The following is a 111,193-nucleotide window of genomic DNA, read 5'->3' on the forward strand; positions in this document are numbered from 1 at the left end:
TTGCCTTCAGAGAAGCCCACTAATGTACAATTTACGGACACTTATATGTTCTCATAAATTAAACAGCAGAACAAATTGGAAAGATGTCAGGGAAAATAGACAGAGTGACAGAACTTTAATATGTTACAACTTAGAGAGACCCTAGAATATCAAGAGATGAGTTCATCATCATCTTTATGGAGAAACTTGAGCCCAGGGAAGTAAGGAGTCTAGTCCAAGGTCTCCTTATGACCTAATCTGTGCTTTTGATTTATATTCCTGATGGTTTTGTACCGAAAAGACTGAGATTTCAACCTTACTACTTACTGGCTATGAATGTACCTAACCTCTTTGAAGCTCAGTTTTGTTTTGTTTTTTAATTCAGAAAACAACGCTTTGCAGGATGCTTGTGAGTGTGGCAGTGGAGTCATGCATGCGGTGCACCTGACCTGGCCATGTTTGGTACACACCCTTTCATGCTGCCCCCAAGCTGCATTCTCCTTTGGAGAGCCACAGGCACTAGTGTAAGTGATATACTTTCCATAAGCCAGCATACGCCCTCCCTCCTGTGAATCCAGATGGATCGAGATACACTTTGGAGATGTTGTCTGGGTATTTGTCTCAAATGCTAATGATAGCTCCCTTTGGCAGAAAAACAAACCCAGGCCAGTGGGGTTCTTAGAATATTAGTCCTATTAGCCAAAGACTCGATCCATCAACAGGACCTGCTGAACAGACACTGCATACACAGAGCAGCTCAGGCACCGATGTGACAAGCACTGCCCTCTCACAGGGAGCCCTGGAACCATAACTTCTGTAACCTCTTTCTCCATGCCCCAGAGCTTTCCGATACTCACCTCCTCCCCATTTCTACTTCCTACCTGGTATCAATTTTAAAATCCTAGAGCTCAGAAAGAAAAAAGCAATTGCCAAATATTACACAAAACTGTGGAAGAAATCTAGTTTTCTAGAACACTGGAAAAATGCTTTATTTTTCAGTTAGAAGAACTTTCTGTGAAAAGAGCTAGCACCCTGCCTCTTCAATAAGGCCAAACACCTGCTTGTTAAATTTTCTAAGGACAATGAGATAAACATGTGGTGAGTCTCTCTGTGGGGGAAAAAAAAAAAAGAAAAGCGAAACCATTCCACCGATGAGTGGGTGAGTGTGTGCAACAGAGGCTGAGTCAGTGACACAGATCAAGATGCAGGAACCAGGAATTTGGAGAGATGGACTGAGATACAGATGAAGGCAGGGAGAAAAAGTCAAAAACTGAAATTGAAAGAGGAAAGAGACGATGAGAAAGATGTTGAGACAAGGATGTGGGGGGAAAAGATACAAATGGCACAGAAAGATGGTGAGAAAAATGAGCCAGAGACGTAGATCATGTAAGAGAGAAACATAACGAGAGACAGAAGAACCAGCACCACCAACAAAGAGCCTGCAACCAGGGAAAGCTGTGTTTCTTGCAAGTTAGCAGCCAGCAGCCAGCAGCAGGGGGCATCAGAACTCCACGGATAGTAAAAGATGCCAGGGAGCCAGCACAAGGAGAAAGGAAGTGAGAGAGAAAGAGAGAAAAGGAATGAGAAACCCTCCTCTTAACTTTGAGATTAGAGGGAAGAGAGAGCCGCTCTTCTTCCGGTCCTGCATTTAGTGGTAAACCAGTTCCCCCAGGCATTTTTCTGCTTCCTGCTACAATGAAGGTGTGTAAGTGGTTGTTTAAAATAACACTGAAGGCTTTTTCAAAGAGAAAAAGCCCAAGGGAGATGGCCTGGGCTTAAACCAGCTGACTAATACTTAGGCATTCTGTTAGGTAGAACTCAGGTGCAAATAGCATACCTCCCTGGATGTAATTTATCCAAACATTTTTCTCTACTTCGCCACCTCCCAAAAAAATAATTATCAGGAGCATACTATGATATTGCATAGATAAGGAAGTGATGCAAAGTGAGCTTTGGGGAAAAAAAACCAAAGAATTTATGTTAAGACCCTGTTTTTTTTTTTTCCTTCATGCTGTGCCAGTCTTCTTATTCTAGCCTTCTCTATCCAGCAATCATTTCATCTAGTGTCACTTTCTCTGTCATTTACTAGAGATCAAGAACACACTTCCAATTTCAGTTTAAAAACAAAATCCAGACGAGGTTTCTGATTGGCTCAGCTTGGACGATATACTCACACCTTGGGTCAATCAAAATCACCAGGAGGGTGACATTCTGATTGGCCAAATACTCTGAAGCCACACCCACACTTGTGCATGCCTGGAGATGGGGAGCAGACATGAGGGTATAAGGATCTGTTGTTGATCGACGGAGACATCAGAATCATGATTCCTGAAGCCACACCAATTTAAGGCTACTAAGTACATCTTGAATAAGTGAGTAGCTTGGGTTGCTCTGAGCTCCTTTTACTCTTCTATCAAAAGGAATTACAGTAGTTACACCTGCCTTGCCCACCTCCAGGCGTTGTTATGGGGGCCTGATTCGAATATAAAGCAAATCAGAGAGCCTCCAACAGGTGTGCAGACAAGCACTAAGATGAAATGGACCAAATAGGAGAGTCAGGAAACTTAGGTGCTGGTTTTAACTGTGACATAAATCAGCAGTATATATTTGGGTAAGTTCCTTATCTCTCTGGATTTATGTATCTTCAACTTAAAATTGGGGGATTTGATTGGGTCTGTTAGTTAATGTCTTTTTAGTCGTTAGACCCCTTTGAGAGATCGAGGAAAGTTAGGTACCTTTTCTGCCCTCTTCAGTGTCTGGAAGTTCCTAATTCCCCTTCAAGTATACCTCCGGATATCAGGATAAAAACTCCTGGATTTCAATGTGATATCTGACTCCTCAACTGATTGAAAAGAGGGGCTGCATTCTCAGTTGGAAAAGACGATTCTGTGTATCAAGCAGATGTACATCTTTCTTTGGTTTAAATCCCTTTCCCAGAAATATCATGCATGTTTCTCATTACCTTCTTCCTCTAGACTGCTTCTCTTTTCTTCTTCTTCTTTTTTTTTTTCCCTCTACCACCTCATCTTTCCTTCGCTACAGGTAGTCAAGGGTGGATGTGATTGAAGTTGCGTTTCCATCTGTGTTAGCGGCAGGAAGTGTTACTATCATAGAAATAGATGGGACATATATCATCTCTTATCTGCACCTCCAAGAACGTAAATGATTTCTTTCCCCCAACCAAAATAAATCAAAGGAGAGGAATTTTAATTATAGTCACCAGGTGGTGAATTTAATACATCCACATGAGTCTCTGTGCTGGCAGTGTTGTCAGATGAGCTTGTCTCTCCGGGCAGGAGGATAATGGGATTGCGAGAGTCTGGAGAGGGAGAACTCTGGGGATTATAACAGCAGCTCCCTGGTGGCAAGGAAACAGCCAGGCAAGTTCTGTTAAATATAAAGGCCAGGGAAACATTGCCTCGTGTCAGGGTATCAGGATTGTCTTCACTCATGCTCTATCATGAGTGCTTTCAGCCCCCTCATAGGGGCTGCTCACATAGGCATTGCCCACCCAAGTCTGAGATGGAGACTACGCATCGATAATTTTCCCCCATCTATCAATTTGGAGCAGTGAACAAAGCTCTAACTTGGGTTGCAGAGTGATCTCTTCTTACATCTACTCTTATGGTTAATTGCTAAGGTTATTCAATTGATGAATAATTATTGAATGCCTAGAACATGCTAGGCACTGTTCTAAATAGTAGGGATATATCAGCAAAATAATAGAGATTTAGAAATAAGTTAAACATACACTTAACCTATTACCTAGTAACATTTCTCCTAGGTATTTATCTAATAAAAATGAAAATATATATTCACAAAAAGACTTGTACACAATATTCATAGCAGCTTTATTTATAGTAGCCCCAACCTAGAAACAACCTAAATGTTCATCAACAGATTAATAAATTAATTGTGGCATATTCATCACAATTGAATATTATTTACTAATAAAAAGAAACAAACAGCTGTTCACCAGAAGGATGTGAATAGATCTTGAAAATATATTGAATGAAAGGAGCCAGAGACAAAAAATACTTTTTGTGTAATTTTTATGAATTTGAGAAGAGGAAAACGAATTTATAGTTATAGAAAGCAGATCAATGTATTGTGTAGGATGAGGAGTGGGCCACAGGGAACTCTTGGGGGATGACCAAAAATATTCTGTATCTGATTCACAGTATATTTATTTTTCAAAACCTCGTGAAACTATGCATTAAAATGAGCAAATGCGTTATAATTTTATGTAAAGGGTAATTTGATAGAACTGGAAAAAAGGGAGAAATTTATTCCCAGTCCACATAAAGCTTATGTTGTAGGGTTGCCAAAAAGTGAAACAAATATAAAACATAATAGTATAGCAGCTTGCAATAGGTGGTATGGTGAAAAACGTTGTTTGAGGGCTTAGTGAATTGCAGGAGAGGCAGAGTTGCTTTTTATATTAGAGAAGACCTCTCTGATCAGCTGACATATGAGAAGACCTAAATGCATATCAGACCAAGGTCCTGGGGCAGTGGTGTCTTTGTCCCTATCAAGGAAAGATAAGTAGGCTGGTATGGCCAAGGAGAGTGGACAGAGTTAAAGTCGGTGGGCATAACTGTTTTTTGAATGAGAATGAAACTTTGAAAATCTAAATAGCATATAAGGTCAAACATCTAGGTATAAGAGTCCTTAAATCTATCTGACCAGAAAACTATTACCCATCACACAATATTGTCTCTATCCACCTCTGATCTCTGCTCATGGTCCAGACACAAAAGTGAAACACCAAGCAGCCCATGATAACTAGGTGCATTGCCAGCTCATGAATATTGGAGAACATGACATGTTGGAGAACCCAGTGGGTCTTGAAGATCTGAGTCCCAGCAGATTCTCATGTCTGCATCGACTGCAGCAAGGTCAAAAGTGGGAAAGCAGGGATATTTGGTGAGTCCTGAGCCTCCAACACAGAGGCCAGGCGAATTCTTGCAGCTGGCCAAAAGTGAGGAGTTGCTCAGCTCAGATTTGGAGCTTTCTGCTGTTTTTGTGGAGATGCCATTAGGCAAATGAGCCGGTCTGAGAGAGGCCGATAAGGCGCAGGGAGAGAATGTGCTGGTCTTTCCAGAGAAGGTCATTTGAAGCAGCCACAGAACAATAAAGCTGCCGGCCTGAGATAGGAAAGGCCTTGAAAAATAACCAAATGAGGGCATCTTCCTTAATTCCTTGGAGCTGAATTTTATCAGGAAGGCCACTTGTGCTTACAGAAAGCTGTAATCGCTCACGGTGGGACACAAATTCCCAGTGAGACTGCAGTTGCAGATCAGGTCTAAATGTTCAGGATCCTTTCTAAAGACATGTTTCTCACTGGGAGGCCTGCCTGTTCCATCCTCCTCACAGCTTCTTTAGAGTTTCCTAAGCATCTGAACCATCTGAAAATCATGCTTGCCAAAGACTATTCCTATCTCCCAGAAGGATTAAGCTTTGGATAATCTCTTGGGAGGCCACACCAGCTACCCCTTCCTCCATCCCTCCAGCTTCAATAAGCATGCATCGGGGGCCCATGGTCACCTGCCCACCCTGGCTCTCAGGATTAACAGTTGGAAACCTTGGAGCTAGGATTACTGACTCCTCCAATTTTTTGCCTATTTTTGAGCTCTGTTTTTCTCTTGGGCAGTGAAAAAAACCCTGGCTTTGGAAGTGGAAGAATTTAATTCTAATTCTGGCTCTTTCTTATATTTCTTTATTTCTTTTGCTTTACTTAAGGAATGACTTTTAACTGGCATTCAGTTTTTCTCATTCTTTTTTTAATTATTATTTTTATTTTTTTTATTTTGGAGATGGAGCCTCACTCTGTCGTCCAGGCTGGAGTGCAATTTCAGCTCACTACAACCTCTGCTTGAAATGGGTTCACGCAATTCTCAAGCTATTTTGACCTTGTTATCCACACACCTCAGCCTCCCAAAGTGCTGCCAAGTAGCTGTGATTTCAGGTACTTGACACTTCACCCAGCTAATTTTCGTAGTTTTAGTAGAGATGGGATTTCATCATGTTGGCCAGGCTGGTCTTGAACTTTTGGCCTCGTGATCCACCCACCTTGGCTTCCCAAAGTGCCGGGGTTACAGGCATGAGCCACTGTGCCTGGCTTAGTTTTCACATTCTTGAAGGGGAGATTATAACTTTAATTCATAGGGCTATAGAGAGATCAATTTTGATAATAATTTTAAGGGACTTTACCTGGTGTCTGATATATACTTGTAGCCCTAGACATATTGGACTGCTTTTACTTCTCAAACTTGCTAGGCTTTCTCTGGTTCCAAACCTTCTTTCACCCTGTGCTATTACTTTCTGTTCTTCATGCCCCACCACTTCCCTTCAACTGGTTTTCATTGACACATTTTTTCATATAAATTTAGGCATCAATTCCCCTGGGAAATCTTGCTTGATCATTTCCCTCTCTAGGTTCCCAAACACTCCATTCTTCCCCAGTATAGCTCTTATAAAAATGATAATTTACTTGTCTGAGACACAATCCTTGAGAACGAGGGCTCTATCGGTCATTGACTGGTGTCAAAGTTACTTATTTTCCTAGTTTATGTAACTTTTCTATGCTTTGTCTGCTTTGTCAACCTTTGAATCCCTTATTTAAATTGTCCACATTCCTATGATGTAAGTTGTATTAATTTGATTACACAAATAAAGAATTGACATTCAAAGAGGTTAAGTAACTTATAGGAATTATAGGAGCTATTTGATAATGCTTACAATTTATTTCCAATTCTAATTCCTAATAATAAAAATAAGCATTCTTTAAAAAATTGTTAAGTGCCACACAATGTACTAAGCCTACAACCATGCATGATGAATATTATCAAAATCTGCATTTTATAGATATGTCTGTAAAATGAACAGACACATCTCTCAGTGAAATTGAAGAACCCACACAAGAACAAATGGAGAGTAGGACATGGATTAAATTCAGTTCTATTAGACTGTGAAGCCAATGTCCCTTACTACAGAATCGTGTTGTATTACACAGTCTTTCAAAGTCTCAGTAAGTTTCATTGCACCAAAAAATTATTTCCGTGCCCCAGATACAGTTTTGCTGCTTTAATTACTAAATAAACTCATTTTCTTTTATGCCATTCTCTGTAGCTACAAATTTTCTTCTTAGTATTCCCATAAACACAATCAATGACACTGGAACATCCTTGCCAAGGCAATGGAAGCTTTTGCTAAAAATTCCATGAAATGGGAAATTTCTGGTTAATGAATGAATGGCAGAGAAGGGATCCACAATCTCTATCCAAAGGTTGACTCTCAAGTCTTATTACATTCTTATTTTCAGAGAAGAGGATGGCAAAAATAACTAAGGGGGGTTTAACTCTTACATGGGGAGAAATTTTACAGGATTTAGGATTGTTAACTAAGAAGAAAACTGGCTTTGCATGTATTTGTGTATTCTTGTGTGAGACTGTGAGTTTAGTGATGTCAGAGAAGTTAGTTAGTTGCCTTCAAGTATCAGAAACCGATAAGTGGGAGAAATGAGGATTCTGGTCTTTTCTTAATAAAAGGAAATACTTAAAATCAATTGGAGCACCTACTCCACAGTGGAATGGCTTCTGAAGCCACGATCAACTTGAGGCTGGAAATATTCAAGCAGAGTTTACCTGAGATATTGTAGATGAATTTCTCCATAGTTAGGATTCTCCCAAAATGAAATTTATTTAAGATGAGAGAAATAGAGAAGATACGTAACTTTGTGAGGATAGAAGACATACCAAGAGATTTAGTCACCCTATACACAAAATTTTTTTTTGGGTTACTTCAAATTCTAAGATTTTATTATTGTCTGAATCTAATTCAACAACTTTTAATGATATTGTTTATGATAAATTTTGATAAATTGGCTAGAAGGAAACAGTGAGAGATGACCTATTTTAAAAAGCAACATGGACCCTTAAATACATATTTTCTTGACTAGTCTATTGACACGTTGTCTGGGAGGTGTCTAATGACCTCACTTACATGCCTAACAGTTCTTTGGGGCTATTGGCTTAGATGCCTTGTGTTTTGGGCTATTCTTCTATTGCTAAAATGAAATAACTGAGAGTGGATAATTTGTAAAGAAAAAATGTTTAATTGGCTCATGGTTTTGCAGGGCATGTAGAAAACATGGCACTGGCGTCTGCCTCTGGTGAGGCCTCAGATAGCTTACAATCCATGGCACAAGGTGAAGGGGGAACATTCACATCACAGGGTAGAAGAGGGAGAAAAGATAGTGGGAGGGGGCAGGTGGGAGGTGCTATAGGCTTAAACAACCAGATCTGGCAAGAACTCACTCAGTGTCCCAAGGACAGTACCAGTATATGAGGGATCCTCCCCAATGACCCAAACACCTCCCCCATGTTCCATTTGGGCAAGGACAGATGTCCAAACTGTATCACTTTGATTCTGCATGCTAGTCCACATGGCTAGCTCAGGCTTTCATACATGACAGTTGGGTTTTAAGAGATTGTGAATGAAAGCTGCAAGCTTTCTCAAGGGCATCTTTAGAAATTGCAAATCATCTAGACCACTGGTCCAAGCATGTCACAGGGCCAGATCATATTTAACAGGGTTCAACATTTCAAAGGGTACAGAAATAGCCTCCAACTAGGAAAATAGTCAGTGTTACATTACATAAAAGGATAAAAGAAATTTGTGGCCACATTTTGAAATCAGCCACACTTGAGAAGGGATATTTCTTTAGCATCTTACTTAAATTCTTGTGGACTTTGTACCAATAAAAATAGTGATCATTTATGCTATACTAAAGCATGCTTTAAAAAACAAAACCTCCCAATTTTCCCCTCCCTTTTTGCCCAGGAAACTTCCATTCTGCTCTCTGCTTTCATGAGTTTGACTATTTTAGACTTCTCATGTAAGTGATATCTTACAGTATTTATCTTTCCTTATCTGGCTTATTTCACTTGGCATATTGTCCTCCAGTTGAATCCATGTTGCTGCAAATTGCAGGATTTTCTCTTTTAAGGCTGAACAATGTTTCATTGTATGGATATGCCATATTTTCATTAGCTGTTCATCTGTCAATGGACATTTAATCTCCAATGTCTTGGTTATTATGAGTAATGGTATAATGAACAAAGGAATGCAGGTATCTTTTGGAGATTCTTATTTCAATTCCATATGTATATACTCAGAAGTGAGATTGCTGGGTCATGTAATAATTTTATTATTTTTTTTATTTTTTGGGGGGAACTTCTATACCATTTCCATAGTGACCACACCAATTTCTATTTCCACCAACAATGTACAAGGGTTCTGATTTTTTGACATTCTTGGCAACACAAGCTATGGTATCTTTGTCCTTTTCATAATAACTCTTGTAACAGGGATTCAGTAATATCTCATTGTGTTTTTGATTTGCATTTCTCTGATGACTAGCGATGTTGAGCAACTTTTCATATACCTGATGCTGTTGGCCATTTGTATGTCTTCTTTGGAGAAATCAAGTCATTTGTTTCAACCATTTAAAAAATCAGGTTATTTGTTTTTTCGCTATGGAGTGTATTACCTTGTTGTAGACTTTTGGGTATTAACTCTTTATCAGATATATGATTTGCATTAGTTTCTCCCATTCTGTAGGTTGCTTCCTTTGCTGTGCAGAGGCTTTCTGATCTGACATAATCATACTTGTTTATTTTTGCTTTTTTTTTTTACCTTTGTTTTTGGTGTCATATGCAAGAAATCATTGCCAAAGTCAACATCAAGAAGCATTTTTTCTACATTATCTTCCAGGAGTTTTATAATGTCAGGTCTTAGATGTATGCTTTAAGTCCACTTTATGTTTTTGGTGACTTTTGTGCATGGCATAAGGATTCAATTTCATTTGTTCTTTGGCATATGCATGTCCAGCTTTCCCAGTGCCATTTATTAAAGAGACTGTCCTTTTCCCATTGTATGTTATTGGCACCTTCCTCAAAGATAAATTAACTGTATATACATGGGTCTATTTCTGGGCTCTTTATTTTGCTGAATTGGTATAGCATGCTGTTTCAATTATTGTAGCTTTGTAATATATTTTGAAGTCAGAAAATATTATGCCTCCAGCTTTATTCTTCTTGCTCAAAATTTATTTGGTCATTTCTTTCTTGGTTCCAGGTGTATTTTAGGATTCTTTCTAATATTTCTGTAAAAAATATCTTTGGGATATTGATGGGAATTTCTTTGAATCTGTAGATTGCTTTAATAATATGGACATTTATTTTTAACAATATTAATTAATGTATTTTTCTAGCTTTCAGAGTTATTTAATATTCAATTGCTTTCCCTTTGATTCTCATGGCACCATCTCATATAAGTGACTTAGGGAAAGTTGTTTTATACCTTTGAGCTACAAATTCCTCATTCATAAAATGGAGGACATTCTTGCCCTATCTATATCTTTGGGCTGTTGAAAATCTAATGGGATAATAAAGGAATGATTAGCAGTGCCTGATATAATGATATTTCAGTCACTTCTTTACATCAAGCATCAAGAAAGGGAGTTCTATGTGATCATATTTCCTGAACACTAAAATGTTACAAAAGATTTATGAGCTCAAGCCTGTAATCCCAGCACTTTGGGAGGCCAAGGCGGGTGGATCACGAGGTCAAGAGATCGAGACCATCCTGGTCAACATGGTGAAACCCCGTCTCTACTAAAACTACAAAAAATTAGCTGGGCATGGTGGCGCGTGCCTGTAATCCCAGCTACTCAGGAGGCTGCGGCAGGAGAATTACCTGAACCCAGGAGGCAGAGGTTGCGGTGAGCCGAGGTCGCGCCATTGCACTCCAGCCTGGGTAACAAGCGTGAAACTCCCCGTCTAAAAAAAAAAAAAAAAAAGATTTATGAACTACTTCTGTATATGAATCTTAGATATAGTTTAGATTTTGAAATGCTTGATTTTCTGGAATATTGCATTGGTTTATTAGATAAAAGAATTGATATCTGAAGCTAATATTGTTGCAGAAAGTCTAATTGGTTTGATTACAATGCAGTGGCAGAAGGGCTCCACTCCATTCCATGTCAACTGAAATCAAACAGTATGAAACACATGGTATTTAAACTTCAGTGCCCTGGGGGATTGGGAGGGGAGAAAACCTTTATAACATTCCTCTACAGTTTGTATATCCACCCATTTACTATTCTTCATTGTAACATACTTTAAAGAATCTTTAAGTTCTTTAGGGAAAGAGTTTCAGAAACAGGAAGGAATGATGGGGGAGAATTATCATTTATTCTGTACCTCTTCTGTCCCCAACATTGTTTGTAGGATGGCTTACTAAACCTCAGTGAAGGTGTTATGAAGGAGCATACATAAGGTCACTGACACTTGCTGCAAGGCTCAGTTGGTGTCAGATTACAGATTCAAATTTAGGTCTTCTAAAACCAAAGCCCTATATACAATGCTGCATTGCCAAAAAAGAAGGGTCTCCGAGACATAACCCTCTTATAGAAAACATATACCATTTGTTACCCTCTTGTAGAAAAAAAATCCCAAGAGACTGAGTATGAAATTATTAGTTACTGAGGAGAAGGAATCATGCTGAATCCTTTGGGATCTGTGTGAAGAACAAAAGAGGTGCTTAGTGACCCAGCCTGAGCTATAGACGCTGACTTAGGAGCAGAGAAAATAATCAAAGGCCCCTTCCATTCCTTAGAACGGCTTCTCATCAATAATCCAGTGGCTACACAGTATCTGAAACTTTCTCATTTTTCTTTCTGCATTGTAGAGAAGCAAAAGAGAAAAACATTTTGAACAGAGAGCATCCCTACTTCTATGGGCGACATACATATTTCACTTTTTAAAAGCTGCCGACAAATAGCAAGATTCATTTTAGCACTGGCATACCATAAATGTATTTGCTTGTGAAGGTAGCTTCCTCAGTTCAAGTTTTTGCTAACTAGAAATATCAAAATGTCAATCTGTCCTCAGGGGTGTATCAACCTCATGATCCAAACTTGGTAACAAGGTGAGAATATGGCCTACTCAAGAGCATGTGCTGTCTCAAGAATGGAGACATATTGGAATAGTAATATTAGAGATTTCTACAGCAAAATATTAGAGTTCCAGAATATAAGAGTGGTAGAATCATAGACTAATAGACAATTAGTGGAAGATAAAACTTTAGGGTTTATCTTCTTAGGTTTTGCCTTTATTTTGGTTAAGCCTCCTTTTATACCCTACTGATATTGAGGACAGATGGATTTGAAGTCCACTATTATGTTAACATAATGAGCATTCCTGGCCCACTGGAAGGCAGAAAGAGGAGAATCTGGTAGAGTGGCGTAATTCAATTTGGCATTGAGAGGTTCTAGATACAAACAAAGTTGTAGATATTGACATGATCTCACTATTATACTGTAGCAGGGGTTTTTGTTTGTTTAAGTATGTGTTTTTCTATCTCTTTCTTATTTTGGCCGAATGCCATTGCTTTTCCTTTGGAGAATGATCCCTCTCCAAGTCCCTGACAATGTTTTCTAGTGGAGCCTATCCAATCCCCAGTTGCCAGCCAGACAATTGGCTTATTCCATCTTTCTAGTACCAATTCATGAATAAGCTTATCACACCAGTGAAGTAAAAGTGAACAATGGACTTTGCTAAAACATATAGGAAAAAAGGTGTTTTCTTTTCCTTGCAGTTGCTGATCTAGTAAGATGGGTAACCTGTTATGTTAGTAACCTGTCCAACTTGTAATAAGAGCCTTGCTGAGAACGAAGCTGTCAAAAAGAGAAACAGAACCAAGATGCTGAGAGACAAAGGCATGATGAGGTGAAAATAGGTGTATTCCTCCTTCCTCAGACCCTGTAGTGAGGCAAGGCAGTGTGGTAGTAAGTTCAGGCTAATCCTTTGTAAGTGGTAACCCCCAAATGAGTTGATGAGATACACATCTTAAAAAGGAGGTGGCTAAAAGTTAAATAAGCAACTACCATGTAATCCAGTCATTAGAATTTTAGATATTACTCAATAGGAATGAAAGCATATGTCCAAAGGCTTCTCTGCAAGTATTTATAACTCCTTTATTCATAAAAACCAAAAGCTAGAAATCAATGTTTATCAGGAGATAAATGGATTAAAATGTTTTTTAAAATAAAATAAAATACTACTCAGCAATTTAGAGGAATAAATCATTGATACACACAACATGAGTGAAACTTAAAATAACTATGCTGAGTAAAACAGACAAAAAAGAGCAGTTATGATTCCATTTATAAAAATTTCTGGAAAATGCAAACTAAGCAATAGAACAGCTCACTGCTTGCCTGAGGACAGAGGTAAGGGAAATGTTTGAGTTAGGGAGAAATTACAAAGAGATATTAAATTTTTGCAGGTGATAGATATGTTTTTTTAAATTATTATTATTTGAGACACAGTCTCGCTCTGTCGCCATGTGCCAGGCTGGAGTGCAATGACACAATCTTAGCTCGCTGCAACCTCCGCCTCCCGGGTTCAAGCAATTCTCCTGCCTCAGCCTCCAGAGTAGCTGGGACTACAGCCGTGCGACACCACACCCAGCTAATTTTTGTATTTTAGTAGAGAGGGGATTTCACCATGTTGGCCAGGCTGGCCTTGATCTCTTAACCTCATGATCCACCCACCTCAGCCTTTCAAAGTGCTGGGATTATAGGTGTGAGCCACTGCACCCAGCTGATACGTTTATTTTCTTGATTGTAGTGATTGTGATTGTGATGATACATGTGACAGAAATTGCATGCATATCAAATTGTATAATTTAAATATGTTTAGTTTGTTATATGTCAATTAGGCTGCAATAAAACTGTTAAATATAGGGAAGGTACAGCCTGTGTTGGCCTGAGTACCCTAGTAGAGCAAAGAACCTGTTCCGCCAAGAGCTTACCCTTATCCATATGAGTCTTGCCACAATACTGTCACATAGCAAATCATTTCAAAATTCAGTCATTTAAACATTAACCATTTATTATCAAATGTATTGGTCTGTGGACTGAATGCATCTCGGCTGGGTTAGGCTGGACTCCAGGACCCAAGCTGCAGGTTAGGTTCAGATCTGTTCCAGGCATCTCTTATGCTTAGAGCAGCAGCCTCAAAGGAAATGAGTTCTGCCTTACGTTTGCCAATCTGGGGCCAGGGAGATAGGCAATAGCTATCTAGACCTTTTTGTTTTCATGGTGTGTCACAAAAGTGCCAAACTGAATCACCATGTGTTTGGCCTCTACTCATATGATGCCTGCCAATGTTTGATTGACCAAAGCTAGTCATAATGAAACCCAAATTTAATGGGGTAAAGAATAGACTCAATCATAGTGGGAGGGAAAGGGAAGTGAAATATTTGTTGAACAATAATTTAAACTATCACCAATGTGTACCATAAACCAAAAAGCAAATCTTTGAATGTTAGATATTTGTTGGTTCTTTATTACAACTGAGATATGCGAGGCATGGAAATGCCAAATATTTGGAATATTTGGGGACTCTTTATTACAACACATGAGTTATTTCCTATCCTAAAGATAATATCAGATGTACATGAGAATCTAGTGGTCTCAGAAAGTTTGTCAGGTGAAAAAAAATTATTTACTTAACCCCATTTGTGTTAAGTTTCTGTTACTTGAACTAAAGTTGTCCTTATTAACATAATTGTGGGAAGCTGTAATAATCAAAGAGCAGAGTCTAGCAAAACAAACGATTTCTATCGTTAGTTGAGCAACTACTATTTATCAGTCATTTCACGTTAGTTATTTCAGTTAAGCCTCATCACCAAGATGCTAGGTTGGTGTTGTACACTATTCTCTTAGTGAGGGAACTGAAATGCTGTGTCTCAAGAAAAAGACAGAGTTGAGAAGCAAAGCCAAATCTGTTGAAACCAAGATCTATTCCCTTTCCAGGTTACCATGTTTTTGCTCAGGAGACAATCAACAGAACATGGCACCAGAGGCATTTATGATCTTTCTCTGGGTCCAGACAAAGCTGGAGCTAATTTCTTTCTGAGAGATCACCATCTATTTGGTGTTTTCACAAGTGCTCTCCTCCCATCTTCCTAGATTGATATTACCAGTGATTAACTTCACTTAGACCTGAAAATCATTTTTTAGCCTAAACAATATAGTGCATGTAGGAAAAGCCCCGGATGTGCTGTCCAGAAGTGTGGCTTGGAATCGCTGATCTTCCATTTAGTGCTTTGAGACCACTGAAACTGCACATAAACATTTAATGCCTCAGTTTCTTCCTTTACAAAATGGAGGAAAAAAGGAGTATCTCCCGTTAACCTGATTTGACAGTTAAATATGACAAACTGAAAAGAAGTTTATAAAGTGCTTTAGAATGTTATGTAGAATTAATGTAACCATCATAATTAAAGTTATTAATAATGACTGAGAGGGGCTCATCTCCATCAGTAGAATTGTAGTTATTGTAACAGGTACTCACAGGGAAATTTATGGCTAGAGAAAGGTTTTCTTGCCAAATAGCTCTTAATCTAGACCACACAGACAGAAATTGTCTACTTTAAATAAACAGTAACAACTGCTACATCAAGAAGACCCTATCTATCTCTACGGTCTCTAATTACTCAGGGCTTTCTCCAGCCATCAGCAGCCCACTTGGTGACCATCAAAAGATCTTCCAATACTGACGGTAAGGTTTCGTTCTTCCCTCTAAGAAGTCTTTATTAACTCCTCTGCCTCTGCTGGGTCCTGGAAGCCAGGTAGGTGATAATGGCCTCTGAATTATGATCCAACCGGAAAGAAAGGCTGTTGGTGGAAATTTATACTCAGTGTGGTAAGCTAGAATACTTTCAAGCCAGGTACTCGACATCCATTGCACAATTTAATTGTAAAGAGTAGTAGTTAATGAGAGCACAGGGGAAGAAGGTAAAATAGGAGCAGAGAATCTGGGCTGAAGGCCAGTGCTCTCAGCAGTGAAGTTACATCTGGGATGGATGAATCATGGAGTAGACAAATTGTAGAATTGGAACAGGGTTTTCATCACCATTATATTTTATCAGGAAGGAAACTAAGGCACATAGAGAATAATGAGGAAGCATGGTCTTGATGGTAACTATGGTGATAAAAACAAATCCCTTTAGTTTTTAGTACCTTCTGTAAATCAAGCTCTAGGTGGGAAACTTGACAAGCACCAAAGCTAATCTCAAAAGCAATATTGTGAAGTTAGACATTATTGTCAATATTTCACAGATTAGAAAAATTGACGTTTAGCAAGATCAAATGACTTGTCCAAAATCATGAAGCATCTTGATTCTGGGTATAAACAGGGTCTGTCTGAACTTCAAAATTTTGCTCCTTTCGGTATGCCACTTACATTGCTTCTACCACTGCTCTTTACTGCTACCAGCAATGTGAAGTTAACTGTATGCCAGGCACTCACTGTGTATACATCTTCTCAGTGTTATCTGCATTTACCAATGAGGAAGCTGAGATTTGGTTTGGACAATGTGCCCAAAGCTCTGTGGCAAGCAAGGGCCATAATTGGAATTTAAAATCAGGCCCTTCTGACTCCAGGGATAATTATCTTAGCCACTACCATACCTGGCTACAGCTCATACTAATAACCAACACTGTCACCATAATACCCAATGCTGTGATTCAAACTCCATTTTTCATGATAAACTTCCTGTTTTGGTGAGAAAAGCTAGTCATTTTGAAGGTAAGATGAGATGAGATGAGATGGGGAGCAGAACAAAAAGCGTGTGCATTTTTCTGTTACCACTGCACCAATATACTCAATCCAGTGGTATAAAGGAGACCCTATTTTAATAATTTAGTATGACATTTATCAACCTATAGAATCAGCAGTGATCAAAGTTAAGGAGTCAGCCACTTCCTACACTAGAAGAATCTTGGTGCTTAATGAAACTACATTGTCCTCTCAGCTGATTGGAAAATTGGATGAGCCAGGCTGCCAAGATGCCTGCAAACCTCTGAGCCCTGCTAAATGTCCCTAAGTAAATAAATTACAAAAATAAAGTATCTTTTTTACTTGCATATAAAAACAGGCAAATGAAAGCCTTTTGCATAATTGCTGTAAAGGGCCCCCACCAGCCATTTCCATTTGCAATTTCATATTTCAATAAAGTTTTATTTATTTTCATTTCCAAATGAATTTGCTGCCTGTGAAAAGAAGTCTTGTCACTCTGACTGGCTGACTGGTGCCAGGTGGTTGAGAGGAGCCTCCACTCCCAACACTGGCCTTTTGGCTGAGCAGATGACCTCTGAGCTTGTCTGCTTGTCCTCCTTTTCCCAGCTGCCTCTGCCTGGCTTTAATGTATCTGTGCTTTTTAAAATTCTGTGCAATTGCCAAATTGTCTATTTCCTAAATAGAAAATAAAAATGTGCTGGCATTCATCCATTTAATACAGATGTGTTAAATGCCTACTATGTGCCAGAAACTGTTCTAAACACCAGACATACAGCACTAACAAATGTATTAGATCCTTTTTGCATACCTAAGGCTAGATAGTTTATCAAGAAAAGAAGCTTAATTGGCTTACGGTTTTGTAGCCTGTACAGGCAGCATGGCATTGGCCTCCGCTTCTGGCAAGGTCTTAGGAAGCTTCCTATCATGGTGGAAGGTGAAGGGGGAGTAGGTACATCACATGGTGAGAGCAGGAGCAAGAGAAAAGAGCAGGGAGGTGCCGCACATTTAAAAGCAGCTAAATCTCACATGAACTAACAGAGCAGGAACTCACTTATCACAAGGGGTGAGAGTCTTGGTGCTAAAGCATTCATGAAGGATTCACCCCCACGATCCAATCACCTTTCACCAGGCCCCACCTCCAAAATTGGGAATCACATTTCAGCATGAGATTTAGAAGGGACAAACATGGAAACAATATCAACAAAACAGAAAAAAAAATCTTAGTTTTCATGGAGCAAAGGATCAGACAAAAAATTTGTGTTTGGAGTTGATGTTTGAGTGGGGGAGGGAAAGTAGCATTAAAATATTCCACCATAGTGGGTAAAGCATGCCTCGAGGGCCTCGTTATAGGAAAGTCTTGGAGTGCCTGTGGACTAGGGAGGATCTGTGGCTGGGGTGGTCTGGGCAAGGGGAGTATATTGGGAGATGAGTCTAGACAAGGAAGCAGGAGACAGAGATTGGGAGAGAGGGTAGGCAAACCTTAGCAAGTGTAAGAGAGAGCAGATTGCAATGAGAAAAGAAAACCAAAAGTGTATAGAGTATTTCTTTGGTAGGGTAGAATAAATTCCTTTGGAAAGATATTTGGTTACCAACTGGATTTCTAAATCCTTGTCATTTGTGCATACGTATACTTTCTAGTCTTCAGTATCTTCTTCTAGTATCTGTAAATTATAGTGGGAATGGTGGCAATTGATGCAACCCTGGATTCTTGAATGTTGAAATTCTCTCTTGACCCAGCCAATGCCCATGAGAGCACTAAGAAAAGCATAATTTCCTAGGGTACAGACAGAAGAAACAGAGTACTTACATGATATTCTTTATTCAAAACTCCAGAATGATTACATAGTGAGCTAAACTGGGCCATGCGGTTGACTACTTTTGCCCTTACCAATGCATCGCCACTGTGCTGAGAAAAACCATGTCCAAAGAGAAACTCAAAGAAAGATACATCAGAGGTAAAGGACTTTCTCCATAAGTTTAGCTGATCAAATTTGTCCACATATGGTATTTCGTTGGCTCTGCCTAGCTTCAAGTTTGGTGAAGGTTGGCAGATTTTAATATAGCATTTTTAAGAAAAGATTTTAAAAAGGGGAAAAAATGTAGGGTAGATTAGGAAGAGAGAGAGAGAGAGGGAGAGAGAGAGCTAGAGAGAGAGAGAGATATTGCTTCTAGTATTTAAAAGAAAAATGATAACAGCTCTGAAAGAAAGAAGTTAGTAACAACCCCTTTGGAAGGGTTTCAGATCTATATTACACTTTGGAGTAACTTTTCTTTTTGGGAAACTTGAGCCTTGTAGGTTCTGGTCAAATCAGAAGAGGGGAGAAGTCTCAAAAGTTAGAATTCATGTTATTAAGGCAAGTGGGAACTAGCACAAATTATTAGAACTATTACAAAGTTCTTATTTTCACTTCAGATTTGTAGTTCAACCCATTGCAAAAAAATAATTTGTCTTAGCATCACCATAGATGAGATCAAGTAAAATAACCTTAGAAGTACTCTCATTGGTCGAATGTATTAACTGCGTAAATGAGATAAACTACACTTTCAGTGAGCCCCAGAGCCCCAGATCTATGAAATTCTGGAAGGCACATTGAGTGACAATCTCACTGAGTCCCTGCCTCCATTATACAGGTGAATACATTTGTGACCACATAAAAGGTAAACTAGAACCCAGGTGCTTTACATTCCCTGGTCAGCATTGTTTTCTCAACCCTTGTTCTAAGAAAGCCTAGGACAGAAGGTATGTGGCATCATGTCTGGAGTTCTTCCAAATGATTAGGAGCTTGCGCCAAGCAACCCCTATATGGAATTTCTTACCTAGTGATAAATAGTGTCACTAGAGTTTATGGCACTTACTGTCTGGTGCTTATGAAGAAGGACAGTGATTTATGGCTATGCTACAAGTCTGGATTGGGCAGAGGAAAAAGACTGCCTAATGCAAGGCTTAAAGACTGGGCTTTGTTTTGGCTGTGGTCAATAACAGTTATTTCATTATTCTATAACCATCATCAGATTTTCCTCTGACTCATTTCTATCTTTGCCCACTGCCCTCCTCTGCCTGCCTGTCTGTCTGCCTGTCTCTCTCTCTCTCTCTCTCCAGTTTTCTCTGACCATCTCTCAAAGGTTCAACATAATCAGCCTAGCTAGACTTGTGTCAAAGGGAAGATAAAGAAAAAAGAAGGGAAGAGACATTATCTAAGTATCTTTAATGTATGAGGTACTGGGATAAATACTTTCATGCTGGTTTTTCCATTTAAGATGCACAATCATGCTGAGAGGGGTAATTTACCCCCATTTACAAATGAGGAAACTTGCTTAGAGTTCACAGAGTTGGTAGGTAATAAAGTTGGAATTCAAAATCAGATCCATCTGACTCCAAAGTGTCCTCTTTCCATGCATCCTCATTTACATCACTCTTCTCCATCTGTCCAATAGATCTTCCTGCTTCTTGTCCTGGGTAAACACAATAGCACATTCATTTGATAAACATTGAGCTTCTAATAAATGTTAGAATTGAAGAAGCAAAAATAAGTAATACAGTTTGTTCACCCTCAAGTAGCTCCCAGCCAGTATATGCATGTGTACTTGGGGCTTAGGGCTGATAAAGAATGCATATTAGTAAGTACATTTTAACACAGGGTGTTTATGTATTTCTTCTTTAAGCACATGTTTATTAAATACCCATTCTGTTGCCAGGCATTATTTTGTTCCAGGGTTTATCAATCCTGGCTGCATATTAAAATAAGCTAGTGTACTTTTTAAGAAATACTGATCTTTGGCCCATCTAAGTATTTCTATTTAATTGGCATGGCGTGGGCTCTGGCATCAGTATGTTTTAAAAGGCTCCTAGGCAATGGTAATATGCAGCCCAAGTTGAAAAATACTCTTCTCGGTTCTAGAAATGAAACAGCGAGCAAACAGGAGAAAAAGTCCTCTAGATATTCATAAGATATGTGTCCCCTTATTCAGATAGAGGATGTGATAGATAAAGGAAGAGAGAGGAAGATGAAGCTGGAAGGCTGGCTTGCACATAAATCTTCTTAAGCCTTAAGTTCAAGGCAATTTGGATGATTTAAAGCATGGGAATTACGGAAAGACTGAGATAGCTTCACAGTCTACTTTTCTGTGATCTGGACTAAGTGGAAGAATCTCTCCTCCTAAGAATTTTTAGTTTTTAACAAATTGACTGATGTAGGGTGTTACTCAGTGCTGCACTAGAAGTTGTGAGTATAGAAATGTGTAAGAAAAGTTCCTGCCTTCAAGGATCTTCCAGTCTAGTGTGTCTGTTAAAAGTAGGGAAAGTAGCGGAAGAGCGCTAGTGTAGCAAGAAGTACTGAGTTGCAGGGGCATGGAGTGCTTTCAGAACATTTTCCCTCCCTGATGAGGAGTACATCATGGACACTTCTAGGCACCACCTTTGTAGAGTCTCTGTAGGTGACGAGTGATTGAACAGGAAGAGAAGTGAGGGGAGAACCATATAGCAGAGGGAACAGGATTTGCAAAATGCAAAGAGAGAAGAAACTTGGGTTAATCAGATTCTTCAAACAGTTCTATCTGGCTTAAGCACAAAAGTGAGAAAGGAAATGGAGAGGGTCATAGTTAGAGAAGGGAGCAGGAAATAAGCACTGTAGGTCATATCACAGAGTATCTGTTTTTTTGTTTGTTTGTTTGTTTTGTTTTGTTTTAAAGCAATATTTTGAAGGAATAGAGAAGAAAGTAACATGTCAGATTTGCATGACAAAGTTTCCTCTGGTTGCTTTGTGGATATGGATAGTCAAGGCTGGAAGCCAGGAGGCTAAATGGCAGTAGTGACAGAGGTGATGGGAAAATGAAAATCCTCATCAAAGGGAGCATGAGAGTGGAGGGGTTGACAGAGGGGTCAGTGCTGTCTAGAGTCTGGTCTCTCAGGTTTATGGCTCCAGAAACTGCACCAAAGGGTAATGGGGTTCTGGAGAAAAAAACATGGCATAGGGAATGTGTACACCATGTGAAGGACAAGGAAGTAAAAGGATATGGGCTTTCCCCCTGCCTTCACCATTTTCTAATCCTGCCCTTGAGAGCATGTCACACGGCTGGGCAAATGCCTGTAATCCCAGCACTTTGGGAGGTTGAGGTGGACAGATCATGAGGTCAGGAGTTTGAGACCACCCTGGCCAATATGGTGAAACCCTGTCTCTACTAAAAATACAAAATTAGCAGGGTGTGGTGGCACATGCCTGTAATCCCAACTACGCAGGAGGCTGAGGCAGGAGGATCTCTTGAACCCAGGAGGCAGAGGTTGTGGTGAGCCGAGATCGTGCTATTGCAATCTAGCCTGGGCAACAAGAGCAAAACTCTGTCTCAAAACAACAACAACAAACAACAACAACAATAAACAGGAGTTCTAGAACATGTCACATTAATCGCTAACCTTTTGTGTCCTCATCTGTAAACTAGAACCATGATAGCTACGTTCATCTCCTTAGAGCTCTAGGAAGGATTAAATGAGTTGCACTGCATGGAAGCAATTCTTAAACTCAAAAGAATTTTGCAATTGGACATCATTTTCTAAATCCCCCGAACTAGTATCAGACTGTAAGGGGTAACTATGTGGGCCACATAGAGGGTCAGGGCTCTGTCAGACTCCACTTCCAAGAGAGAGTTAAATATTCCTTGTGTGGACTTTTATTGTACAATCAAATCCAATCTCAGAATACCTTCATAGGCGACATGTTTGTCTGTCCCCAGTTTTGTAGCCACATCAGTTTCTGATTAGTCTTACAATTTAAGTGGGGAAGTGACTTTGGAAGAGACATGTGTGTGCTGTCAGCAGATCGGGGAGGGGATCGAGAGAGATGGAGGGAGGCTGCTGTAACACCTTTTCTGGTTGGGATTCTGAATGAATATGAAAGGTAAGCAGAAACCCAATTAGTAACCCCTGAACTCATTCCATGTTATCTCTGCAAACACACACTCTCTTCCATCCTGTGCTTCCAAAGGATAGCAGGCTTCCTGACAAGCTATTGCAAAGAAGGATGCAAACCCAGAGGAAGAGAGAATGAAGCAACTCTCAGTTTTGTCTGCCTCCTCCAGCACCTCTAACTTAGAATTTTTTTCTTTTTTTTTTGTATTAGGCATTTTCTACTTCTGCAAGCATTAAAAAAAGATAATTATTTCTGTCCATAATCTCTTTTCGCTAAGTACCTACTACGTGCCACACAGGCATGACTTTTAAAGATTTATTATGTGCTGCAATTTATTATTCTCATTTTGTGGGTAAGAAAACTGAAGCTCTGAAAGGGGAAATGGCTACCCAGCTATGGAATAAAGGATCAAGGACTTTTTCTGTCTTAAGGCATTCAGTTCTCAAGCTAATATGAGAGGTAGGTAGTGTTGTTATTCTTTCCATTGCTGATTACTATTTTGCCTAGCACCCCCATTTGCCTCTCTGCGATGCCTCTCCCTGTGAGAGGAGTATGCTTCTTGATCACTGAAGGCTGACTTGGCGATGCAGAAGGTGAGTAGCAGTGACAGATGTCACTGTTGAGTAGAAGCTTCATGATTTTTGAGTGGGCTTTGTCATAACTCATTTTTCTTTGCTATTAGACTAGCAAGGTCTGAGATTGAGTCTGCCCAGTCAGCCTACTTTTCAAAGCAAAGAAAACACAGCGGAGAGTCATAGCCATACATAGACGTATAGATTGAATTCTGAAATTTGAGATCCATATGTTACACAGTGTGGCCAAACCTGAACTGACTAATGTGCCCATTTGAGAAGACTGAAGTTAAGGAAAGGTCAATAGGTGCCCAACTATATAGTGGTGAAACTAAGACTTGAAGTCAACGCTGTCCTACTCCAAATTGTGTGATCATCACCATTGTATTACTCTTTCTTTCCAGTTCTCATTCTGAGATTTTTCTGTATTTTATAGTGACAGCTTTAAAATAGCAACAACAAGAACAACAAAATCCAAACAACTAGTTTAAATTGGTATAAAAGTTAAGTAGGTTCTCGGTAAGAAGAAAATTGAGTTAGGGTAGTGATTTGTAATTTTAATGAACATACAATCTATTTAGGGATTATGTTAAAATGCAAATACTTTTATAGTTGGTCTGGGTTAGCACTGAAGATTCTGCATTTCACAAAAGATTACAGAGGAAGCTCATACTGCTGGTCCTTGGACCCCTATTTGAGTGGCAGGAGCTTATATGATGCCAGTCACTTTGCTTTGGTGATGATAGGAAGATAAAATAATGCAACCTTACATAGTGGTTAGTAATGCTAGAACAGGACTGAGACTAAGGTTGGGCAAGCAAGGTAATTAGGGGGCAAATTTTAAGAGGGAAAGTAGAGCAAAGGCTGAACTTGTACCCTGAGAATGCCACCTAATTCAGTCCTCTGTGGTGTGTTTCTTGTCTGCTTCAAACAATTGAATTTGAAAACTGAATTCACCAGGTGCGGTGGCTGATGCCTGTATTCCTAGCACTTTGGGAAGACAAGACAGGTGGATCACAAGTTCGGAGTTCAATACCAGCCTGGTCAACATGATGAAACTCTGTCTCTTCTAAAGATACAAAAAATTAGCCAGGCGTGGTGGCATGCGCTTCTAATCCCAGCTACTCAAGGAGGCTGAGGCCGGAGAATCACTTGAACCCGGGAGGTGGAGGTTGCGGTAAGCTGAGATTGTGCCACTGTATTCTGGCCTGGGCAACAAGGCGAGACTCCATTTCAAAGAAAAAAAAAATAGAAAAGAAAACTGAATTAATATAAAGCTAAAGAATATGCTGCGACTTTGCTTTCACATTGCTTCTAATGGCATTGGCCACCATCAGGCCAAGGGGGATGTTTACAACACCAGTAAAATTGTAGACTCTGCTGATAACAATCATAAAATAGCTCAAAATTATGTCTCACTTTAGCTAGCTTTACATTTTAAGCATATTATTGTTTTTGGTGTGTGTGTTTATTTCCAGGATTTCTGGTTATCTTTTTTTCCCTATGCTCTCTCCATTTATGATATCTTCAAGTCTTTCCAAGCTAACAATTATACTGGACTGTCTGTCAAGTCATTCCCACTGTCAGTATCCCTCAGAAAATGTCCTCCTGTAATTTTCAGTGCTATTTTTCCAAACTGGACTGAATATTGCTATAATAAGATGTTGGATGAAATTTTTATTCATGTGGTCTAAATTGTATCTAAGTCCCAAAGCTAAAGACAAAATATCCTGTCACTTACATTCTAAACAGAACCTAAGAATCATCAACTCTGGGGCCACACTCCTTCATGTCTGACCCCTAGATCTTGCAAGGAACTGGCAAACAACCCTCCAATTACAGCACTAGCATCCCTCTTCCTCATTCCTCAATCTACATAAGACGACTAGGGTAGGTAAAGGGCATGGCAGGCAGGCCTTTGAGTCACCTGAATTTTTGCTGCCATTGTGAAAAGTGTAATTTTCTGGATAAGTTGTTTCCTTTTCTTCTTCCATGAGACATGGAAAAGGAACATCTTCCAAGCCAAGTAATAGGAATGCCAAGAAAATAACATAAATATTTAAAATGCTTACAAGAAGAGACTTACACTTTCCTTCCCTGATAGATAAAATCCACAGAGTTTGCAGTAATACCTGGACATAGGAGATTATAAGAGAGATTCATATCTGTAACACATTGGGCAGGTAATTATTACTTTAGTGAAAATCCCTTTCATGCATACACACTCGGCCTCATCAGTGAGCAGTGATGTTGAAAAGTGTTTGGCTTCTCTCATCCATGAAACTTTCTTTCATTTTATTCTCTCTTGTGCTCTCTCCTTTCTTCCCTCTTCTCCCCTCCCTCCCTCTTTCTTTCTTTCTTTCTTTCTTTCTTTCTTTCTCTCTTTCTTTCTTTCTTTCTTTCTTTCTTTCTTTCTTTCTTTCTTTCTTTTTCTTTCCTTCCTCCCTTCCTTCCTTCTTTTCTTTTTTCTTTTCTTTTCTTTTCTTTCTTTCTTTCTTTTCTTCTTTCATATCTCTCCCTCTCTTTCTTTCCTCTCTTTCTTTCTTTCTTTCATTCAAGCTTTCTGCCCATAAACATTCTTTTTTTTTTTTGAGACGGAGTTTCACTCATGTTACCCAGGCTGGAGTGCAATGGCGCAATCTCGGCTCACCGCAAACTCTGCGTCCTGGGTTCAGGCAATTCTCCTGCCTCAGCCTCCTGAGTAGCTGGCATTACAGGCATGCGCCACCATGCCCAGCTGATTTTTTGTATTTTTAGTAGAGACGGGGTTTCACCATGTTGACCAGGATGGTCTCGATCTCTTGACCTCGTGATCTACCCTCCTTGGCCTCCCAAAGTACTGGGATTACAGGCGTGAGCCACTGCACCCGGCCCCATAAACATTCTTTAACATTTATTGCCATCTCAGGAGGAAGAAAGAGATTAGTGGATGTTCTCTGTCCCCCATTCTGAATGTCACATTTTCCTCTTAGTGTTTGGTGGTGCTTCTGTCATCTGCTGTTTATTAATATGACACAGTGTTTATGTGTTATTTATAAAAGGCAGAGTAATCGTAAGAAAGAGCATACGATTAGAAATTTTATGGACTTTGTTTAAATTCTGGCTCTGTCACTTGTTGGCTATTTGATCTTGGGCAAATTTAACTATTTTCTTATCCTTGCCTTGTGAATAATGACAGCAAGAATGGCAATGGCAACAATAATGAAAAAGTCAATGACAATGATACTAGCATATTGTCTTTGTCATCAGTAGATATACTGAGTAATTAAAACACCTGGCTCAGCCATTAATTAATTTAATAAATTAATGTGTCCGGTGCTGTTTTGGACACTGAAAATTCTATAATGAATGAGAGAACTATTATCTTTCTTTCCTCATAGAGCTTATGGTCATCTAGTGCAAGGGTTGGAAAACTACAGCACACACTGAGGGCCCAAATACTGCCTTTAGTCTATTTTAACATTGTCTTTGAGAGAAGATTGGCTTTACATTTGTAAAGTGTTGTAAAAAAAAAAAAAAAAAGATAAATGCAACATAAAAAACTCATTATGGCCCAAAGAACCTAAAATATTTATTGTCTGACCTTTGGTAGAAAAGTTTGCCTATTGCTCCTCTAACGGTACACACAGGAAACATTCAGGAAAATGCTTTTCTTGTGCCAATTCTTGACCTGAAGTTCTTTGCATTGGTGTTTTGATTAATTTCTGTATCCTTTCAATTCCCCCATAGGCTTCTCATTGCCCCTGCAATAAAAATCAAAATGTTCAGATATTTATAGACCCTGCATGGGTAACCTCTATACCTTTCTAACCTCTTCTAATTATATTCTTACGCTCCCGCATCACTGGACATTTTTTATTTTCAACAAATATCGCACATGTGCCTCAGCCCAAGGTATTATAACTCTTCACCTCCCCTCTCTCTAATCTTTCAGCCCATTTATTTCCAACGTATCCTTCAGAATTCAGTTCTAAGGTAACTTAGTTTGCTAAAATGTCCTTGACCTCTCCTTACCAGATGTGTTCCACCCCCTAAATCTTTTAACTCCTGATAATTACGGTAATTTCATATTCTTTTTTGCGATCCTTTTCTTGCTATCACCTCCATATTTTAGTGCCATGAGGACAAAGGCAATATCTCTTTTGTTTATTTATTTATCTCTAGCACCTAGCATCCTTACTTGATGCCCAATAAATATTAGGTAACTAAATGAAACAAAGAATGAATGATGCATTGTCAGGTTTGTTGAAAAAAAAAAAAATAGGTCAGATAGCTTATAGGATTCTTTCAATGTGGAGTACCTAGTTCTCCCAGGGAAATATAACCCTAAATGGAATTTTTGTGACTGCATCTTCATAATTCCTTCATTCTCCCTATATAATTAACGGGGGCCCAGTAAGCTGTTTGTGCGATACATCATCTGCCCCACACAGCAAATGCATTTGTTATGGAGTTATCTGGGCCAAAGCTAATGAAACATTTGCAAGTGTCCCGATTTACAAAGAGAAAATTGGTTCACCTGAATGACAAGGTTTATATGCAAGAAAAATCTTCTTTGCAACTTTCTCACTATGTTCTGGTTTGCCTCAAAATCGCAAGGAAACATACCTCACCAGTCCCCAGCAGAAGACAAAGGCCAGAGATCACCTTGGAGGAGAACAAAAGCTCTAAGGGCAACATTCCCTCATGGCAATGACAATCCTCTTGTGAGCCGCCAGATGCCTGAGAATTCTCTGAAATTGTAAACAGAATGTTTCCTTGTATATATGTACATGTTCCTAAAGACCACATCAGATTTATCAGCTTCTCATTGGGGTCTGTGGCACCCTAGTTGTTGAGAACCAGTGCTTTAAGAAAATCCTGGGCTTCCTTATTCTTAAACGTATTTGCTATTTTTTTTAAAAAGAAGATGAAGGCCGGGCGCGGTGGCTCACATCTGTAATCCCAGCATTTTGAGAGACCGAGGCGGGTGGATCACAAGGTCAAGAGATTGAGACCATCCTGGCCAACATGGTGAAACCCCGTCTCTGCTAAAAATACAAAAATTAGCTGGGTGTGGTGGCGTGTGCCTGTGATTCCAGCTAATCGGGAGGCTGAGGCAGGAGAACTGCTTGAACCTGGCAGGCAGAGGTTTCAGTGAGCCGTGATCGTGCCACTGCACTCCAGCCTGGTGCCTGGTGACAGAGCAAGACTCTGTCTCAAAAAAAAAAAAAAAAAAGATGAAGATAAGGAGCAGAGGTGAATGTAAGTCCTGAAGGGAGCCTTCGTATTTCTGGCCGCAAACTTTCCTGACCCACTGTACAGATGAGAAAATTCAGATCAGTTGAAGAGCTGACTTGCCCAGGGCTTTACAGCAAGTGAGACACAAACCAAGGACTCAGATTCTGCCAGCCCACTCTCCTTTCTACTACACCCAGCTCTCCACCGATATGACAAATGTTCATTTCTGTTTTCATTCCTTCCCTCATTCACTCGCCCAAATTTTTTCTTCTTCACATATTCTTTTACTGTTCCACATTATCATTTTCTCAAGATTAATTTCTAAAATTATTATTTGTGACTAGATCATTTCTAAGAATAATTTTGGCTTCAATAAACAATTGTTCAATAAGGCGGTTAAATCAGAAAATAACGTACAATAGAAGAACACATTTATCTTTTCCTTTCCGAATGCATCTCTCAAGTGATAGTAAAGAAATAAAAAATCGTGTTAATCTACAAGAACCAATAGCATGCAAGAAGAAAGGGCACTATGTAAGAGACTTCAACAAGTTTTAGGAATTGAAGATGGAAGATTCAACAAAGAGAGACAGAACCACAAAATAAGTGCCTGCAGAGGGAGACAATGTTGAAAGACAAACCAATTCATCCTAAGAAGTCAATACATAACAACAGATATGTGAGGATAATAAAATTTGGGGGGCTGATTAAATGTCTATTATGAAGGAGTTGAACATCGCTCTATCTCCTGAGTTCTCCTAAGCCATACAGCAGTGTGCCCAGAGACCAGAGGCAGGAGGACGGATTAAATCTGAATGGCTCTAGAAAAAGGATTTCAAATATGGTTATTGTGATCACTCAGTGAAATTAGCGATTTCCTACTCTTTCACTTGAATGATAAAGCCCAGTCATAAACCCCTTCAATTTGCTCAAAGCTTCAAATTAGTATTTTCATACCTAGAGGTAAAAAACAGGTAAAGGATCAACTGATAGTTTAGAGGCATCCAAAATGCCAGGGAAAATTCTAAGCCAATAAAAACAAAAGAAAAAGCTGGAAAAAAAAACAGATATGACACGGAGTGAAATAAAACTTCTGAACCAAAGCTTATTAATAATGTAAGCCTAGAAGGTGTATCTGTATAAACAAAGAGGATGGCATAAAAGATAACAAAAAACAGGAAATAATGATTATGTGTATATATGTACGTATATATCTACATATACATACATTGACTGAAATTTTTAATCCAATAAAAAGTTGCAAGACAAAGTTAAGAAAATATTCAGATAGTAGAAAATGGCAAAAATTTAAAAAGAGTGTGGGACAGTTTTCAAGTACTGCCTGTAAGCTCTAAGTGCATCATTTATAGGCTTCTCTAAGACAAGGGAGATGGGCCTTATGAATATTTCCCCTTTGCCAGTTGGCATGAAACTGGAGGAAAACTAGAGAATGAAGGGTCTTTTCTTCCAGGCTCTAGTTTGCTCTTCTCCCTAGGTTCCTGTAGCACACACAGCTTCTACAGCACCCAGTCCCTGTAGAGTGTGGTAGCCCAGCGGTCAGCGGTACAGGGGACCTCCCTCCCTTCTCCAGAATGCTCTCATGTGGTTTTATGTTGTGTTTGTAGGCATGGCACCTCTCTGTGGAAGGCTACACCATGACACTACAGAGTACAGACTGTGGTAAGTCCTGCTGGTAAAGCACCTCTGTGAACTTCTCTAACACTCAGTGATCCATGGTCAGTCACATCGTCTCCAGTGGAATCTAGATGCACCTTAGAAGTAAGGGAGAGATTTTTCCTTGGTGTTCTATTATAACCTTAGGGATTGTGGCCCTTACCTATATCTGCTCTCTTTAGCTTTTACTACAATATCATGTTTTAATTAATAATTCTTCATATTAGAAAAATCTCATAACTAAGTCATACAGTTATGTTGGAAAGAAGTTCTAGATGGATTATTTTGTATCAGGCTCAGGGAGCAAACTGTTGAAAATGGAGCAAAAGAACATGATAAGATAGGTCTGACACATGGAATTTAAAAAAATAACAACAAAAAAAACTATAGATGATTTGAAACAATCATTTAAGAGAAAAAAATGGGTGTGTGCTTAGTATATGTGATGATGTATTAAAAAATGATGTGGCTGGGTGTGGTGGCTCATGCCTATAATCCCAGCACTTTGGGAGGCCGAGGTGGGAGGATCATTTGAGGTCAGGAGTTCAAGACCAGTCTGGCCAACATGGTGAAACCATATCTCTACTAAAAATACAAAAAATAGCCAGGCATGGTGGTGGGTGCCTGTACTCCCAGCTAATTGGGAGTCTGAGGCAGGAGAATCGCTTGAACATGGAAGTGGAGGTTGCAGTGAGCCAAGATCGCGCCATTGTACTCCAGTATAGGTAACACAGTAAGATTCCCTCTAAAAAAAAAGAAAAAATGATGTCAGCCTAGAGAATATTGTGAAAGTAAAGACAGGCAATTACTAGCTCCACTAAAGTACTCAAAAATATTCAAGGAAGAAAAAACAAATTTCATGTTCATTTATGTAGATATAACAATATGAACATATATTTTTTATTTTAAGTGAAACATTATAATTATGCATACTTTATAGAAAGATGTTAAGTGTGGAGAAAAACATGCCCAAGATCAATAAGTCACACAATATTATCAGGCACATAAACTTTTAGAAGTATGCTGCTAAATACTAGAAAATAATGGCAGCATTGATTTTGAGAAATGAGATTCCTTTTGAGTAGCAGGAATAAAGAATGCAGTATGGCAATACTCTTTTTCATTATAAACCATTCTGATCATTTTTTAAAACCATGGGGATGTACATATTTTGATTAAAATATAAAATCCAAAAAAATTTTTCCATTGAGGGGATAAATGAGATAATGAATGGAAGAAATCAGCAAAGTGCTTAGCAGACCGTCATCATTCAATGAGTGGTGCTTGTGATATAGTGATTATTGAATAAATTAGTTTGGAGAAAAAAACCCACCATTTAACATTAAATGTGTATTTTACCTTCAAGGATGGTGGTATAGAATAGGTAAAACTTGGCTTGACACAGTAAGCATACCCATTCCTGACATAATTTTTTTTCTGATACACATTAAATAGATGTTATCACTTGGGTGTTTCACAAGGGTCAATGAACAGCACTTTAAATTATGTCTTAGACAAGGCTTTGACTAGAAAAAAAAATCAATCTTCTGAGAGTGTTATTTTCTTATACTCTTGCCATACATTAACAAACAAACCAACAAGAAACTCCCATCCCCACATCCACATAACAGCAGAACAAGAATACTGCAGATATTGACATTAAATCTTAATAGATATATGCATATTTTTAAAACTGTAAAAGAATCAATTTATATGGATGCTCTCTAATAAGATTCTGACAGTCTAATTAATAAAAATTTAAAGATAGAATATTTGGAAGAAGAAATCAATAACAAGCTTTTTAACTAGCTTCTTCCCAGGAGTGAGATCAGTTGAAAGCCTTTTGACATCACTTGCGATTAGGTAATTGGCCTCTTTCAACAATGGTCAGTGATGGGCTGACCAGGTACTTCAAGCATATCCAGTAATTCAGAAACTGGGTTGTCCAAAACAAGTGACCACAAGCTTTTGAAAGACATGACTAAAACCAATCACACGTTTACATTTCAAACCTTAGGCTATATCTAAAGTCAAACTGATGTAATGTGACCACATTGCATCAACCTGTTTCAATTTAAGGCTGATAGGTCACATTTTGTAAACACAAGAAAAGTATCATTATAAAGTGGTAGTTACAATGAAACTTATTTAGGGAATTCTACTCAGCACCTCTAAAGCATGTTTCTTAATGAAATTTTCTGAGTCAGAATGATAAATATATCCTATGTACAGATATACATATAAATATAGTATATGCATACAAATATACATATATATACATTATATATGTATTTTACATGTATATTATTTTGTTACATTATATATTATATATGTAATTTATATATACTTACACATATGTGTTTATATGTATCTCATGTATATACATGCCATCTCTCTGGCTTCTCATACAAATATTCATATTCTATAAATATCTCATATTTATGAGAAAGAGAGAGAGCAACATTAAGCTCACATATTGTTAGCAAAGTGGAAGTATTGCCTGAACTCCAACCGATATTTATGGATGTGAAATAGTAGAATATTATGATAGGCTTCATATTAATGCCATGAATGAACACTAAAATGTGTGGTCTGATAATCAGACCTCAGGATGAATGTGATTAAAACCCTGTCCTAAATACCAGAAAGTTTTATTTATCTCTCATATTCAGCCACAATTACCTTCACCAAACTCAGTTGCATCATTACTTTTCTGATTTCAGTTTTCTCATGAAAATAGAATTAGAAAATAACACCAACTGATCTCACAATATTGTCTTGGAATTCACACAAGATAATTGTACAAAATACTATGCAGATTCGAAGTAGTGAAAAAGCTATATAAAAATAGCTGTATATGAAGTTCAAATTTTGAATAAACATGAGAGTTTGCTGGCCCATGTGATTGGGAAATACAAAGATAGAATGACTTCAAGGGGCTCTAGACACTTAAAAATTATCCAGAAGTTGTTTATTCTTTATCACAATTACCTGCTTCACCTTACGGTTTGATTTCATTTTCTTATATCATGAAGCGGCTTTCCATACAATGGGTAGAATGGTGGGTCAAGCAGCACATATCTCCCAGCTTGTGTTGAGTGATTTTGGTAATACAGAGGAAGGAAAGATCTCCTATTAGTATCTGCTTATAAATTTCCAGGGAAGGACCTTGGAAAGGACCTTATTGGATCACCTTGGATCACATGCCCAAATTTGAGTGGAGGGGTTTACAATTAGCCAATGGTCACAAGAATGCCAGGAACACCATTAAATGATGGAAACTTAGCTCTGCAAAATAAAGGTGTGCACTTACAAGGTGAAGGGGCAAAAAAAAAAGAAAAAAATACTGGCAGAAAATATCAGATGTCCAACATCACACCCTCTCTCTCTCTCTGCTTGTAATGTTCCCGATGCATCCCTCTGTCCCAGCCCTCATCATATTAGAATGAAATTTTTTCTTTATTGTTCACATTGCAGACGTGTGTCTGGTTTACCCTTGCAACCCCAGCACAAATCACAGGACCTAGCATAGATTAGTTGGTCAAGAAATAAAGACTGCAGGAAGTGATCAGGAGAGAGATCCAAGATGGCTGATCACTAGCATCTCAGGATTGTAGCTCCCACTGAAAGTTCAGAGAATGAGAGGACGCCACACTTTCAGATCAATTTTTGTTGCTCACGCACCAGGAGATTCCCAACGGAGGAGCCCCACGGGTCACCAGCGCGGCTCTTGAGGCCGGTGAGTTGGTTTTGCTGCTGCCTTGGTGCGGCAGTTCTTGGTGCAGAGTCAGAAAAGCACCATCAATCTTAAAGCCACTGTTTTGGCCGGCGCAGTGGGTTGCTCAGATTTTAGCGCTGGGAATCAACAAGTTGGACGTCCATTCAGAAACCCAACTATAAAGGCGGTAATTATAAAGACCACAGATGGATAAATCTATAACGAAGGGAAGAAACCAGACTAAAACTTCTGAGAATACCCAAACTCAGAACACCTCTCCCTCTACAGGGGATCACAGTTCCTCATCAGCAATGGAACAAGGCCTGATGGAGAAAGATTGTGTTCCATTAGCAGAAGCAGGCTTTAAAAAGTGGATGATAAGAAACTTTTGGGAATTAAAAGAACTTGTTCTAACCCAATGCAAAGAAACTAAGAACCTTGAAAAAAGGTTTGACGAAATGTTAACAATAACACACAATTTAGAGAGGAATATAAATGAACTAATGGAGCTGAAAAACACAACACGAGAACTTCGCGAAGTATGCACAAGTTTTAACAGCCGAATTGATCAAGCAGAAGAAAAGATATCAGAGGTCGAAGACCAACTTAATGAAATAAAACAAAAAGACAAGATTAGAGAAAAAAGGATAAAAAAGAAGGAGCAAAGTCTCCAAGAAATATGGGACTATGTGAAAAGACCTAATCTACATTTGATAGGTGTACCTGAATGTGACGAAGAGAATCAGTCCAAGCTGGAAAATACGCTTCAGCATATTATTCAGGAAAACTTTCCCAACCTAGCAAGGCAGGACAATATTCAACTCCAGGTAATACAGAGAACACCACAAAGATATTCCTCAAGAAGATCAACCTCAAGGCACATAATCGCCAGATTCAACAGGGTTGAAATGAAAGAGAAAATACTGAGGGCAGCCAGAGAGAAAGGCCAGGTTACCCATAAAGGGAAGCCTATCAGACTCACAGCAGATCTCTCAGCAGAAACCCTACAAGCCAGAAGAGAGTGGGGGCCAATATTCAACATCCTTAAAGAAAAGAACTTTCAACCCTGAATTTTACATCCAGCCAAACTAAGCTTCATAAGCGAAGGAAAAATAAAATCTTTTGTGAACAAGCAAGCACTCAGAGATTTCATCACCACCAGGCCTGCTTTACAAGAGCTTCTGAAAGAACCACTACAAATAGAAAGGAACAACCATTATCAGCCTTTCTAAAAAATACCAAAAAATATAGAACATCAACATAATTAAGAACTTGCATCAACTAATGGGCAAAACAGCCAGCTAACATTAGATGGCAATATCAAACTCACATATATTGTTATCAATTCTAAATTTAAATCGACTAAATCCCCCAATCCAAAGACACAGACAGGCAAAAAAAGCCAAGACCCATTGGTATGCTACATCCAGATCCATCTCACATGAAAGGATACACAAAGACTCAAACCAAAGGGATGGAGAAAAATTTACCAACCAAATGGAGAGCAAAAATAATAGAAAGCAGGAGTTGCAATTTTTGCTGATAAAACAGACTTTAAAGCAACAAAGATCAAAAGAAGCAGAGAAGGATATTACATAATGATAAAAGGGTCAATGTAACAAGAAGAGCTAAAGATCCTAAATATATACACACCCAATACAGGAATACCCAGATGTATAAGACTTATAAAGAGACTTGGACTCCCACACAATAATATTGGGAGAACTTCAACATCAATATTAGATCAATGAGACAGAAAGTTAACATCGATATCCAGGACTTGAACTCAGATCCGGAACAAGTAGACTTAATTAACATTTATAGAACTCTCCACTTTAAATACACAAAATATACACTCTTATCAGTACCACATCACACCTATTTATAGGTTTAAATGAAATATTGATTGGCTGCTTGTTTGTTATTTTCTTCCCTCAGGTTTTTTTTTTTAATGTCTCTATTATTAAACACAATTACAGGCATACCCATCTTTAGGCTGCATTCTAGCCCGGGCAATAAAGCAACACCCCTGTTCTGTCTCCCTCTTCCTCTTCCTCTTTCTTCCTCTCCTTCATTCTTTTTTTTTTTCTCTCTCTTTTTTTTTAATTCTTTTTCTTTCTTTCTCTCTTTCTTCCTCTTAAAAAAAAAAAGGAATTGATTAAATAATTATTCCGCGAAAACTTCAGAGGACTCTGCCATCCCAGTTCTTGTATGTATGTGGAAAATCAACTCCGGTATGCCTATATTCCAACATTCTCCTGAGCTCAAATATGCTCCTTGAGAATGCTTCTCTATAATTTATTAAATATTCACCTGATACTGATTAGGAGTAAAGCCCTATGCAAAGTTTTTCAGATGATTCAGAGTAGGGAATTTAGGATTACTTCTCGGTTTTCTAAATGATAAATGGGAAGCTCTACCCTCAGGAAGCTTACAGCCTCATTGGCAAATCATGGCATCTGACCTAAAACGGGTAATTCTCAAAACTGTGTGAAAAAATGCTGAAATAATCCACTCATATGATATATGACATTGAGGCTCAGAGGTAAGATAAATGAAGACCAACTAGAAATAATAGAAAAACTAAACAACCATAAGAGAAAACAAGGTTCTGGTGGAGGCAAGCAGAAAGGAAGAATTACATCTGGGAGTCTACTCTGATTCAGGCACTATGCCCAGGATCCTATAACCACTATCTTGGGAGAGCTTCCCAGCCTCAGGAGAGGGGCATTTCTATCTCTACTTGGCAAGGTAGAAAACTAAGGCTCAGGGAGGTTAAGTAAATCAGTGAGACAATGTTAAGAATACAAGGGTTATAACCATAGATTGATGTTTTCAATGCTCTTGTGCTTTCCTTCATGGTGTGATTAATCATACATACAACACACGAGTCAGTGTAAAAGCTATGTAAAAATGACCAATCAGGAGATATAATAGACAGATAACTTACAGCTACTTGGATACAGATAATTATAAAAATATTAACAGGTAATGGGAATTGATCATAGGTGATAGATTATAAAGATGAATGGTAAATGAAGACATATAAATATATAATTGAGTTAGGTTGATAGGTACATTCATATATATTCATACAGGGACACCATCATCCCTACCTTGTGAAAAGTCAATTTGGCCAGATATAATGTGCTCTGGTGCGAAGATAATCGGGCAATTATAAGGAAGCCGTGATCTGCTCCTACCTCTCCTACTGTCTCTGTGGTCCTGTGTCCTTGTCCTTTCTCATCCTCAGTTTCATCATCTGTAAAACAAGAACAATAAACAGAGCCCAGCCTACTATCACAGGATAGCTCTGAGAATTCTAGAAGGTAATTGTTGGGGAAGTACCTTGGAAATTATAACATGCTCTGTTGCCCCTGTGTGTTTGACCTGGATGGTTTTGCAACTTCTTTAGGAAATGGGTTATTTTTTGAGATGATGCATGAGCTTGGCTGCAGCCTGCCCGCCACTAGAAGCATGTTTTATCAGGTTCCACATTACTTCTATCTTGCAGCTTAGCTCATATCATCAAAAACCACGTTGGTGCCCTCCATGTCAGCAAATGGTTGTTCCTCTGTTGTATCTTTTGCTCCATCTCCAAAGCTGAGCTTGGTAACAGACCCTTTTTTGATGCCAGACAATCTGAAGGCAGGATAAAAAGTCAGGAGAATGTTTTCCCACTCAAGATCAATATCCCTTTAACCTTCCTTCCGTCTATCCTTGGGGAAATATCTCTCCTCACCTCACTGGCAGCTTCTGCCCTTCATGCTCCTGTCTTTCATTCTCCCTCCCTTAACTTCCCCACCTCCACCACTGCCTGGTTAGAATTCAGCAAGTCTTCCACTTGGAGCTCTTGTGTTAATATCCATCATAACAGGTTCTGCTGAATAGCTTTTCCATACATAGAGTCCCTTATTACTATGGACCAAAGAAAGTCAGGAGTTATTGTTTTAGAGCCAGGAAGACACAGGTTTGAGTCTTGCTTTATTATTACAAGCAGCATGATCTTAGAGAACCAACTTCATGTCTCTGAATCTTGGTTTTCTTTTCTGCAAATTGTGGGCAGCAATACCTGCCCTGCTCATCCTCTGCAAGCATGAAATATTTATTACAGAAAGATCCTACAGATTAAATCATAAGTTTAAAAATGTTGGTGGTATGCAGTTTATTTTACTTTTTAAATTTAAAAGCACATACAATTTTTAAATGCTAAAATTTACTTTAAGGTTTTAAAGTACGTTTCTAATAATTTAACCTTAATGATAACCCCACATGGTATGCATTATAAATTTCCCTGTATTACAGACAAAGAACAAAGAACTTGAAGCCAAAAATGTAAGCAACCATACCCTAAATTACATGTTTAGTAAGTGATGGCACCAGGATTTTAACCAAACACTTGGATTCCAGAGACTGAGTTTAACCACTATGCTACACTGCCTAAGCAAACCAATGATCCATTCCTAGGATGTTAGATGGGTTTGATGGCTTGGACAAACATGATGGAATACTTAAAAGCAACATAAAAGAATAGGATAGGTAATACTATGGTAGAAAATGAACACTAACATATTTAATTTTTACTGATGCAGAATCCAGTGAGTGTCTCGACAAATGTTCTGAGTCAACAATCACTTTATTTAATATCTCTGGAAATGAGAACTAGATATTGGTGAACAATACTAACATCTACCACTCCTACCTATTTATCAGTTAGAAATAACCTACTAAATTAATATATTATGACTGTACAATGTACTATTAAAGACATGACATTTTATGAAGAAAGAAACAATATAATATAAAAGTTAATTTCGTTTAAAGTTAAAATGTGTGAAATACCTATACACAATTTTGTAAAGACCTACGCTAAGGAAAAATCTATACTGAACATATTAAAATGAACATATACCCATTTTATATCAATCATCTATCTTCTGTCTGTCTATCTATTTATCTCATATAAGAATACCTAGTGAGGGAGGGAATGGAGGAGGTGAATAGGTATATAGGAAATAAATAAATTTTAAAAAATCAAATGAGAAAACTTGCAGAGAGGACTTGCATGGATCCGTGGGACTGTAAGCCATGAACTGAGAAATATTATCAACTCAATCTTCTAAAGTAGAAGTTGGCAAAATGTTGCCTGCCTGCCAAATCTGGCCTGCTCACTATTTTTATGTGTAAAGTTTTTTGCAGTTTTTATTCAAATACATTTTTTTTTCCTTTGGATAAAATGTAATTGTCATTGGAAAATATCAAACCAGCATTTCTTAACAAATGTGTATGGGTTTATAATTAAACTCAATAAAACATGATGAAATATGAATGGTGGAGAGCTAAAATCCAACTAAAATTGTTATAAGAAACAATGCCAAATTTATTTTGGGTAGGGTACAATACATTTTGTTTTGTTTTTAACAATTTCTACTTTTATTTTAGATTTAGGAGGCATGCATGCAGGTTTGTTACATGCGTTTACTGCATGATGCTGTGGTTTGGACTGTGAGTAAGGCGGTCACCTGGGTAGTAAGCATAGTACCCAATAGGTAGTTTTTCAGCCTCTGCCCTCCTCCCACTCTTCCTTCTATAGGATTCACCAGTGCCTATTGTTCCAATCTTTATGCCCATGTGTACCCAATGTTTGGCTCTCATTTGTAGAAGAGAACATATTGTATTTGATTTTCTGTCTCCGTGTTAATTCATTTAGGATAATGGCATCCAGCTCTCTCCATATGCTTCAAAAAAAAAAAACATGATTTTATTCTACTTTATGGTTGCATAGCATTCTGTGGCATCTATGTACCGCATTTTCTTCATTCAGTCCACTGTTGATGCGAGCCTAGGTTGAGTCCATGTCTTTGCTATTGTGAATAGTGGTGTGAAGAGCATACACATGAACATATGTGTGTAGTTTTGGTAGAATAATTTATTTTCCTTTGGGTGCATGTCAAATAATGGGATTACTGGTTAAATGGCAGTTCGAAGTTCTTTGAGAAATCTTTAAACTCCTTTCTACAGCGGTTGAACTAATTTACATTCCTACCCACAGTAGGTAAACATTCTTTTTTCTCCAGGGCCTTGCCAGCATCTGTTATTTTTTGATGTTTTAGTCATAGCCATTCTGATTCATGTGAGATGATATCTCACTGTGGTTTTGATTTGCATTTCTGTGATAATTAGTGATGCTGAACATTTTTTCATGTTTGTTGCCTGCATGTGTATTTTCTTTTGAGCAGTATCGGTTCATGTCCTTTGCCCACTTTTTAGTGGTGTTATTTGTTTTTTGGTTGTTTAGTTGCTTAAGTTCCTTATTGATCCTGGATATTAAACCTTTGTGAGATGCATAGTTTGCTAATATTTTCTCCCATTGTGGAGGCTGTTTACTTTGTTGATGGTTTATTTTGCTGTGCAAAATAAGCTCTTTAGTTTAATTAGGTCCCATTTGTCAATTTTTGTTTTTGTTGCAATAACTTTTGAGGACTTAGCCACAAATTATTTCCCAAGACATGTGTCAAAAAGAGTATTTTCTAAGTTTTCTTCTAAGGATTTTATAGTTTAAGTTCTCATATTTAAATATTTAATCTATTTTGAGTCAGTTTTTTTAATATGATGAAATGTAGGGGTCTGTTTTTATTCTTCTATATATGTGTAACCAGTGATCCCAGCACCATTTATTGACTAGGAAGTCCTTTTTCTATTGTTTATTTTTGTTGAAGATCAAATAACTATAGGTGTATAGCATTATTTCTGGGTTCTGTAACCAATTCCATTGGTCTAGGTGTCCATTTTTGTAACAGTATTATGCTATAGCCTTAGAGTATAGTTTGACGTCAGATAATGTGATGCCTCCAGCTTTGTCCTTTGCTTTTTTTGATTTTCTTTTTCCTTTTTTTTAGTTGAAAGCATTTTTTAGTTGTAGAAGCCTTTTGACGGAGTTTCTTGGGTTTAATAGGTATAAAAGCCTGTCACCATTGAAGATACATTATTTGACACTTTCTTTTCTTATTTGGATTGTTGAATCGAAATAATAATGCTATTCTCCCCCTCCCTGTGTCCATGTGTTCTCATTGTTCGACACCCACTAACAAGTGAGAGCATGTGTTGTCTGGTTTTCTGTTCTCGTGTCAGTTTGCTGAGAATGAGGGGAACATTACACACCAAGGCCTGTCGAGGGTTTGGGGGTGTCTAGGGGAGGGATAGCAGAAGGTAGGGGGATTGGGGAGGGATAACATTAGGAGAAACACCTAATTTAGATGACAGGGGGATTAATGCAGCAAACCACCATGGCATGTGTATACCTATCTAACAAACCTGCACGATCTGCACATGTACATTAGAACTTAAGGTATAATAAAAAATTAAAAAAATAATTATTCTATTCTATTCTATCTTAATGGGAGTTTTGAAAGTGGGTATACTTGTCATGTTCTTGTTCTTAAGGAGAATGCTTCCAGTTTTTGCCCATTCAGTATGATGCTGACTGTGGGCTTATCATGGATGGCTCTTATTATTTTGAGTATGTTCTTTCCATGCTCAGATTTTTTAGGGTTTTTATCATGAATGGATGTTGGATTTTATCAGAAGCTTTTTCTGTGTCTACTAAAATGATCATATGGTTTTTGTTTTTAGTTCTGCTTATGTGGCAAATCACATTTATTGATTTGCATATGTTGAACTAACCTTGCAGTCCAGGAAGAAAGCCTATTTGATTGTGTTGAATTACCATTTTGATGAACTGTTGTATTTGGTTTCCTTTTATGTTGTTGAGGATTTTGGCACCTCATCAGGGATGAGTTGGCTTGCAGTTTTCTTTTGTTGTATCTTTGCCACGTTTTTGTATCAGGGTAATCTTGGCTTCATAGAATGAGCTAGGGCGGCATCCCTCCTCCTCATTTTTTTTGGAATAGTTTCAGGTAAATTGGAACCAGCTCTTCTTTGTACATGTAGTATAGTTTGGCTGGGAATCCATCTAGTCAAGGGATTTTTATGGTTGGTAGGTTTTTTATTACTGATTCAATTTTAAAACTCAACTTTGGTTCTGTTTAGCATTTCAATTTCTTCCTGATTGAATCTTGGGAGGTTGTGTGTTTCTGGCAATTTATCCATTTCTTCTAGTTTTTTCTGGTTTTGTATATAGAGGTGTTGATAATTATCTCTGAAGTTCTTTTGTATTTCTTTGGGATCAGTTGTAATATCACATTTGTCTTTTTTTTTTTTTTTTGGTGGGTTAATGTTTTTATAACATGGGTATTGGGAAGGTTTCTTTCTTTCTTTCTTTTTTTTTTTAATTGTACTTTAGGTTCTGGTGTACATGTGTAGATCATGCAGGATTGTTGCATAGGTACATACATGGCAAAGTGGTTTGCTGCTTCCATCCCCCCATCGCCTATATTTGGCATTTCTCCCCATGTTATCTCTCCCCAATCTCCATACCCCTGCTGTCCCTCCCCTAGCCTCCCGAACAGGCCCCAGTTTGTGATGCTACCCTCCCTGTTTCCATGTGTTGTCATTGTTCAATATCCACTTACAAGTGAGAACATGTGGTGTTTGGTTTTCTGTTCTTGTGTCAGTTTGCTGAGAGTATTGGTTTCCAGATTCATCCATGTCCCTATGAAGGACATGAACTCATCATTTTTTTATGGCTGCATAGTATTCCATGGTGTATATATGCCACATTTTCCTTGTCCAGTCCATCATTGATGGGCATTTGGGTTGGTTCCAAGTCTTTGCCATTGTAAACAGTGCCACAATGAACATACATGTGCATGTGTCTTCATAATAGAATGATTTATAATCCTTTGGGTATATATGCAAGTAATGGGATTGCTGGGTCAAATTGCTAGATCCTTGAGGTATTGTCACACTGTCTTCCACAATGGTTGTACTAATTTACACTCCCACTAAATATTCCTATTTTAGTAAAAATATTCCAGGGTAAAAATATTCCTATTTCTCAACATCTTCTCCAGCATCTGTTGTCTCCAGATATTTTTAATGATCTCCATTCTAACTGGTGTGAGATGATATCTCAATTTGGTTTTGATTTGCATTTCTCTAATGATCAGTGATGATGAGCATTTTTTCATATGTTTGTTGGCCTCATATACATCTTCTTTTGAAAAGCATCTGTTCATTTCCTTCACCTACTTTTGAATGGGTTTGTTTGGTTTTTTTTTTCTTGTAAACCTGTTTTAGTTCTTTGTAAATTCTGGATATTAGCCTTTTGTCAGAGGGGTGGATTGCAAAAAATTTTTTCCCATTCTGTTGGTTGCCAGTTCACTCTAATGATTGTTTCTTTTGTGGTACAGAAACTCTGGAGTTTAATTAGATCCCATTTGTCTATTTTGGCTTTGTTGCCAACGTTTTTGATGTTTTAGTCATGAAGTCCTTGCCTATGTCTATGTCCTGAATGGTTTTGCCTAGGTTTTATTCTAAAATTTTTATGATGTTAGGTCTTATATTTAAGTCTTTAAACCATCTAGAGTTAATTTTAGTGTAAGGTGTCAGGAAGGGGTCCAGTTTCTGCTTTTTGCACGTGGCTAGCCAGTTTTCCCAACACCATTTATTAAACAGGGAATCCTTTCCCCATTACTTGTTTTCATCAGGTTTGTCAAAGTTCAGATGGTCCTAGATGTGTGACATTGCCTCTGAGGCCTCTGTTCTGTTCCATTGGTCTGTTTATCTGTTTTGGTACCAGTACCATACTGTTTTGATTACTGTAGCCTCATAGCATAGCTTGAAGTCAGGTAGCGTGATGCTCCATAGATGTAGAGAAGGCTTTCAACAAAATTCAACAGCCCTTTATGCTAAAAACTCTCAATAAACTATGTATTGATGGAATGTATCTTAAAATAATAAAAGATATTTATGACAAACTCACAACCAATATCATACTGAGTGGGCAAAAACTGGAAGCATTCCCTTTGAAAACTGGCCCTAGACAAGGATGCCCTCTCTCACCATTCCTATTCAACATAGTAGTGGAAGTTCTAGGCAGAGCAATCAGGTAAGAAAAAGAAATAAAGGGTATTCAAATAGGAAAAGAGGAAGTCAAATTTTCTCTATTTGCAGATGATGTGATTGTATATTTAGAAGACCCCATCGTCTCAGCCCAAAATCTCCTTATGCTGATAAGCAACTTCAGCAAAGTCTCGGGATATAAACAATGTGCAGAAATCAAGCATTCCTACATACCAATAACAGACAAACAGAGAGCTAAATCATGAGCAAATTCCCATTCACAATTACCAGAAAGAGAATAAAATACTTAGAAATACAAATATAATAGAACGATTTATAATCCTTTGTGTATATACCCAGTAATGGGATTGCTCTTCAAAGAGATCTCTTCAAAGAGAACTACAAAGCACTGCTCAAGGAATAAGAGAGGACACAAACAGATGGAAAAACATTCCATGCTCCTGGTTAGGAAGAATCAATATCGTGAAAATGGCCATACTGCCCAAAGTAATTTGTAAATCCAGTGCTATCTCTATCAAGCTACCACTGACCTTCTTCACAGAACTGGAAAAAAACACTTTAAACTTCATATGGAACCAAAAGAGAGCCTGCATAGCCAAGACAATCCTAAGCAAAAAGAACAAAGCTGGAGTATATTTGTTTTTCAAGAGCTTCCTGGCAAACCACTGTAAATCTCATGGCTTCTCAATGTAACTGGCTAGAAATATATCAGTTAATAATGGATTATTTCTCCATTCTGCTTTCCAGATCTAATGTCTAATGTCTGTCACACTCTAATCTAGAACTGTTACCGCACTGGGCAAATATGTTCTTAAAAATGTAATTTGGCTGCCTTTCCACGAGGCCAAGGAGATTTAGAAGGGTGTGGTAGTGATGTGAGTGACAACAGTCAATGGGACATTACCCTTTTATTTCTACTGCCCTAGTTACTCTAGGAGGCAATAAAAATTTGTTCATAGTAATGATGTTCTGTCCTAGAATCCTTTACCTGAAGCTTATGGATATCTAGGAGGGAAATGTGTGATTTTTAGAGAAATCTAAATAGATTCTTAATTTGTCATCCCACACCCATAAATAAAAGTGTATGAGCACATATATTTGTGTGTCTGTGTTTCCAGGAAACATATCTATAACTTTTGTTTACTGAAAGGGTCCAGATGCCCCAGACAGATTAAGATTTGTGTTACCACTATGTCTGCTGGAGGGAGTCTGTACCCCTTAAATACAAAGGGCTTCATCTGTTTCATACATCTGAGAGCTATTCATGATGTCTGACACAGTGTAAACTTTCAATAAACATTATAAAATAAGTGATCAAGATAATAAACATATTTTCTTCATCATTTATCTAAAAATCCAGCTACCCACAGCTAATAACATATTCAAGTCCTACATCAATCCCTTCCCAATGTGTTCTAGCAAATCAATCTCAGCACCAGGTACTGAAAGAGATTAGAGCGTTGCTCAGATAACACAGGTAATGCTTTCATTCCTGATAAAAAAAACAAGATTCAGAAGCGGGAAGCACAAACCAGGAAGACAGGCTCTGGCCCCTACCCTTGTCCTCAACGTTATGTCTGGAGAGCTTCATGCCCTCTGTTTCCTCCCTCTGTCTCATGGATGCCTCTGCTTCCTCATGCCTGAGGAGTCCTAAAAACTAACAAATAGGTGCTTACTAAATCATTCCAAGCTATGAGAGCCCTCTTGACATCACTAGAATTTATAGTATATGACTTCAAGCCCTAACTTTGTCACTCCTATTTCTGTTAGCTCTGAAGTATTATTTAACATTATCAGAAGCTGGTTTTAGCTTTCCATTCTATAAAATGGGTATTATGATCAGTGTTCTAGATGTAAAACCATTCTATGTAGTGTTACACATCAATAAAATATAAGCTGTTAATAACTGTACTCATCAAGCTTGCCCCAAAATTCTTGCAGTTTGTCAGAATGTGGAAATTTTTATGATTGCCTTAAATATGTCAGTAAAGAGCTAATTTAGGGACCCAAAAGGCCAATGGTTACTAATAATATCTCCCTGAAAACTATAATTCAAGTCAAATCATTTTTGTGAATTTAATAGGCTCTGATTAGTTAGATTTCTTTCATATTTTTTTCCTGTCCCATTTCCTTAATTTACACAACTTCCTTTGCCAGCTAAACTTAAATCCCTGAAAATCAGAACTGAACATGCCAGGTACAATTCTGACAGCCGTAAACAAACTTGGGATTTAGTTAAGGCCTCTTGTGTCTTAGCTAAGTGTTCATCCCCGTTGAGATTCCAGAAGTCTCTAGACACTCCCTCCCTCCACCATCCTCACTCTCTAACCTCTTCTCTTCTGAAATGTAATCAGATGGTTAGCAAAGACCATAGAACATGCAGGGAACCCACAATTATGTAAGCAGTTTTCTCATATACAAAAGGAAGGCAAGCAGTACTAGTCTGCCTACCTGGAGGCTGTTAAGGCAGAAGCAGCAGCTTTTTCAGGGCATTAGAAAATGTTTTGTTGAGAAGCCATCAGAACTTGAAGGATATGGGTGAAGGGACCACTGGAGAAGACAGGCACGATTTTGCAAGATTTTAATATTTGCTATTGGTGGTAAACCAACCATCACTGGAGAAGGTCAACAGAAGAAATAGCAAAAATCAGGCACAAAAACCTGAGAAACTATTTCACATTTGGAGAGAAGAGAGAACTTTGATACGTTTTGATTTTCTGATGATGCAGGGGCACAATGGGACATAACACAAAAATTATGACTCAAAGAGATCTTGAATGCCATTGTAGTAATTTGGAATGTCTGCTGGAAAGTTTTTTGAAAATATATAATTATATCTATTCTTTTAAAAATTATTTGATCAGCTGTGTGAAATGCAACATAAAAGTATCACCAAAGTGTATGCTTAAGGCACAGGTTCAACTGGTGGTTAAAAGATGTCACACACACACACACACACACACACACACACACACACCTCTATACTCACACACTCACACACTGGCCATAACCCATGGTAATCATACAAACAACTATTAGTTGAAATAATGAGTGAGTTAGGATTAGTGTATTTTTTTGTCCAAGCAAGCTAAATAAGAATGTTCTTACTGTTTTTGTTTGTTTTGATTGTTTAACTGTCAGACTTTTTAGAAAATCTAGCAAACTGTTATGCTTGGTATATCCCCAAGAGGGAAGAGAATAAGTAAGATTGCATAATTTTGTCATGGGACTTCTTTCATCATGTATTTATAGGACCAGTGTCTCATGGAAAACACTTTGGGAAATGTTACAGTAAAAAGAAAGTTAAGAGGCAAAATACCTAAACAAAGCACCATTTTGATAACTCAGGAAAGCAAACAGGGGACCTGGACTGTAATAGTGCCAGTTGGGTTGGATAAGAAGGCATGTTTGGGAAACTCACTATGAAAGTGAAATGGACAAGACATAATGATTCATTGTAGGTCAGGAAAGGTGATGGAGGAATCAAAATTATTCCCAGCTTTTAAAGTGCAGGGAAATTGTGAGCTTATTCTATTTATGTAACTTTTAAGAATTAAACATAAGACCTAACACCATAAAAACCCTAGAAGAAAACCTAGGCAATACCATTCAAGACATAGGCATAGACAAGGACTTCATGACTGAAAACACCAAAATCAATGGCAACAAAAGCCAAAATAGACAAACGGGATCTAATTAAACTTAAGAGCTTCTGCACAGCAAAAGAAACTATCATTAGAATGAACCAGCAACCAACAGAATGGGAAAAAATGTTTGCAATCTACCCACCTGACAAAGGGCTAATAACCAGAATCTACAAAGAACTTAAACAAATTTATAACACAAAAACAAACACCTCCATCAAAAAGTTGGTGAAAGATATGAACAGACACTTTTCAAAAGAAGACATTTATGTAGCCAACAAATATTTGAAAAAAAAAAAAGCTCATCATCACTGGTCAGTAGAGAACTGCAAATCAAAACCAAATTGAGATACCATCTCACAACAGTTAGAATGACAATCATTAAAAAATTAGGAGACAACAGATGCTGAAGAGGATGTGGAGAAATAGGAACACTTTTACACTGTTGGCAGGAGTATAAATTAGTTCAACCATTGTGGAAGACAGTGTGACAATTCCTTAAGGATCTACAACTAAAATACCATTTGACTCAGCAATCCCATTATTGGGTATATACCCAAAGGATTATAAAACATTCAATTATAAAGACATATGCACACATCTGTTTATTGTGGCACTGTTTACAATAGCAAAAACTTGGAACAAATCCAAATGCCCATCAATAATAGATTGGATAAATAAAATATGGCACATATATACCATGGAATAATATGCAGCCATAAAAAGGATGAGTTCATGTCCTTTGCAGGGACATGGATGAAGCTGGAAATTATTCTCAGCAAACTGACAGAAGAACAGAAAACCAAACACCACATGTTCTCACTCATAAGTGGGAGTTGAACAATGAGAACACATGGACACAGGGAGGGGAACATCACATACTGTGGCCTGTTGGGGGGAGGGGGAGCTAAGGGAAGGATAACAGGGGTTGGCATAACATTAGGGGAAATACCTAATGTAAATGATGGGGGGAATGGATGCAACAAAACACCATGTCACATGGATACCTATGTAACAAACCTGCATGATGTGCACATGTATCCAAGAACTTAAAGAATTTGAAAAAAAAGAAAACAAAAAAACATTTTTTAAATTAATTTCTTTTGTTTGCTTATTGTACTTTAGGTTCTGGGGTACATGTGCAGATCATGCAGGATTGTTGCATAGGTACATACATGGCAAGGTGGTTTGCTGCCTCCATCCCCCTGTCACCTATATCTGGCATTTCTCCCCATGTTATCCCTCCCCAACCCCCCCACCTCCCTCTGTCAGTGTGTGATGCTCCCCTCCGTGTGCTCATGTGTTCTCATTGTTCAACACCTGCCTATGAGTGAGAACATGTGATATTTGGTTAAGAAAACAAAAACATTTTAACAGTGGTTTTACTTGGACAATGAATTAATTGCAACTTTTAGTTTTGTCTGTATATTTAAATTTCCCAAATGCCCATGTGGTACTTATTAAGCAGACAATATTGTGTTTTTAATAGGGCAGGGTTTTATTTAACATGATACTATTATGGTTATTATTGCCAGAAAATATATACTAAATTTGTCATTCACTTTTCTACCCTTCCTTCCTTCCTTCCTTCCTTCCTTCCTTCCTTCCTTCCTTCCTTCCTTCCTTCCTTCATTACATTAGTTTAATCAAGGAACATTGATCAAGTATACATTGCCTGCCAAGTTCTTTTCTAGGCTGCTGGGATAGAATATGAGCAAATTTTTGAGTCTTCCTTCTAGATGTTCTAAGCCACGAAGTCACTGGTGGAGAGCTAGCATCAAGTAGTACAGTGACCCCAGATTTTGCCAAAGGAAGAAAGAGCATTGGGACAGACGAGGGGTCATTTGGCTCTCAAGATATTTGTCAAAAAATAGAGCTAGCTATGCAGAGGGGGGAGATGCCGATAGGTAAGTCCTCCACATGTATCTGAAGTAACTGCTGTGGGCTTGGGAAGATAAAGGGAAAATGTCTTTGGTGTAGTAGAAAAGCTACAGCTCATGTAATTCCATATATGTGTGGAATTAAAAGCAATTGAGATAACACCAAAAGCGAGTCCCACTATAAATACCAAAAGTGAGATGATATACACCAAAAGTGAGACCCACTATGTGGGTCTAAGGGAAGTTGTTACTAACTTAAAACATCAATGGAACCTTCAGAAATATCAGCTATGCAGAGGAGAGGGAGATAGGATGATTTGAAATTATGGGTCCATAGATCTGACAATGCAACTCTGTGACTGTGTGCAGGTACATTTGTGTGTAGGTGTATGCCTTTGGGGTAGGATAGAGAATAGGCAGAGCATACAGCTCTGAATGAATAGGTTAGAAACTACTGATTTGGCCATGAAGAGGCCATGATGGAAATCTCATATATAGTGGAGGCAACATCTGAAACTTGGTTCTAAGAGCCCTAAGATTGTTGAGACTTTGAAACTTGGAAATCTATCATTTCCAAATAAACAGCATTTCTTTTCTTTTCTTTCCTTTTCTTTCTGTCTCTCTCTCTCTCTTTCTTTATTTCTCTTTTTTTTTTTGTCTCAATAGTTGAAGAAGTTAATTATCTGGAGCAGACTGTTCTCTTTTCCCAAGTGACTAGCTGAAAGAGCTTTATTATGAGACAAAGCAAACTCCGCTGCCAACCATTTGTATTGGTTGTTAATAGCCCATGTTAATATATCCAAAGTTAAGCTTTGAGCTTAGATGAGAATGAAGCGGACATAGCAAGGCAGAGTATCAATTCTAATCACTCAACCCACACACAGCCAATACCCATGTACACATGCACACTCACATAGACACATCCTACATACATATACACATCCTGTCAAATCCCTTGTCTGAGTCTTGATGGTTAGAGCAGTTTTTCTAGAAACTAAATGCACTGTTTTAACAAAATATTTGTGAACAAAGAGATTCTAGATCGAAAAAGAAATGCTTGGAGATCCATATTGCACAAAGTAGGGGGAGGCCACTCTCTCAGCTCTACTCAGAGGATAAAAGACTTTGGAAACGTCGAGTAATGACATCGCTGACCCAGTCAATGGTAGCTCTCAGGAGGTATGCCAGCTGTGACAGCTTCATAGATAATAGACATTGAAAGACAGAAGAGAAAAAGACACAAGGGCCTCTTTGTGGTGACTGTGGCTGCCAGCCTGGTTTGTGAACATGTGGTAAACTTTCTGAGAACTCCCCAAAACCACTAAGAACAGAAGAAGGGCAAGTAGGGTGGGTGGGGTAAGTCATTGTATGTAGGAAACATTGAGCCACCTATTGTCAAAGTAATTACTATTGTCCACTCAGGCTACAAAAGACCCTGATTTTTAAGTTACATATGGGAATAAAGAATGAAGCCAAAGCTGAAATTCCTGTTCATCATTTAACCCCACAGAGACATGCATGCCTACATGTGGAATATAGCTCTTTTGCACTTGCCAGTTAGACCAAGTTAAGAAAGGCTATTAATTCCCTTTTCCCACTACCTCCAGGCCTTTTTTTTTTTTTAAGAATCCTTGGTTTATTACTTTTTAATTTTTTTCCTTCATTTAGCTTTGGATGGGGCTTGGGGGTTGAGAGACAGAAGAGAGAGAAATGGGATTAAAATGTAGGTCAACTGGTAAGTTATTTACAAATGGTTGAGAGAATAGAACAAGGACATACTTGGGCAAGTCCTTGGCAAAGGCCTTAAAGGAAGATGTAAAGAAGAACAATCACTTTATGTGAAAGAGTCACCTCTTTCAGGGTCAAAGCCGCTTCCCCGAGTTGCTGAAGCGAATCTTTATTTTTTCCTAAAACTCAACAGACAGCATCTTCAGAACCTAATTTGATTTTGATTGATTTTTGAAACTTGAAACACTTCTAAACTAATTTTCAGTATATTACTCTTGTCAACGCTTAAAGATTTTGTCAGGAGGAATTTGCTGAACAGACACAGTAATTTTATTTCTCATTCTGGCATATCACCCCTAAAGAGGAAGCCCAGGGAGGGAGGTGGCTCTGTTACTACAGCTGCTGCTATTAGAATATACATTGCAATTACTTTGCTGCTATTTTGGGGGCTTTCTCAACCAGTTCATGCCACAACCCACGGGAGCTAGACATCTTGAAATAAGAATCACAGAATTTTTGGCTGCTCTTGGGTCAGACCTGGGATATAAGGAGGGACTTGAGACCCAGAGAGAAGTGATTCATTCAAGGTCACATAGCAATTTAGTGGCAAGCCTGGGGCTAGAGGACATCTTCACATTTTTAGCCCGTTTGTCTCCCCAGTGTATTAAGAAGCCCAGAAGCTAGGTCAGCCCTGCAGTGGTCAGGGACCAAGCTGGGATTTATTAAATAAATATACCAATGGCAACTTCAATGGGAGAAGAGGCCTTTAATTGCAGTCGATACTCCAATCAATAGGCAGTAAAAGCCACTCTGATAGCCGAGCACAATGCTGCCCCTAGGAAGTGTAGGGGCTGTGTTAACAGCGTCTCCCCTTTTGTCTAGCCAGTCAGCAGATCCACTGGGGGCTGTTGGAAATAACAGTGACATTACAAGATAATAACCTCTGTTCAAGCCGGCATTATGCCGAGAGGGCTGTCAAAGGGTGCGTTCCTTTTATTGCTTTTTGCCACCCAGGGTCTGTGGCATGCAGACAGATGGACAGGCTCATCTTAACGAATAAGCAAACGGGACAAACTGCTCTGGCTCAACCAGCAATCTTTGCTCAAGGCAGGGCCTTCCAAGCAAGGACATGCGGGTGCCTGGGTAACAACACTGACAGATGAAAAGCAGAGAATTATTCAGTAGGGGAGTAGAATTAGTAAAGGGCTGGCCCATTGTGTGACCAAATGGGCTCAAGGACTTTCATCTGCTACAGAACTACCTTGATACAGTGGGAGTTGGCTACATGTAAACAGGAAGAACATTAGGAGCAGAGGAAAGATTGGAGAGTGTACAGTTCTGCTTTAGCTATTTAAATCTGTTTCCCGCCGGGCGCGGTGGCTCAAGCCTGTAATCCCAGCACTTTGGGAGGCCGAGGCGGGTGGATCACGAGGTCAAGAGATCAAGACCATCCTGGTCAACATGGTGAAACCCCGTCTCTACTAAAAATACAAAAAATTAGCTGGGCATGGTGGTGCGTGCCTGTAATCCCAGCTACTCAGGAGGCTGAGGCAGGAGAATTGTCTGAACCCAGGAGGCGGAGGTTGCGGTGAGCCGAGATCGCGCCATTGCACTCCAGCCTGGGTAACATGAGTGAAACTCCGTCTCGGAAAAAAGAAAAAGAAAAAAAAAAAATAAAATAAAATAAATCTGTTTCCCAACACACAGTGGCCTATAAATGAATACTAATAGATCAAATTAATAAGCATTTATGTATATGCATTTATTCATTAATACATTCTCAGTGCAATTCAAGGCATGCAGTAACGTGACTCGGGGTAAAATTGAACACCAAGTTTTTTTTTTTTTTTTAATCTAGGTAAAGAGAGATTGAGAAAGGAATGGCCATTGATATTTTAAATAATAAATGTTCTAAAAATTTTGTTTTAAAAATTGATATTTTAAATAAAAGTTTTAAAAATGTTTTACATATTTTATTTTTTTGAGTTTTCATTGATACATCATAATTGTATACATATTAATGAGGTACATGCGGTAGTTTGTAAGAATCAATAATAGGTATTTCAGAACTGCATTGATGTCCAGCTACGATGACTTTATCACCAGGGTTGTGGAGCCAAATCATTCTTTTTGGGTAGAGGCAAGGCTTTCCCTGCAGGAACTGGGTATTTTCACTTTCAAAGAGTCCTGAGAAGAGGCAGTAGCTGGAAAACCAGGACTTGGGGTGACTGGGACTATAGTGAGGGGAGATGGTCTTTCATTTCCTGGATCTAGGAGTCTAACCTACAAAGAAGATAGGATTACCTCTTGTGAGTGGCAGGACCTGGCCAGGTGGAAACTCCCTGGGAGCCAGTCAGACAGCCAAGATTATAGTCTGGGCCAAGGCTGTAATTATGAATTAACCTTTGCAGTTACTTATTTGTATATATTTTATCTCTTTAGAGAAATCATTTACATCAGAATAGCCTCCTCTCTCCCACTAAAGAACATTTTCAAAAGGGTCAGACCTAATTATGGGAACCTCAAGGTAAAGGAGACTGGCAGTTGGGGGACCAGAGCTATGGTAGCAGAAGGGTCACCAGCAAAGGGCAGCTATGTCCAATGGAAGAATAACCTCTGTCATGGCAGCAGTGTAGTGACAGGAGTGGCAGGGGTTAAAAAAGGATGGTTGGGGGCTGTTCTTTGGACCCTTTAGGCCACAGTCTAGGGGATCTTCAGAATCATCCAAGAGATGTGTTGAGAAAAGTACTTTGAGAGCAATAAAACAGATGAGTGCTTGGATCAGTGTCACTAGTGAGAGAAAAAGATACAAAAATTCATAAAGCTGAAGCCTCAAGGAACTTCCCAGTCTCTCTGGGAAGGCAAGACAAGTACAAATAAAAAGGTTCCTAAAAAACATAAGCCTGCTAAGCCTCACAGGAATGGTAGAAAACTGTCGGTGGTATAGTAGTTCTGAGAAATGAGAACTGGGGTTAGGTTTATTGCAGATGCTTCCTAAAAGATATGGAAAATGAGCTAAACCTTGTAATATAGAATTTAGATGATGCAGAGGTTCCTACAGCGATGTCCCTGAAAGTGCAACCATGAGCATTGCAGGGGATGCTTGCAAGAGGGAATTCTTGTTAGAACTGCAAATTCTTGGCCACATCAGTTCTTCTGAGGGTGGGACCCAGTAATCTGTGTGGGTTTTTTTTTTTGTTTTTTTTTGTTTGTTTGTTTGTTTGTTTTTTTGAGATGGAGTTTTGTTCTTGTTACCCAGGCTGGAGTGCAATGGTGCTATCTTGGCTCACTGCAACCTCCACCTCCTGGGCTGAAGTGATTGTCCTGTCTCAGCCTCCCGAGTGCCTGGGATTACAGGTATGTGTCACCATGTCCAGCTAATTTTGTATTTTTAGTAGAGACAGGGTTTCTTCATGTTGGTCAGGCTGGTCTCGAACTCCTGACCTCAGGTGATCTGCCTGCCTCAGCTTCCCAAAGTGCTGGAATTATAGGCATGAGCCACTGTGCCCAGGCAGCAATTTGTATTTTAACAAGTGCTCCCGGGTGATTCTGTTGGCTGTTCAAGTTTGAGGATAACTGAAATAGTTTGAGGATAACTGAAGTAATTTGAGGATAACTGAAGAGCTTCTACCAGCAGCTCTGCTGCAACTGAGAAAAGAGGCAAGCAACTGAGAGTTAGTGATTACCAGTTTAATACTAATAACAGCTCTCTTTCCTATCATCTCATGATGCATGACATATTATTCAATTACTGCATTTTGTTGTTGTATTACTTTCAGAACTATTACTGGTACATATTACTTCAGTTTTATAGGTGACACAATTAACAATCAAAGAAGTACTATTACTTGTCCAAAATTACAAGGATAGTGAGCAGAAGAGGAAATAGAAGCTCCAGACTCTGACTGCTACACCTTTTTCTCTGTCTTCCTTTCCTGTTGATGATAAGTATTCAGAAATCTCTTAAACTTCCAGAGTTTCTCTAGTGGAGACCAGCATCTTGCATGTCACCTCTGAATACTGATAGCAATTTTTGGGACTCTCTGTTGAAAAGGATCCTTAGGATGTATTTGGAGTCAGTAGGAAAAAATGCTGTAGTGGATTGTTAATATCTGCAGCGAGCATCAAATGTGGAAGTGACAGTATATGTGTAATATATATAATATACCCTGCTAACAATATATGATCTTGTTCTGGGCTTCACTGCATTATTTGGCTAGGCCCTGATAAGTACAAACTGTAGAAGAGTAGCATTCAGTTAGGAAGATTGAATAGGGGTGGGTTGATGAAGAGAGGAATGATTATTCTCACATGCCTTAATATTACCTCATTGGCCATTATTCATTCTAATTTTCATCAGGTTTCATGAATTTGTAGAGAAACAATCAAAACAAACTAACACAAAACACACAACCACTACCCTCCCCCCAACCCGCCCCCCCCCAAAAAAAAAAAAAAACACTATGCTTTACTCTTTGACATCATATCAAATACATTCCTCTGCCTTACAAATGCATGCCTCTAAAATTCTGGGCACATTCTAATAACACAGCTTTTTATTCCTGCTTCATAAAGGGATAGATATAAACGGAAAAAGTCTGCCAGTCCTCTTGATTTGCCCCAATGTTGTCTTTTTAGTAATGAATGGAAACTTTTCCCATTTTTGCTGGCTTTTCCCCCCAACCTCCCCCTATGAAAAATGAACAAAGCAAACAAACAAAAACAATAGAAGACATTACAATCAACCAACCTAACATTCCTAAAGCATCAAGTACATGTGACCATCTCATTGCTGTTACTGTGTGTGAGTCACTTGCAAACTCAGGCTCAGTTTTTAATTATTCCCAGTTGTCACTTTGCACTGAACAGACCAAACCTTTGTCCAAATCATGTGTGGTAGAGAAGTATTTTAATTTCTGATAATGCCAGCAACTCGCATTAGCTTTCCCTCTAGCTCTTGCTAATTTCCAGGGATTTGGCTGCAATTTGGAAAAGGCCTCTCCCCATGGAGGTCACAGTTTCCAACCCCTGTTGCCTTCCTGGCTCTGCTTTCCAATCTTCCTCCTACCCTTTGCTAATATATCTGCAATCATTACTCCATTTTGCTGTGATTTTAATTAGAGGACATGTGGTATCTTTTAATATTCTTCTGCACATTGAGGCTCCTGAGCACTTGTTACCAACCAATGCCTCACTATAATTTAGAAGCTGTGGCTTCATAAGCAAGTCCTCCAATCTTTTGATATTAAATTTTCAAATTAATCTCTGCTGTATGCATCACTGGTGATTATCTTGGCCTAAATTATGCATCCTTCTTAAAGTTGGAAAACAACGGCTCATCCCATCTGACAATGAATCTATGCTGATACCCTTCTTTCTAAGGAGAAAAAGGTTGTTTTTAACCCTCTATGGATATAATTAGAGATCTCTTTGACTCCAGTTTTCTTTGCTATCATCCCACTTGTGGCTACAATAAGAGCAAAACTGATCCTGTGAGTGCCGTCTCAGCCCCTCTAGTGGCTTCCCATTGCTTCCAAGAAGAATCCAAGCCCCCATTTATCCTTCAAAAGATAAATTGTTTAAATATCAAGCAAGAGTGATATAACTATATTATTAGAAAAAAATACCCAGAGTTTACTGATAATGGCTTGTGGTGTTATTCCTCAAAGGGAGATTTTATGTCACAGTGGGGTGTACACAGTCTTTGGAGTTGGAGGGACTCAGATTAATATCCATTATTCAATATTTATTACTTTCCCCATTTCTAGAAAATTGGTTCCCATTTCTATGCCTCTATTTTTATTGTCAGAACTGATGGGGTTGCTATGGCAGCACATAGTAGGTTATGAAAAGACAAATTTCCCTTTTCTCTAACTTCATCCCCTGGGTATTTCATGTAGGGGCAACCCTCAAGGCTTACAGGATTCAATCTAAATATGAATAGTTGGGCAACATAAAGAAAAGATTTTGGAGTACTTATAGTCTTATGTTGGAGGTGGGATTTGCTGGAGCAAATAAATTAAAATTAGATTTTTAATCAAAATCCCCCACATGTAATTTGTTGTGGGCTCTTTCAAATAGGGGCGGGACCTGTGTCCTGGTTTAATTCAGACCTCACTGTTCCTGGTTTAAAAATGGACTGCACCATCTAACTATAATCTTTCTCTTCAGAGTTGTGTCACTGTGCTCAAATGAAGCCACTGTCCCATCAAATGAGAGGACACATAAACTTCCAGCAAGAAAAAATAAGATAATCTGATACATTTCAGTATCAAAAAGATTACCATCAGACACTCTATAAGGTGACACAACAATCAAACAGCACTGGAGGTCTAGATTGATCATATCTCAGGACAATTATAATCTATTCCCAAGCCCAGGCTGCAATACAACTAAAAGGTGGACTAAGAACACACAATAATTCTCTGTCCCTGTGTTTGACAACACTGGAAACAGGCATATTTCCCTCTCTCTGAGCTTAACAACTCTAGGATGATGGATTTTACCTCTTTCTTTGCTAAGCAATGCTGACAATAAACAAAAATAATTTAGCTGCTTGCTCTAGGAAATACCTGCTTCTGGAAGATAAGCCTGGGAACAAACTAAACAGCTTACTTATCATGAATAACACTTGACTCATCCAGAATTACTTCAAGACCCTCTGCACTGTGACCATCAATCCAAAGCTATCATGGCATAATCTCTGTTCAATCCCGAATAGTTTCTATCTTGTAAGACTCTCCTTAAATCCAGTCACCCCTGACCCCCAAACCATATATATTTCTATTTTGAGACACTACCAAGACTGTCTCCTTTACTGCAGTAAATCTAATAAGCTGAGCTTTTCTTGATCAATAGACTTTTCTGATGATCTTTGGCGAATCAATGGTTGACTCTGTAAAGTACTTTATTACAAGACTAATTGTATTTAACTTTCTTAAAAACCTGTTTTTTGTCTTTTTATTTATTCTCCCAAGAAATATTTATTGAGTGTCAAGAACTATCCTAGACATGGAGAACAAACTATTTCTGCCTTTATGAAATATATACTCTAGTAAGGAAAAATGTATATATTTTTAAATGACAGGCATAATTATACCATTACAGTTTTGATAAGTGCGTTAAAACAACAATCCTAAAATCTAAGAAAATGGGTTCATGGAGAACCACATTTGGCTTTGAGTGCAGGTGTGTGGAGAGCAGGGATAGTATCCCTGGACAGGCAGCATTTAAAGTAAGACCAGAAGTCCAAGTGGAGAGGTACCACTGGTAGAAGTGATAGCATGTACAGTGCTCAGTGTCAGAAGGAGCTTGGCTTGCTGCCAGGACAGAGAGATGGCCAATCCAGAATAACCAGCCATTAGGAGGGACTTTGGCTGGAGGTAGGCAGGGCTGGGATTAGTCAGACTTTGTCAGACATGGTAAGTATTTATACCTGGAGGTTAGCTGCATCGGACTTTTTTTTCTGATACTAGCATGTCTTAGACTTTAATATGTGTGTATTAATAGCCTCTCACATTTGATGTCCAAAGATGATGCCCATATTAGTGTCTACTTTTGTCCCGTCTTCTGGAGCCATATGCTCCCTCTTTCTACTTTTATCTTCTTTTATTTTACAAAGTTTCTTCATCTCCCTGTGTTTGTTTTGTTCCCCTTCCTGTGCTTTTTCTAGGACAGGGTCCTCACAGCCAATATTCTACCTTATTTAGAGCCTCTTTGGAACTCGAGGAGTTTTTGCCTCCCTGGGTGAAGTCCCTTGAAGAGAGCCTTTGAAAAGACACAGTCGATGAACTCTTTCTACACCTTAAGTAGTGTAATGCATTATTGACTCCAGATATAAGGTTCCCACCACTGCCAGCATTAACGGTGAAACTTGCCCTAGTTCACAAGTGTTAACAGGCCTCCAGTCTTGCTCAACTTCTTCCTAGAGTGGCTTACTACCTTGGGAAGTATGATTGTCTCAACCGCGTCTCAAGTTGGGAGGTAATTTCTGTTCCAGGTACTCAAAGAGAGTCAAGTTTATTTGTAAAATAATTATGGCAGTTTGAAATTTGTTAATTGCTCATGTCATTGTTCAATGAGATTTGTGTTTGTCACACCACATCTTGATGTTTTCTATTATGATGTTAAATGCAGAATTTTAAAACTTTATTTTGAAAGAGTAAACCATTATGTGTAACTAATTGTCATTCAAAAGTCCAGTATATAAAACAGACAAAAGCAAAGAAGCACAGCTGAGAGCAGGAGAAGGTCTGAGGGCTGGCATGCTGGGTATCTTTTTTAGCGCTGCTAAGTCCCCAGAATCCACTGAAGGGCCTTAGATTGAAACAACACTACTTGACTCTGAGTTAGGGCAATAAGGTTGACAACAAAAACTCAAGACCCTTTGTCTTAGTTCATTCAAGCTCCCATAACAAAATACCCTAGACTGGGTGGCTTATAAACAGTAGATATTTGTTTCTGATAGTTCTGGAGACTGGAAGTCCAAGATCAAGGTGCCAAGGTATTTGGTGTCTGGTGAGGGCCTACTGTCTGGTTCATAGATGGTGCCTTCTTGCTGTGTCTTCACATGGTAGAAGGAATGAGGGAGCTCTCTGGAGTCTTTTTTATAAGGGCGCTAATTTCTTTAATAAGGTCTCCACCTTTATAACCCAATCCTCTCCCAAAGGCCCCTCCTCCAAATATCATCACTTTGAGGATTAGGATTTTGTGATGGTTAATACTTAGTGTCAACTTGATTTGATTGAAAAATACAACGTATTGATAGTGGGTGTGTCCATGAGAGTGTCGCCAAAGGAGATTAACATCTGAGTCAGTGGGCGGGGAAAGGCAGACCCACTCGTAATCTGGGTGGCCACAATATAATCAGCTGCCCACTCAGCTAGAATATAAGCAGGCAGAAAAATGTGAAAAAAGAGACTGGCCTAGCCTACCAGACTACGTCTTTCTCCTGTGCTGGGTGCTGCCTGCCCTCAAACATCAGGCTCCAAGTTCTTCAGTTTTGGAACTCAGGCTAGTTTTCCTTGCTCCTCAGCCTGCCAACAACCTATTGATATATATTCTATTCTGTCCCTCTAGAGAACCCTGACTAATACAGTGTTTCAACATACACATTTTAGGAGAATACAAACATTTAGATCATAGCACCCTCTTGCAATAAACACTTAGGCATTGTCAACAAAATGGTGCAAACTTTTACATGCATAGCCCAACTAGTCATAACAAAAGAAATATCCCGTAGTGCTAAGAGTGAAAATAGAACTATAAATGAGAGTGGAAATGCATGAGCTAATACTGCTGCTGGAGTAAGGGTGGCCCTTAAACTAGGGACTAGTGTGTTTAACACGTATTCAGAAACAGAAGACATGACCTTGGGCTCACCAGAGGTCTACCTGAAAATTGGTTGTAAAATCCATTAAAGTGGTACTTTCTCATGGAAGCAAGGGAGTATATAAAATCACCTCTCAGCATGGAATGAATTCAAGAAAACATATCCCACTCTCTCTAGTTTCTGAGTGGAAAAAAATCCTCCAAGAATCTGTGAAATTAAAATCATAATCCTGTTTCACTTTTGGGAGTCAGGTTTGAATTTAAATTTTCTTTGTGGTTTGTGAAGCCACAAGCTTTTCTATTAATATACAAATGATCCCAGGTCTGTGGTCCCCTTGGGCACCTGGAAAATTCCAACACAGTTACTCTCTGGAGAGATATACCCACACCTCAGGCTGCATAGGAAGATGAGATTACTACCCCAAAGCAAAAAACATAAAAGAAAATGATCCACCATGAGTAAGAGGGAACAGATGTAAGAAACAGCTGATAAAGATCTGCTACCATTTCAATTAATGGAACCATATGATATAACTACAAAATCAGTATGTTTATTTTTTAGGAAAAAAACAGACACAAAGATGCATTAAAGCCATAAGAAATGACTAAAATACAATGAAATATAGCAGGTAGATAAAATCAAAATTAAAATGGTCATCTGATACAAAATACAGCAATGCAATAGTACTTTAGACACAACCAAAGGGGGAATGGGTTGAGTAGGGCCTTGGGTCCCTATTTGAAAACTATGGATCAAGCTCTATTATGCTCCTTTTTTCTTTCCCTCCCCTATACTTGAAACCAGACTGGGTCAAGGAGAACTAGATTAGAGCAAGCACAATTTCCTGAGTACATCCCTATACAGCTGCTCTGAATCATTCATTCAGCAGAACAGCCTTCAAATTCTTTGATGTTAGAAATCTTCTGTAACTTTTCCTCAGAAAAGTTACTCACAGAGTCACCTGATAATGGACTCTGGGATGGTAAAATCTGTCAAATATTAGAAAAGATTTGATCTTCTAGTCTAACATTTTGGACTTTGGAATGTAACATCTTGTTTATGGCCTGGTATGCCACTTATTTTAGGGACGGAGGATGCATTAATATATGGATGGTCAGCAAAATTCCCATTTTAGGATAGCAATCTAACTCACACAAAAACTCCTAAGTCTATCAACTTACACATTTTTCCTGAAAGCTAACAGCCTCCTAAACTGACAGAATAGCAAATACTCCAAATACTCTGCCTTATTTCATTTAAACTTAACAGAAATCTTAAGATTTAGATATCATTTTATTGTTAAAAATTAAAGGCAAGAGAAATGAAGCCTATAGAAGCTATTTTATCCACACATAAGCAGATCCCAGATTTTAACACCAAAGCTCATGGACTCTATCTCTATACTTCACGATATTCCCTTCCTTGAATTCTGAATCATTCCAAGCTTAACATTGAAATCCTGAGCACCCGTGCTGGAGTTATAAGACCACCTGCCAAAGGCATTTGCATATTTTGTTTCTTTGTTTTGTTCTATTTTTTTAACCTAATCTAGCAATAAAGAAACTAACAGTGAAATTCAAACCTACCACCCCCTGCTAGAAGTGCTGCTTCTAGCTGTTCTATGAAAACATGGCTGCTGAAAGCTCTCACTTCAAATTTCACTTGAGGTTCAATGTATGGCAAAAACGTGCCTCTCCTCAGGCTCCTCTGGCACCTCTACACAGAGCATCGACTATGTTTGAGAACATTTAGAGTTTGTCACTGAGAAAGTGATAGTGGGACAAGTAGGACATAGGGATTATAGAAAGCAACTACCTTGTTGGGGTAGGTGTAAAAGTAAATGGCAGAGGACTGGGCATAGTGGCTCACACCTCTAATCCCAGCACTTTGGGAGGTCAAGGCAGGAGAATCACTGGAGGTCAAGGGTTCAAAACCTGCCTGGCCAACATGGAGAAACCCCGACACTACTAAAAATACAAAAATACCCAGTTGAGCTGGCAGATGCCTATAGGCCCAGCTACTTGGGAAGCTGAGGCAGGAGAATCGCTTGAACCCAGGAGGCAGAGGTTGCAGTGAGCTGAGAGCACGCCACTGCACTCCAGCCTGGGCGACAGAGAGAGACTTCGTCTCAAAAAAAAATGGAAATGGCAGAAAAGAAATAGGAAATATTCTGTCGGATGGACATTGGTAGAAAGGACATGGGTGCAGAAAGGGCTCCACTAAAGGGCAATAATAAAAATAAACTTTAAGAAGTACTTAAAAATCTGTCTCTCTAAAGCAAAGCTTTTTCCAGGTTGCTATTTTTATTCTAACATTTTTTCTAGGACCAATGGAGGGAAGAACAAAATAGTCCATGCATTAATATTTACAACCCTCTAGGCTTCCAGATCTTTTTGTCATTGTTGGGTTACTATTATTGTTATCAATCTAACCTCAAGAATCACTATATACTCTTTTTTTTTTTTTTTTTTTTTTTTTTTTTTTTTTTTTTTTTTTTTTTTTTTTTTTTTTTTTTTTTTTTTTTTTTTTTTTTTGATGCAGAGTCTCACTCTGTCACCCAGGTTGGAGTGCAATGGCACGATCTCGGCTCACTGCAACCTCTGCCTCCCATGTTCAAGCAAAGAATCACTATATACTCTTTTAGCTACTACTTTCGGAGGCCTTCACACATGGCTGGTACAGAGCTGGGTTCTTTAGATGTAGTATTGCCTGTGAACATAATTCCACAAGATCATGATTATTGTCTCTCTTGTATAGGCAGAGGAAGTGAAACCAAAAGAGATTCACTTGTTAAGTAGAAGAACCAAAATTTGAAATCAGGTTCTTCATTTTCTATGGCTTTGCTCTTACCCGCCGTGCTATACCACCTGGCCTTAGCAACAGGTGTCAAGTAACCAGAACAAAGAGGCTATGGGAAATAGTTTTGAGAAATACTGCGTTAAGATAATTAAACGACATGGCATGATAATATGCATAGCAAACCTCCAAGAGGAGTAGAGAATATGGTGTATTTCTCAAATTTGTTTGATCACAGGGTCTTTTTTTACAGCATTATCTTGTAAGATAACTTCTATAAAGCACACATTGGGAAATGCTTTCATAGACTGATATCTCACTGGAGCAAAGCCTACTTAATTATGATAACCAGCATGTAGGATTCCAGAGTGGACAGAATCAGGTAATCAGCTCCCTTATAGAGTATTGCTTTGACCAGCCTTCTTTCTGGATGCATATGCTCTGAGTTTCAATGAACATCTAGAAGAAACCTGTCTTCATACCATTCCATGTTGTGTGGGGAAGGTTAATGGTGCCCAGAGGTTTTCTCATAGAAATTTTGTGATTCTCTTTTTTTTTTCTGAAACACAATAGAGACTTTTTTTTTTTTTTTTTTTTTTTTTTTACCAGTGGCTTTTAATAGAGGCACTTAATTAGAATTTTCAAGGCCTTTTCTTGAACTCAGCTTTCAAAATAAAACTGTGTTAAAGTTACCAAAAATAAAAGTGAAACAAGACTTGACTTTATACTTTTTGTCAAAATGAGAATGAAATGTTGCCATGTTTCTCACAAGTGACCAGTCATTTCTAAAGCAGTTTCCCCGACGTGGACCAAACATACTACCAATATTTACAACTTGCTTCTCTGCACGTTCCCCTCAACTTGGTGGCAATACTCACAATGTAGATAATTAATAATTAAATAAAATGGGATAAATATTGAATATGGAAAATGGAGAAATTTTTGCTGACAGATGAAGGAAGAGACGTGAAGTGTTAAAAGAGAAGTGAGGATAGGGTGTTCTGTCTTTGTATAGTATTGGAACTAGGAAACAGCCTATGAGATGTTCCTGCTCTTTAGTAGTCATTTCAATAGCCTATTTATGGAACAATAGGAAAGAAAGAAGAATACTACTTGCCCTTCTCTTTGAGGCTTCAGAGTTCTTACATATAATACCATCATTCTTAGACCCTGGAATCATAAAATGTATGAATAAAAGTGACCCTGGAAGTCATCCAGCCTAATGATTTAAAATACCATGTTCCATGCAGTCATAGTTGAGAGATGAAAAGGGACCTCTGGAGTTAAGGGATCCTAGTCCCATCTTTCACTTCAGGGAGAGCAGCTCCATGTTCCTACTGGGGGTAGAAAATAAAATTGTATTAATCTGGGTCTTCTAGTCAACATAGCATTTGGAGTTGATGCTATTGCCTCTGTGACCTGCATCTAAGACCTGAAAAATCAAAAATAGGGTTTTAATTGAGTAAGAACAGCAACATGTTCATAATAAAGAGTAGGAGGAATCAGAAAGGCCAAGAAGAGATGGGATTTGATTAAAGGAAGCAGAAGCTACAGAGACTTGAAACTATGAATAACAGCACTAAAGGGCATAGAGGTGACACCAAGAGCATTTCCTACCCCTGGCTGGGAATGCCATGTGCACAAGGGGCAGAATGATATTGATGGGGCTGAGAGGTGCCGAGGCTCTGGGAGCCATCCCCACTCTAAGCTTTTAGTAGCGAGAAGTGGTAAACAAAGGGACCATTTCCAGGGAGGAGACAAGGCAGACCTTGAGTGGCCAGCAATCTGTAGAGATCAGTGGGAAAAACCCCTCTCTTCCTGCTGCATTCCACCCATTCCTTAATCCTACTGAAAACAGCAAAGGAAAGACTTCAGTAGAAGCTTCCACCATTTAAAAAGTTAGCTGACGGTCTTGAAGTTAAGGTCAAATATAAACATAAGCTATTGACAAGAATAACAAGATATGTGACAACTAGCACAATGAAAGGGAGAGAATAAAGAGGAAAAATGCTGATGGAAAATGCAGAAAAGAAATTTAGAATAAGCATAATTAACATTATCAACAAAATAGGAAAGTGGAGCTTCCATGAAGCAAAATTCAGAGGTTGTATAAAAGAAGAAGCAGGAGGTCTTAGTAACGAAATTGACATGGTTATATAATGGAAACAATAACAGGAACCACAGGAGAGAGAGACTGAATAGCAGGATGGGCAGAGTCAAGGAGAAACTGGTGATCTGGAAGAGTAAAAACATCTCAGAATGAATCTCTGTAACATGAGATGCACCTCCAGATCAATTCACTGTCCAGCTGCAGGACTGTGCTTAGCTGACAGTCTTCAGCTAGGAGCTTCGTAAGCATTCACCCCAGCTTTTGAGTCAAGATCATGCTATCCTCAGGGCAGCCTTATCCAGAGACTAAGCAAGACAGTGGGAAGCTGGGGATTCTCTCATGGGTGACCTTGACAGGTCCCTGAGAGGCTATCAGGGGCTGCCAGGTAAAAATAGTATGCTGACAGCTCCCTCACCCACCCAATCCTGCCACGCCCAGGTGTTACTCAAGATTCAAGCTTTTCAACTCTGCCACAGCATCCTATTCTGGGAAAACCAAAGCTACCACAGCATCTGAAAGGTATAGGAAGATTTAAAGTACAAAAGAGAGCCAAGAAACATGGGGCAAGCAAGGACTCACAGGTACCGGGGAATAATGTCCCCAGTCCACAACTTAATCCCTGGAATGTGTAACTATATCACAAAATAAATGTAAAATAAGAATGCTAAATGCAACTAAATTATAACTTGAATATGAGAGATAAATAATGAAGTTTATGGACAGACAAGAACTTAAAAAGTCATTAGCAAAAAAGTTTCTAAAGAATGATTAAAGAATATACCGTAGGTTGAATATTCCTTATCCAAAATACTTGGAAAAATAAGTGTTTAAGATTTTGTATTTTTCCGATCTTGAAATGTTTGCGGATACTTACCAGTTGAGCATCCCCAATTTGAAAATATAAAATATCCAAATTTTCTGATTAGCATTTCTTTGAGTGTCATGTAAGCACTGAAAAAGTTCTGTTCTGAAACTTTTTGGATTTTGGTTTTTTAGGTTAAAGATACTCTACATGTATAAGACTAATGAATGCAAAAGGAAGTAACGATAGGCAATAAGTGATTGTGAGTAGAGAAAATAACACATTCACGTCTAGATTAGACATGAAAGGCATACACACATACTTTTTTCTCTATAACTATCTGGAATTCAAATTCCAATGCTTCCAGCCAGGTGATGCAAGTCAGAGATGAAAGCATAACTAAATTTTGTGTCTTGAATAGATAACTGATTAATCTTAGATGTTGCTAGAAAAAAATAAATTAATAGAATATTAGATAACAATTGTGGGAAACATATAATTGAAACAGAATGGGTAACTTTCAAACTAGAATAGGAAAAAACAGAAACCCAAACTTTATCAATTTAAGAGAAACAGGAAAGAACAGGAAAGTGATAATTTTAAAAAGAGGAAGGTAGGTAAACAAAAAAAAATAATAATAAAGACAGCCAGTAATACGTTACTTACAAGAACTGTTTATCTCAAAATAAAGGAGAAAAACAGATACTGAAATATATAAACCAAGAGAAAGCTTGAATAGTAATATTTCTATCAGGTAAACTGAAATTTAGGGCAAAAAGTTTTATTATAATAGAGAAAAGAGAATATTTCATGTTAATAAACCTAGCAATATATAAAGAAAATGAATCATTTATGATTTTGTCTCATCTAATGATATAAAGTCCAAATGTTTCAGCAAATTCCAAATAATTATCCACGACACTGATTATATTATCTTATCAAATAATTAAATTGGAAATGAAATAAGCTCAGTAAAATTTCAATATTGTAGACTAAAACTTGTTATTAAAAATGGTTTTATTGTTAAAAATTTTGAAAACCCGTTAGCTGATTCCATTTCACAGGTAGGAGTAAATGAGAACTTGTAGACACAAAAGTTGGGTGTTCAAGCCCAAACAATGCAGCAAAACTAAGGCACTAGAAATCCTTGTCAACAAAATCCAACTAGAGATAAAATATATATTTAATATAAATTGTATAAAAGTAAACCATATATGAAATTAAACAAGCAAATAAATCCCAAACTGAGAAGATTCAGCCTCTGCTACCAATGCTGTGTCTTTAGTATGGCATAAGGCTCTCTAATTTTAAAGTGAGTGTCAAAAAGTCTGGGAGAAGTTTAAACCCTGGGGTGGAGAGTGGTAACATTATAACTGTGATAATCTTGGATAACAGGAAAGAACTACAACACTGGAGTACATGTTTAAGTTTGAGGATCGTTTTAACTGCAACGCATCAAAATAAGACTTTTTTTTTTTTCTTGTCAGTCTTCTTGGTAACTCATATCAGCACATTTTTATTCTTTTTCCTTCATGAGCACCCTTCTTTTCTGTATAAGATTCAAAGTTAGAAAGCAGTGGAGTTAACATGATCATTAGTGCCACATGTTCTAAAGGGAAAAATAAATAAAGGATCCCCGAAGTAATTGTCTACCAATGGGGAGTCACTGCTCTCTTGAGAGACAGCAATACCAGAAAGGAGGAAGAGGCACAAGCCACGCCTACAGAGTTAGAGGAAGTAAGTGGGGAGGATGCAGAGGCAGCATGTTACGTTTCCTGTGGATAAAGTCAGCCCCATCAGCTTTTGAAGGATGATGGAGAAGACATAATAGGTAGAATGGTTTACTTTGGAAGCATCTGAAGACGGAAGGTTGTAGACTGGCTTGGTGAGTGGGTAAGGGGCATAAGAGAGCCAGGTGTGGAAATTAACAACGGTGTTGCCATGATGATTGCTGACTGAGTGCAAGAGAACCTGATTGTAGAATCAAGGTAGCAAAATAACTGTGAATATCCAATATGTATAGAATCATTGTCACTACCATGATCACCTATATACTGATATCTTTGAGGACAGTGGAGGAGCATGGTAACCTGTAAGTTGCTTCTGATGTCCTACAGAAGTATAATTGAAAAGGAACATCACACATGTGCATGCATGTGTATGTGCACACACCCACATACACACACAGGCTGCGAAGACTGTATTTTGGATTTCTGAAAGTGGAAGACATGAAAAACACTCTCCAACACCCACGCCTTCCTGCTGTCTTGGGAAAAAAATAGAAAAGACATATGGTTTAGAGTTGCATATGTATTTCATGTAAAAGAGAAGCCCAATAACCTGGGTACATGAAAGCAAAGATAAGCTGAGGGCAGGCAGTTGGAGAATAGGCTGTTTGGCACTCTGGGAAAAGGTGTGTTTTAATGAGATGATATTGAATTCAATTAAGGAAGTCTAATAGGCTAGTCTCGTTGCTTCCACTAGCTATGGCAAGTCAGTTATTCCTTCTGAATTCAGTGTCCTTGAAATGTAAGAGACTGGACTGCCTCATCTCTGAGGTCACTCAAAGCTCATTCTGCCTCCAGCACAACTGCCTAATGAATTGTGTATCTTTGGACCCATTTGAACTCATTGCACAACCATTCTGAACCTCAGGTTATACACACACAGAGAGAAGTGTGCATTGCACACACACATACACACACACACATACACACTTTAATTTGGTTCCAGCTGACATCAGTATCTTAGGAAGATGTCATATACATTAATCACTTAAAGAGTGCATTTTATGCCAGGCGTGTTAAGAACTTTACCTACATTTGTACATATTCCTGTTGTTATTTTGACAACCCTGAGAAACCTTTAAGGGTTGATACTACTATCTTCCTTTTCAAGGGTGGAAAGCTAAACTCAATGCCATCTGCTGTGTGGGGCAGATCCAGAATTCAAAACTGGCCCTGGCTGGTTTCAAAATCCATCCTATAAACCACATGTTTTGTTAGTCTGTCAGGTCACAAAATGTGATGAAATGTGATTCCTTTTGTTGAGATATATTTCAGCCCTAACTAAAGACAATTCAGACTCAGATATTTTCCTTACTCAAATGTAGAACCCACTGTGGTCATGTGTCAGTGAATATGAATAAAAAAGACATGGAAGCCCTCATGGAAATATTTATCTGACAATCCAGTTTGAAGTATGTTTTACATCCACATGTAATAAATGTGTCCCTTCTTTTAAACCAGAACATCTACTGAAAATGTCATTAGTGCAATCATTGGGCTAAATTATAATTGTACCAAATGGGCTCAAATTTATATGGATGCACATATTCAGCAATTTCATGGAAAATTGCTTCCAAAATTACATCTCTAGAAGGGACATCCATTAATAATGCTCCTTGAGGCCACATAAATTCCTTTAGGATCTTACACTTTATGCAATTAGATGCACTGGAAAGCATCCGGCTTCTTAAAGGTAGACTTAGTTAATGAAAACATAGTGGGATTTTAAAAATAATGACTCTAAGATTGCCATGGACACAGTAGATGCTCCCACAACCAAAGAAAGATGGGCCCCCAGTGAGAATTTGACCCACATCTATACAATTATGATAGGGATAATGATAATAAACATTTAAACAGTGCTGTGCTGTTTACCAAATGTATCTAATTCCATAAACTCTTATAATCTTCAGAGCAACCGAGAGGTGAATGGGAACAGATCTTTATCCCTCCCTTTGTATCAGTGATGAAACCAAGTCTCAGAGAATCGTTGATCTGGTTGAAGAAATGGCTACTGCATTGTGTAGTTGGGAATTAAACTTTCTTAATTCTAGAGGAAGAGAAGTGTAATTTTTTTACATTTATTGTGGACGAGGAGGTGGCTCAGAATTGTCCATATTATTTCATTCAGTGCTTCACATTCTATTACTGTTGGGCTTTTGCTATGAGATGAGAGAAAAGGAGTAGGTGAGAATGAAAATGAGAGAGGAAAAGAGCTATTCAAAGTCACCCATTTATTTTCTAACAAATATTTGTTGAGTTGTCATCAGGTATTCCTGGTTCCCTAAAAACAATGATGGACAAGTTGATCAAGCGTTAATAAATTTACAGGACAGAAATTAAACCTAGGTTCACATGAACATAAAATCCTTTTTCCTTCCTCACTCACCCACAGAGATTCCTAACATCTTTCTTCATCTTTTTAACTAAAAGTACAATGCATCCTCTGAAAGACCACAAATAGATATTTGCATTTCTGCAGCCAGACTGGAAGACCAAAATCCATCAAAATCCAGGATGATGGCAAATAGTGGTGGAATTTGAAGCAGACTTGCAGGAATCAAGGAATAGACTTCGAGTTGAGTACCCTGCCTGCTGTTTCAGGTTGATGCCCTTCTCCTTTTCAAGAAACCAGACTTGTGCCTTCTTTCACCCAGAATGACTGATTCTTTCTCAGTTCAAGTGGTCAATAAATGCAACAAGGATGGAGGAAGAACACTGCTTTCTAAAAAGAGTTAGGTAGAAATCAGTTGTGGTTGGACTTTTTGAAAGTCTCCTTGAACCTCCTTAATCACAGTGTGTCTTTTCTGGTAAGAGCTTTAAGAATCTTAAGGTATAATTAGTAACAGAATTTAAGAAACCTCAGGGTAAAAAAAAGTGTCTTGTATATTTCTGCCTCATTGATTCTCCATCCCATTTCCAATCTCATCTGAAAACATATCTTTTTCTCTCCTGACCGCATCTGCTAATTGTCCTCTCCCACAGCTATTATTTAACTGAAATATATGTGATCGCTTTAACAAGGGTATTTAACTTCATGGGGTTGTAGAGATGTTGTTTTTAATAGTTTTAGGTTGAAAATGTAAGTGGCTAGGTTTCTTAACTGGGAAGGGGCCTTATGAAAGTCCTGTCAATATTTTAGCTAGGAAAGAATTTCCTAGACTTCTGAACTCATACCCACAACAGTCTTCTCACCTCAGACTGATTTAGCTTTAGATTTGTAGTTTATATTATAAAAATAAAAAGTGTCTTATTTTAATTTCCAAATATGCATTTGTACTATTTATGATGCCTTTCCAAATTATATGGAATTTTGCTGTTCTTGCATTACCCCAAAGAGTCTGTAGTAACCCCTTCTCCACCCAGTTTCAAATACTGTCGTTACCACTTTGAATCTATGTGAATCTTGAAATGCTACTCAAATATTTGAAGTCTTAGCTTTCTCATCTTCAGCTTAAGGAATGATATGCTCATCTCAAGTTTTCTCCCAGAATTAAATATTCTTTCTATGAAACTTCTGGTATAATGAAATAATTTAATCCATGTTAGTTATTAGTGAGTGGAGGAGAATGTGTAACTCTTGGCTAACTTAAAATCAGAAAGGTTCTTATTATACCAGAATGTAGGCTCCATGAGCAATGAGACATTGCTAAATGCTCTACCTCAGCACCTAGAATTGTGCCTGGCCCACAATAGCTATCCAATTATCTGTGGATGGATAAATATCATTTACCATTACACAGTTACTTTACAATTTGCAAAGCACTTGCAAACCTATGATTTCATTTCATTCTCTCAACATTGTTGTACACAAATATGTCAGAAACACCTGACTGGACCAGTTGAAAAAAATTATATATTATGTAAATTCACCATTAATCCTGTTTCTGGAGACCCATGATAACATCCAGGTCACCCTTGATGCTTCCCTTCTTTTCAGCATACACAGCCAGTGACCCAGTCCTCACAGTTGTGCCTCCTAACTTTTCTGAAACTTTCCTCTGCCATAGGTCAAGTGGTTGATATTCTTTACCTGAACTGCTGTAGCAAACTTCTGTCTGAATGTCTTTCACTCACCACTGCCACTTCTTCACTTGCTCATTCTGCAAAAGTTTGTAGAGCTTCTACAAGGAGAAAGGCATTGTTAGGTCCCTATGGGAAGTGGTAAGCCAGATATGGTCTTTGTATTTATCCATCTTCCATTGCAGTGGATCCTCTTGGGATATTAAGTCTACCTCTTTCTACTGCTTAGTGATGAACTCCTCCCAAATGCATACAGTATTACTTTACATATAATTTTAAATCCTTCAGCCTCAGATATCCTTTGCCTCTCCAACCTTATCTTCTTAACAATCTATCGAGCTTTCTGCCATCAATTTTGACATATAACACTCAATGCCCAAGTTAAATTTCTGTTTTATAAAGCCAAGAACATGTTGTGCTTTTTGATACTCATGAACTTACTGTATTATCTCTCTGGAATATTCTGCTCAATTCACTTTTGCCACTATCAGAAGTGATTACAATGGTAATAGCTGTACTTTGAGGGACTTATCGCTGAGAAGCACAATGCTAAGAACTGTATGTGGATGTACTTATATACACCCACATGTAATTTCATCTCATGTAATTCTTAACAGACCATTTTATTTATGAGAACATTTAAAATTCAGAAAAATGGGAAATTAATTAACTTGCCCAAGGTCATGCAGATAGCCAGTAACAGAATACCATTTCAAAACCTGTTTGACTCCAAAGTCCATGAGTTTAACTGCTCTGCTCTAAGACAAGTGAGCTTCTATCATCGTTCAAGACTTAATCCAAGGGCACTTCATCTCTGAAATCTTTCTTGACTTGCCTACGCAAAGAGAGTGGTTTGTTCCTTTGCATATATGTCTATGGTGGTGCCTTTTGCATTTATCTTATATAAATATTTTCACTTGTTGTTTGTATAGAAGTCTGTATCTGTTGTTGGCTTGTTTCAGGTTACTGATTCAGAGTTATTCTTCCCCACATTCCCTGGGCCTAGCACAGTAACCAGCCAATGATGGGTTTCCAATAAGTGAATAATGACTGAATGACCTGGCTGAAGCAGCACTTCCTGTTTTGAGCAGAGTGTCAATGAGGCAGAGCAAAGGAAAATAAATGGGAGAAGTGGGTGGCAGCAGTTGAAGGGTCTGCCCACCAGGTCATCGTGCATGAATTTGACCTGATTTGAGAAAAACCTGATCAAAAATTGCTTGCAATCATGGAGGCAAAACAAACACAAAAACAAAAACTCTGCCCAGTGCAGTTTACATTTTTCATCCAGTTGTTTTGGCATCGCACTGACATTTGAGCTACAGGTCGGGGCTAAGTTCACCTGGGTTTAATTGGAAAGCACATAGGCTTGTTTGGGGAATGCTCTAGGGAGCAGCTGAGCAAGAGACTCCTGCTATCAACTTGAAAGATAGCTGTATGAGAATTTTCAAAATAAACAAACTCCACTGTGTTCTTCAGCAATATGCCTTTCATTTTCTGTGGCTTTGTCTGGTCTCTTTTTAGTTTAAGATGAAGAATGAATATAACATGCATTGATTTGGTCTAACAACTTCTTTGGTAGTGAAAGTTCTTATTACACTAGAACACAGGCTCCATGAGCAATGAGACATTGCTTCATGCTCTACCCCAGCACCTAGAAATGTGCTTCCCATAACAAAGAGCATGAGCAGATCATCTACACATCCAATTTGCAGTGTCTCTCACTCTGATTCTGAGCCTAGTCACATGACTGGATAGGTAACCAATTATCCTCATTTTAGCACTGAAGATCCTACACCATAGGAAGCCCATTGGGCCCAGGGAAATCCTTCAGCTACACAAAAGTAAAGACGGTTGGTCACTCCGCTTGCCAGTGGGAGGTCAGTAGATGTAACACAAGCAGAGACTAGCAATGCACTTGCTAGGTAGGCTTGTCACTATTATTATACCTCTTCTATCACCATGGAAGCATATCCAGAATACCCTACAGAAGAGTAAGAAACACAAAGAGGAGAGCCATGTCATTCCAGTTGCCCCAGACCCAGGCAGTCTAGATATGCTCCTAATATAAGGACTCTTAGACCTTGTGGGTAACATAGAGATAGATTAGTCATGGATCCAAGCCACAGAGAGGTACAAGTATGCAAATATAAGCAGAATAGTAAGTAGCCTTCACATACCTGAGAGCTATCATTAGAAGAGAGCAGATTCATTTTGTCTATGTTCAATGAATAAAATTGTGATCAGTATGTAGAATCTACAGGAAGACAAACGTAGATAAAATTATATGTCTTTATGAGAAAGAATTTTCTAGCTCTCACGGCTGCTGAAAGCTGTCGAAAGTTGGCTCCTTAGTGAAGTAATGAGCTAGCTCACAGTAAAGACATTGATGCAGAGGCTGGAAAGTGGGCTGATAGAGGTGCTGTAAAGTAGTCAACTCAACCGGTGGGCTGAGCTCTGTGCTGGGCACAGGAATACAAAGATGAGCCTCTTCAAGAACTTACAGTAAAGCTGGAGAAGTAAATGATGACCTTTCATGATGATAAGTGCAAAACAGTAGCTAACAACTACACAGAAGTAGTTCAGAGGAATGATTTTTTGTTTTAACTGTGTGTGTGTGTGTGTGTGTGTGTGTGTGTGTGTGTGTGTGTGTGTTTAGGGGAGTAGAATTGTTGGGTTGGAAAACTTTTCCTAAGTGACAGATAAGTTTGGTGAATTTGACAAGTGAGTTTTAAAGAAAAAATATCTGTCAGAGGCTGAGGGATATATTGGGGCAGCATTATTTATCTAATTTATGGGGCCTGGTGCAAAATGACACCTTGTGGTCCCTTGCACAAAAATTATTAAAAATTACAAGACAATGATAGTGTGTGTCTTTGGGTACAATGTGGATATGGACTTGCAGATGTTGCTGTGGAAAAGGACAACACAACAGAGGAGATAGGGATTTGCATTGTGTCAGTTGAGTTAAGCTGGTATCGACTTTCCAAGGAATCCCTACTCTGCATAATTCAGGGATACTGTGGGCCACAAGAGACAGTTTATATGAGATTTGAAAAGAGGGAGGGAAATAGGAACTCTATTCTGTTTAGACTTGGAAGGTCTGTGCAGGGTGCAAGAGGTTACTATGGATTACCCACATTATTCCTTACTCCTAGTTTATCTTGTGGTATGGGGCAGCAGCACCCCTGTAATTCCTTCACCTACCATCAGATATCTTCCTTAATCTTCTCAAGCTTCCCATGACAAAGAGCTGTAGCTTTTCCTGCAGATCACCTACATATCCCATCAAATTTGCAAGCTTGGAGGCACTGAGAGCCTAACGCAGGTTCCACTTCATCCTTCTGGGTTATAGTTTGTCTTCTCAGGTTGTAGTTTGTCCTTTCTCTTCTCCACTTTGTATCCTCCTTTTCCCCCCTCCTCCAACTCCTCCCCTATTCCTCTCTTGCCCACCTACTCTGCCCCTCCTCTTCCTCCTTTTTCTCCTTCTCTCCCTTTTCCTCCCCTCCCTCCCTCCCTCCTACTCCTTCTTCTTCTTCCCCTTCTTCTAGTGGCTGCCATGTAGACTCCAGCCCACACAAAGACTTCATAACCAGCATCCAGAACTATATAATGCCAATTTGCTGTATTATATTAAATGTCAACTTGCTATACAACTTACTATACCTAATTCTATATCACTCCTAGTGATTCTGTTTCTCTGATCAAACCCTGACCTGAAGTGAAATGCTTAGAAAGTGAGGTAGATAGAAGACATTTTAAGAAGCCAATAAACATGTAGTTTAAAGCATGGGTTATAAGATTGACATAACTTGAGTTTATAAACTCACTTCTTTACTGCTACTTTACTAGTTGTGTAATCTTAGTTTGTGTAATAGACAGACTCTGAGGTAGTCCCCAGTGACTTCTGACTCCTGGTATTATGCCCTTGTGTATCCCCTCCCATACCATAACAGAGATGGGGTATGTGATTAATAGAATAATGCACAATTGATGGTATGTCACTCTCAAGGCGATAAGAGACACTACAGCTTCTGCCTCTCCCTCTCTTGGTTCACTCATTCTATGGAGACCAATGGCCATTTTGTTAGGAGAAGCCCACATGGTAGGATTAGCCTTTTACTAACAACCATGTGGCTGAATTTCAAAGTCAATCCTCTAGCCCCAGTCAAACCTTCATATGACTCAGTTCTGACCAACATCTTGTTTGCAAACCTATGAGACACTTTAAGCCAGAATCATCCACCTACGACACTCCCAGGCTTATGACCCTTAGAAACTGAATGAAATGATACGTATTGTTTTAAGCTGCTAAATTCATTATATAACAATCAATAACCAATAACCAATAAAATAACCAATATGTAAATAACCAATAAAGTAAATAATCAATTTTCTCACTCATAAAATGGGGATGACCATATTACCCACTTACTTAGATTAAGATTAAGAGCAAAAATGTATATAAAGCATGTAGCCACTGTATATGGCATGTGGTAGCTGCAAAGATGAATGTTTCTCTTGCTGCTTTGCTGTTAGGATTATTACTATTGTTATTAGAGTATATTCTTTAAAACTTGTTCTTCTATGATTCTTTTACTTAAGACTATGAGAGGAGAAGTCTTCAGTGAATAAGTGATATTTATATATAGTCTGAAAACCTACTCTCTCATAAATTTACAGCATCTGCCATCAGAAAATCAGTGGGCATGGGTGTGGGGTGGATATGGAGACCACCCCATATACGGGCTTTGTTAGGGTTTTTAACTGTTTCAGTACATGGAGGGGTCCACATAGACTTCACCCCAAAGGAAGTATCCTAATCTTGGATTAGGATAGTAGCTGAATCAGTTCATGTAGGTCCTCTAGTGTCCCGAGGGCTGGAAAATATTAAAGGTTGAGAATTAAAATCTGTTGTCTGCCTGCTTGGAAAATTAGCCCAGTTGGTGATGGAGAACTACTGGGAAGTTATAAGAAGCATAGACATCTTCCCAGAACTTGATGGTGCAAACAAAATTGAATGGCATTTAACATATCTAATTGTTAATGAAATGCGGTATTAATTGTAGAGCATTAATGTCTTCCCTTCAGCATTGGCTGCTTGCTTTTACTGGCAGCATTTGTATCAGAATAATAAAACATTGGTGCTTCAAAGGGTTTTCTAGATGAGCTCAGCCTTCTACTTTTACAGATAATGAAATAGTCTTGGAAATATCCATACATATAAATAAATAATAGTGGTGAATCTCTATCCTGTTCTCTCCTGAAGAAAGTAAGTGAGGGGTTTGGAGAAAGTGGATTTTCTTTGGTTTTCTAAATAGGATCATTTAGTAGTTCTGAGAATAGTTATTGAAATCTAACAGGGCTGCATCAAATTGCACCTTTATTATTTGCTAACTGCATGATTTTAGATGAGCTAAGTCGGTATTGAATAACTTAGTAACTTTTTATTAAGCCTCAGTTTTCTCATCTGAAAAATAGAATCAGTAATAATACATATGATGTCATATGATATTACGAAGATTCAGCATATGTTTGGCCCATGGGAAGTGCCCTACAAATTGCAGGTTCTAACATTATTTTGTATGCTATTCCCCAATGCTATATCCTGTATACTAGAAAGAAATGAAATGCATAAATACTGTTGGGAGTATTCATTGGAATTTTGAGCTTTACTTAAAACATTTTTAACATTTTTCAGGGAATCAAGTCAGATTGCAGAATATTAAAAGTGATGACATTATATACAGCACACATCACCTTCCAATTATGCAGTCTCTGAGGGCCAGACTACCTTGATGGCTTTCCTCAGACTGGATTAGTACAGTAAAAGAAGGTAAGTCCACAGGCTTCTTAGAAGAAGAGGGATATCACTCAAGAGATATCAAAGACCACCTCTCCCATAATTGTAAATCACAGTCTCTGATTTACAATGATTCAACTTATGATGTTTTGATCAATGATCTGGTTTTCTGGGTATAACCCCATTGTAAGTCAAGGTGCATCTGTATAAGGAATATTATTTGCATGAGGTCACTTTATTCACCAGACAAGGAATAGGCATTACTCTTTCCATTCTACAGTCGAGAAAGTTAAAAAGTATCGGACTTCCCTACAATTCCATAATTAATGCATAGTGGATCCAAGACTTGGGCTTTGGACCTATAACATGGACCCAGAGTGTTATTCTGGGCACTTGATCCTTAACAATATGTGTCCCACTTTCTTTACTTTGCTCTTTGCCCTCTAGAGACAAGCCTTCCTGAAGAGCATGAGGGTTTTCATTCTACCATTGTTACTCCATTTATGCTCTTGCTCTTTGAGAAATATCTAAAACTTAAGCCTCTTCAGGTTGTCAAGACAAGGGAGACCTACTGTGAGGCAAGAGGCAGAATCACAGAAGGCAGGCAGAGTATGAATAGTGTTCTTAGTGATGTTTCAGAGGGGTAACACAGAAGTTAAAAATGGGAGCTGGATCATCAGCAAAATATAAGTCACTGGAAGAATTAGTAAGAAAAAGCTTGGGCTCAATGCAAATAAATGGAGTCCTAGATAGTTTGCTGAAGCAAAGACTTTAAAACTGGGACACAAGCAAAGTGAAATTGCAAAATAGGAGTTGGGAATAAGAACAATACAGCTAATGGTCCAAAGCACGGCAAGACATTGATTGTTTTGAAACCATTATTGTTAGCTACTTATGTGGGATAAAAGATTAAAACTCACATCATTGAGGGCATAATATATATACACAGTCCCTGAGTTACAATGGTTTAACGTATAATGTTTTGATTCATGATTGCTTTTTTCTGGATATAATGTCATTATAATTCAAGATGTATCTGTATAAGAAATATTATTTACCTGAGGTCACTTTGTTGTAGGACTTTCTCCTTAGTTCAGGAGAACAGGGTCCTTTTCACACGACCATGAAAGATTAGGCTCGTAGACACTTTGAAGTGTGAGAAAAATGAAATTTATTGGATAAAAAGGAAAAAAAAAACCTAAACAAAGCGAGAGAAGTTGCTGTTAACAGGCCCTCATCTCAGCCTGAATTCCAAGTAACCACCCAGTAACAGGAGAGGCCAGGCTCCTCCCCCTTCCAAAGGCCATGAACTTCCCGAGGCTCCATCCCATTCTCCCAGGGCACAGGCCAGTCAGAGGTCCTCTTGGGACCTCTTTATGCTTGGCTGTCTCAGCTTTACTCATCAGACAAGAAATAGGCATTCCTCTTTCCATTCTACAGTTGAGAAAATTAAAACTCAAAGTATTTGACTTCCCTACAGTCCCATAATTCATGAATAGTAATTCCAATACTTGGACCTTGGACCTATATCTGTATAAGTATAAAAAATTGGTGTGCAACTAGCATTACGGATGCAAATCAAATGGCTCTAATTTGATATCTGTGTCTATTAGTGTTGGGGATAAGTGGAATGTCCCGGGTGGTCATTTTAAAGCAGGATAACAGACCTATCTTTAGGCGGAAAATGGGAACATTACCCTTCTTTAAAGCTACTTTCTCTAACGTTGTGATGCTCATATTCCCCATCACCACTCAGCCTAGCAGTATATTTGAATGAAGGCCCAAAGTTCATGCAAGTCTCTTATCTTTCCAGAGTAAATGGATTACACTGACATAAGCAGAATCAAAGCAGAAATGTGGCCAAGGTTGTTTAGAAATATTTGAACAAAGATTAGACCAATATGGTTTAACTTCACTCTCATTGGGCAAGTGGTGAACAAATATAATTGAGTCATTTCAAAAAGGCCTGAGTTTGAATCCTGGTTCTGTCTTTAACCAACAGTGGAATCTGAGAGCCAGTGTCACCTCTCTATACTTAATCTTCTTTAACGGGTGGAACGTACCTGCCCACTTAATATCATGAAGTTGTTATAAAGAAATACGATGAGGTATGTGTGTAATATTTTGTAAACTCACTGTGCACATGGAGAGTTGACAACTTTCCTTTAATATTAATGGCCAAGGTCACCATTTGCCTAGGATGAGAGGACTCTCAAGGAAACAGAAATCAGTACATGTATTCTGTATCCAGAGCCAAGGTGACAGAAATCCTGCTCATCAGGAAGAACAGTGAACAGAAAGTCCAAGTGTCTGGGTCACTTCTCATTTCTTCCACTTATTAACAATGTGACCCTTGGCAATTATTCCTTCACCTCTCTGAGCCTTAATTTCATCTCCTGTTAAATGAGGGAGATAATGTAAAACCTAGAAGGTTGGTTCTCAACCTTGGCTACAAATGAGCTCTCCTGGGATGCTTTTAAAACCCTGATGTCCAGGAGGTACCCCAGATTAATTAAATTAGAATCTCTGAACATAGAATATAGGCACTGGTACTTTTTAAACTCCCCAGGTAATTCCAACATGCAACCATGTTCAAGATCCATTGATCACCCTAGAGGTGTCAAGGTCAAGCCCTTCCATGTCTACTACTCTAGTATTTTGAAAGAACTTCTCATTAGCTCCAGATTGGTCCATCTCCCCATTTCTTCATAGAGCTAGGTAGTGCCATTGTGAGTCCACTATGCCAGCTTTGTTAGTTTCCTAGGGTTACAAAGTACCACAAACTGGGCAGCTCAAACAACAGAAATTTCTTGTTGCACAATTCTGGAGGCTTAGAAGTCTGACTCCCAGGTGTTGACAGGATTGGTTCCTCATGAGAGCTGTAAGGAAGCTTCTGTGTTAGTTTGCTGTCAATCTTTATTGGCTGGTAGAAGCATTGGCCTAATCTCTGCCTTCATCTTCACATGGTATTCTCCTTGTGTGTGTGTCTGTATTCACATTTCCTCATTTTTATAAAGAAAACAATCATATTGGATTAAGGGCCCACCCTATTTCTACATGGCTACATCTAAACTAATAACATCTACAGGAACCCTATTTCCAAATAATGACACAAATGGAAGTACTGAGGGTTAGGACTTGAGCATGTGAACTCTGGAGGGACATAGTTCATTTTGAAATATTACCATAGTACCTCTAGATTTCAACAATTGGGTAGAGCATTATTGGTGTTAGATGATTTCCTGAAACCTCTGTAATTGGTTTCAAAGGAGGACTTCTTTTCACACAGAACACAACACACTCTGGTTCTCTCTCCCAGTTGCCCCCAGCCTCACTCACCTTCAAATTCTTTGCTCCCTGCCTGCCCCCTCATGTCTCCTCCAATGATCCCTTTCCAACCAAAGAGAGAGACCCTGGCCCCTTAATTTGCCAGTTTAGGGATTTTACATTAAGCATCTCAGCCCCCTACCAACCACTTTTAGTTATTAAAATGCAGCTCACTGTGTCTCACTCTGGCTGTTACATTATCATTCCTCGTTAGAGACTCCTCCAGGGCCTGAGACATCCCTGCACTGACTTTATAATTACCAAGTCAATTTCTAAACAGACATTTGCAAATAAGTCAATTTAAATACCGAGATTTGCAAACAATAATTAAGCAGTAGCTTCTTTTTTAATATCTCTATATATAATTAATGCCTGTGGGCTTTTCATTTTACCTTGCAACTGGGTATTTTGCAATTGTTTGTTGAGCTAAAGTGTTCTCTGAAAGCAAATCAAAGCACAGGGGAGATTTTGAAAGTGATTGAAGAACCGGTTTTTCCTTTTCCTTCCTCATCCCTACTTCACCTGATTGGCTGTTTTTCATCAGTTGGGACCATGATAGGGATGCTGAAGCAGGATCATTTTCTGCAGTAAAAACAATAACAACACAGGGTTTGGTCCAGGGATAGAGTGGTTAATATGGCTTCTAAAATCAGAGATACAGTCAAGGCCTTTCTCTATGCAAGAAGGCTCAGCCGCTACTCATTCCAGCATCATCTACACACTGATGGCTGTCAGTAGTCAGCTTCAATAGTGCATTCTTCCTAGTTTAAACCAATCTGCAGCATATCCCTGCCGGCTATAGGATTGTATCCTGACCCTGACATTCAACAACCTTTGCAATCTTACATTACCCTCTCTTTTAAACAAGTATTACTCAAAACCTACTAGATGCTAGGGAAAACGCCAGGTAACAAGGGCACGTTGGTAACTAAGACATAGCCTATATGGAATTCTAGTGGGAATTGAAAAAGTAATTTTAAAGATGATAAATGTTATAAAAGGGGAAGTGGAAGGAAAAGCTAGCTTGATCTGAAGACTTAGGAAGGCCTTTTTAAGAAAGCGATTAAACTGAAATACCAGGGATAAGGATCAACAAGGTGAAGATTGAGGAGGATGATTATTTTATCTAAAAGCCTTTCAGAAATTGTAGAAATTAACACATGAACTGTTTGAAAAACCTAAAAGAATGGGCCTAAATGGTAGCTAACATAAATGAGGAAAAAGATGAGTCTAGGCAGAGATACACAGACTAAAATCCCAAAGGCCTTGCATTCCAAGTTAAGAAATTTGAGCTTTGTACTAAGGATAGCAGAGAGCCATGAAAGGGTTTCAGGTAGTGAGAAGACCACTGTGGTTTTTGCTGCCCCAGCTGTGTTCCCAAGCTATGCTAGGCAATCTCTCCAAGTTAGCTGGGTCATCAGACAAATCTTGAGTTATCTTCCTAATCTCACCTCTAATCAGCATGTTTCTACCAGTATTCCCAGCCCAGCTTAATATGTCACCCTCAAAATCTAATGCAGAAATCATTGCCTCTGTGAAATGTGTTTTATTCACCTCCACAACTTTCTTATAAAAATGGGTCACCCCCCCAATGAACGCTTCTAAAACATTTTGTTCAGTTCTCCAGTTCAATACTTAAGACATGCATGTTAATAGTAAAGCTTTCATTGTTCCCAAGTTGGTGTATATATACTCAGCATGGAGCTTAGAAAACAGTAAGCATTTACAAATAGTTTAGAATCATCATTATCAATTTGACCAACAGATGAAAACTTCAAAATTTTTCAGAAAAGGAATCTTCTTGTGTGCCGTGGTGGGAGCTGGCATGTTTTGCCTTCAGAATGTCCTCAAGCACAGTCATCATTCCCTTCAACTATGATGTCTCTGTTCAGTTCATGGGAAAAGAGTTTCTGTGCAGCTTCTTTAGGTAGAAGGAGACTGACTGAGGTCATCGTTCCCCAGAAGAGAGATCGGGACTCCAGAGTTAGTGCATGAAAGGTCAGAGTTATTGACAGCTCTTATAAAGGTGCTGATGTTCTCAGCCCAAAACACAGGTAGAGGAATTCCACCGACCCACAGGAGCCTACTTTACTCTCTGACTCAGAGACAAACGTCTTTCTCTTTTTTCATTTTCACTCTTCTTAGAAAGACAGGTCCAATTTAGGCCCATGGTCTGGGCTCTAGAAAAGCCAGCCCTGCTCCAGTAGGCCAACCTGGGAAAGTAAAAGAGTTGACCAGCTGAGGCACGCTCAAGGTCTCCACTTCCTGCTTGAATCATTTCATATTTTTGGTTCAAATCAGTCAGCACCAGGGCTAAGTGACTTTAGCAAGCCACATATTTCCCAATCCAGACATTAACTAACAGATTATTATTGAGCCCAATCGTCCTTTTCACAGAGATTTTGTCCCTTTAGGGGGACTGTTTTCTGGAGGCTTTAGTGTTTATTTCTTACGGTGTTTTTTTTTTTTTTTTTGGGACGGAGTTTCGCTCTTGTTACCCAGGCTGGAGTGCAATGGTGCGATCTCGGCTCACCGCAACCTCCGCCTCCTGGGTTCAGGCAATTCTCCTGCCTCAACCTCCTGAGTAGCTGAGATTACAGGCACACGCCACCATGCCCAGCTAATGTTTTGTATTTTTAGTAGAGACGGGGTTTCAACATGTTGACCAGGATGGTCTCGATGTCTTGACCTCGTGATCCACCCGCCTCGGCCTCCCAAAGTGCTAGGATTACAGGCTTGAGCCACTGCGCCCGGCCTCTTACGGTGTTTTCTTAGGAAACTCATCATCTCTGGAAGGGTCTTAAATGCTGACAAGAAGTCTTACATAGAATGTGGATACATAGCTCCCTAAAATACTTAATTTCCCAGCGTGAGAGTGAATTGTCAGGACACTCCTCTAATCCTAATCTTCATACCCATTTATGTCAGTGCCTGGCTCATGTTCCAGATACAGCCACCTGGGATAATCAGATATTGGTTCTGACTGAGATTACTCTGTTTCATTTTCTCCCCTTAAACCAAAGACATTCAAACTTAGGTGCACATTAGAATAATCTGGAGAAATAAAAATAAACAAACAAACAGGCAAAATTGTACTGATTATTAAAACAAAATCTCCTGAGGTGTTTCAATGTTCAGAATGAGAACCAGTGGTTTAGGTCACCATTTGTTGTAATTAGCTTTGTTCTGATTCTAGGGCCTAGCCACCTGAAGTTCTCCAAACAGGGGGCATGTTACAGACAGAAGCAGACAGATGAATAGACGAAGCTTTAACTATGGTGACATCTTCTCCTTGTCAGTCATCTAAATACTTGAAGAAGAACTTAACATCATAAAGAAAGAGCTGGAACCTTCTTCCAGTTTTCTGTTGTTTCGGGTGGCTTTGAATCACCCTCCTAAGTCTCGGTGAGCACAGACATCTGTAGGAACTCCTACTGGCATATTTTTTTTGTCCTTCTCCCCTCTGCCTTCTATTCCTTTTTACTCACTTTTTTCTATCTTCCTTTCTGGTTTTCTTTTACTACTTCCATAGAGTAGTTATGGAATGCCGGAATGGGGGCCATGGAGTATGTGGGGCACACTGTGGTTGTGATTATTGTATGCCATTGAAGAGTCACTTTATTTTGGTGGCCCCCTTTTATCCATATGTACTTAGTTGATTGGACTAGAAAGGATCACATCTCCCCACAATATTAAAATTTCATATTCTGCTATGTTTTATATTTTATTTTTTTCTATTCTTTCCTTTTCTTTACATCCTCTCCCTGTATAAGCTTCTGAAAGTTGAATTTTGAATAAATGGTGGATGATTATTTTAGTCCCCTTTATACCTACATTTGGTCCAATTTTAAAAGTTCACAGCAAAGCTATGGTACAGAAAAGTCAGTACTCATAGCTAGATGGAAATGTTTTAGTTCACTCCCTTTACTGAGCTTTCACTTACATTTTCTCCTTCATTGGGTATGGACTTTCATTTTCCTACCTGATATATTAATAGTTTGAATGTGTGTCCCTGTCCAAACCTCATATTGAAATGTAATCCACAATGTTAGAGGTGAGGCCTGGTGGAAGGTGATTGAATCATGGGAGTGAATTTCTCATGGATAATATATTAGTTTGTTCTCGTGCTGCTGTGAAGAAATACCCAAGACTGGGTAATTTATAAGGAAGTTTAATTGTCTCCATTCCTCATTGGTGGGGAGGCCTCAGGAAACTTACAATCATGGTGGAAGGCACCTCTTCACAGGTGGCAGAAGAGAGAATGAGTGCCAGCAGGAGAAATGCCAGATGCTTATAAAACCATCAGATCTTGTGAAAACTCATTCACTGTCATGAGAACAGAATGGGGAAAAGCACTCCTATGATTAAATTACCTTCACCTGGTCCCGCTTTTGACACATGGGAGTTATTACAATTCAAGGTGAGATTTCGGTGGGGACACAGAGCCAAACCACATCAAATGGTTTAGCACCACCCACCTTGGTACTGGCCTCATGATGATGAGTGAGGTCTTGTGAGATCTGGACATTTAAAAGTGTGTAACATCTCCCCTCTTGCTCTCTTGCTCCTGCTTTTGCCATGTGACATGCCTGCTCCCCCTTCCCCTTCCACCATGATTGTAGGTTTCCTGAGGCCTCCCCAAGAGCCAAGCAGATGCTGGCATCATGCTTCCTAAATAGCCTATAGAACCATGAGCCAATTAAACTTCTTTTCTTTATACATTTCCCAGTCTCAGGTATTTCTTTATAGCAATACAAGAACCAACCAATACACTATCCTTCAAATTTCTCTTACCCATCATCATTCAGCTGAGATTTTTCTTATACCATAAATATTTTTCTTGATCATTCTAGCTCTCTCTGAACTCCCTTTCTTTGGCCAACTACAATGTTTACATATGAACTTTAAAATATAACACTTAAAAAAATCTTTCCGTTGCTTTGTTTGGTGGTATGTGTTTGTGACGCTATCTGAGCCTTGTGAACATTAGTTATATTATATGATATGAAGGATAGAAACACCAGTTTTTTCTTCTGTTTCTATTCCTGAAGGTGTCAAGCTCAAGGTTAAGCATGCAATGTGTGCTTAAGAGAGGCTTAGACAACATAAAACTTTTTAAGCTTAGAGATAATCTGTTTCAACTCCCACATTTTACCCACAAAGAAACTAAAGCTCAGGGAGGAAAGATAGCTTGCAGCGAGTTAATAGCAGAGCTTGACTAGAAGCTGGGCCTCCTCAGTCCATTTCATTTTCTATATAATTTGTTGTTTGATTTGTTTTTCCAATGCCTAGGCATGCCCCAGATCCTCAAAAGTGTTGGTTACTTAACCCATTGTAGTTCCACTTTTGTATAACTTAACAGAGCTGTATCTCATTGAGATATACACTTGCTTCCCTTCAGGAAATCCATTTTAAATTGATGTGTGAGCTAATTAGTCCACATATATGCCTCCTTTGTTAAGGAGGTAATGATGGTGTAGCAGAACAAACTCTCGGCTTAGTATCTGAAGATCAGCCTTCAGTTCTCCCTCTGTGAGCTTAGGCTCACTACTTCACTTTTCTGAGCCTGTTTCCTCATCAATAAAACAGAGCATAAATATCCTCATTTAACAAAACATTGTAAATTTTAAGTGAGGTAATATTTACTTTCTGTTAACTTTGATGAACTGCTGATATATCAGATAGTTTTACTAGTATTAATAAACTTTTCACTAGTATTAGTAAACAATAATAAAATACAAAAGACACGAACACTAGTTAAAGAAGAAGTATCCTAATTTTGCTGCTTGAAACTTTACTCAGCAGGCTAGAAGCCATCATCAATATTGGTGACAATTACATATACCTCCTCCCTCCTCGTTATATGTGTGAAAGACCCATAACTTAAAACACTTGCTGATATTCAGCACAAAAACAAATAGCAAAGCAACCCTGGGTGTGATGTGTTTCAACAGCATAGCTTAGACTTGCCACCATTCTGTTAAATTATGAATATCTATTACTTGATGAAGCCAATGCTTTCATTTGGAATAGGAAAAGAGGGAGGCAAAGAGGTTGCAGTTAGGGAAGAAAAAAACACAAAAGCATGCAGTTGCTATAGCAATTAACAATGGGTATCCATGGGCAGGGTTTAGAGATGCTGATGCAGCTAAAACAAATGTTTGTGTTTGGCCACATTGGAGGCGGTGACGGATTACAGAGCCTTGGCCTTGAGCCTTGATGTAATCCAATTCTAAATAAATCATAAATCTAAGTGCAGACTGGGAAGGCAGGAAGAATACCAACTCAGGCTAGGTGGTAGCAAGCTGGCAATGGTGCCCAGGATTGATTATGGGGTGTGAAGTAGGGAGGGGTGGCAGGAGGGGGACCATGACTAGCCTGCAGGGATGTACTTCTTTCCCTTCTAGCCTTAGCCAACTCCCAATTGAGCTGCCAGACCTCAGTAGTGTGAATGTGAGATCACTGCTGAGTTAGCCACAAGGCCAGACATTCTGCTGCCTCCTAAATTTGCTTGGATGAAAAGATTTTTCTTCACGAAAGGTGCTGAATTGCTAATGTTTGGGCTAGTTTCATGATATCCTCACTTGGAAGGAACCAAACGCTAGGCTGAGTTTTTCACAGGCATGAAAGACGCTAGGAGTATGAGAAGATGCTACAGTAAAAGCACTTAGACGTGGGTAACATTTACTTATGTAGAGACAGGGAAAAGACAATTGTTAATGTATAATGCTGACATTTTTTTCTCATTTTTTTTGTTTCTTAAGGAAAAAAAGGCCATGAGTAAAGGGTGGAAAGAAAAACAAAAAATGCTAGCTTTATTTACACTGGACAAAGCAGGGCTTCTCTTGGAAGAGAGGAAGGATCTAGTGAAATGTGTGGAAGGATTGAGAACAGTATAAGCATTCATGGTCAGTAAGTATGGAATAAACAGAAAGTTTGGAGAGAAAGAGGAAAGGGCATGTAGCAGTTGTTGGAAAAGTTAAACAACTGGTATTTCAAAATGTTTGTGTTTTCTTAAATCACACCTCCATTTCAAGTATTACGAGTGACCACAAAATAAGGAATACATTTCATTTTTAAAATGTCAGATCCAAGTTTCTTATAAAGATATCATTGTATTCAAATGGAGTATTAATATATTATTTGGGTTCCTCATGGAAAGCTCATCTTGGAATTAGGATAAAAAGTGCAATGCTCAGCTTCAACTCAACTCACATCCTCATCCTGAAATGAAGCTAAGAATGTGTTTTCATCATGATTGCCAAATTGATGGATGTATGGCATATGGATGGATATTGATCCAATATGAGCCACAGTGGTCTGTAGTGATTCTCAGATGTGTCCAAGTGCCATACGTCCATGAATGGGTCATCAGTTTCAGAGGGACACTGTTGACCACTAAGGATAAAACGGTAGACTCATAAAAGAGTGGGAAAGTTTAGCAGGGACTGGAGTTTGAGGAAGTTGGGACTTTTGAAAAGAAAAAGTGAATGTTCACTAAATCGAGTAAGTTGAAAGAACATGACTGTAGAGCAACAGAAGGAAAGATAAGATTAGATCTGCAAAAGACTTACTGGAAGAGAAATGTCTCGGAAGGGTAAAGGGGGAAAAGCAGAGAAGGCAGGGAGAGATTTCCAATTGGAATGGCAGGTCTGACACCAGAGAAGAGAAGGAAAGGATTGGGAGGATTGGGTAAAAACAGTCTTATATTAGGTGGCTTAAGGAAGTTCCAGGAAGAGCTAAATCACCTGTTAGAGGAGTCCCGCTATGCACAGTAATGGACTCTGCGTTAGCCCCTTCGTTGACCTCGGTCATCAGCTGAGAGCATCCCGTGAAATGCATGGCCTCAGAGGTGCTGGAGATTCGTTAGTACAACCACTGGGGCTATCTGTCAGCATTGCTTCTCCACTCCCACTTCTGCAGGAGATTTCAGCCTTGAACTTTCATGGCTACTGCGGTAAATTTTAGGCTAGATGTGTCTATTATTTTTACCTGGTTCATGTAGATGATCAATATCTTAAAGAGTCATAGATCTTTCTCAAAAGAGAGAGAGAGTCAGTAGAAGACATCATGTATTAACTCAAGGCTTTTTGCCTAGAACAAATTTTTGAGACAAAATCCCTGTGAATTAAGCTCCAGCTCCATGCTGCTCCATCATGCACATTGCAGAATCTACATTACAGGCATTTTATGTATATTTGAATTCTGCAAATTAGACATACTATCATACAAAGTATCAATAAGTCTTTATGCACAATATTTAACACTCTGTGACTCACCCAAATTAAAAACAATTCATCAAGAATTTCATACTTTCAAAGTTGGCTCAATGAATTATAAACTGTCTTTGAGAGAGCCAAAGAGCAGCATGACTTCAGCTGTTAAATGGGAAGACCCGATAGCCTGCGTCAAGATTAACCTTTAATTATAGGATGTTTGTAAAGTTATGATTCTTGTACCAAAATAACCCTGAGTGTACTATTACTTCAAGAAACTTGACAATGTGTGGGGAACATGATAATGACAATGTGGGAATAAACAAACAGACAAATGAAACATTGAGTTGTAAATAAACTTGCAGCGAACCAAGAAGTGCAGGGAAGAGGAGAGTTGTTGGCAATTAAGAGTCTATAGAGTCCCAGATTAGGATTTATTTATGCACTTTTTGCAACTTATTTTGCTGGTGAACTGCCTGACTGAGCCTCCTAGAAATAGTGAATAGGGGCTGAAATGTCTGTATTTAGTTGCTATCTGCACATTGACAGAAAAGTAACTTATAAGCTGCATTCTCTTCCAGACTGGAGGTAGATCCGTAGCTGGTAATTGGGCAGCAGGTGGTGGAAGGTGACTTGGAGGATCAGAAACTCCTAGATCAGGTCAGTGCAGTAGCAATTTATAGCCAAGAGTTTAAAAAACTATTTCAGACTTCACCACCTATATGAGGAGATGTCTGAATTCTTGCTGTTACTAAAGCCAATTAGATAAAGGAGAAAAAGGAAAATATTTCCCTGGTAACAAATCAAATAGCAAAATTCAGACTAACACTCTAGGTAAGACATGAGAATATGAGGTGCTAAGGGCATGTTACAGCCTCCTGAGTCTGGATCCTGCAAAGTGTGACCCAGGTAGGCACAGGTAAGTGGTTTCAGCTCCAAAAGCGATGCTTCAGGAGCAGTCAGAAGCTGCATCTCCTAAGCTGCTTTCACTATGATAAAATCAACCTGAAGGGCAGATGCTCCCTGGTCTACTCTAGGCCCCAGCATGGAAAAGACAATATCAAGGTCAAACTAAAGATGAAGAGGAACATCAAGACATGCACTGTAACTGTGTGGCAACAAAGTCAACCAACCTTCCATTTTTTTTCATAGGAGGAAAAGTGCCAGGATTGGGAGGTAATTGAACCCCAAAACAACATGATTGCTACTCTGAACTTAGGTTTCAGTTACTCATACCTGGGATTATTAGGAGTAATTTTAATGGATACAGTCAAAGCTCAGCCTCTAGAAGATCCCACATGATTCCACTGTAAAATATGAGAAGAACCTTCAGGAAGAAGAGGTTCAGGTGGTAGATGATAAGGATATACAGATGGCACAATAGACATATTACTTTCTTTGGTGGAGTCTATGAAGATATCACTAAAGTTTGACAATGAAACATGAATATTCAGACCCTTCTTTCATGCCTTCTAAGGGTTAGTGAGTGAAAATGTTGAAATGGAAGAAGAAGAAAAAATGTTCATCAACTAGCTTTAAACAAGTAAGAGAGGGGAAGTGCCCTTAGGATAAATAGGTAAGCTCATAAGAGAGTGGGAAAGTTTGGCATGGGCTGGAGTTTGAAGAAGTTGACTTTTGAAAAGAAAATATTTATTGGGCAGCTACCCTTCATTGAAGTATAAGGAAAATACACTTTGAAAAATTATTTTAAGCAGGTACTCTTTTTCTTAGTATTATGATTGGCACATTTTTATTTTTTGAAACTTAATTACAGATTTAAATAGCCTGTTAAATTTTCAAATATTTGTTCATATTAAATTAGGATTCTGAATTTGACACTGGACTAAGGTAAACCCTAGCATGTTCCAGCTTTGTCTGTGTTGTGCTGGCATAGTGCACAGTTAAGCATCTATTTTTTCCAGGACAAATTGTATTAAAGTATAAATTATCCAAAGTTTATTCCTAACTGTAAATGTCCACTCTACATCAAGAGAAAGCCAAAATTTTAGAGAAGCATGTCAGCTATATAATGCCTCAGAGGGAGGTTGCAATGGAAACTGGAGGGGTTACCAGGGATTTAAAATTAGGGCCTCCGGCTTGGAAAGGGTGTTGTAAAATCATAAGTTCAACTGCCCAACCAGTCAGAATCTGACTCTGCAATGTACATGACAGATGGCCACCTATCTTTGTTGGAATCTTTCCAGGGGTGGAGAGATCCTCACCAGGAGAGCCAATTCTGTGTTTGGACAACTCATCATTATAACGCTCCTTGCATTTAACCCTAAATCTTCACTCTGATTCGCAATTGTTGGTCTTTTTTCATACTCTCTGGGTTCAGTAGAAGCCGACTGAGAAGAGAAGCCCTACTGTTTACTAGCTGTTGACTTAGGGCAAATTCTTCACGTAAATGAGAATCAATTCATGTACTTGTATAATGGACAGAAGAACTCCTAAATTGTAGGTTTATATTAAAGATGAATAAAATAATGTGTAGACTGTATTCAACACAGTGCCTTGCACATAATATGTTCCTAAACATGTTAGACTATACCAATGTTAGTAATGAAACTAAACCAATGTTAGTGATGAAAAGTCACCAGAAAGTCAAGATAGAGGCCAAAGCATTTCAGGTAATCTTATTAGAATTTGCCATTCTGCTGTTACTTTGCTTCAAGCAGTGTGTCTCCACCTTGAAGTGAGTCTCTGTCCCTCTCATCTCTGATTTTAGGTATCTATGGCCTTGACTTAGCAATCTTACTCTGAATGCTTGTGCCCCCAAGCTTGCTCTCTTTGTATTGTATGTTTTAACACAGCAATTCTGACATCTTTGTACTGTATATTCTAACACTGTGATCCAAACTCAAGCCTGGTTAAGTGGACCACTGCTCTCTGGCTCCACCCTCTGTCTGTGGGTGATCACTGAGATGGGCTGAGTCCTTTAAATTACTGTAAATGTTAGGAATTCTGTGTGCATTTTTCATGTTCTTCACAGATGGGTCTTTGAATATGTCCCTCTTAAATTCAATAAAAAGTCAGTTTTTAAATTTACATCAGTGGAAAGCTCTGATGCCTCTAGGAGAAGATGTAGGCAGCACCCAAATGTCTATATATTCATTTCTATCCAAAGGGCTGCACGGGTCTTTTGATTGAGGGCCAAAGGAAACAGGGAAGCGGTAGCTGTTCTGTTACAAGGAGTGTTGTCAGCAAACGGCCTCCATCTGACATCTTCTTCAGGGTCTGCCTCAACTGCAGAAATCTACCTTGAAGAGGTCGTGCCCTTCCTAGGGATACTGCATCCAGTAACTCACCCAGGCAGGGATGTAATTGCCTGACCGTGCAGGTTCAATGTAGAAAGTCTGAGAAGCAACGTTCACTTTGCTCTTTGCCATGTCGATAGATGCACTGTTGGGCCTACATCGTGGTTCACCTTCTTTCTTTGCACAATTCTGCTTATTCCCTTTTTCTTCCACAGAAAGAAGAACAAAGATCTTGTTCTTCACACTCTGTTACAGCATCTTCTCTGGAGAAGGCAACAGTGGGATGGGCTAAATGAAGAAGGAACAGTTTATTGTCATCGTTGGTTTTCTTTATTTTCCTTCAGAGCATCTGGGGGAACAGGAAGATGATAGATGAGATAGCATATGTTCTTTCCACCTGTGAATGAATTGGATTTGAACTCCTAAGCAAAACAGAAAGTGAGGAAATGGTGCTCAGGCAAAATGTGAGAGACTCCAGGCTCAAGGGACTCTGCTCTAAAGTCCATCTTAAAGTCTGAATTGTGGGCAAATCCTTTCCCCTAATAGCCCATTGTTTACTAAAGTGTAGCTCAATGACTCTGTGGACTTGGGTAATCAGCAGGTAAGGGTGGCTACACCCAATGAAACAGGGGCAGTGGGAAAAAGGCTTGAACAGTATGAAAAATAGAAAATAAGTGAACTTTCTCCTAAACCCGTAGAAGAATCACTATCCTGTTGAAGGTAAGGTGGAGGGAACACAGCAGAGTAGGCTCAGAATGACTGAAATTTGGGCACTGATATTAATGTTGCCATATCTACACGTATTGATTGGTGAGATTATACATTTGGCTTGAAAGCACAGGAACTCATATACTCTAAATATATGCTAAGAAAAATTAAAAATAACCACAACTATAACAGTAGAAAGAGAAAATGTATGACTGCCAAGAATCTATTGTTTAAATTAACTACAAGGATTTAGAAGTTTTGGACATCCCCTTGGGAATTTTCTGTGTTCAATCTCCCTTCCAGAAAATCATTTACAACTCTATGTTCGTTATCCCAAAATGACTTAACTGGAGTTTAGGATAAGATAGAGACAAGTTTGGAAGAAGACATCAATGAGGTTCAGAAGAATGAACTTGAATTATATGAATTTCCAATTGTTAGAGATGCCTGACTGTGATATAGGCTTTCAAGTGTTGTGATGTCTTACCATAAAACGATTACAAACATTTAGGAAACAATCTCTCCTGTGGAATTAGGAATCATTACTACGTATCACAATTTTAGTGGAGACACTGAAGAAGGCAGTATATATGTTCTGAAAAAAACCTGATTAAATAAACTTCAAGGACACAGAGAAAGGCACTGTGATCTGTTCTCTGCAAAGGGCCTAATATATTCAGATTTTCATTAAGATGGGCTGAAACACAAAATGTCTTCAGTTATCCAGGAAATGTAATTAACCACTTCTTAAGATTTCTACTTAATCAATGCTGTTTTTCCCCATATTTGGTTAATTGAACTGTCTGCATCCACTGTAGTCTGAGGTATGTGGCTAATTTTGGCCAGCAATATAAAGGACATGAAACTCAAGGTCATTTTTTCCCCTCCAAAATAGCCTTTATATTTTCACTGTAAATCCTTATCCTCTTCACTGTGAAATCAGCCTTCAGTCAACAGCCACACCTAAATAACATATTTAAAAATTAAGATAAAAGATGATGAAGTAGTGAGCATTACTTAGAAACAGTGTGAAAATAGTTTGGAGTCAGAACAACCTAAATTTGAATTCTTGCTTTTTCAAGTTATAGCTAATCTTGGGCAACCTATTTCTCAGTTTCTTCCTCTGTCAAATGGAGCTAAGCTAATAATTTCTGTTTAATAGTGTTCTTGTGAGATGACAGATAAGGTTTGGACAGCATCAGATGTATAGTAGACATGTAATAAATAGTTACTATTTTATTTTCACTATTATTACTATTTTTATTGTTAGTCTTTTAAACTGCAGTTAGTCTTAGTATCTCCTTAAATATATGCATATAAGATGATCTCACATTTCTCAAGAAATGTTGGTATGTCCATGTTTTAAAAGTGTATTATTGGCCAGGTATGGTGGCTCATGCCTGTAATTCCAGCACTTTGGGAGGCAGAGGTGGGCAGATCACGAGGTCAGGAGTTTGAGTCCAGCCTGGCCAACATGGTGAAACCTTGTCTCTACTAAAAATACAAAAATTAGACTGGTGTGGTGGTGCGTACCTGTAATCCCAGATACCCAGGAGACTGAGGCATAAGAATCACTTGAGCCTGGGAGGTGGAGGTTGCAGTGAGCTGAGATCCCAGCATTGCACTCCAGCCTGGGTAACAGAGTGAGACTCCATCTTGAAAAAAAAAATGTATTATTAAGGTGGAGAATACCTGGCCTGTGTGGCCAAGACAGGCAGAATAATGTGCAAAGCTCTTTCTGTCAAGCTGCTCAGTAGGTCCTTGAATAATTCTGTGCCGATCCTACTTTGAGCATTTCTGTGGACTTCACTGCAAGGACTCTGGTCCTTTAAGACATTTATTTTAGGAAGTACTGCCATTTGCATCTCTAGCTGGGCTATGATGACTATATAGACAACTTTTCTCTCCTAGATGCTAGCACTGCTATAATTGAGTAAAGAGAGGAAAGTTCCTTTGTTCTTCACCCAGCAGATGCCTTGACGGACTTCTAAGTGTCAAGCACTCTGCTGGTTGTTGGAGACAATTACCCTCAAAGAATGCACAGATGAATGTAGGATAGAGTTCAACAACAAGAACGAAAAAAAAAAAAAAAAAACTCTTGCATTTTAAAAGACAGAACTTGGTCGTCCAATACAACCTGGGGTTTCCTTTTCTTAGGAGCTTGATTTGGGGCAAGTAATTTGGCTGGTCCCATACTCACTTTGCTCATATTTAAAATAAGAACAGCACCTACCACAGCAGTCAGGAGGGCCACATAAGCTAATGCAAGTATAGTACGTATAGCAGTGTTTTGTATATAGTAAAAGTGTAGTAAATACTAATAGCAGTAGTAATAATTAAAATGATTATTATACCAATAGTAATTATTAGTTTTACTATTCATTCAAAATATTTCAAACAGAAAAAGAATGGGAGAGGGTATCAAATATTGAGGCAGGTGGAGTAGACAAAGGCTAGGTTATGAAGGGTTTCATGGATCCCAAGGGGTAAATGAAGAATTTTGATAGAGTTTTTACAAAGAGGAATTTTGAACAGTAGAAAACAACTTTGCTGTCTACTTCTGAAAGATTACTTTCCTCTGGGGTGGGATGTAAGTGCCTGCAAGCTCAGGATTGGTCCATTCTCATGACCCACAGGTGTCTTCCTCCTTGATGTGCCATGAAAAATTAAAATGAGGACAGTTCAGTCAACAGAGTGTCTGTGAAATTAATGAACCCCTTTGCCTTCAACACCTGGTAATTATATCTTTCAATTAAATCAGCTCTCAGGCTGTCTACAATCTTATAAATTAACTCATAGCCTTATATCTTTCTAAGCAGTCAGATCTTTTCACAACTCAAACCTGAGGGGCCAGAGATAAAAAGCAGGGTCAGGGAAGGCAAATGAAAGGACCTCTTTCACTCTTCCTACTCGTCACAGAAAAACTTGAGTCTCTGCCTTCTCAGCCTGGTCACTAGAGCCAAAAATGTATGTTTTTGTGTCACTGATGATCTATTTGGTCTGTATTTGAGCATGTCTCCTGGCTCACTGGAAAGGAAGAATTGAATTAGTAAACTCTGTTATTATTCACATAAATTCATTCATTCACTCACTCATTTATTCAATTCTTGAGAGCAAGGAAATCTAGAAGTAGAAAAAAATTGATGCTCTTTGAGGCATTGATGATTTCTGATGTGAGAGAAAAATACAAACTTTGGTTAAAAATCAGGACAGGAACTTGCATATTCACCAATTCTTCTCTCAGCAGATGATTTCTGAGTTCTAAACAAAGCACTGAACATTATAATAGGGGAGGTACAGGGAGATATAGGAGAGTGTAGCAGAGGGTTTTCCACTGGTCTCAGGCTTAGGGAACCCCTCTATGAAGTGACATTTACTCCAGGACCTGAAGAATTAAGAGAACAAAAGTGTCTAACCACGTAGGCAGGGAGAGCAGGGGAAGTCCATAGAACGGGGAATTTAGTAGAGCTGTAGCAGAGAGTAAGATGGAGAGGTAAAGTGATGAAATGAGCAGGGTCAGACTATGGAGGGTCTTGTAATGATGTTTGGGAGTTTTAAGTTTTATCTTAAAAGCAAAGAGAAGCTGTGTAAGGATATTAAGCTAAGGAGTTTTCATGACCCTTGTTGTCATAATATTTTTCATGTGTTCTTTCAGTGATCACTTTGCTTGCAATGTAAGGAAGTGTCTCGAAGGTAGTAAAACTGGAAATAGAAAGACAATTTTGAAGATCCTTTTGAAAGTGCAAGAGGGTTAGGATAGGTATCGAGGAGATAGAAATGTAGAGATTCACTGAGCAGGTGAATGACTGAAGGTGGGAGGTGGGAAGAGGAAAAGGTAAAGATGATGACTGCCTCCCTGGTTTGTGTTACTGAGCAGCTGCAGAATATTTTAACTTCAACTCCTCTTTGTAAAGTGTCCCAAAAATAAAGGGAACAGAGCCCGTAAGCAGGCAAGTGGGAATTAAAATTTATTGCACTTTTATCAAAAGAATTGTTTAGAGAGACTTCTTTGATAATCTGCAAATAGAACCCAAGCATTGAAACGACTGGGTATAGATTTGGTCTTCTTTTTAGTAATATGTAACATATATGAACATACAGAAATAAACCAAAGAATTTTATAGAAAATATGAGCAGTAATTTCATAACTCTTACCTCCTTTTGTCACCCTAAGCAAGGCTCTAAGCTTGATACACAGATGAGGACACATTTGAAAAGGCAAAGTGAATTGGTATACCCACAAGATGTTAACTTAGTTCTTCCTAATTCGAGTCCCTGACTCTTTCTAGACAAACACACTTTTCTATCATCAGCCACAAGTATTTAGCTAGAACTTCCTGTGTATGCAGAGCTGTTAAGACATGTGGAGTTCAGTTTTGTCACAGCCATGACTTCATCAATTGATTAGTCTTGCAGCTGAAAGGGCAAAAATACAATGAAGCAACCAATTATTATTTTTTCTTTCTTTCTTTTTATTATACTTTAAGTTCTGGGGTACATGTGCGGATTGTGAAGGATTTTTACATAGGTATACACATGCCATGGTGGTTGCTGCATCCATCCCCCTGTCCTCTACATTAGGTATTTCTCCTACTGCTATTCCTCCCCAATCCCCCACCTCCCTGCTATCCCTCCCATAGTTCCCCCACCCCCCCAAAAGGTCCCAGTGTGTGACATTCCCCTCCCTGTGCCCATGTGTTCTCATTGTTCAACACCCACTTATGAGTGAGAACATGCAGTGTTTGGTTTTCTGTTCTTTTGTCAGTTTGCTGAGAATGATGGTTCCACCTTATCCATGTCCTTACATAAACTCATCCTTCTTTATGACTGCATAGTATTCCATAGTGTATATGTGCCACATTTTCTTTATCCAGTGTATCATTGATGGGCATTTGGGTTGGTTCCAATCAATTATTTCTTTTATTCCTCCTAAGGCAATGTAAAACAGGCAAGTCTTCTTAAAGTAAGAATTCCAGAGAGCAGCATGTATGCCCCTCCAATCCCATCCTCTGCATGTTGTAATGGAATTTGTTTGTAGTGCTGGGACATTCTATTTACCACAGCTTTTCCTAGCACTAGCACCAAGAAATGTGAACTAGCACCGAGAAATGTGATCGCTAGGCTTCAGACCCCAAGATCATTCCCTTTGTCTACAGAACCTCCCTGATATTTTTCATGACTACTTAACTCTTGGAATTGTCTGAGCTCTAGTTTTCCTATCTGGTCTCTGTCTCAGGGAAAAAATTGCAACCCAAGTTTATTGACCTTGTCAATTTCGACAAAGAACTCAAAAAACATTTTTATTGGACATTATATAACTGAACACTTATTGGAACAAAGGTGTGAAAGTCCAGACCCAGGGCTCTGGTCTATCTAGATTAAACATGACAGAAAGACACAGAAAGTAATGTGGGTAAATAAAAACAAATGATAAATCTACGGTCATCTTCAAAATCCAAGGCTAAATCCCAACTGTCCTACTTCTTAACCCTAAGATCATAGCCAGTTTTTCTAACTTCTTTGAGTCTCAGTTTTCCCATCCGTGAAATGGGATTACTAAAAAGGACTCAACAAAAACAATGCATGTGAAGCTTCTGGGAAAACAAAACAAAACAAAACAAAACAAAACTCTAGCAAAATAATAGGAAACTGTTTTATTCATGTTGATCAATATTTTGATTTGGCCATCTCTGCTATCCAGAATGCACCCTTATTAGCTCTCAACAATTAATGTGTGAATTACAGCAACTATAGTTGTTTAATTATATCATTTTATTGAATTTTTTAGTTTAATAACATAATGATATAATTGGCTAACATTCAAATATCTACTTTCTATCAAGCACTGCACTTAATGTTTCCCATGCATCTGTTACTAGTAATGATTACTATCTTTAGAGGATACATAACTCTTGTTATTGCCTACCCACTTCCTTTTGAAGATGAGGAAACTGGAGCTCAGAGACGTCAAATTATCTAAAACTGCAACATTTAAAAAATCCAGAAAATGGAACTAAAAATCATGGTTTCTTTACTTAGTAACGTTACACTATACAAACTATTACTAGTTTTTAATATTATTTAAGATAATTTCACATGTCTTTTCTCTAACTTGGACTTTTTTCTTTTAATTAGAGATTCAATACCTTCAGTACAAATCAGTAAGCACCCTGGAGAATACATTGATGAGTTTATTGTGAGAGTACATCTTGTGTAGCCTTCTGAGGGTCTTTCCTAAGCAGGAGGAGATGGCTGTATAAAAGGATTAAGGTTATTTATTTTTGTATTTTTCCTAGAGTAAAGCAGCAGGAGCTACATTAATTCTAGGTTGATATCAGAAGCTACTTACCTTACAGGACATGTATTGTGTGCAGCCACAGGTTTCAGAAGCAGATGGTATGTGCTAAACAGTGTATGTATGAATTAGGTCTGGGAATCACTTCTGCTTTGGGTATAAAAGAAATTAGGAGGAGAGCCAAATTAAAATTGGACAGTAGGCCTATGCAAAGTGGTACTTTTATATTTCCTTTTCCTATGTGTGTGTGTGTGTGTGTGTGTGTGTGTGTAGAGTGTGTGTACCTGCATGTACTGAAAGCACACAGACAAACAGACCCCTACCTGTATGCCTTATAAATTTACATTGTACTCCAGAGAAATAAAAATGATTCTTTTTCTTGTCATTTATAGTCTCAGATTAATAGACATGTATGTAGGGTTTTAGTCCCATTTGAATACACCCGATGGATATAAGACCTTTAGAAATTCACATAACATTTCCAGGTCAAATATTTGTCATCTAAAAACAAAGCCATTGAGCATAAGAAGGACACAGTGGACTTTGGGGACCCAGGGGGAAAGGATGGGAAGGGGATGAGGGGTAAAAGACTACAAATACAGTTCAATGTATACTGGTTGGGTGACTGATACACCAAAATCTCACACATCACCACTAAAGGACTGATTCATGTAACCAAACACCACCTGTTTCCAATAACCTATGGAAATAAAGAAAAAATTTTTTAAAAAAACTAGTCATTGAGAAAGATGATCTTTGCTTTCTTTTACATCTAATATTCAGAGTACAAGATTCTATAAACCTAACACTACCTAACACTGCAGAATTAAACTATGTTCACATAACTAATCTTCAACATTCCCTAATCCTCAATCCTGCAAACAATGCTCCTGTCTACATAGCTTAACAATATTGGCTGAATCAATTATCAGAAGGTAGTATAGTATGCAATAAAAACAATGATCATGATTCTTCAGTCTTTCTGCAACCACATCCACTAGAATTTGGCTCCGTTTCTACTTCTTGAATCTGAACTGGAGTTGTGGCCTGTTTTGCCCAATAGGTTGCCGTAGAATTGACACACTGTAACTTCCATAACACACTCACCAAAAGATGTGTGTTTCTACTCTCTCTCCTGGAAACCTGACAAGTTGCCGGGATAATAAGATAATTCTGGTGGGCTGGAGAAGAAGAGACCACATAGAGCAGAAGGCCTCTTAGATAAACTACCCCTCAGACAATCTAGCAGTTGACTGTAATTGCCTGAGCAAACTCAGAGATTAAGAACTTCTCAATCTTCTAAATCATTGACTCAGTAAGTTAAGGATGCTGCTTACTGTCCCTAAATTGCAGTGGTTTGTTGCACACCAAAAATCAACTGATACCTGATGCTTTATTTATTTATTTACTTTTTATTGTACTTTAGGTTCTGGGGTACATGTGCAGATCATGCAGGATTGTTGCATAGGTACACACATGGCAAGGTGGTTGCTGCCTTCCTCCCCCATCACCTATATCTAATATTTCTCCCCACGTTATCCCTCCCCACATTATCCCTCCCCACCGTTCCCAACCCCCACTGTCACTCCCCTAGTCCCCCACAACTGACCAAAGTGTGTGATGCTCCCCTCCCTGTGTCCACATGTTCTAATTGTTCAACACCCGCCTATGAGTGATACCATGTAGTGTTTGATTTTCTGTTCTTGTGTCAGTTTGCTGCGAATGATGGTTTCCAGATTCATCTATGTCCCTATGAAGGACAGGAACTCATCATTTTTTATGGCTGTGTAGTATTCCATGGTGTATATGGACCACATTTTCTTTATCCAGTCTATTGTTGATGGACATTTGGGTTGGTTCCAGGTCTTCACTATTGTAAACAGTGTCACAATGAACATACATGTGCATGTGTCTTTACGATAGAACAATTTATTATTCTTTGGGTACATACCCAGTAACGGGATTGCTGGGTCAAATGGTATTTCAATATCTAGGTCTTTGATGAAACGCCACACTGTCTTCCACAGTGTTTGCACTAATTTGCACTCCCACCAATGGTGTAAAAGTGTTCCTATTTCTCCACATCCTCTCCAACACCTTTGGTCTCCAGATTTTTTAATGATCACCATTCTAACTGGTGTGAGATGGTATCTCAATGTGGTTTTGATTTGCATTTCTCTAATGACCAGTGATGATGAGCATTTTTTCATATGTTGATTGGCCTTATAGATGTCTTCTTTTGTAAAGTGTCTGTTCATATCCTTCACCCACTTTTGAATGAGCTTGTTTGTTTTTTTCTTGTAAATCTATTTTAGTTGTTTGTAGATTCTGGGTATTAGCCCTTTATCAGATGGGTAGATTGCAAAATTTTTTTTCCATTCTTTTGGTTGCTGGTTTTCTCTAATGATTGTTTCCTTTGCTCTACAGAAACTCTGGAGTTTAATTAGACCCCATTTGTCTATTTTGGCTTTTGTTGCCGTTGCTTTTGGTGTTTTAGTCACGAAGTACTTGCCTATGCCTGTATCCTGAATGGTTTTGCCTAGCATTTCTTTTAGGGTTTTTATGGTGTTAGGTCTTATGTTTAGACCTTTAATCCATCTGGAATTAATTTTAGGGTAAGGTGTCAGGAAGGGGTCTAGTTTCTGCTTTTCGCACATTGCTATCCAGTTTTCTCAACACCATTTATTAAACAGGGAATCCTTTCCCCATTGCTTGTTTTTCTCAGGATTGTCAAAGATCAGATGATTGTAGATCTGTGGTGTTGCTTCTGAGGCCTCTGTTCTGTTCCATTGGTCTATGTCTCTGTTTTAGTATCAGTACCATGCTGTTTTGATTACTGTGGCCTCATAATATAGTTTGAAGTCAGGCAGCATGATGCCTCCAGCTTTGTTCTTTTTGCTTAGGATTGTTTTGGCTATGCGGGTTCTCTTTTGGTTCCATATGAAGTTTGAAGTGGCTTTTTCCAGTTCTGTGAAGAAGGTTATTGGAAGCTTGATGGGGATAGCTTTGAATCTATAAATTACTTTGGACAGTATGGACATTTTCATGATGGTGATTCTTCCCAACCATGATCATGGAATGTGTTTCCATCTGTTTGTGTCCCCTCTTATTTCATTGGCAGTGGTTTGTAGTTCTTCAAAGAGAACTACAGAGGGGACACAGAAATACATCCTTTGTTAGTTATATTCCTAGGTATTTTATTATCTTTGTAGCAATTGTGAGTGGGAGTTCACTTTTGATTTGGCTCTCTGTCTGTTATTGGTATATAGAAATGCTTGTAGATGACATGATTGTATATTTAGAAGACCCCATTGTCTCAGCCCAAAATCTCCTTAAAGTGAGAAGCAAATTCAGCAGTCTCAGGATACAAAATCAATGTGCAGAAAACTGATGATTTCTAATTGATTTTTTTCAATGAAATCTCCACACAGTTGAAGACTCCTATCTGATTCAATTTTTTTCCATAATGTCTGCTCTAGTAATTTAAACCTACATTTAACATATTCGTTTATTTATTCGACAAATATTTTGTAACTATTCATTAGGGTTTTTTTTCTTGCAATATGCTTTTGTCCTTTATCATGTTAAATACTGTCTACATTAGATTATCTGTTAGCATCTTACCGTATTAGGCCATTTTCTGTCTCATAGCAAGTAGAAACCTAAAATCCACATTTCCTAGACTTCTTTGTCATCCAATTCTAGCTTAACTTTTACAAGGTTAAAAGTTACTGGCAAGGTATTTGGAAGGTAAAAAGAGAGAGAGAGAGAGAGAGAGAGAGAGAGAGAGGAAGACAGAGACAGAAAGGAGAAGCTGTGATTACTCTAGCAGTATATGGTGCTGGGCTTTGTCAGAAAAAAGATATGATATTTTGTCAGTGTCTCATATTTTTTATCCCATAAATTACTTACCCTGATGCTCTTAGTAACTGATATGCTTAGCAAAAATTGTATGAGATACCAGTATTTTCTGATATTAGCATCTTCCCTAACCTTTTCTTATCCTGTCCTTCCAAAGGTTTTATGAGAATTTAGTTCTCTGTATTAAATCCTTTCCTGTTGGAAATATTTAAATTGATTTCTATTTCCCACAATTGAACCTTGAGAGGTTTTTAAATATATACTTTTGTGTGTGTATATATACACACATAAACAAAATAGTTTATATATATATATATTTACCATACCTGTTTATATATATTACATGATTATAAACATGATTTACAATAGAAAGCAGGTTTGTTAATTATACATATAAATTATTTAGAGCTTATACTGTTCAAGAAATTATAAGAAGTAAGTTTCATCACTGTTTTTTTTTAATATGGGTAAATTGAGATCCAGAGAAATAAATAACTTATCCAAGCCAGTCATGTGCTACTGTCTTCACTGAGATCACTATGGTAATTGACTGGCATAATTGGACCTGCAGATTTTTAGAGAAAACATGGAGTTAGATGTCTATTTTATAAGAGATCAGGCTCTCTAGGGGGAAAGCAGGAGTGCTAGGGCTGGGGTGGAAAGTAAGGGACAGTAAGAGTGTGGAACATTCAGGCCGTCTAGCCTTACTTTAAAAGTAGCTCCATTTTAATCTACTGCCTATAAAGTCATTACTTTGTATCTTCTGGGGATTATTTGCAGGATTCCCCATGGATAACAAAAATCTAAAGATTCTCAAGTCTTTTGTATAAAATGGTATCATATTTGCACAGAACCTATAAACATCTTCCCATATGCTTTAAGTTTTTTCTAGATCAGTTAAAATATTTAATACAAGGCCTACACATCACATTATGTGGATTCAATGGAGTACTCAGTGCTTGGCAAAATCAATTTATGCTTTTTGGAACTTCGTGAGTCTTTTTCTGAGTATATGTGATCCATGATTCGTTGAACTCACGGATGCAGAAATTATGGCTACAGAGGACTGAGTGTATATGACTTCCTTTTAATATTTCATTTAAAGATAGAATGGATTAAAATATCTTTCAAACTATTGTAATTATTGGGCAATCTGTTGCTCAATAAATAAATTAGACATGATTGACAATAGAGAGCAAGTTTTTAAAAACTCTCATTTCTTAAAACAATTTAAAGTATAATTGATGTATTCTAAGCTGTACATATACAGTTTGTTGTGTATATGCACTTGTGTTCCCCTTGCCACAATAAAGATAATATATCTTTATTTATTATCACTTTCAAAAGTTTTCTTGTGTTCTTTATGGCCCATCTGTGTCTTTACTCCCAGTTCTGAAAAACCAGTGATCTGATTTCTGTGCTCAGAGATTAATTTTCATTTTCTAGAGTTTTATGTAAATGAAATCATACACAATGTACTTTTTGATTTATTTTCTGTCACTAATATGGAGTTTAAGAGATTCATCCATGTTTTTGCACATATTGTTAGTTTGTTCTCTTATATTCCAGAGGAGTGTTCTGTTACGTGACTATACCACAAGTTGTTTATTCATTCACCTGTGAAAAGAAATTAAGGTTGTCTCAAAATTTTCTGGTTGTTACAAATGAAGCTGCCATACAGGCAGACTTTGTTTTCTTGTGTTTTACTTTATTGTCCTTTGTAGCTACTGCATTTTTTTTATTTTTACAAATTAAACGTTTGCAACAACCATGCATGAAGCAAATCTATCAGCTCCATTTTTCCAAGAGAATATGCTCACTTCATGCCTCTGTGTAACATTTTGGTAATTCTCAAATTTCAATTTTTTTTTAAATTATCATATTTATTTTGGTGACCTGTGATCGGTGATCTTTGATGTTACTTTTATTATTGTTTGGGAGCACCACAAACTGTGACCACATATGACAGTTAACTTAATTGATGAAGGTTCTCTGTATTCTATATGCTTCACCAACCACGTGTTGCTTCCCTCCCCTCCTCATGGCTTTTTTTTCATGTTGACCTACACATTGACTTGATGATCTCTGCTGTACAATCTATCACTATTTGCCCTCAACAATTAATACATGAATTATAAAAACTATGGTGTTTTAATTATATTATCTTATTGAAATTTTTAATTTCAAGGAATTCTCTCCATTGCTTGAGACATAACAATGTGTGTTCCAGTGAAACGAAGCATCTCATGTCTCCCACTTTAAATCAAGAGGTAGCAGTGATTAAGATTAGTGAAAAAGACATGTAGAAAGCCAAGATAGGCCAAACAGCCAAGTTGTGAAAGTTTCTTGAAGGAAATTAAAAGTGTTACTCTGGTGAACACAAATAATAAGAAAGCAAAATCGCCTTATTGTTGATACAAAAAAAGTTTTAATGGTGTATATAAATTAAACCATCATATTTCCTTAAGTCAAAGCCTAATCCAAGACAAGGCCTTAACTCTATTCAATTCTTTGAAGTATGAGAGAGGGGAGAAAGCTAAAGAAGAAACATTAGGAGCTAGCAGAGGCTGGTTCACAAGGTTTAAGGGAGAAAGCTATTTCTATAACGTAAAAGTACAAAGGGAAGCCTGTAAGCGCTGACATAGACACTGCAGCAAATTATTCAGAAGATGTCGCTAAGATCACAAATGAAGGTGGCTACACTAAACACTAGATTTTCAATGTAGACAAAACAGCATGATTTTGGGAAAATGTGCCATCTTGGACTGTTCTAGAGAGAAGCCAATGTTGAGTTTCAAAGCTTCAAAGGACATGCTTACTCTCTAATTAAGTGCTAATGCAGCTGATTTTTAAGTTAATGCCAATGCACATTTACCATTCCAAATATCCTGAGGCTCTTAAGAATTATGCTATTTTTAGACTTTTATTTTAGGCTCAGTGGTATACGTGCAAGTTTGTTATATAGGTAAACTCATGAAATGGCGGTTTGTTGTACCGATTTTTTCATCACCCAAGCTAAGCTACCATAGTCGTTATGCTTTATCCCTGGAATGCAAGGTTGGTTCACCATACACAAATCAATAAATGTGCTTCATTACATAAACAGAACTAATGATGAAAACCTTATGATCATTTCAATGGATGCAGAAAAGTGAATAAAATTCAACATTCTTCATGTTAAAAACTCTCAACAAACTAGGTATTGAAAGAACATACCTCAAAATAATAAGAGCCATCTATGACAAACTCAGTCAACATCATACTGAATGGTCCAAAGGTGGAAGCATTCCCCTTGAAAACCAAAACAAGGCAAGAATACCTTCTCTCACCACTCCTGTTCAACAGAGTATTAGTGGTCCTGGCTAGAGCAATCAGGCATGAGAAAGAAATAAAGGGCACCCAAATAGGATTAAAGGAAATCAAACTATCACTGTTTGCAGATGATATCATTCTATATCTAGAAAACTCACCCAATGGTTTTGACTCAAAAGCTCATTAAGCTGTTAAACAACTTCAGCAAAGTTTTAGGGTACAAACTTAGGCTAAACCTATAAACTTAGGCTAAACTTAGTAGGTTTAGCCTAAGTTTGTACCCTAAAAATGGAATGACAAAGCCTGGATGACAGCACATCTGTTTACAGCATGGCATACTGAATATTTTAAGCCTCCCTGTTGAGAACTATTGCTAAGGGAAAAAAAAAGTTTCTTTCAAAATATTATGGCATATTGACAATACACCTGGTCATTCAAAAACTCTTATGGAGATTTACAAGGAAATTGATGTTGTTTTCATGACTGCTAACACAGTATCCATTAATCAGCCTATCAAAGAGTAAAATTTTAAGTCTTGTTGTTTAATAATTATGTTTCATAAGGGTATACCTGCCAAAGATAGAAATTTATTTGACAGATCCAGGCATAATAAATTTAAAACCTTCTGGAGAAGACTCAGCATTCTAGATGCCATTAAGAACATTCATGATCTATGACAGAAGCCAAAATGTCAACATTAAAAATAATTTGGAAGAAGTTGATTCCACCCCTCATAAATGACTTTGAGGTTCAGGACTGCAGTGAAGGAAGTTAACTGCAGATGTGGCAGAATTATCAAGAGAACTAGAATTAGAAGTGGATCCTAATGATATGACTGAATTACTGCAATCTCATGATAAAACTCAAATGGGTAAGAAATTACTTTATGAATGAGCAAAGAAACTGGTTTCTTGCTAAGGAATCTACTCTTAATGAAGATGCCATGAACGTATTTGAAATGACAACAAAAATTTGACATATTCTGTAAATTTAGTTGATAACACATCTTGCTCCTGTGTCCTTTTGACATATAACCAACATTATGATACTTTTATTGTTGTTGGTTTATTGGTTAGTTTGTGCTTCTTTGCTTTCTGGAACCATAAGATTTTACCTTCACTTATTCCTTCTCTGATGTTCTTCCTTTTTAAATGTAGATCCAAATTTTTGACCTGTATAGTTTCTCTGTGTAGAACTTTAATTGTTTTGGAGTGCTGGTCTGCTGTCAATAAATTTCTTCGTTTTATTCAACTAAGAATGCATTTATTTTTTCTTCAATCTCAAAAATGAATTTCACTAGGCCCACAAATTCTAAGTTAAATTGTTTTTCTTAAGCACTTTAAATATTTCATTGTATTATCCTCTTGTTTGCATGGTTTTTGATAGGTTTTCTGTAATTCTTATTCCGGTAATTCCATACATACAGTGACTTTTTCCTTAGGACTTCCTTCAGAATTTCCTCTTTGCCTTTGGCTTTCTGCAGGTTCAATATGGTATGTCTACATGGGAGTATTTAGTGTATTTATCTGCTTTGTTTTCTCTAAGTTTCTTAGATATATGGTTAGTCTTTTCTCATGTTGCTAATAAAAGCATTTCCTAGTCTGGGTAATTTATTAAGGAAAAATGTTTAATTGACTCACAGTTTCACATGGCTGGGGAGGCCTCACAATCATGGTGGAAAGTAAATGAGGAGCAAAGTCACATCTTACATGGTGGCAGGCAAGAGAGCTTCTGCAGGGAAACTCCCATTTATAAAACCATGAGATCTCATGAGACTTACTCACTATCAAGAGAACAGTATGGGGAAAACTGCCCCTGTGATTCAATTATCTCCATCTGACCCCACCCTTGACACATGGGGATTATTACAATTCAAGATGAGATTTCGGTGGAGACACAGCTAAGCCATATTGATATCTATAATTAATTTTGGAAATTTCACAGACATTATTACTTTAATTTTTTTTTCTGATTCATTGCTTCTGTCATCTCTTTCTGGTGGTCCAATTATGCATGTGTTACATCTTTTGAACATTTCCCAGAGATTTTCAGTGTTCTATTTTGTTGTTGCTATTTTGTTTTCATTCTTTTGCAATTCAATTTGGGAAGTTTCTTCGGTCTCATTGCTTTTTCTTCTTCTTTTGTATTTTGTCTACTGATGAGTCCATCAAAAATATTCTTCATCTCTTTTAGTGTTTTGATTTCTAACATTTTCTTTAGATTCTATTTTAGAGTTTCCATCTTTCTGAATATATTTCCCATGTGCATACTGCATACTTTCTCTGTTAGAACCCCTAACATATTAATCATAAGTATTTTAAATTTTCTATCTGATAATTACATTATCTGGGTCACTCTGAACATGACTATGATGCTTGATTTTTCTCTACAGTCTGTGCCTTTTCTTGACTTTTACCATAACTTTAATTTATTTTGTTTAAAACCAAACATGTTGTAGGAGGTAAAAGAAATAGGAAATTTTCATATTGTTCTTGTTTTTATATCTTCTATTGACTTTGAGATTTTCTACATACTTTTCCACAAAAAAAACCCTCTGTCTTGCTATTCTTTCTGCTTTAATGCATAGTTATTATTCTTAAGCCCTGTCTGAGTGTTTTAAGGAATGAATGAGGGAATAGTTTTACATATTCTTCTGATTAAAACTCAGTATTTTAGTAGGTCTATGTCTTAGGGATGTGAACTTCACAAGTGCTTGTTCAGCATATCTTTTTTTTTTTCTCCCTTCTTTGCCCCATATCCCTGGCTGAAGCATTCCCAATTTATTTCCATGTAGTATTTACCCCTGTTTACAATGCTCTTTCTTCATCAGGTGAGATGAGAATGTGGATTAGTTAGGGTTCCCTAGAGGGACAGAACTAAAAGGATGGATATTATCTATCATCTATCTATCTATCTATCTATCTATCTATCTATCTATCTATCTATAAGGGAGTTTATTAAGCATTAACTTGCCAAATCACAAGGTCCCACAATAGGCTCTTTGCAGGCTGAGGAGCAAAGAGAGCCAGCTCAAATCTTAAAACTGAAGAACTTGGAGTCTGATGTTTAAGGGCAGAAGCATCCAGCACAGGAGAAAGACGTAGGCTGGAAGGCTAGGCCTATCTTGCCTCTTTCCATTTTTCTGCCTGCTTTATATTTGCTGGCAGCTGATTAGATTGTGCCCACCAGATTAAGGGTGGGTATTCCTTCCCCAACCCACTGACTCAAATGTTAATCTTTTTTGGCAACACCCTTACTGACACACCCAGGATCAATACTTTGCATTTTTCAATCCAATCAAGTTAACACTCAGTATTAACCATCACAGAAGGCTAAAGAAGCTATAGTGGGAGGAATGCCCTTCTCCAAACTATGACAACGCTCTCCCAAAATATTTTTACCATATGGAGTAGGCCTTTGTTGTGGAGAAAGTTCTGAATGTATTTCCCATTGATGAATCTTCCTCCCCCAGCCCGAGTAGTAAGGGGCTCTTTTTCACATTTTCACTCTAAAACCTGGTAAGGTTTCTGGAGATAAAGCCCATAAACTTATGGAGGCACTTCTATGACTGTAATGTTTAGGGATTTCTCATTCTCATGCTAAGCTACAGGTTCTCCTTCTATTTGTCAAAACTACTGATATGATTTGGCTCTGGGTCCCCACCCAAATCTTATGTCAAATTGTATTCCTCAATGTTGGAGGAGGGGCTTGGGGGGAGGTAATAGATTCATGGGGATGAACTTCCCCCATGTTGTTCTTGTGATAGTGAGTTCTCACAAGATCTGGTTGTTTAAAAGTGTGTAGCACTGGGGTATCCAATCTTTTGACTTCCCTGAGCCACATTGGAAGAAGAAGAATTGTCTTGGGGCACACATAAAATACACTAACATTAACAATAGCTGATGAAATAAAATAGAAAATTGCAAAAAAAAAAGAAAACTCATAATGTTTTAAGAAAGTTTATGAATTTGTGTTGGGCCATATTCAGAGATATCCTGGGCTGCATGAGGTTCACAGGCTGTGGGTTTTACAAGTTTGGTGTAACCCTTTCCCCTTCCCTCTTTTCTTCCTGCTTCTGCCATGTAGACCTGCCTGCTTCCCCTTTGCATTCCACCATGATTGTAAGTTCTCTAAGGCCTCCCCAGCTATGCTTTCTGTGCAGTCTGAGGAACTGTGAATAAATTAAATCTCTTGTACTTATAAATTACCCAGTGTCATGTGTTTCCTTAGGGCAATGCAAGAATGGACTAATAAAACTATCATTTATGTTTTCCTACTAGTTTATGGTTTTAGCAGCTTCTGCCCCAGGTAAGCAACTATTGGTTGCCTCTCTGTATAAGCTTGTCTCTTCAGAGTTTAGGGTGAAAGTTTACCTTGCAACTTCCATTCTCAGCTGATTCCAAGAAAAGTCCTTGATTTTCAGATTGTCTGGTGTATCTTATTGTAAGACCTATGATGATGGCTTCCAAGCTTTTTATTTATTTTTTTTATTTTTATTTTTTTTTCCCATTTATTTATTTTATTGTATTTTAGGTTTTGGGGTACATGTGAAGAACATGCAAAATTGTTGCATAGGAACACACGTGGCAGTGTGATTTGCTGCCTTCCTCC

The 111,193-nt window shown here is 38.3% G+C and overlaps 1 long non-coding RNA gene across 1 annotated transcript; it reads left to right on the forward strand.

Moving 5' to 3' along the window:
- The first annotated feature begins 22,364 nt into the window (after positions 1 to 22,364).
- On the forward strand, positions 22,365 to 57,947 carry LOC108286471. Its single transcript, XR_001817934.2, has 3 exons — positions 22,365 to 22,525; positions 29,955 to 30,009; positions 57,129 to 57,947. It is a non-coding gene; the product is annotated as an uncharacterized LOC108286471 (long non-coding RNA).
- Positions 57,948 to 111,193: the final 53,246 nt, after the last annotated feature.

Source organism: Cebus imitator, unplaced genomic scaffold, assembly GCF_001604975.1.
Source record: "Cebus imitator isolate Cc_AM_T3 unplaced genomic scaffold, Cebus_imitator-1.0 Scaffold320, whole genome shotgun sequence".
Classification (NCBI taxonomy): Eukaryota; Metazoa; Chordata; class Mammalia; order Primates; family Cebidae; genus Cebus; species Cebus imitator.